The sequence below is a fragment of the Thermobia domestica genome, chromosome 4 (assembly GCF_964235325.1).
Source record: "Thermobia domestica chromosome 4, izTheDome1.hap1.1, whole genome shotgun sequence".
NCBI lineage: Eukaryota > Metazoa > Arthropoda > Insecta > Zygentoma > Lepismatidae > Thermobia > Thermobia domestica.
The window spans coordinates 35,350,139-35,494,317 of NC_137457.1; positions in this window are offsets into that span (position 1 = coordinate 35,350,139).

Consider the following 144,179-nt stretch of genomic DNA (forward strand, 5'->3'; position numbering starts at 1 on the left):
CAAAAGAGAACAAGTAAAGAGCTATGAGATTTACAGGTATTGGGTTGGAAGAATTCAAGAGTGTAACATAAAGACAAGATTACAATGCTTGCAAGAAAAATATCCAGACATGACTATATTGTCTAAAACCAAAGACCAAAACTCGATTAACCTTCTAAATAAGGTAAAAGAAAAGTATGATTGTGTTATTTCGCATGGTTGTTATGTAGCCCTAAAGAATGCGGATGGAGAAGAAGATGATGAGTTTGTTATTGATTTGTTTTTAAGTATAAGAGACAATTAACAGTAAGTTTCGTATTTAGATATTCGTTAAGGTAAGGATAATGAGTTTTAAACATCCCTATCAGAAGAAGATTTGGCTAATATCTAATAATTAAGGTTACGACTTTTATGATATAATAGTCATGAAAGGTAGTTAGTTAAGCATTAAACATACCATCTGTTGTAACATCGAATGCTAAATTCAATATACTACCTAAATCAGAATTATTATGATATTTTCTTTTTATAACTCTCCCATCCACAAAATGTCTAAATAAATATATAAACTCTACAGAGAGGTCTTCATAAATTGACATGTTATCCCAATAAACGCGGTCTTTGAACTCTGCAATAAATTCTTCTGTTAAATTTTGAAATATCGAAATCGTTCTCCAATCTACTTCGTTAGCGTAATCTCTTATAAGGTTTTCTGATAATTGCTGAGTCCTACATAATCACCCCCAAGAAAGGTTATCTGCATTTTTTCGTATAAAGGCTTCAGAGAATTTGCTTCCATAAAATATAGCATCAAAATCTACTTTGTCTATAAACTCATTAATACATTTTTCAGATAGGTTTTGATTATACGATACTTCTTTCCAATCAACTCTATCTGCAAATTCTCTTATAAAGTCTTCTGATAAGTCTTGGCTTTCCGAAATAATCTTCCAATCAACTTTATCAGCTAATTCTCTTATAAACTTTTCCGATAACTTTTTCCATGAACATATTTCACTCAAATTAACTTTCTCCTGATATTTGCGTATAAAGTCTTCTGTAATGTGATCATAGTTATATTCCTCCTCATAATCTTCATAACCTATAGACAACCATTGTTCATCAGTCAGTGAATCTAACATCTCATCAGACGAATTCATAACGTTTGCATAGAGGATGTTTTGTATAAGAAATGAGTTCTTTTCTTTAGTGGCTTTCTTGAAGAAATGATCTAACATACCTATGGACACGCTAATATTTATTTTGTCTTCATCATTATAACCACCAATATCTAAATGTTTACATACACAATCAAATATAGGTTTGTAAGATAATATTTCCTTAGCACTAGTCATATTCACCTGTTCGTTTCTATTCTTAGATTTTTTAAATTTATCTCATTTTCTTTGGTTTTCTATATAATAAATATGGAAGCACATTTTGATTTATTACATGATAGACTTAAACTAATTCATCATGATCTTAAACTTTTTGCAGCACTATTAGCGAAACAAATACTGTTAAAGGAAAAAGAATAATAATAATAATGCAACAAAAACATCTGATTTGAGTAGTGATGATGAATATAAATATGGTAGTGGTGATTATGACGATGATTAATAAGTTTACAAAAATGATTTAATTTTAATATGTGTATATGTAACTTTGATGGGTTATTCCCATAAAAGTCATGTTCTAATACAACGCGTAATATGTAGACAGTGGCAGGAGTGTACAATGTTAAGTGTTGTATTAGGATATATGGAAGTAAAAATAGTACAAAAGTGATTAGAAATAATCCGGCGAAAATAAAAAATTGAGTAATAGTAAGATTTTCTATAGAATAAAAGATGATTAATTATAGTAGATTTACTGTAATAGAGTTAAGACGGCAATGTAAAGAAAAGTGAATCAAAAGATATTCCCGATTAAGAAAAGCAGAACTAATAAACCTTCTTAAACAATATGATGATGAACAAAGCAGAAGACAAATTAGAAACATATTCCCATTTAAACAAGAAGTAATTGAAGAACCAAAAGGAAAACCTGAATCAGTACCAATTGATGTAAAGCTCAAAGAAACGACAATGATATCAAAATTAGAAACATGGAGATTTACAACGGATTACAAACCACAAGATCCACTTGAACAATATATTACTACAACATCTAAAGCTATATTAAACAGATTACAAATTAGCTTAAGTAAACATAGTTCATTGAAAGCTAATCTTTATATAAGTTGTACATATAAAAAAGGTGAAGAAACTCAAAACTTCTATTTTAACAGTGAAAACAAAGAAATATATCAATCAAGTAATTTAAAAGAAGAAATAACTAAAATGAAACAAAGATTAAGAACAAGAATGGATGAGTTCCAAGCTAGAGGTTCTGGCTGGGCTCTTATAAACATTAACTTTCTACAACTAGCAAACGTGAAATATACACCATATAGAGGATCAACATATATAGATCTACCTGATAAAATAAAAAATAAACAAGCAGTCATAAATGTAAAGAACGAAGATGAAAAATGTTTTTTATATTCAAAAGCTTCTGCATTACATCCTGTTGAAAAAAATCCACAACGACCACCGAAGTATCAGCATGTTGTTATAGACTTAGAAAAAAAATTAAAAGGCATCAATTATCCTGTAAAACGAAGTGACATCTCAAAAGCTGAAAAATTACTTAATATTTCTATAAAGGTCTATGCATGTGATAAAGACTATTCAATTTTTATACTATATCATACACAAAACAAGAAAGAAAATCATATCAATTTATTATATATAAAGGAACAAAATGAAGACCAAGTTAAAACACATTATTGTTGGATTAAAGACTGATGTAGATAAATTAGTACTCAAATAACAAAAAAGAGAGCTCGAAAATATTTATGTGATAGATGTTTGTTATACTTTTACTCCCAAGACGCTTTAAATAAACATGAGCAAGATTGTTCGTGAAATGACCCATGTAAAAATAATAATGCCTGAAAAAGGTAAATACGTTGAATTTAAAAACTACCAATACACAATGAAAATGCCATTTGTGATTTATGCTGATTTCGAATGTCTATTGCATAAACTTATGAGTTGTGAAGAATGTTATCCGGATAACGAGCCATATACGAAGAAATGTCAACAACACAAACCATCTGGATTTTGTTATTTTGTAGTAAAAAGCGATGGAAGTAAAATCGATCCTGTTTTGTATAGAGGTAAGGATGCTGCTAAGAAATTTATAAGAGTGTTAACAAAAGAAGTCGAACGCATATCGTACGTATACAAACAAAATAACGAATTACCATTAACAAAAAGTCAGAGAAAAGAGTTCAATGAATCTAAATGTTGTTATTACTGTAAGCAAGAGTATACTAAAGAAAATCATAAAGTTAAGCATCATGACCATATAACAGAAAAATTTGTAGCACCCCTATGTAACAACTGCAATTTAAAAGTTAAAGTACCAAAGTTTGTACCAATAATCATACATAAGTTGGCAGGATATAACTCACACTTGTTTATATAAGAGCTTGGATGTAATAAAGAAGAAATAGATCTAATACCTAATAATGAAGAAAGACATATATCATTCAGTAAAAATGTTGGAACTATTAAATTAAAATTTGTAGATTAATTTAGATTTATGACTTATAATTTAGAAAAATTGTCATCGAACTTGAAACCTGAACAAATGATACATACCCAACACCTTTATCCTAATCAAGAACAGTTTCAACTTGTAATAAGAAAAGGTGTTTACCCATATGATTTTGCTAACAATTGGAATAAGTTTAGAGAAAGAAAATTACCGCTAAAGGAGGCATTCTTCAACAAGCTTATTAACACACATGTAAGTGATGAAGATTATGAAAATGCAAAGAAAGTCTGGGAAATGTTTAACATTAAGAATCTCGGACAATACCATGATTTATATTTAAAAACGGATGTGTTGTTGTTAGCAGATATATTCGAAAATTTTAGAGAAACATGTCTTAAAGCTTATGACCTTGATCCTGCTTGGTATATGACAGCACCAGGTTTAGCTTGGGATGCGATGTGAAAGATGACTAATATAGAGTTAGAATTATTAACAGATTATGATATGGTATTAATGGTAGAGAAAGGTATAAGAGGTGGAATTAGTCAATGCTCAAAAAGATATGTTAAAGCAAATAATAAGTATATGGAAGATTACGATAAGAATAAAGAAGATGCTTACTTAATGTACCTAAATGCCAATAAGTTGTATGGGTGGGCAATGAGTCAATATTTACCGTATAAGGGATTTAGATGGTTAAGTGAAGAAGAGATAAGAGATATAGATTTACAAGTATAACTGATAATTTTGATACTGGTTACATATTAGAAATTGATCTCGAATATCCAAAAGAACTACTCAACTAACACAAAGGCTAGCCACTAGCTCCTCAAAACAATCAAAGCTATTAACAACCCTATATGACGAAGAAAAATATGTAATTCACTATCAAAACTTAAAACAATGTATTTCACCTGGATTGATACTTAAGAACATACATCGAGTAATAGAGATTGAACAATCAAATTGGTTAAAGAAACATATCGGTTTAAACACACAGATGAGAACAGAAGCAACAAATGATTTTGAAAAAGACTTCTATAAGCTCATGAATAATTCAGTATTTGGGAAGACTATGGAAAATATTAGAAAGAGAGTTAATATTAAACTTGCAAGTGATGAGAAAAAATACGAGAAGTTTGTAGCAAAACCAAATTATAAGAGTACTACAGTTTTTACGGAAAATTTAGTAGCTGTTTACATGAACAAGATTAAAGTACAATATAACAAACCGATTTATGTGGGTATGTCAATTTTAGATTTATCGAAATATTTAATGTGCGACTTCCATTATAATCTAATGAAACCAAAATACTAAGACTATGTTATACAGATACTGATAGTTATATATACCATATTCAAACAGAAGATGTGCACGAGGATATGAAAAATTATATTGATTAGTTCGACACGAGCGATTACTCTAAAGGTAACAAATATAAGATACCACAGGTCAATAAAAAATACTTGGTAAGATGAAAGATGAACTTAAAGGAACAATCATAGAAGAATTTGTTGAAGATCAAAAACGTATTCAATCAGGTTCGAAAAAGATAAATGTTGTAAAAAAGCAAAAGGAGTTAAGAAAAATTTTATAAGTAAAGAACAGTCATTTAACGATTATAAAGACTGCTTGTTCAATCAAAAAGAATATTATAAGAAGATGAATTTGATTAGAAGTTATAAGCACGATTTGTACAGTATAGAAGTAAATAAGTTAGCTTTAAGTTGTGTAGACGATAAAAGTTGTGTTGTAAAGAATGGGGACATTACTCTACCATGGGGACATTATAAGATAGTAGTATAGGAGATGAAGTTTTAGATGTAAGATTTTAGATTGTAAGCTTTTTAGATGTACGTTTTTATGATTTTAAATGTCATAAAAGCCTATGCAATCTCACTTTAACATTATGGTTATGTGAATACTTTGCGCTGTGTAACTTTGTGTAATTAGTTGGGTCCTTCTGCGCTGGTTAAAAATATTGGGAGAGGGAAAATTGCGCTCGTAGTAACCATATCCTACTACTCTGCTTGTTACGTTTTTCACCGAACTGTTTTCTAACCTTTCTACATACCGTTTCTGTATTGCCTTTGACAATATTTACCTTAATTTCTTTGCACAAGTTCTTTTATCCAGTTTCCTATGGCCTTCTTTACTTCTCGGTTGCAATGATTTCTGTAATATGTGTATTCCTCTTCTTTGTTTGCTATCTTGAACTGTCTTCTTTCCTCAATCACTTGCATCCAGGGTTTATATTGGGTTCTCATTTCTCTTGTTCTCGTCGGCAGCTTTTGTAATTCCTGCTTTCCTGGTTTTCTATTCCGAGTCGATGTTATCCCCTAGTAAATGCTACCTTAGACGTCTCTTTGCCGCATTTTCAAATTCCCTTTAAACGTTTTAATCTTCTCTAACATTAATTGTGTTCCATCTTCTCATTGGTGCTGCCATACTTTTCCTCTTTATTAGGAGTTTGCTCTTCATCAAATTAATTATGGTTTGTGTCAACGTCCGCTCTTGAGTAACTCTTACTATTCTTTACTTGATTCCTTAATGTTTATCGAACCAATATGTAATCTATTTGGTATATTTCATTGTCTGCTGGTCTTATACATGTGTGTCTTCTTCTTAGTGAAGAGAGTGTTCGTTACCTTCAGATTATAGATTTTTCAGACCTCAACTAATCGCGCACCTCTGGCATTCCTTTTTCCTAGGCCGAAATTCCCAGTTACATTATCTTTGCGTTCGCCCAATACTGCGTTCCATTTACCCATGATGATTAAATTGTCCTGGTCTTGATCTTTCATCAATACTTGTTCTATTTGCTCATAGGTTTCTTCTACTTCTTCATCTGCGTAGATTGATGGAGACGCATATACTTGGATTATCCTCATAATCTTCGATTCGGTTGCTATCTTCAATATTATTATCCTTTCATTGTATCTCCAGCTGCGTATAACTTTCTGTCTTATCTTCTTATTGAGGACAAAACCGCTCCTACTGTTCCGTTTACAGCTCCTTACTAATCATTCTGAACTTCCATCTCCACATGTTTACTCCATCAGGCCACCTAACTTTGCTGATTCCCAATATATCTATCTTCATGCGTTCCATTTCTTTCTTCAGGTTTTCCTGTTTTTCACACTATACCAGTGATTGCACTTTCCAGGTATCTATCCTGTAGGGGTTTCGTTTGATGACGACCGAGGAGGACCTGCTTTGTTTCCCTCCACTGCAGGGGACGACCGTCTGGGAAACAGTAGTGTTGTATTCTCTAATAATACATTCTCTTATTTCTCTCTCCATGTTGTTTTCTAGGAACTGAGTAAAGTGGTAGTATAACATGTCATTCACCTCGCACTGAAACAGCATACAGGACATCCTGTAGTAGAATACCGTCTGAATAGATGATCTAGTCAGCAAAACTTATCTTGTTTTCCTAGAATTCGAAGGCAAGTTCCGACAGGCCTTTAGTTGTTATGCTCATAGCCTTTTAGGGCTACCACAAGTTATAGGTTCATGAAAAAACATGCCTTTTGGTCTTCTCTTTCTAGTCGGCTTGTATCGGATAGCTAATTTGGATCCCAACGCCCCGCCCCTCCCGCAAAGACCACATGGGAAATTTTAGTCCTGGGAATCCGTTATTGCTATGCTCATACTCTTGGATGGCTACCGGATGTACATCACAGTCCTTTCAGTTATCACTATCGAAGCTTCAAAATTGATTGGTTTTCATCTTTTCGTTTTGTATTGAATAGCTATTTTGCATAGCATTGAGAATTTGATTTCAGACCTTTACACCAAATCCTTTGATATTCAGTGATAGAAGCATCCCAATTCATTGTACTTGGTCTTTCCCCGTCCCGTGTCTCCAGGGAAGCCGAAGAGCATACGCGATTAACCCCTCGGTCATATTCCCACGAAATGTTTGTACGTTATGAAGTGAAGGCATGATATTGATGGTCCAGGCTTCTCAGCAGATTGTATGAAATTGGGCCTAGTTGCTAAGGTAAATATTGTATTTCATGATTTTTTAAACGTGGGATTAGAAACAATATATGAGTCTCATAACGAAACACACACCCATGCAAAATCGTGTTGCTAAGTGTTAGGACCACGTGTGAGAAAATTTTCGCCCTGGGAACATTCCCTGGGTTGCTAAGATGAATATGATTGTTTTAAAACATATTGGACTCCATTGATTGAACATAATCTAATAACTGGATCTTCCCATATCATTTGATAATGTTTTCACAACGTAGGATGAAAATCTGTCATATACTCATAGAGATGCCTGTATAAACAAAATGAACCATGACTTTCCCAAGTCTTGATGTAAAAGGTATTACCTTTTGTCTGTAAGAAACAGTGAGGAGATGCTTTCGATGACCAGAACATTTGTGATTCACTTTTACAGAGTAAACGTGTGTGGATTACATCCTCTCCCGCGTAAACACATTGGTGTTCAACTCACTGTAAAGATAGTGTGATTATCGTCTTTGCCCCATAAAACCTTTAGTGTATTTTGTGAGCTGTGAACAAAAGTGTGATGCCGGTCGTTGTTATGAAAATAGGTAAGTAAATATATATATGCATGCTCTTTCTTCATTTAGTTATAAAGGCAGTTGAAAGAACAAGCGTATTTATTCATAGCTCAGTTTGTATGAGTTCAGTTTCAAACATAAAAAACACAGACACATACATACATATATGTGAATGTATGTTTACTAGCACATTGAATCTTAAAAGTGTTTAGTTTTAAGAGCAACAGATAAGATAACATTAACAAATGTTTTGATGATTCGTATTGCAAGTAGGCAACAGAATGACTTACAGTCCTCCTAAACAAATGATAACAACTGACGTGAGAAACGTTAGTGAACATCAGACGTTAAAAGATAGAGTACTTTTAATTGAATGTTAAATAATATTATGTGTCTTAAAATTTTATAATATCTGTATGTTGTATGTGCTTTGGAGAGCCTAGGAACATAGAACCACTTTACCTTTAAGTAATGAAAATTGAATAAAAAATGTCGAACGAGAGAAAAACGAAATGAAATCTTTGAGTTTTACGTCACACACTTACACCTACGAGGTTAACCCTCGAGAAGTCGCGCTGAAAAAGTAACGCGAGTAGTCGCGCGCGGTCAAAAGGACCGCACGAATATAATGTGTTGCAAATATCGTTTTAAACATTTTTTCTTGTATTAGAAACGTAATTTTGTATATTTTCTGATTAAGAGGGATTAAAATATTTATTATTATAATAAATTTTACAGTAGTAACTATTAGTGGAACCTACTATTAGACATGTGTTTTTTTTATTTCTTATTTGGATTAAAATGTTTTTTTTCGTTACATATTTCTTTAAATAGATAACTACGCACTGGTTTTATTGAAATTCTAATTCTGATGACGATCTTTTTGTTTTTGTCAACTCTTTGGTTCGTCTAAAATTAGAAATTCAATAGTAAATTAGTAAAATAAATACTATATACACATAACAATAAAACAAAGCTTCAAAGCGCATTTTACATTCAATTATAGCTCACTCGTAGCTAAGCGGTTAGCATACGTCCCTTTGGCGTGGAACTTCCGGGTTCGATTCCCGGTGGGAGCTCATGTGGTTCGGATCCCACGTTAAGCAGTAGGTCTCCGTCTGACATAGCCTTGATGCTGAAAGGGGCGCTAAATTGAAATCAAATCAAATCAAATTTACATTGAATTATTTTACGGTCCTGTTATTTTGAAACTTCACCTATACAACACTACATTGAATTATTCTAGGTTATATTCAAATTTACATCTTTACACTTCATCGTCGCTTATTTCGGTCTCTGCTGCGCTGACTACTTTCCGGGAATCGCTGGTAATTTCTGGGTTTAAGATCTTCAGAGTAGCTCGCAGACTCCTCACTTCCCCTTTCGTGGTCACTCACTTCTACATTATCTTTTTTTGATATGATCTTTCTCATTCAAAGCTTCCACGAAATCATCATGGCTGATTTATCCGAATAGTCCATTCCTAAAATTTCCCTCCGTTCTTTTAAGGTGTTCATTTCTAATTTCTTCTTTTTCCACACTTATTATAAGTTTGTTAACTTTGTCGACCTCTGTTCCATCCATTAAAATAATATTTATGTTTATAAAGCTTAAAACATCTCCAAAGCAAAGGTCACGTGCAAAGCAAAACACTGAGAAAAAACGTTACACGGTTAGTCACGCGCGGTGGAAAGCACCGCAGAGTCACTAAACAATCACTAGTAGTTAAACTAAACAACGGATAAGGGAGTGATTGAGCAGGAATGTTCGGGAAGGTGAGGGGTAAGATTAGCTAGACGATGGAGTCTGTCGGACAAACAGAGTGGGCACACGATAAAAAAAATTCCTGTGGTGCTTTTGACCGCGGCGCGACTACTCGAGGGTTAATAGAGGAAGAGAACCGACAAGTTATCAAACAAAATGGGTTTTACATTCAGCGATTATGCCTACTAGACTAATGGAGGCAGGGAGCCGAAAAGCTATCAAACGAAATGGGTCTTACGTCCCACGGATATGCCTGTTAGGCAAATGGAGGGAGTGGAAAACTATAAAACAAAATGGGTTTTACGTCCCACGGTTGTGCCTAGTAGACTCCGAAAAGGTATCAAACAAAATGGGTTTTACGCCCCACGATTATACCTACTAGGCTAATGAAGGAAGGGAGTCGAAGAAGTTATCAAACAAAATGGGTTTCACGTCCCACGGTTATGTCTACTAGGCTAATGGGGGAAGGGAGCCGAAAAGCTATCAAACAAAATGGGTTTTACGCCCCACGATTATGCCTACTAGACTAGTGGAGGGAATGTGATGATGCGAAATGATGTACTGAAAAAAGTGGTGGTGGCGAAACGGGAGAACTCCCAAGGAAATCCATTCATACGGAGTTTGTCCACCATAAAGTTTATTTGTCTGGAGCAGAATTTGAATACGGTGCCACATGCATCACAGGTGAACGCTCCGGGAGAACCAAGAGGAAATCCACGCACACGGTGTTTGTCCACCATAAAGTTCACCTGGTGGGAACAGGATTTTGAACCTGTAAAACATGCACCAGAAGTGAACGCTCTACTACTGAGCCACCAAGACCTCTGATGAAAAAGTATCAAAATATGGTCAGAAACGCGGCCCCGAGCTAAGATGGGCTCCAACCAGTGTATTTACTTTGCGTTTCCGTATTTGATAATGAGATGATATTCTAACGTTAAACACACATATATAAGCGAATCTTAACTGTATGCGTCTGCTCGTTGCATGTTGAATTATGAGAAAATGATAAGATGAAATTCTTGAATGTTTTCTGCCTCATATTGCAAGTAGATTGCAGCTGACGTACGAAATGTCTGGAGGCTTGTATAAAACAGATAGTGATCGTAAAGTCGTATCACTTATAGTCTAATATTAAAATAATATTATAAAAAGAAGAGGTATATTATGTGTTTTAATTTTGATAATATCATGTCTACCTGTCTGTAGTATGTGCTGGGGGTCAGTAAATATTAAAAGTGTGAACAGTGAAATAAAATCTTTGAATTTTACGTCCCACGCTTATGCCAGATAAGCTAATGGGAAATCTTTGAATTTTATGTTCCACGGTTGGAAATCTTTGAATCTTACATCCCACAGCTATGCCTGCTAGGTTAATGAAGACGATGATGATTAGAAATGTTCTAATGAAGAAAGGGGAAAAACGGGAGAACCCAGAGGAAATCCACGTACACGGTGTTTGTCCACCATGTACACGGTGTTTGTCCACCACAAAGTTCACTTGGTGGGAACAGGATTTTGAACCTGGGACCTTCCATGTATACGGTGTTTGTCCACAAAAAAGTTCACTTCGTGGGAACAGGATTTTGAACCTGTGTACACACGAAATGAACGCTCTACCACTGAGCAACCGAGACAACTGATGAAAATGTATCGAAATGTGGTCAGAAATGAGGCTTCCGAGCTAAGATCGAATCAAGGACCCCCAAGTACTAAGCCATCGTGTTCCACTAAGTGAATGATAATAGAATAAACATATTTAACGAGAGAAACAATGAAATGAAATCTTTGAGTTTTAGGTCCAACGCTTATGTCGATTATGTTAATGGGAAATCTTTAAGTTTTACGTCCCACAGTTATGTCGGCTATGCTAATGCAGACGGTGATGATGAGAAATGAATGAAATGTTGGAACGGAGAAAGTGGAAGGAAATTCACGTAAAGGGTGTTTGTCCACCACAAAGTTCACTTGGTGTGAACAGGATTTTGAGCCTGTGACCTCCATACATCAGAGGTGAACGCAAACCGAGAAATCAAGACCCATAAAACGAGAGAGAGAGGTTAAACCACAACACTCATGCCGGGCCGCTGTGTTCAATGATGATACTCTTAACTCGTTAGTGTACCATCTAAGGGGTTGAAGTTGAGGCCTCCAGGGTTGGTATCGAGACACGTAAAAGTAATTTAAAATGAATGATATAATGTCAAATTGCATAGTTTTCTAGGACGCTTTGTTCAATGATGATACTCTGAACTCAATAACACATCATCTAAGGGGGTTGGATGGCCCTTTAAATTGAATTTCCGTCTTTGCTACGAAATAAAAATATCATACTGAGTTAAGTGATGGCTTTCGTAATAATTGAGACACCTTACCCTTCTAAGAGTGAGAGAGAGAGAGAGAGAGAGAGAGAGAAAGAGAGAGAGAGGGACAGAAATATCTCAGTTTAACGTCCCACAAATATGCTCCTTACGTTGTAAAATCGGACGATATTAGTGTCAAAAAAATTTTTGCGTGGTCGTTGAAACTCTGAAAAAATAAGTATAAAATTCACGTACAGAACATATATACATTAGACAACACACCTGAAGCAAACTGTGAACATACATTTGTTTCACTCCCATGGAATACGAAAAAAAGTTACAAATCATTTTAACTACTTAAAAGGTATGCTATTTTTTCCCCTTGAAACTTCTGCTTTTTCCGTATAATAAATTGAAATCTATGTATATAGATAAATACTGTTTATATTTATTTGGAATATGATTGTAATTAATGAAATGCATTTCTTTCTAATTTTAAGTTGAATACAATTAAAGATACGTGCATAATACGTTCCTTATCCTTATTGATATTATTATTCCTTTGTTAATTACTTATATATAACTCTTTTTTATATATTCGTATGTTCTTTTAAAACACTTTTATTTATAATCCATTTTAAATAATACTTATATATTGTGTACTTACTATTTACATACACATATTGGAAAAAATATATATTTTTATTGCATTACATATATATATATATATATCTGGGGGTAAAAATAGAAAACAACTGTACACAATATTTATTAAAAGAGATTACCGCATTTATTAATGACATAGAAGAAGAGGAGGAGGAGATCGTAGTAAATAGAGAGACGCGAGTTCTTCTATGAGAAATAGATGCCGTTATCGGAATAGAAGAAGATCATCATGAATGGAAGGATGAAGATGAAAGGAAGAAAGGAACACAAAAGGAAAAATAACACATAGAAAAAGAAGAAGAAATAATCATCAATACCGAAGAAGAAGAAAGAGATGCAGCTAATGAATATCAAATTGCAGACGAAAAAGAAGAAGAAGAGGAAGAAGAAGAATTTTAGAAATATTGGAAAGTGCACGTAATAGAATGATAACGGAAGAATAAAAAGAGGAAGCATCCAACCGTATAAAAACAAGTTACACAATGGTTACAAGAAGGAGCAAAAGAAGAAGAAAACGTCGAAAAAGGAGAGATGAAGAAGAAGAAGAAGAGTTGCTAAATCTAACGCTCTACCAAATACGTTATAGAAGAAGATGAGTTCTACGAGATTGAGCTAGAATGGATTAACAATTTATTTCCTTATCCTGAAAAAGATCTACAAGAAGTAATATATCCATCAATTATGGAAATATTTGCAGAGGCTAATACAGAACATACAGAAATAGAAATCGATTTAGACGAAATAGAAAAATGAATGGACGAGTTGTTATCCGTGTTTGGAGCAAAACGAAACTCAAATGTACAAGTAGGATTTGGAAGTAACAGGCATAATGATGAAAAAAATAGATTTCATATAATAGAAGAACGCAGAAGACAATACAGAATAGACAATATGGAGGGTATAATGTTAAGATTCCCTGTAGCCCCCGGGCGAGCAGGTGAAAATCTTTTTACAGCAATTGAAACAAGAGTACGGGCTTTAATAGATCGTTTGCTACGTAATGTGGACAAGCATGATTACGTAGGAATAACAATCACAAATGAAAGAGTGACACCGTCCTTCTTGGTTATCGTTCAGAGAAGCAAGAAATCTCTCAGCAGAAATTGTATGTACAAGTTATGAAAAAGTACTGCAAAGTTATGCGGCTTTTCTTATAAATGAAGATTGCATCCTGAAGTTTCATTATGTACTTATGCCAAGAGGACAAAGGGGATTAAAACATGTTATGAACACAAGGGAACAATACAAGGGAAGAAATCAAACTGAATACAATAGATATGTAAAAAGTAAAAGAAAATATATCATAGAAAAAAAACGGAAGACCTGTTTGAAGCTGCCGGTGTAGATCTTAGTCATTATGGTGGAATTCCTGAAATTCGTACATTTCAGAAATATTTAAAGGATTATAAAATTACAGTGTATAAGGAATTTTCAGGGTCATGTTATGTTTGAAGCACCACCAAGTGATAATGAGAGAACAGCTTTAAATTTGCTGTTCATAGATAATCATTACAATGTCATAGAAAGATTGATATCATGTTTAAGATGTAGTTATTATTGTGAAAGCTGTCATAAGAAATATAAAAATACATGAACATTTGAAACAATGTACAGCTTTATGTTATCGATGTCATCAGAAGCCACCATGTGACTTTAAAGAAACCCATTTTACTTGCAATGATTTCAATCGAGAATTTTATGGTCAGTCATGCTATGACTATCACAAGTAAGCGTCGTACAAAAATGGAAAGCCTTTATGTTCCATTGTGAAATGTTGCACCCAGGGTTTGAAAATTTATGTAGTAAAAGAAAATGGATCAGGTATGTGGAGAAACGTATTGCAACATTTGCTAGACTATAGTACCGCCCAATCATGAATGTTATATGAAAGTGAATAAAAAAAGAAAATCAAAAAAGCCAATGAAAAAATTATCATGGAGAAGAAATCTATGATTGTATTTTACGATATTGCATGCACAGAAGACACGAAAATAAAAGATGAGGATGCAAAGATATATGAACATATACCTGATGTCTTGGTTAGTCAACATGCATGTTACCATTGCTATGAAGATAACATCAAAAATAATTGTATCATTTGCTGAAAGCGAGAAATTATATTTAACGGAGAAAATGTAATAGAAGACTTTCTAAAACATCTTCAACAACCTCGTCCAAACATTAAATCAGTAACATGTTTGGCCCATAATTCTAAGGGCTATGATGGACATTGCATCATTAAGACCATGGTTGAGAAAATGAATTGGACTCCAGAAGTAATCAAGAATGGGGCGAAAATTCTATTTCTCAAAATATGGAACGTAACATTTATTGATTCACTAAGCTTTCTTCCTATGTCCTTTAGAAAATTAAGTGGTGCGTTTGGTGTTCATTCGATCAAAGGATATTTTCCACACTTTTTTCAACCGACGTGAGAACCAAACATATGAAGGTTCACTTCCAGACATTAGATATTATGGAGCAGATACCATGAAAGTAGACAAAGGACACAAGTGTATCCAATGGTATACTGAACATCGAAACGATACCTTTAAAATAAAAGAAGAACTCATCAAATATTGTGTACAGGATGTTGAAGTATTACGCCAAGCAAGTATTTCCTTTTTGAATACTAGTGAATCTGAAACAAATGTAATTCCCTTACTTGAATGCATTACAATCGCCAGTGCATGTAATTTGGTATATCGTAGAAATTTCTTAAAGGAAAATACGATTGGTATCATACCGAAGAACGGGTATCCCCCGATGGAAAGATGTACAATCAATTGAAGCAGTACAATGGATAGCTTGGGAAGAAAAAACAAGAAACATAAAAATTACCAATACTGCACGTAGTAAGGAAAAACGAATTGCACCAATGAAAGTAGATAGTATATGGACAGATCCCAACACAGGAAGAATACACGTGTAGGAATATGAAGGCGATTTCACACATGGATGTATCTACTGTTACCCTAACGACAGAGATAAACCCATCCATAACAATGCTACAGATAGCATTGAATTTCGATATGAAGCAACAAAGAAGAAAATTCAAACATTATAAGATTCTGGCTGTGAAGTGCACGAAATATGAGGCTGAGAATTTAAGGAAACAATTGGCAGGAAATGAGGAAATAAAAAAGTATGTTAGTAAACATCCATATATAAAGAAAACTCCATTAAATCATCGTGACGCCTTTTATGGAGGACGTGTGAATGTCATACGTTTGTATCATGAAGCACACGAATCTGAAGGAGAAACAATCAAAACAAGGCTGTTATTTCGTTGTACCCATACATTTCTAATACTAAAAAATTTCCAATTCGTCATCCTACTATCTATCTGCCTGGAGATTCAAATATTCTCACCATTGAAGAAGTAGAAGGATTAGTTAAACTAAGTATTCTACCTTCAAAAGTTCTTACAAGCAGTACTCCCTTACAAATCAAATGATAGATTGATGTTTCCACTTTGTCGTACATGGTGTTATAAAATAAATCACTCATCTTGTAATCACAGCGATGACGAACGAGTTCTACATGGTACATGGGTAGCAGATGAAGTAAGAAAAGCATTAGAAAAAGGATACAAAATAATTGATATTCATGAAATCTGGCCGTATAATGTTGTTCAATATGATGAAGAAACAAAAAGTAGCGGCTTATTTGCAGAGTACATTGTAGCGTCCCAGATGGCCCTAATTTACAAAGCCACGGCTAAGTTTAACGCTCAGCACCATCACACTGAGTTAATTACAAAAGAGGGTCGCCACCTGTGTGTTAAAAGGAACAAAGGAATCCTAAGGGGAAAAGCAAATTGTACTAAGATGAAATTAAAAGAATAAGGCAATTAACGTATCCAACCTAAGCGAAGCTACTTCCCACATATTCTACGAGTAAACGGGATGCAGTCCTTTTCTTGTGTTATGAAACTCTTACCTTAGTACTTAGACAGTAACTCTGAAAATAAATCAACAACCTTGTAAACGTTCACCAGGATTGAGTTAGCTAAATACCCACAACTAAAAGACTTTGAATTAAACTTTTATTGTTATGCTATGAAATACTGAATGTCTGAATAAATGTTCGAGAAATACAATGCAAGGTGGGCAAGAATGCAAAGCTGAATGACAGATCAAAAAATATTTCTATTATAGCATTATTATTGGTGCTCATAATTAAACTAATTCATTGTACAATAGGATGCACCAACTGTAATCTTTCTTGGTATATTTATGCATGGTTAGCATCCTTAAAACTAAGTAATTTAGGCACATCTAATTAAAATTCATAGATAACATCATCTTATCAATACAGTGCCAATTTACATATGCAATTGAGGAGAACCATAAACACCAAAATAATTGATAAAGCGACAAGATTTTTACAGTAATCAAGAAATATAGAATGCACAAAAATATGCAATAATTAGGTTACCAATAAAATTTCAATATAGGATATATACCTCTAAATTTACTCACTGTAGTATGCGTATGCTTATATGGAAACCTCGACTACTCGGATACACCATATAGTAATTAAGTTAAGTGGACTATGCAAATACATTTTCACTAACAGAGACAATTGGGAATCATACTTGCAACTATCAAGAAATGAAAGTCATCATGTTGTAATACTAATACAAATTGTACGCAAATACGGAAATTAGACGCGGAAAACATACGAAAGGTCGTTGGAGGTGTTTATCGACTTGCAAGTATCATTAACTTGCAATAAGTAATACCAATGTAGTCAGCATAACCAAACGTTGCGTAACCAACTTAAAATGTACTGGGGATACCTTACTCCGAAACAGGAACGAAAGAAATCGAGAGGGATCAGTAAGGACTGCAACGATAACATTGATTTGCCAAATGAACAAGCGTAATGCAAAAATAGGAGAAAAAATAAAACACCAATTTGTGCTAGATGGACCTCTGGTGTAAATTTAAATAGCTAGAATAACGTGGAATGCTTTATATTAGCCTGGAATAAACATGACTCTATAAACTCAGAGCTTGATAACTAGCATCTTGATAAAACTTTCTAACATGCTGTGGTCATACTGCTTCATCATTTAAGTGCAGCACTAACTTACCTGCACTGACTGCATAAATATGAACTTGGAAATAGGCCACATGCGATGCATAACATTTCACTAAACACACATTATAGCGTGAAACTATTTCAGCCTTCGGGCGAAGCGGAGAAAACACTAAAATGCCCATTACGAAGGTAGGCTCACTTTAGCAAAATTGTTCTAATTGCAACACTTCACTTGAGAATGACGAACGTATCGCTATTTCATTTGCATTACACACACACAAAATAAAGGCACCACGCGTGAGCACTACGTTGATAAATTGAACTTAAAGAATTAATGAGAAATCTCCTGGAACTCCACTTAAGTAGCAAACCACCAAAGGCTGCAAATAACTTCAAAGAAAAGGGATGCCGAGGCTCATAAATACAACCAGGGACATCGTTCACTTAATTTATATATGTTATTCTGGTTGATGAGTGAAACAGGACAAAACATCATCCATTAACTGTGGAATATGCAAACACTATTCTCCTGGTGTACATTATCTCATTATATTGGTCGAAGGCACGGCTGGAGGGCCCTAGCTAGGCCAATTTGGACAGCTCCTTCCTTTACAAACAACATTATTTCTCTCCTCTACATTTATTGATGCGTTTGAGTCTACCTCCAATAACAACTGCTGACGTTTGATCATTAATGTTTACAAACAGGAAATAGGAGTAGAGATTAGCACTGAGCTAAGTGCAGCAGCAGATAAAACAAACAACTACGCGATTCTGCATGTGCGCCTGCAGCTTCATTTTAACTTTAGCCTTGTAACAATATAGAAGGACACATGAACCCCGTGCACTTACGCAAAAAATGTCTATTCCAAATAGACACTTCCATGACTAAATTTCACAGGAATGATATTCACTGTAGTTATCAACGCAACTCAAAGAGAGACAGAATACTTAACGTGACATGCTTGTCATCAAAATCACTAGTAAGTAGGTACCTTTAGAGTACGACATGATGTGCATTGACAAACACTAACAAACTGAATTTCCGAAGGATTTTTACGGGTGAGAGTGCGACAGATAATATGACTTGTAATTTCGTTGGATTGGACTTGTCGTAGATTGGGGGCTCCGGCTTAAAGTTCAGCTATTCATAATTAGGTTCCTGTTCCTGCTAATAAAACACCACATCTCGGTCGTTCGTAGTAATGGTAACCAATACTATGAAAGATATTTAGGCACTTAGAAATATTATTTGTTTCAATAAGTCACTGCAGTATATTACAAATGAATCGCTTAAAACAACCAAGCCGCATGGCCTAAAAAAGCACAATGTCGAGGTCTTGTTATATCATTGTTTTTGCGAAACCAACACAACTTGAAGATAAATGGCCAACGAAATCCTATGTTCATACTCGGAAGAGTATAATCCTCAGTTTGATAGCTTGATGAAGGATTGTTAAACAAATTCACAATGATAAAAACACAGACTAATATTTGCAGACTATAATTTCGCCATGTTCGCGGGTAAGTACCCAGAATTCTTATCGAGAGAGCGCAAACACGATTGCTTTCAGTGTTGGGATACTTAGTATTCGGAGAGGCACATTATTTTTACACAGTATTTATTATATTATAGATTTATTATTTTTGTCTCCTCCGGGGGAATCTCCCAGAGCTCCCTGAGACAGTGCCACCATAAAAAACATGTCTGGAAGAAATACTTTTTCGCACAAGAAACGTAATTACAGCTCTCTCTCTATTCTTTTTATACTAATGTTGTAGGAAAAATAACTAACAAAAACGTCCCTCAAGAATTCAACACAGGGCAAGACTGCTAACAAATCCAAAACACAATCTATTAAATCCAATGCACTATTAAAGGTATATCAGCTGCGTACAAGGGAGTGGATGGTGACTCTCATTGAGTTTCTCACGTATCCCACCGGTGACGTCAGCATTTACGATTCATCAAAAACAAATGCCTGTAGCAACTGAACGAGACGGCCTATCAAGATATAAAAATACGGGTCTCTTACTTTTTGTTACACTTTCTATTGCACAAAACTTGTTTTTAACTCGAACTGCTCTTTGATAAGCCATCAATGATACTCTTTACAAGAACGCGAGATTTGGAGATGGTAGTACACTTTCGTGTTGTAAACTGTAATATTGTTACATCGGTATATGGTAGGAAGACATGTGTGAAGTTTGAAGGAGGCGAAAGAGTGCTTTAACCAGGACGTTGTACTGAAAAATTGGAAGCAGATAATGGTGAATTATTAACGTATTTACAAAGTGGAAATGTCTGTTCAATATATAAAGGAATGAAGATTAATGTATGTGGACGTAACCTGCACGATCTTGAATTTACTGAACTGGTATACTCATCGCAAGAGTATGGTAGATACTACAAACAAGATGAAACATGAATTTTTGTCTTCGCCCTCTCCACCCTTCTTGCATGTGCAGTTATCTGTATGTATATTGTCGTTATTCTGTGTTGATCACCTACTGGAGTAACATGTCTTTGAGTGTTTGTGCATCAACTATGGACACCAAGAAAGAGTACTTGTTAAATGTTTAATATGGACTTAATTAAATGAAGACCAAATTAATTTGTATTGGTTTGGATAGTAATGTATTTAAGCCAGGGATTCGTGTTGGTAAAGGACTTGTGTCTGGAGTGAAGTTAAATGTAGCAGAGTGGAAGATATTTGTACATTTAACTCCGTTTGTTACGGACTCGTTAAATTCTCAAGTGGAAATTAATTTATAAAATATCTTAGCAGAAAAACGAACTGATGGTGCGAAAACTAATGGGTGAAAAATTAGTGACGTTAGAGAAGAAAGGAACACTTCATCCTCCTCGAAACACTGTGTACTTAACTTCAAATGGTTGGATTCATTTTTTGGAAATATTACAGTGTATTGAACATGCTGTGAAAAACAGTAAAGTTTACACTGTTGTGCTACGTGAATATTTTTACTTGTGTAGAGATACTATTCGCAATCATGTCCAATCGCAGTGTCTTACATGCAGAGGACTTGCCGAAATCCATATCTGCATAGATGAACAGAGTATTATTAATCATACGAACATTAGTTTTCCAACTGACTCTCTTGATAAGGACAGTGATGTGAACATTGATGGTGAAAGATTAAAATTGGAAATGAAAGTATTTTTAAAACAAAAACTCATAGATTCAATTATGGCTGATTTATTTGATAGTTTACAGACACAGCAATTGTGGGGGGAAACCGATACTCAACCTTCGGAGAGTATCAACGAAGTGAACGTCTCTTCATAAAGAGAAGAAAATTTGTTTGTTTTTTCATGTATACTAAACAACATAACATCAGATGTAATAAAATATATAGTGAAAGTGAAATGTTTTATTTGTTTGTGTTTTGTGTTCGTTTCATACACCTCAATATGATAGGATTTTTAATCAGTGTACTAATTTTTATGATAAGAAAAATCCTAACATTTTTCTCCTTTTTTATTTTTTTAAAATGTAACTAAAGTAATTAATATTATTTTTTTTAAAACAAAAGTTCTCTCATAATAACATTGAATTCACACTTGGTTTAATTTACGAAAGAATAACTGATTAAGTATTTGAATTCATTATTATTATTATTATTATTATTATTATTATTATGTAGTTATGTGATTACATCATTGAATTAAAGATCAGTTTTTGATTCTTTTTTAAAAAACAGTATGAAGTTCTTTAATTCAATGAGTTACAAATATGTTTTGTGATATGTGTATTTAATTACATAATTGATCATAAAACATATTTATTAGGAAAAAAATAAGAAAAAAAACTTGTTTTCAAAGAGGAAAAGAAGAATACAAAGTATTTATTGATGGTGATGTTATTTACGCAATTAAAACGACGGTAAGTATAGTACATTTTTTTAATGACAGTACGTTAGATTTATTTTCATTGTCCACTTCATGATAAGTTCACAGTTGCCATATACTGTTCCCTGATGCTGTCCATAACACGTACACTAATGTTTTTACACATACAGAGTTCATTGTTCAATTAATGATAACTTCACAGATGATACTACTTCTGTTAATGATGAAGCGTAGATAAACGTTATTGCGTACAATGCTGATGTCCATACACGCGTTGACGATGTTTTATTTTCTGAAATGGAAAAATGAAAAACTTAAAATTTATTTTATTTATTTTCATGAACAAATGGTAATATATACAGACACATTATAATAAAGAAGAAAAAGAAGAAAAAATGACTATGTGCAATAATAATAGCTAGAATTTTATCTATAATAGAAAGTATTCAAAACAAACGAAGAAGAAGAAGAATGAAGTCATGATAATATGTATACAGGAGAAATGATTACCTGTAAAAGTAAATACAGCAAGCGGCGATATTTTTTTCTGGAGTTGATGAGAAAGTAATGAAATTCATTTAAGAACTTTCCTTTAGTTTTGAATCAAAGGAAAAGGTATTAATTATGTCGACATAGAGACGATTTCATACTTTGAATTTGTTTATTATTAAACAAATAAGATATAGAACTTCTACGTAGAAATTGAATATGTTGCATTACATATGGAAGAAGTCCTAATATATCAAAGTAGTGTGTACGTACATCAGTATGTATATATGCGGTATTCCAGTGTGTGCCAAGTTTGTTTGATCTGTATTTATAATGATAGCTGCAGATAGTGGAAATGTGTTTGTAATTGATTGGCTGCATATACGCCAACGAAATGATTGTGAAATAAAGAATTTGGTAGCAAAGCATTCAATAAATCTAGTGTAGTGAACATCATGTATAAAAATGCAGACATGTACACCTTGTCTCAAAAAGGTTGAGCGCATTCTTTATTGGTGTTTTGAGGCAAAAATTTTCTAAGTCCATCTTCGGGTATCTTCGGGAAAATGTAAGCCAGGTTCGAAACTCCAAGCCAGCCTTTGCAATCGGGAAAAAGTTTGCAGATGTGTTTTTCTTCTTTTAAATATAATAAGACTTGTTACCAAGTGTTTAAAAAAGCAACATCGATTGATATACTTAATGATAAAATATTTCGAAACCTTTCATTAATGTGAGCACATGCTTGTTTGTCATTTAGCTTTCTATACGTAATGGGACATTTAAATACGTTAAAGAATCTTTCCATATGTAAAAGAATGCTCAAAGTTAAGAAATAGAACATAATTATCGCCTGAGTACTAAAATAAAAGTCAAAGTAGAACAGAAACAGCGTTTGCAATGGATATGAATGTCATAATTATCTTGAGATCCGTTATACATCGCTAGAAGCTTAGTTCTAGAAGTCCTTGTGTTAGCTCATTGGTAAGCTGTCGGATTTCAAATCATAAGGTTGTGAGTTCGAATCCCATCTGGGTCAGTACTTTTTTAAAAATTATATTTTCCGCAATGCATCAAAGATTATATAAAATAATTACATTAAAATACATAAGTTGTTTATATATAACATAATAATTGCAGAACATAGTAATTATTATGTTTAAAATATAACATCTGAGATAATTTTCACAGTAGGTCGGTATTATATATGAGGATGTAAATACAAGTTAAGAAAATCGTTCAATAACAATAAATAAATCATGTAGTGTATTTATTTGCAGCTATTTGTCATATAGAGAGTAATTCTCAACATTCATAATATAGAATGTCATTTATGTTCTTGAAAAGTTATTCGATGCATAAACAGAGGGAATAAACGGAGAATCCAATGTCGGAAAAAAAATCATGAACCCCAAAGGTCACGTGAGCAGACTGGAATTGTCCTTATGAAGCATGCCACAGCAGAAAGTCTTTACATAGATTTTCAATTCAATTCCTGATATATGCTTTTGCAATGTGGAAGTGGTGATGCCTTGAGTCGCCCTCTCTCTGTCGCTCACTCGCTCACTCTCTATTTATACAGAATATAAAAGTGGATTTATGTGTGTGTTTCAACATAATTCTGATATATCCAGAGCAATTTTAACTATATTTCTTACAGTCTGGAAAAAGAGTACTGTCGGGATACATATCAAAAATGCTAGAAACGGGTCGATATTATTATTGAATCCATAGTTTCGAGGTCGCTTAGGTGAATAGCTCTACTTTCAATTCAAGTCCAATTAAGCTCCCATTAGCACCCAGGGTGGTTACGTAGCGACATAAAGATATCGAAATCAACCGATATTAGAATCGAATCGTAAGTTTTCAGCGCCGCTAACAGTGCAGCATTTCCCATTAGTCCACATTAGTTCCATTGCCTAGAGGGCAACATATTTGCAGAGTTCAAATTTTAAAACTTGAATAATATTTCAATTTTTTTCCGTATGAAAAAGTTAAAAATCATGAGCAAATATACTATTTCACGAACAATCCTCTTTTACTATTCTAATATGTTTAATAATAGCGTAAGAAATGTAATAGTAATTCAGAACATGTTTCACAGTTGTTATTTTTTCTTACATAGTTGTAGCTGTAGCATGTAGTGAGTGGAATTTAACTGTAATAAATTCACTAATTAACCATATTCGAATTAAGTTTTATTTTTAAGTTCGGAATGAAGAGGCGGAGAAATATGGAGTTATTGGGGGCACTGAGCTTTTCTGCATTTTACTTTCAAGATCTCCATTTTTCTTTTGTCATTTGTTCCTAATAAAAAAGTTCAGTCACTTTTGGATTGTCATAGGATTTTGGGATGCAGCCTGTGAGATTCTAGAGGAGCTAACTGCTTCAAAAAAAAAATTTTGAATCATCTGTAACATATGAAATAAGGATATGTATCATAAAAATTGAAAGTAATTATGTCTGCGTAATCATCACGATCAAATTGCAAAGTCAAATGAATTGACGTTTGGTATATAATCAGGCTCCAATCCCAACTGGGAAGTTATCATACGCGTGTCACGTTCATTATAATACATATCCTTAGGGGGAGTAGAAGTCCGAATTTTTGCGAAAAATTTAGTATCTCACAAGCCGTTCAACTGAGAGCTGAAATTCAGCATATAACTCTTTATTAAAAATAAAGAGAATATGCCCTGGCATTTTCTAAAATTGTCTTTTATGAGCGGGGGGACGGGGGTGCATTTTCTATATATTGGAAATTGGTAGTGGGTTGATTTGTAAAAATAATCGAAAACGATTGATATTAGTTGAGAAAAAAATTAAGTAATGCAAACTAAAGTTCTTTTTGAATTTTCTACCCACTGCTTTCTATTTATAATTGCTGAAGCTGGTGTTTAATATATGGAGCGTTCCGAGCATAAGGCAATCAAGCCATAAAGTTAGAGGAAAATGGCCATAAAATTTGTATTCTAAACTTAATTACATGGGCATTTTCAATTAGTACGGCATGCTTAATTATATAGAAAATTAGACTCTCTCTCTCTTTTTTTTTTTTGGTTTTTACGTTGGTCTACTTTTCCTTGATTCGAAACTTTTAAATTTCACCCTATTTTCTACTGAAATGTGTCTGTAAGGCAACAAAGAAATAATTACATATGATAAATTTAAATTCATTTTAATTCGGAAGATGAGAAACACTTTGCCATTATATATCGTAAAGGTCAGACCCACCAGTATTGTAAAAAGAGGTGCTTGAGCCAATGACGGTAGAAATTCAAACTCCGATAACTGATAATTTCACAGTCTTGTTTTATTACAAGTGTAATCTCTTTAGTCAATGGAGAGGAGGACGTGGGTCATTGGTCAGAGTTGATGTCGATGGGTTTTGGTGGTTCGGAGTTGGTCGCAATGGTTCAGAGTGGTTCATAGTTGGTGGTGGGTCAGAGTGGATCACGATGGTTGATGGGTCAGAGTGGGCCAATGGGTCACTTGGGTGGTGGGTCATAGTGGGTCATGGTGGGTCGTGGATCAAATTTTCATTGACCCACACCATCTCTGGTTAAAATTCTACTAAAGATAAGAGGCACCGAAGATGCATGTCGGCTATTATGCTCAAATTTTGCGCATGGATAGTACTCCACCAGAAAGCAATAAATCTGAAATGGTTCACGGTATGACCTCCTAGAACTCGAGATGTAGGGGTTTGTCTGATTGGCTAAATTAAGACGTCAATGATTTATCCTTCAACAACCAAGCTTTTTATGATCGTTTCCGTGTGGAAGTCAGAAGAACACGTTCCTAGTAATCGTAATATTGATAGTTCGCGTCCACCCCGGGGTATTTGTTTTGTGTTTTTTTGTTTCACCTAAATATAAACAAATCACACATATAGGCATCCTATTTTGGGAGAGTAATTTTGTGGTTCGTTGGCGTTTCATCGCGTCTCTGCCGCTGGTAGTAAAGTTTTCAAAATGGAACTTGGGCCATCACGGATGGTCGCTGCGGGGCCACCAATTTCTGGCGAGAGGTTAATAGTTGACCATCTGTAGTCCACCGACGCTTACAGCTTAGGGTAATGAACGATGTCCTTGCCTTGTAGACTTCATGACTACCGACGTCGGCAGTCAACTAGCTTTTAGTATTCCTTTACTAACCATCTATCGTTCATGTTTGTACACGGTGTTGTCATAATAATAATAATAATAATAATAATAATAATGATAATGATAATAATAATAATAATAATAATAATAATAATAATAATAATAATAATTATTATTATTATTATTATTATTATTATTATTATTATTATTATTATTATTATTATTTGTAGTAACAGTAGTATAATTGATGATAGAATAATTATTGCCTATGTATTGTCTAGGTAGGACTACACACAGGATTTTCGAGTTGGAAGATATTTTTCGCGCCGAGTCCAAAAGTAGACCTGAAAGATGTCTGTTTCGAGTCGAGTCGAGTTTCAAAGAAAAGTCGTTCGTGCCCATCCCTACTAATGAGAGCTTAATCGGCGTTAAGCGAAATTGAAAGTCTCACTATTTATCTTAGCGACCCCGAAAACAATGAATCTAACATCGATCATTTTCTAGCAACCTTTTATATGTATCCCCCTCCCATTCACCATAGGTAACCCGACAGCACTCTTTTTGAAACTATAAGAAATGTGGTTAAAATTACTCTAGGCCAGTGGTTCTCAATCTAATTCCTATCACGATCCCCTTTTATCACACGCTCTTGCCAGCGACCCTTTTATAATTTGTTTTATAATAAGCTTGTGTGGGATTTTTAACATACCTATTTCTATAATAGTAGAATCCATTTCTTTGTTTATAGTGAACAGTGCCATGGAAAATCATTGCCCGGGGCGAGAGTATAGTACGATGTAACCGTATATATGAGTGACGTCGACAGACTAGCTACGAAGCGCCACCATGGTTGGCACGAAGCTCAATAACATTTTCAAAATAAACCCTACCTTTCCTTAATTTTGAGCTCATTTTATTACGTTTTTCCTTCTATTTTATACATGTGCACATGCACTTTCCTAACTTGAGTAACACACTTCCTCCGAAATGTGTGGCCCCTCTTTTCGGCGCCCGGCACTGACAGTGGATACAGTAACTGTAATATCTATATTCCCAACGACGAAGGTGCTGGTTCAAGATGGATGTTAAACTTCTTCATTGAAGAGGCCATTAACGTATCCGATCTAAGCCCACAACTTCTTGACCAAATAATAGAATGATCATGCGACAAGTCTTTGCAACTGGTTTTCTGTAACGAAGACTTGGACAAGTTCTGCCTGATGAGGAGAGAAGAATATCCTGGTCTGGTGATTGCTGCTTTAGAAGTAATAATTCCATTTGCTATATCGTACTTGTGCGAAAGTGTTTTTTTTATGGTAAACATTAAAACAAAGATAAGAAATCGCTTATCAGTTGAAAATGGCTTGATAATATTCGTCATGAAAATTGAACCGGGCATTACTGCACTAGTGAAATTACACCATGCTTAGGTATCTCATTAGGTTTTAATTTTAATTGTATTTCAATGTGCAGGTTTTGTTTCATGTGTATTTTTCTAGTATTTCTATATACAGTTCTCATTAGTTTTATATCATACCTCTTTGATTTAAATTAATTTTTAAACAACTCTACTAACTAACTAAATCTATGGCCTATGGAACCCGGAGGTTCAATGCCGCGTTCACAAAAGCTCTACACTGACTTCTATCCTTAGCCAATTGTATCCAGTTTCTACTTTGTATTCTTATCTCAGCGAGAACCATCTTAATATTGTCCTCCCATCTGCCCCCTAGGTCTTCCTAATGGTTGTTTTCCGTTTGGTCTTCCAGTCAAGACTTTCAAAGCGTTTCTACTTTCTTCCATTCTAGCTACCTGACCTGCCCACCTAAGCCTCCTAGACTTGACGACCCTAACAATATTGGGTAACCGTATAAATTATGTAGTTCCTCGTTATGAAGTTTCCGCCATTCCCCATTCCCGTTCCTCTTGGGTCCGAATATTCGTCTAAGGATCTTGTTCTCAAATACTTTCAGTCTATGTTCTTCCCTCAGAGTAAGCGACCATGTTTCGCAACCATACAGAACAACAGGCATGATTATCGTTTTGTATATTTTAAGCTTCAAATTTCTCGACAGAATTCGCGACGACAAGAGACTTTGAACAGAATAGTAACACGAATTCTACACCCTTTGATAATGTTCAGTAGACTTATTTTTTATTGTTCTTTACAGTGTGTATAAAAAATAAAAGTATGCCTATCAGAACAAAATTAAAAATAATATTTAAAATAATTTCTGGTATTATATTCTAACTATATTTATCTCTCCGCCTATTTTCGCGATCCCCTAGGGGCCGCGACTCCCAGGTTGAGAAACCCTGCTCTAGGCATACATGAGTTATGATGGAACATACATACACTTTTATATGTATAAATGCAGATAAGAGAGAGATGAGAGAGAGCGATTAAGGAATTACCGCTCTCAATCTCTTCACTTTACTTTTGCGATTCGTGAATTTCTTACGTGACAGTTTGGGGCTAGCTAGTTTTTTGTCTTGAACCACGATCCGATTTTCGATATGCTCTACCTAAATGCTGTAATGCGAATATTGAGAAGTTATCTGCGATGAAAGTAGCTGCAAATAAATATATTACATAACTTATTTATTGCTATTACACGATTTTTTAAATTTGTATTCAATATTCACACATAACTCACCGACGTTCTGTGAATACCTCAGATGTTATATTTTAAAGATAAGAATTACTTATGTCGTGAAATGATATGAATATATATATTCAACTGATATATACAACTGATGATATGAATATGTATATTCAACTCATATATGCAACTGATGATATGAAAATATATATACAACTGATGAATTGTAATGTAACTATTTTACATAATTTTCATGCATTGAGGAAAGTAGAATATCATAAAGGAATCTCACTTGAACGGGTATCGAACTCACGATTTAAACGCTCGGTGGTGTACCACTGAGCTAACATGACCGCTTTTCAGAAGCTGCTTCTGAAATATAACTGAGCTCATACGTAAATGCTCTTTTCCGTATGGAAATCACAATGACGAAACGAGAGTGTGAATACATAGCCTCGAAATGTTGTATCCAGTGGCGTAGCAGCTGCCCCGATGTATAGGGGCCCCGAAGTCTTGCGATGAATAAAGTTTTAAAGAAGTAAAACTTCCACCCTACTTGTGTCGGCTTTACAAGTTAGGCCCCTTCTCTATACTTTGCGGGGGGGCCCGCAAAAGTGTGCTACCCCACTGATTGTATCATTAAGTATTTCAATCAATGTTACTTTTTTCTACACTTAATACCATTTCAACATGTCTTATTATATTTAACAGAAGGAAAAACATATCTGTACATCTTTTCCCGATTACTAAGGTTGGCTTTGGAGGTTCGAACCAGCAGCTTTAGTTTACTGTTTTCCGGAAACACCCGAAGTTGGACTTCGAAAGTGTTCGTCTCAAAACAGCTATTATCATATAGCTCAATCTGTTTGGTATATGTTTTTATACGTGTAAAGTCAGTATAACAATTCATTCTTTAAACAGCTTTTCGTATGTATTAATATTCCTTTATAAAAACTGTTTTTATTATTATTATTACGGCGCACCATTTTCAGATTTCTTTCGCGAGTCGTTGACCAAGTCGTTCGCCACCAGCGTTGCCAGACTCACAGCTCGGAATTATTCCAAAACCTGATCGAACTTATGCTAGATTCGGTCAAATTATGCTAGATCCTCATAATTACTAATTCAGGAGTTTTAAAAAAAACAAAGTTGAGACACGATAACGTAACTTAAAATACACAGAGAGCAAGAATGCATGGATAGAACTCAATACTTCACGCACCAAAATTTTAACTCAACTAAATTACTGCAGTCGTTGCCAAACTCAATGGCGTATATATCGTATAAATGAATGCAAAGTTTTTGTTTACATATTTTGAAAGAAAATTACTTCGCAGCATAAGCGGAGTTGGGAATCGTCTGCTGGGGGAGGGGGCAGATTTTTGTTCGGTCTCGGAGCTGTCATTTCAGGAATAAATATGATCATGAAGTCAGAAGTAAAGATGGTGAAGTTGTCAAAAAGTTGGGGGGAGAATGGCCCCCATAGCTCCGCCCATGCCTCGGAGTTAAAGGATTAGAAGACCCTGAGTGGAGCCACACACACACAAAAAAAGCCCAAAGCCGTTCCGAACTTACTTAGGAAAATAAGACTGCCTATATGGTTTACCGAGTGTATGAACCAATGGAAGAGGATACATTTCTGCCGTTCTTTTTCTTCCCACGACCAACTTCACCAGGTTTTACGGCTTTTTGATAACTTGCTGAAATTGCGCTAGATTTGGGCAGGATGCTAAAAGCAAGATGCTAGGTTCTAGAGACATGCAAATTATGCTAGATCTGGCAACGCTGTTCCCCACAATAAGCGTGTCGTGCAAGTAACCAATCACACGTCAGGTACTAGCTTTTACCTATTGTTTTCTTCTCACAGCTCAGAACATTGGTAACTATGGATAGACGTACAGCAGTAATTACTTTATGGGAGTTGGAAGGTTATTCTGCAACTGCAGCTAGCAGGCGAGTAGGTGTCCCGGCCTCTACAGGAAGGCAATGGATTCGGAAATATGGTGCTACAGGTCAGACTGGTAATTTACGATCTCCTGGTCGTCAGCATGTGTCAACCGAAGCCCAAGATGCGAGATTAGTAAACGAAGCCCGGTTAGACCCACTAAGGACGTCTAGACAGCTAAGGGAACCTTCTCTCTTTCCTGGTAGTAAACATACAGCTCTGCGAAGGCTTCGTCATGCTGGGTTACGTGGCCGTGTTGCTGCCGTGAAGGAAAAACTCTCAGACGACCACAAAATTTACCGTCTCGCGTTTGCACAGGCGAATGTGGGTCTCAATTGGGAAAACGTAGTTTTCTCAGATGAATCCATATTCACAACATCAAAGGAGGGACGCCGTTTTGTGTATCGTCCGAGAGGCACCCAATATGACCATGAATATGTGGCTGCTTGCAATCGCAGTGGCCATGAATCTATTTTATGTTGGGGTTCGATTTCCAGACGCGGAGCAAGACAGCTTCATAGAATTGAAGGACATCTGGACAATGCTCAGTACTTAGACATTATAAGCAATATCATGGTGCCAACTGTACGAGTATTTCAGCCTGATGGTGTAATTCAGTTCCAGCAATACCAGTCGCCAATACATAATTCCCGTCTGGTTCAGGAATGGTTCGCAGGGCACCCTGAGATTGATTTAATCGACTGGCCGCCTCGTGGAGCAGACCTCAATCTCATGGAAAATATGTGGGTAGAAGTGAAGCGTACTCTAAGGGAAAGTTGGCCTGAGGCAGATCCACCAAGAACTCAGAATGACCTGTGGCTTCTTGTTTCCGAAGCATGGCTGGAGGTAGGGGAAGGAGATAGATTTGTCACCCATGTAATAGATTCCATGCCCAGAAGAATGGAGCGTGTAATAAATTCAGAAGGGTCTTGGACACAATATTAATGTCCCCGCCTTAACTCCCGAAAACGAGCCCTTTTCAGGGCTACCTAAACGCTTCTGAAAATATTTCTAGAAGTAAACCACTCCTTGTATCCGATTTCTGTGCAATCCTACTAACAAAAGAATGATAATTAGCTGTAGGCTTTGAACTCAAGACCTCTTCAGTGGCAAGTCCGTACTCTACCAGTGAGCTAACATGAACAAGCAAACCTTACCTGAAGAAACACGACTTTCAATTTCTGGTATTCGATGACAATGATGCTCATATACTTTGCAAATGTTGTATTCAACTTGGGATATCCCGCAACACACACACACATAAACAAAGCGAAAGAGAGAGAGAGAGAGAGAGAGAGAGATGAATACACAAAAGCATATTCAACGTATTCGAATAAGACTCTAAGTAACGACATTCCGTTCTAAAGAGAATTTGTGTTTCTTCCCGTGAAGTTAAGGGGATCGGGAAAAGTTATGTGTCTTGAAGCAGGATCCGACTTTGGATACTCTGTTTATACACTTTCTATATCCGTAGGAATATACTGTATTTCACGAACATAAATAACATACTGTAATGAGAATATTGAGAAGTTAAATCTGTATGACAAATAGCTGCAAATAAATACACTACATAACTTATTTATTGCTATTAAACGATTTTCCTAACTTGTATTTAACATTCTCGTATATAATAACGACCTACTGTGAAAATTATCTCAGATGTTATATTTTAAACATAATAATTACTATGTTCTGCAATTATTATGTTATATATAAACAACTTATGTATTTTAATGTAATTATTTTATATAATTTTTGATGCATTGCGGAAAATATAATTTTTAAAAAATTACTGACCCAGATGGGATTCGAACTCACAACCTTATGATTTGAAATCCGACAGCTTACCAATGAGCTAACACAAGGACTTGTAGAACTAAGCTTCTAGCGATGTATAACGGATCTCAAGATAATTATGACATTCATATCCATTACAAACGCTGTTTCTGTTCTACTTTGACTTTTATTTTAGTACTCAGGGGATAATTATATTCTATGTCTTAACTTTGAGCATTCTTTTACATATGGAAAGAGTCGTTTACGTATCTAAATGTTCCATCGCGTAAGGAGAGCTAAATGACAAACAAGCATGTGCTGACAATAATACAAGGTTTCGAGTTATTGTATCATTAAGTATTTCAATCAATGTTGCTTTTTTAAACACTTGGTAACAAGTCTTATTATATTTAAAAGAAGAAAAACACATCTGCAAACTTTTTCTCGATTGCAAAGGCTGGCTTGGAGGTTCGAATCTGGCTTACTTTTTCCCGAAGATACCCGAAGCTGGACTTAGAAAATTTTTCCCTCAAAACACCAATAAAGAATGCGCTCAACCTTTTTGAGACAAGGTGTACATATATGATACGGTATTTAAATAACGTACCTTTAAAAATCCATGATGATGTTCTTCTGTATATCTACCTCTAAGAGAGATTGGAACTCGCCGTATCTGATGCATTACAGAGGTGCTGGAAGAGGATTCTTAAAATGAACTTCTAGACGAACGCATCCATGTTCGATGAAATTTCAATGCTGCACAGCGCTGGCTTCCCCATCTTGAGTAATGTCGAAAACAAAGATCCTAGAGGAAAAGCAAGGCGAGGAATATTGTTGCCATGATTGGAAAAGTGAGTACCTGATCCACAGAATAAGGCATGATATGAGGAAACATAGAGGTTGTTTTCGAAATTCGGTTGTAAAGGTTTTGAAGGTAAAGGGTTTCCATCGATGTATAGAGAGAAGAAATTGATGTCAAAATGTCTGAAATGAAATAGATTTGAAATTATTTTCCCTGTATAGGCATCATTTTGAGTAAACGCCACAATCACTCGAGTTGGTAATAATCCCATGAATAAATTATCGTGTTTTTGATTGTAGATCCTTTGGAATAACGAACGACTTCATTTGTACTCTTGTGAGAGGACATTTGTCTGTTGTTGATTGTAGAAGCTTGTTATGCGCTAGTTTTATTGTCGGACTAACACTAATCTTTTTAATATGTAAAGCAGAGTCTAAAATATTCACTTTAGCCTCAACAGACGAATCACTAGCGATAAGACAAAGGTTTGGCTTTGCAGGAATTAACTTGAGACGTAATTCTACCCTTTGGATTAAAAATTTATCTTGATTAAAAATATCAAAATGAAGCTGTCCTAGCATGTCGAATTTTTCACTTTTTTGTTAATTCATAACGTTGTTGAAATTATCTATTCACACTAGATGTTGCATCCATATGTCCAGCAGTATCTTAAAATCAGAATGCACATTGAAGATGAGTATTGTTTAGCAGAATCATCATAATTTAACAGTTTTTCAATGAATAATCGATATGGATGATTATGAGATAGAAATGAAATCAGTTGCCTATTTAAATACACTTCCACTTCACGGAACATAGAATTTAAAAAGTAATTAATAGCAGCCACAGCTTTATCACTTTGACCAAATTGTCATCCATCAGGCATAATGATTTGAGCTTCGATGTAAAGAAGAGTATGATGTAGATCTATGCATTCATCACTTGTTCCTGGGATGACAAATCCTATAGGATCATTATTAGCTATTGAACTGATTGGTTTGTATATAACAACATGATTATCCAATATACTGGTTTGCGTTTGATTTGTAGAAAAAATATCTAGTTCACTTTTTACACACTCTGAGGATTGATGATGTAAGAAAGCCATAATCGTAATGATTTAATCAAAGATATCGAGTGATACTTTCCTCTTCTTATACAACTCATTTTTCTTTGTTTTCTGTTTCTTGTTCTTGTTCTTTTTCTTGCGCTTGATGATGTGTAATGATGAACGGTTAAAGATGGAAGGATGTATAATTATTCTTTTCCTTCGTTGATATCCAGATCCTAGCATAGATTTCAGTTTATTTTTTGCTTTGGCTTGCAAGACGGATCTCGCTTCAGCCATTCGTTGATGAAAGAATTCGTTAATAGGTTGTTTATCGATGATGACATCAGTAATAACGTTTGCTCCAGATTTTAATACTTCCTTTCCTACTGTTTTAGGTCCCTGTTCTACTAATAGCATGATAGAACGAAATAATCCTCCAAGGAAACTTCCAATACCAAGTAAAAAATTGATAAGGGAATCCAATGTAAACGTTTCCAGTTCCAGAAAAAAGCTTGTTTTTGAAATATTGTAAATACGGATTATTCATATTTGTTGATGTTGACGCACAGGTCGAAAATGTACTTTAACGCATACACTTCCGAAAGTGAATGCAAGTCGAGAGCCTGTACTATCTTTTATATGTATTTTGCTGCGTTCAAAATGCATCCTCCCTATAGGCACATAATGTGGAGGATTAAAAATTTCTATAACACTATTTCCAAATGTATGATTCACTGAATTCATATTTATGATACGTAATAATGGTGCTACAGTATTTCCAACAAATACAGATTGACTTATATCACAATACACATACATTGTATATGGAAGTCCTAAACGTAAATTTGGAATGCTTTGGCCTTGTTGCATATTCTTTAAATCAACGTTTCTATCAAATTCCAGCTTCGCACTAACACTTGTTGATAATCCAACGTCTACACCTATGTCTATATGAAGACGCCGTATAAAACAGCGTTTACTCTCACGACTATAGGAAATATGCAAATTTGTGAATCTGTTGTACGTATTAATTATCTTTGTCAATTCTGAAATATCAGTGTAATAACGTACAGTAATAATTACAAATTTATATTCATCACTTTTTGCAGGTTTGTAAAAAAATATTATTTACTTCATTAATATTTAATATTGAATGAGGATTATGAATTTCAACAATAACCACTTCCCACTTTTCACGGAATTCCATTGTTTGATGAAGTTTAGTAGTGTTGGTAGTTAAGGTGTTGTCAAGAAAATATTCCATAGAACTATTATTGGGAAGAGTAACATAAAAATCTCAATCAGGTTCCATTGTACTTCTCGATCTTTTTACGGCTGATTTGGACATCCAGTAATCGAAAGAAAAAGGATATCCTTTCCAATGAACAAGATATTCTTTTCTGCTGCCTCTTCTTCTTGTACGTATGATTTTATCTATTTAAACGTCTTTGATAACGCAACAGGTTGTAATTCCTCTCTATAAAATACTTCATCTAGTGGTTCCTTGCTTAAATCTTCAATTTCATAAACAGGTGGATCTCTCCCTATTATCTTCTTCACTTTAAATATTTCCCAAGTCCAGTTTTGCATATATCCTTTATAAAATGTACGTTTATTTTACTAATTTTAGTTTTAGTTTTAGTAAGATGTGTATCACCAATCTTAAGATGTTTTGAGAAATTTGCGTTCTTCTTCTTTTTTATTTTATTATCATACTGATTAAGCCATACTTGTAATATGTTATTTTGAGAAACATTTGCAGGTGATATCTATATGCTTCAATGATATCCTTCATTGTATGATTGCACAAGATGAGGTAGTACATTTAAAAATTATACGTTTGATACTTTGTAAAATTTTTTTCTTTTAGAGTTCTGTTAAAACGTTCTACAATGCCAGCATTTGTATCAGGATATTTAGTTGTAATATATTTTATTTTGTTGTCCTATAAGTACTTCTGTATTGTTTCATTAGCAAACTCACTTCCTTTATCTGTTCGGAGCGTAATTGGTTTTCTATCTTTGAACATAATTTTCATTGCTTTTAAGACATCATTTTTACTTTTAGATTTTAATGGCACAGCCCAGGCATATCGACTGAACACATCTATCACTGTAAGAATATAACAATATCCATCATTAAATTTATGATGAGATTTAAGATCATTAATATCACTTCCCCACTCATCATCAATTACACTAGTTAACAAAGGTTTTGTTACATAAAAGGATATACCTGTTCTTAAGGGAACTTTTTGCGCTGAATTCGAATATGCACTCGGTTTTTCTCCATCACGTACGATTTTCCCGTAACAGAGGGATTTTCCGGAAAAATCCCTAAAAGATTTCCCTTTTCGTTTATTTTACACCCCAAGACCTTGTCACCTTGCATATACTAACATAGAAATTATACCTAAGTATACTTTGATTCATATTTAACAAACCCTCGAAGTTTCGTAATAATCGCTTTATTCTTTCTAGAGAAATAAGTATGTTTGTATGTATACTGTGTGTACTGTTTATTGCACCTTAAAGTAATGCTTTCAGATCGCTTAAGTTGAGGTAAAACGTTTTGCTTTATTACCACAAACACATATATAAAATATAATACAATATAATTTACAAGTGTGACAATTTACAATAAACAATAATACAAATGTACCAAAAGGTCATGAAAAGAAAAACAAAACTATCACAATATATGAAACTTCCATTGGGTAACAAAAACGTACCCTACTTCCTTCTTTTGTAAGAAATGTTGCATTTTCTAACAAGACCCCAACAATAGTCCCCCATCATTGAAGGATCCCATCGTCCCTGGTACCTTTTCTCCATTGCCATTATATTTTGGTGGAATCTTTCCCCCTGTTCGTCGCTGAGAGCACCTAGTTTAGCAGGAAAGAAGCTGAGGTGGGAGTGCGAAAAGTGGATTTTTAAAGACATCCTACAACCCAACTCTTTGTATTTCTGTATCATGTCCTGTACGATTTCTGTGTAACTCTCAGCTTTGTTATTGCCCAGAAAGTTGCGCACGACACACTTAAATGCTGTCCAGGCAGCTAGCTCAGCACTGTTTAACTTGCTGTCAAAGCTATCATCAAGCATTAATTTCCTAATTTGTGGACCAATAAACACTCCCGCTGAAATCTTAGCATCACTCAGGTTAGGGAACTGATCTTGCAAATACTTGAAACCTTCACCAGATGTGTCCATGGCTTTGACAAAGTTTTTCATAAGTCCTAACTTAATATGAAGTGGCGGTAGTAATATCTTATTAGGATCTACCAAAGGAGCGTATTTGACGTTGCATTCTCCATGTACGCAATTCACTCTAGGTTCTTATTCCTTCACTTCATAATGTTTGTCATCAGCTCGGCTATCCCATAAACATAAAAAACATTGGTACTTCGTGTAACCGCACTGCAGTCCTAATAAAATACCAACTACCTTGAGATCACAACATATTTGCCAACAATGGTCCTTGTAATTTATAAGATTTAACAAAGTTGACATGGTGTCATAGGATTCCTTAATCTTCACTGAGAACGCAAGTGGTATAGAAGGTTTTTTATTTCCATTATGTAAAGGACAGCTTTAAGGCTGACCTCTGACGCGTCGATAAATAACCTCCATTCTTCTGGAACGTAAGGAATTCCTAGCTCCGCCATCAACCCATTTATATCCGTACATACGCACACATTATCTTGCATTGAGAAATAGCTTGAAAATTGAACATGCCTTTTCCTGTACACTGATATGTTCGTTGCTGCATCCAATAAGTTCCACTGCTGGAGACTTGATCCCAGAAGTTCCGCCTCTTGTTTTGTCAGGTGCAAATCACGGACTAGGTCATTAAGTTCACATTGCCGGATGAAATGTGGCTCGCGAACACAGTAAGGGATGAACGTTGGATCCTTGGATGTACATGTTGATGTCGATGGTTCATCAAGGTCATGATCATCATCAGAGTCTTTTGGCCATATCTCTTCCCAGTTGGTAGGGGGCTCGGGAAGTGGAAGTTCTTTTGCATTCTGTTACATTTGATAACAAATATTGTTAACCATTTCATGAAGAAAACGAAAAAACTTGGAGAATTAGATATATATGTATTAAGATATACATATACTGTACGTTTAAAAAAATATACGTTGGAAGTACATTCTATTTTTATACACGTTTCTAATTTATAGAGAGCAATACAAGTGTGTTGTTGGCTATTGTAAATATTCATTTTTATGTCTGTGTTTGTAGTAATAAAGCAAATCGTTCTTACCCCAACTCAGGAGATCTGAAAGCATTACTATCAGGTGCAATAAACAGTGCACACAGTATACATACAAATATATTTATTTCTCTAGAAAGAACAAAGCGATTTTTACGAAACTTTTAGGGTTTAATAAATGTAAATCAAGGTATACTTAGGTATAATTCCTATGTTACTATATGTAAGGGGACAGGTGCTAGGCGAATAAAATATATGAAAAAGGGAAATTTTTGAGGGAATTTCCCGAAAATCCCTCTGTTATGGGAAAACTGTACGTGATGGAGAGAAACCGAGTGCATATTTGAATTCAGCACAAAAAGTTCCTTTAAGATCAGGTGATTTTTCTCATGTCACAAACAAAAAGTTTAAATTTGTTAACTAGTGTTATTCACTACATAGAAATCTCTTTTAAAACAACGACGTAAGGTTTGTGTAACGTATATATTGTTTGTTGCAGTGACCAGTTTCTTATACAATGTATAGGAATTTTCTTCTTTGTAGCTATCCACAGTTTTTCAACAGTTGAAAACGATGAGAAGGGTTGTAGTAAATCTTGCTTACTGTTAATTTATGGTTCCCATCTTGACCATACTGGACGTTTACAGCCACATTTCCTTTTCCTTATAGGAGATACTACTTTCTCCTTTTCTTCTTCTTCTTCTTCTTCTTCTTCTGCTTCTTCTTCACCGTCTTCTGGAAATGATTTCAGAGGTATTTTTCTCTTGACGATGATGCTGCTGGTGATGCTTTAGTTCGTCGTAAAATATATGACAAACGTTTTGGATTTCCAATAAGTTCTTGAATTTTGTTATTAAAAGATAAATAATTACGAAATATCTCTTATCTTGGTCGATTAATGTGTTTCCGCGGTCGTGACACATCAGAAATTAAAGTTCTAGTTGATCACCTGTGATGTAAGCAGTTCCTTTACGTGATATTATTATCATGTTTCATTCTATGTAGTAGTAATTCAGCTCTTTTACGAAACATTTTTGGTATAGATAACAATATATCTTTTTCTACTTTAGACTTTTCTGATTTAGTTGACGTAATCGAAAGTGTCCTGTTTTTGTATTCTTCTTGTTTTCGTATTAAATGTAATATTTTATAAATGTAATATGTAAATGTAATATGTAATATTTTTAAAGAATATTATAATATTGATTCTACTTTTCTTCATCACTAAGCGGTGATAACTGTAAAATCTCGTGCATTTCTTGATCCAAAGAAGATTCACTTTTCTCCAGGGCTGATGATGATGATGCTGGTGTTTGTATACGGTTATGAACTTCAGGTGAAACGAAAATTATCTTCTTTGCGTGTTTCTTTGCACTAACGGAAGAGTAAACTTGATAATTCACCAGTCAAAATAAAAGGTAATAATGCCGGTAGGAATCCACCCTACTGCTGCACTAACAAAAAATTCTTCTTCCTTTGGATGGATTTTCCCTTCTTCATGAAATATAGAAGCGTGATGTTGTATCGCTCTAATCTTACTTTCTGTGTCTTCGGAAGAGGTACATTCCGTTTTAATACATTATAACAACATTCGCAAATACTACGAATCACTGAAGAGTCTGCATTGGTCAATATATCTTTACGTGATTTAGGATTTGCTTTGCTCAGCGTATGAACATCTCCGTGTTTTACTCTTCTACGCATAGTGTCAGAATGAAGAAACACAGTTTGAAATTATCAATATAAACACATATTCTTCTATTTTGTTGTAACATAAACGTAATGATAAGTATCATTAAGAAAGATATTTTTTTGAAATCGAGGTTCCTGTTTTAAATCAATAAAGAAATATGCATATGGCAACTTTGCTGTGTCGTTGAAACTTTCTTGAAGAATTTTTGGATTCCTAGCAATTAGTTGATGACTCATATGTTTAATTTGTGATTTATCTCTTGGATTTTTAAATAATAAGAGATAAGAACAATTAAAGCTCATATCTCTGCTTCATTTTCCCTGATGAAATATGTTTTGTGTAATAAATAGCACACTAAGATTTCTATGATGGGAACACTTTGTAAACAAATCAACTAAATTGCGGTTCACTTCACACATTTGATCATCCATAATAATAAGATGTAGTCCAGTTTCAAGTAAAAAGTCTTTTATTCAAGGTAATCCTTCAAAAAATTGTACTTTTGGCACATTTTTCTGTGTGAATTTGGTCATTCTGCATAAAACAAATAAATATGACGAAATGATGTGTAAACCATACGTGATAAATTGGACAGGGATCGTATTACAAAGGAAGCTTTTCCACATCCACTTGGTCCGGCAAATATACTTGAAAAGGGATGTTTCCACGTCATATCCATGTAAATGAGTATTATCATTCATTCACCATACGCATATTTATGAAGGACCTTATTACATTTCTCTTCTTCTTTTGTTGGAAGTAGTGTAGCCATATGGAAGAGTGTCATATGAATTTGGTATGTTACGACGTTTTATATCATTCATCTTACAAACTTTTGTTTCGGGCATGCTGACGATAGTATGGTCTTTCCTGCGTCATTTTTTTCTCATTGGCAATTTTGACTACAGTGGGACGAGATTCTTCTTCTTTTTCTTCTTCTTCTTCATTATCTACAATCATATTCTTGATTACATCAAAATGTAGGTGTTCTGAAGATTCATAGTTTAATGTAGAGCCCCGTATCTTACATACTTGGAATTCCTTTTTGTACTGGGATCAAAAATACGTAATCCATAGTTCTTGGGTCCAGCAGGGACGTATTCTGAAATATAGGCCACTTTACCATGCTCGAGTACTGTATATGTTTAATCGCCTAAAAAATCACCAGTTGGAATTTTACTTTCACGAGGTTTTTGCGTATAAATTAATGAATCAGTATCAATATTCTTTCTTGTAGCTGTTCTAAATACTTGTACAATTCCAATCTTGCTTTTGTTGTTGTGTATGCGGCTATGACAACCTTTACGGTTTGTAGTGAACCAGGAGCTTCATCTGTGTATTGCCAATATACATATATCATAGCATCGTTTCCTGGAATTATTTGATGAACGTCTATATCATGAGTTGTTAATTTCTCATATAATTTCTTTGGATCATTAAAATTGCTTACATGACCCATGTTCTCCTGTTGCCTAAATTTACCCCGAAATGAATTTAGCATTAATTAAGCTAAACTCCTAAGTGCTGGATTATGTTGAAATTTATTTTCATATGGATGTATTCCTTAATTTTCATAAAATTCCTGAATGTACTTCTCCTTTACTTCATCTGTTTCACACCAGGTTTGGCAACCATTAACTTCCGCTTTTGCTTTCAGGAAGGTGTTTATGTTGTAACGCCCCATTGTATTTCTGTAAATTTTATAACTACTCTTTACTTTCAATGTGTAAATTTTTCAAATAACAAGATCTTGCAACATTGAAAGACATCGTGTTGGCGCGCACTCGATAGGAATTATGGGTACCCACCCGCGAACATGGCGACATTATAGTATGCAATTATTAGTCTCTGTTTTTTTATCATTGTGAATTTGTTTAACAGTGCATCATCAAGCTATCAAACTCAGGTTTATACTTCTCCCGAGTGTGAACATAGGATTTCATTGGCCATTAATCTTCAAGTAGTGTTGGTTTGGCAAAAACAATCATAAAATAAGGGATCGAACTACGAACGACCGAGATGTGGTGTTTTATTAGCAGGAACAGGAACCTAATTATGAATAGCTGAACTTTAAGCCGGAGCCCCCAATCTACGACAAGTCCAATCCAACGAAATTACAAGTCATATTATCTGTCGCACTCTCACCGGTAAAAATCCTTCGGAAATTCAGTTTGTTAGTGTTTGTCAATGCACATCATGTCGTACTTTAAAGGTACCTACTTACTAGTGATTTTGACAACGACAAGCATGTCACGTTATGTATTCTCTCTTTCTTTGAGTTGCGTTGATTACTACAGTGAATATCTTTCCTGTGAAATTTAGTCATGGAAGTGTCTATTTGCAATAGACATTTTTTGCGTAAGTACACGGAGTTCATGTGTCCTTCTATATTGTTACAAGGCTAAAGTTGAAATGAAGCTGCAGGCGCACATGCAGAATCACGTAGTTGTTTGTTTTATCTGCTGCTGCACTTAGTGTTCAGTGCTAATCTCTACTCCTATTTCCTGTTTCTAAACATTAATAATCAAACATCAGCGGTTGCTATTGGAGGTAGACCCAAAAGCATCAATAATTGTAGAGGAGAGAAGTAATGTTGTTTGTAAAGGAAGGAGCTGTCCAATTTGGCCTAGCTAGGGCCCTCCAGCTCAGCGTTGCCGTGCCTTCGACCAATATAATGAGATAATTTACACCAGGAGAGTAGTGTTTGCATATTCCACAGTTAATGGATGATGTTTTGTCCTGTTTCACTCATCAACCAGAATAGCATATATAAATTAAGTGAACGATGTCCATGGTTGTATTTATTAGCCTCGGCATCCCTTTTCTTTGACGATATTTGCAGCCTTTGGTAGTTTGCTACTTAAGTGGAGCTCCAGGAGATTCCTCATTAATTCTTTAAGCTCAATTTATCAACGTAGTGCTCACGCGTGGTTCCTTTATTTTGTGTGTGTGTAATGCAAATGAAATAGCGATACGTTCGTCATTCTCAAGTGAAGTGTCGCAAATAGAACTAAAGTGAGCCTACCTTTAAAATAACGGTAGAATAATATTTTTTCTGCTAAAGTGAGCCTACCTTCGTAATGGGCATTTTAGTATTTTCTCCGCTTCGCCCGGGGGCTGAAATAGTTTCACGCTATAATGTGTGGTTAGTGAAATGTTATGCATCGCATGTGGCCTATTTCCAAGTTCATATTTATGCAGCCAGTGCAGGTAAGTTAGTGCTGCACTTAAATGAGGAAGCAGTATGGCCATAGCATGTTAGAAAGTTTTACCAAGATGCTAGTTATCAAGCTCTGAGCTTATACAGTCATGTTTACTCCAGGCTAATATAAGGCTATCCAGGTTATTCCAGCTATTTAAATTTACACCAGAAATCCATCTAGCACAAATTGGTGTTTTACATTTTCTCCTATTTTTTTCATTACGCTTGTTCATTTGGCGAATCAATGTTATTGTTGCAGTCCTTAGTGATCCCTCTCGGGGTTTTTTCGTTCCTATTTCGGAGTAAGGTATCCCCAGTACATTTTAAGTTGGTTACGCAACGTTTTATTATGCTGACTAGATGGGTCTTATTGAAGATACATGAAAGAACTCCAATGTTTTATTTCGATACATACATGAGGAGTTTTATAATGCTAAAATAGCCCATAATATATAAGTGTATATATATATATATATATATTTAATGAATGAAATTCAAGTTCTTTGCATGACGAGAGAAGTTGTATAGGAAATATTTGAAAATTGAACCTTTTAGAATCCACATTTACATACATTCTCCGTTTCAAATGTTATTTCAGTTACATAAGTTTTAACTTTACGCTCTTTCGAATGTTTTTTTTTTTCATCTTTTCTTGCATAAAGTGCCGATTTGGAGTGAACATAAATTTTAAAATCCTCTGAAGTGTCGGCATATATGTATGTTATAACCCACAGGAAACTACAGATACTCACCCTTGTGTGTCAGTTTACATTGCTTAGATATGTCTCTCCCTCCCAAATCCAAAATCCACCTAGATGATGATATTTTTCTTATTTATATCTTGGGCTAATCCTGAACTTAAAGGGCATCGGGATGGCTAGCAACTAATTTTGCGATCCCGAGAATGATTACATCAAAACTAATGTTAAACTTTTTTAATGTTTAAGTCAGTCTTTTTTTCAGGCGGGCGGTTTGAGGGTAAACTTGGAAACAAATGGCATTTGATGTGTCACGATTCACTTCAGCTACATCGAAAAGTATGAACATATACTTAAAATCGATCACATATTAATATTGTTAAAAACTGACTGTCTCACTTCCAGTTACGAATGATAGGGTACCTTACCCCACTGACAACTGAAAGAGAATTTTAAAAGAAATTGAAACTGTCACGAACCAAAGCATGTATTCGAAACCAATATCCATTGTTTTCTATTATATTAAATGCCATCATCTTATGGTGACGGTGCGGCCTGAGGTACAAATTGAACAGCATTTTTAGTTTTACTATTTCTTTATTGTACCTGAAGGAAAATGAATTAGACACTAACATTGTTCCTTTCTAATCACGTTTAAATGCTTTCTGTACTATTGCTCTTGCACCTGCTAGAAACTGAACCGCTCCTGTGGTTTGAACTAAGGTTTAAGCGGAACCTGGAGCCTTAGACTTTAACTAAGTGAACCACAAAATTATTGATTCAGAAGTAATGCCTGTCGTTTCCTATTATTTTTAGATAACGCAATCTGCTACAAATAACACTAGTGTGGGCCAAATTGGACTTCAACTGCATTGGAAATATCATGATTCAATTCCGTAACCACGAAAGTACTACTAACATTGGTTAATTCTAATGATTATTGTATGTCCTTCTTAGTATTCCAAATATTGTTGGCAGGATCTTTAACAGCACGTTATTGTTTCCCAGAATGCAAGTAAATAAGCAAATGCTTGTTAACATTGTTCTCGGTGTTTGAAATTTATGTTAGAACATACAATTACATGCACACACGTGCACACATGCAGCCATAAATTTATATATATATATATATATATATATATATATATATATATATATATATATATATATATATACATGAAGATAACTGTTACTGCAAAAGTGAAATTACAAACATATTTGTTCATTAATGCCCAGTATGATGCGAAAGTGGTTGTCTTCAGGTTTAATAGTGTCTCAACGAAACTATTTCCGAAAATACACATTTTCCAGACTAAGATTACATTAATATATAGAAATACATGAAATAGTATCAACCTAGGAACTTAAAACACATGGTGTTGATATTTATCTTATGCAATTGTCGGTGACTCATGTTTCTTGAATGGTTGAAAATCACAATTCATGTTCAAAACAATAGTATATGAACCTCAAATCATTTCACTTTGTTCCAACGCTTTTTGTAAATTTTCAGTTATTTTTACAGATATATAAATATATTTTAGTAAAATATGTAATAAATAATTTTGAATAAATTGTCTAGATTTCTAATTTTGAAGTCATTAGAAATGATTTTCTAAAACATGCGTTAAACATAAAATCCGTTTGACCATGCATGAGACAGCATCTTCATTTTCGCTTCCCAATTCTAAGACATCTTCGTTTCTTACCCTACCTGTCCATTTTAAGTGCTCCGTTTTCCTTAAAAATCCACATTATGAAGGTATCTATGTATATGATGTGTAATTTCCATAAAGTTCTAGTCTCCGAACCATAGATCCCTGTACCTTATGTATAGCCCATCATCGATTTCTTCCTTAGTCTCTTATTAGGACTCCTAATTAAGAGTCAGATAAATAACCTGAATGATACTAGGTTGGACCTCGCTAATACGTAATATACGACTTATCACATAAAAAATACGATACGGTATTATGGTTACAGTAGCGCAGCAACCCGAATATGGTAATAGCACCAAGAAACAACTTAAAACAAAAACACTCATAATAACATAGGTTTTATCAGAATATAACTCCAACCGACGCTTCAGGCCTGGGCTAAAAAAGAATATTGGATATTGTATATTCTCTTAATCAAGTGTTCAAAAATGTTTCTCATATTCTGATCTACACTTGCTTACTGTTGTGTTTACTGCAATGATGTTCGTTTCATTTGTACCATCGTCTTCCTGTTCTTTTAACTGTGATTGGCTTATATTGTAGTCCGTTAGTTGTAAATAGGAAAATGTACAGTGTTCATTGTACGTATTAGTTGGAACAAACAACTTATAATTAGATAACAGTAAATGCATACGTAACTTGCATTGTGCAATATTTGTAAAGTGTATATTTGAAAATTACACTCTTGATAGTACTTAATGTTACAAGTAAACATTTTATTATTTTTATTCCCATGTATATTCTAATAGTTATAGTAGTATACTAGAAAGTGTTATTCGTAAATAGTATATTTGAAAACTATTATAATACACGATACCGACAACCAAGAGATCAGCTTCTGTACACTACTTGTGACATTCATAACGCATTATTAGGTCTATTTATTCTTCCGCCGGTGAAGCTTTTTCCATATATTGAATGTATAAAGTCTCAATTATAAAGCATCCCGAAAGATATTAATAATTTCTGTAAATTAACTTGTTTTGCAAAGCCGTATTAAATGTCTACAATTTACTTAAACTATACTACTCTATCACTGACGCTTACGCAGGAACAAACCCTAACAGTTACTTGTCCTACATTTGACATCCCTCTGAAGGCCACTCAGGAAAATTGGTGCTATTTTCGTACAACTCCCTTGTTCAAGTACACTTTCTAGGTGTACATCTTTTTACAGATGTAACACTACGTCCAAAATTTCCTTGCTCCAACAAGTACCTTACATTCTAAAATCCATCATGCTGTACCATGAGCAAATTCGAGCGTCCTCCTTACGATTCATTTGGCTATCCAGCCTCTTTTGTGTTGCACATTTTTTGTATTTAGTATTGTATGGTATTCTGTGGTACTGCTTTGGTTTGAATTAATTTTGCTTTTAGTCCTACTGTGTGATAATAATAATAATCATTTTTGTTTTGTATCAATCTAAATTTTGTTTTCTTTTGTCTGCTTTGTATTTCAGTTTCAGTCCCTGGTACACTGCTTCGTGTGGAAGCCTTATTTTTTCCCATCGTCCTTTTGTTAGTCGGCTATGTTTTCTTCCTCGACTCAGTCAATTAAATCATGTTTTTATCTCTCAATTACCTTCTGCTCTTTTGTCACGTATGTCCTGCCACATCTAGGCGCCATGATTGTTTTTCCCTTTTTTTGGCACACCTCTTCTTTTGTATGCGATTTTTCATTTCCTTTATTACTAACCACACACACACACACACACATATATATATATATATATATATATATATATATATATATATATATATATATATATATATATATATGCTCTCATACAAATATTAGACACGATTATGAGTTCGCTTCCGCAGGCAATGTCATTTTGTTCTTTACTTTGCGCCCACATGATTAGTCATCACAAGCCCACCTCCTTAACTTATCTTTGCATTTCTTTGCTCATTTGTTCGATTTTTTAAGAAAATAACGAAACAGCAAAATCAGATTACGCTAAAATAATCACTTCGATACGAGTTCATTATACTCACCTGCTATCTGGGTTCTCTCTGTTACTTCCTAGCGTATCTCGCGTGTTCTTGTGTCTCTCTTAGCGTTTGCACGCCGATACACAGAGTTGATACCGATTCTGTTTCTTTTTTTTACTATTTCTTGGCACTATGCACCCGCTTGTTGAGCCCGATTTTGTTTATCGGTCACTCCCGATTTTGTTTTCGGTTCACAAATACCCTGGGCCGATCCACCTTTCAGTTCCTTCTACCGTAGACTGAAATGCATAGCTCATATCTCTGGATATCTGTTTGCTTATCAGTCCGAATGTCTCGCTTTTGTTTTGTGTCAACGTGAAATAATGTTATAAGTTGCTCCCCAAGATTAAATGTGCAATAAGCTTGTAATACTTATGTTCTGCATAATTTCTTTTTTATCTTTGGGTCGCTTTTTTTTCTGCTGCAGAGTAGATTCTACCTTTGACATGTTTACCAAATCCTTCTCTTATTAATTCTGATGTCTTTTGTTTCATGCATTTCTGGATCCTTGGTTAACGGTTTTGAACCGTCTGTTTGCAACTCGAGGTCTTCCATGGCTTCCTTTTTTGTCTTCCCTGGAATGGAAATTTTTCAGTGGTACATCCCAGTATTTTATTCTGGACCCTACGCCGCTGTTCACATTGGATGTGCTATATGCCATTATAATGCTATGATCTCTGCAAGCTCTTTGATATTGGCCCAAGGTGTCACAGTTAGACACACCACTAAGGCGACATAATGTGATAGTACTTTGTCAAGCAAGTGTTATGCTAATATTTCGTGATCAACAATACTAGTGTATTGAGTTGTTAACCTTTACTTCGGAACAAATAATATATACATATACCAAACTTTGAACGAATACTTTTATTCATATATTCTTATATCTACAATTGCTTAAGGTTGGTCTACATTCTGCACGGCTCGGTGTTTCTCAATGGTGGTCGAAATATTTTGTGTACGAGAACTATGGTTTGGGAAACGGCGACCACAAGATATGACTTCCACTCTCACAGAACTCGGATCTTTTGGTGCATTTGAACATATCTTTTTAATACTATTTTTTATATTGTAAGGATCTCCGCATCATAAAAAGAGAACACAACACGTGCTATTGACCGTAAACAGCCTAGCAGAAGAAAAACCGACCGAGGAACACCAAAAGAAGACGGACCTCACGGAAGGACCCGAAGAGAACAGATAAATGCCGAACAAGCGAGGGACCCATCATCAGTCGACCAACTGATCGCTTAATCTTAACCTTCCTATGTCGCTCTGGAGTAGGAGCACCTCTTCCTTAAGCTACATCACACCGACTATTGATGACATCTTAAACCTATAATCCAAATCTAACCTACAACTTACCTTAGTGTTCTGGAAATTACCATGAGTGGAAGGGCCTGGAAAAACATTTAATATTCCTCCACTTGGTTATTGAGGGAGATACATTGAATTAGATACACTTGTATTTATTATACTTTGTAATAAAACTTTGTGAAGAGAGTCATCCGGACCAGCATTTGACACTACCTATAAAGAACATTGGGATATATTTTGCATCCCAGGTTCCCATCTTCTGTGACAGCCAACATTATTCATATTAATCATTATATGTGATTCATATATTGAAATTATTCATGTTGTTTCTGAAGTTATTCATACGTTTCATTTTATAGCTTCGCCGTGTCTTTATATATATATATATATATATATATATATATATATATATATATATATATATATACTTCTGCTTCCTGACAAAGCCGAAAATTGTTTTCTGTTCTGTTGTAATATTACATTTATTATTTGACGAAATGAAAAGTGGAAAACGCAATAAAGACTCGAGCAATGAATTAAAAGTAAGATAAAATCTCCCATAACTTCAGTTCGTTTTGATGTACCGCAAACCGGGGTACCTTCATCAGGTTCTGAGCATATTTCTGTATGCAAACTCTGCAATACTGGATTCACATAATTGAAATCCGTGATGTATGAACACGTAAATCGTAATAAACTTGTACCATTAATGTCATTACGATATTCCGTCCCCAGAGTTGCCAAGTTAATATTTTATTGACTGACTGAGTTACCCCGCCATATGATGTAATTTCGTCAGGTAGATGTTTGTCAATGAATTTACCAAGTGTCCTCAGATATGGGGTAAATTCGACATACGGAAAACAGATATGAAGGGTTAATAAGGTTTGTAAAGTACGAATACCGTACGGTACGGTATGAAAAGCACGTATTGAGTGTTACGAAGTAAAAGAAAAAAACTACATTCAAACTATTTTAATGTTACAAGTCAAAGTACAGACTTTTATACCGGTAATGTTGGTTAGTAGTGTAATATTCTGACATCATCCTTACAACTATTGCACATGTAGTGATAGTCTTTGGTTCTGTTATTGCACACCCCGCTAATCCACTTCTGACAATCGAGACATTGCACCCAGTCAGCTCCAGGGCAGTATCTGTAATCACACTTTCGGACACCACACGTGTTGTCGTCGCTTTCCGTATTATATGCTGGGAGGCCATAATCTTTAGCACCTTGTCGATAGGCAGGCAGCTGTGACAGCAGGGAATTCCATGTTCTTTCCCTGTAGAATACCCTTACCACGTGTCCGTTCCCTCGGTTCCGTTTCCTTACGGCGAATGTTCAAGCATTCCATAAGGCTGACATCTGTTACTTTTCTGGTGCTTGTCAGATGGTTTTTTTGCGCCATCATCTGTACCTCGCGGAATAATCACCTTTTCAAACCAGGGTCGTCTGTTATGTTTTTTTACTGTCAAAGTTGTACATGTTTTCCATTGGTGTGGTGCTTACCTGTCTTCCACCTTGAGCGCATGCTTTTTGTACTGGAGAGTCGTCTTGGCACACTTGTCACTTTGAAGTGTAAGAGGCGGATTTTCCGTGAGCTATTAACTCCATGGCCTTATACGGCCTTTTCCTTGTGGTAGTTTTAATAGCTGCGGCCTCCCACAACTTTGTAGTACTTTCAATGCATGCTTCCAGCTCACTTGAAAGAAAGAAGGAAGTACCCTTTAGGTTCACTATTGATAACAGCACGCGCGCATATAAAGTCACAACATTATAACCCTAACGAAGTTACCGCCTTTCGTGCTATATAGTGTTAGTGTATTTCGCCTCTCTTTCAGTTTATCTTTACATAGTTTCACTCTGGCTCAATGTGCTATGTTATAAAAATAAAGAATAATGTGTAATGTGTTGTATCATGATTGTTTCATTTAGTAGAACTATAGTGTAGTGTAATTATAGTTGTAGATTATGTTACAATTTAGTTTTCTTTTTTGTTTGTGCTTCTGAGTAGCCTCAAAATTAATTAATTTTCCCATCTTTATTAATTTTTAATTTTTTAATTTTAAATTTTATTTCACTATTTTTTGTTACTATTACTTACATTATGTACAACGTTCATATTATTTGGTTTATGTATTATTATTAAGCATTATTCTCAATTCTTACAATGCACAAATGTAAATTTCTCAACCGGTTCACTGCTGAATCCTCCTTGTTTAAAAGTTATGGCTTACTTGTTTTTACTTCTACAAAACATTCTGAATAAGTGCGCAGTTCAATTTCTCAGCAATATAAAGGAAAGTGTTAAATGAGTAGGGAAGTACGTTACATTATATTATCCTTAACGTTCTTGTTATTATCAAGGATTTTTTACCACAGCTTATTATGCCATGTGTTACACTGTAGCTACATTTCTGAAGAGTATATACCAGTAATGTCAATCTTATGGTTTCGAAGTTAATATGATGATACTTTACACTTTTAATGGTCTATTTTTAATACAGTTCTTATGTCATGGTTGGTTGCTGCACTCCATACTGTCTCTCTGATCACATTTGGAGGGACTCAAGGTAAAATGTAACAAGTAACTTTTTTTTTCAATTGTCTGTTTTTAACACAGAGTTCTAGTATTTTAAATGGCGCTCCTTTGTATGAAAAGCAACATTAAAAAAAAGACCAAAAACAAGTACAAGACATGTGCGAAAAGGAAAAAGTAAACTACTAAGGGACACACACAGAGTAAAAGGGAATAAAATGACTTGTTACCTTTTACCCAGAAGAGTTTGTGTTAGAAAGACTGACTGTACGTTGTGATCAGATACTGACTTATTTAATCATGTTTCTCATTTCAGTTTGATTCTGGCAGAGTGTGGGCGGGGCTAAATTTCACTGCAGCAACAATGTGTTCAAGAGGGAGGGTAGTTTTAGAAATGGTAAAATCAAAACAACATTATGGGGAAAGTAAAACAGGAACGCCGGTTTCTACAGTGAATTCAACTGCTGTAAGAAAATTTAGTTTTATGGGTTCACAAAGGTAACTAAGCCTACCAATATTGAATGTTCCCATCAGCTTAGTACATCCAGTATGGAATTGGAACAGTGCCAATCTCACCTAAAAGTAATATTTTTTTCGGAAGTGCAGAGTGAACCTGTGAGAGAAACTGAAGAAAAGGGAAGTGTGTCTTATGTGTTGAGTAGTGACGTCAATGATAAGGATCCTGTTTACGAAACAAGTTTTGAGGAAGTAAGCAAACTGCAACGAGATGAGTTTAACAGTGGCAATACTAAAAATGTGTTAAACTAAGGAGTAGGGAAATAGGAAAGAATAGGAAGGTGTCCAATAATACAGAACAGGGTTACGTAACTGAAAATGGAAAATATGTCACGAAGAGATCTTTTATTAGGTTAGGCACATGTCCTATGAAATATAAAGAGAAAATTGTGAAGAGACGCAAAGGAAGTTGTTTGATACCTATTGGAAAATTGGTTCTCGTGACCACGGAGCATGTTTTTTGTCAGCCTTAATAAAGTTTTATTCCCCGAATGTTTCAACAAAGAGAAGAAACACCAGAAAAGCAAAAACAGAATATTTACCTATCAATATCATGCCTCCGTTAATGGAAATAATGTAAGAGTGTGCAAGTCGCGTTTTTCTGAAAGTGTTTGATGAGAGAAGCAAATTGCTGTGGCTTATTCAAATAGTGTTTGATGAGAGAAGCAATTTGCCAACAAAAGCAAAAATGTCCAGGATGTGCAGTGACTCCTAACAAGCAAGGTATACATTCTCCTCCAAATAAAATAAACTCATACAGATTCAGAAAAATTCATGATATCCTAAATTCTTTGCCAGTATATGAAAGCCGGTCTTGTCGAAAAGAGACTAGTAGAAATATTTGCCACCGTATATGATATTAGCTGAGGTGTATAAGAAATTTAGAGGACAGGCACGAAATCCTGATGGTTATTCATTTTTTGCAAATATCTTCCACAATATAAATATTGCCTTTAAAATCCACAAAAAGGATACATGCCATTCTTGTGATGCATTTAAAATGAAGCTTATATATGATTTGAGTGAAGATAAGGAAGAAACATTAAAGCAACAGGAAAAAAAAACACCATAAAAAAGCAGAATTTGCTTTCGAGACTAAAATCACAGATAAAACGCTAGCAAAAGAAGGAAATAATATGACAGTGCTTGTTTTTGATCAACAAGAGTGTCTTCCCACGCCCTGCATACAAACATCAATTGTGTTCTACAAAAGAGAACTCTGGACACATAACTTAACTGTCCGTAACCTAGAGAATGAGAAACCCTCATGCTATGTGTGGTATGAAACTGCAGGTAAGAGAGGAATAAATTAGATTTATTCGTGAGTATCAAAAGATATTTCAGCTTTACCAAAGGAGTTTAACCACGTAGTGCCTCACAGTGACTCTTGCTGTAGACAAAATAAAAACACTCCATTTTTGACAATGTGTGTATCACTTGTGAGCAAAACAATTCATATAAATATTTTGGATCTCAAGTTTCTGGTCTCAAGGCATAACAGGATGGAGTGTGACTCTTACCATGGGAAGATCGAAAAACGTAACAAAACGATACTAAAAACCCACCTCTCATCCTCATGACTGGGCACAGTTAATAAGAGTTGCTTCCAAGAAAAAATCTTTTGAAGTAATTGAAATGACCCAAGATGATTTTCTTGATTTCTCCACACTGGCGAAAACTGAGCTGCAGATGAAAAAAACAAACGAAGAGGGACCAAATGTTGTATGGCAGTCTGTGAAGCGGCTCTGTTATTTTCGTAATGAACCACTGAAACCATATTATAAAACGTCACTTAATGATGATAAATTCTGTTATGTACCTTTCTCGACGACGCATAATGAATTTCACTTTGGAACCTCGAGTATGCTACAGTGCTTTATCGCTAATCTCAGCAGAGAAAAAGAAATACTTGTTATCTCTATTGCCTTATATTCCACCAATATTTCATGATTTTACATAGGTTTACCTACTGGAACCAGTGTGCAAGATCCACTTCTTGATTCTGAAGATGCTGAATACATGCAGTTGATGGGGGGAAAGTTTCTAGTAAGCTCCTCACAGTGTCATTATCATATTACTACTAATTATAATACAAACGGAAGGAGTTTCTTAGAAAATGTACTCTTGGTCGGTGTGAACGCAGAAATACGTAACAATATAGACATTTCTAAGTCCAAATATGACTAATATTTTTAGTACTTTGTAAGGATTGCAAAGTGAGAAAGTATGTTTTGATTAAATTAAAACTAAATTTATTAATAACTTAACAGCTTTTATCATAGCCTTATATTGCAAAAGGTATATAAGATTAGAAATTATATTCCAATAAAATAATAGTTGACAAATTTTTAATTTTATATTTAATACTTTATCTCATCGCATCGCCAAGATCGGCTGTTAAATATTAAAAAGACAAACAGATTGTAATACATGCAGCTGGGACGGGGGGGGGGATAAAAGTTGAAAACCTCGACGAGTATCCGAGATTTTGAAGTTTTAATTCCTAACTCATCAGAGTCGCGTATGACAAAATTCATTTTTGTCTTTTTAATGTTCAACAAAGGTTAGTGGTGATGCGATGAGACGAAGTCTTACAACATAAGGTTAAAAAAAGTTGAACAGTATTGTCAACTATGTGTGCTCCAGTTCTTTTTTATTATTTTTGAATACGTTACAATCTATGGGAACAATCTGATATTGCTGAAACCGTTATAACAATATTTGGGTTAATTTGTACGCTTAGTAAATCAAAGTATGTATCAATGTAAGCATTTATGTAACACGACAGATCTATAGTGTTCTATTGGAAATAAAGTAATAATAAGTGACTATGATGATGGCTTGTTCCTTTTTCTATATCAGCATATAACTGAACTGATAGAAATAAGTCACATAACATACCATAATATCTTTAATAATGTTGGTAGGAGTAAAATTCCAATTCGTAACTTCAAAGTATTTACAACGAAACATACTGTAAGAATTTCAGATTTTTAAATTATTTCCTTAGGTGTTTTTACTATACCTCAATTAGTTTTTTTTTTATTCTCATTAAAATGAATAAAAATGACTTGTTACCTTTTACCCTCAGTCCGCCCATTTAATTCATCAGAGTCATACATTAGTATACTTCTTTTCTTTGTACTTCAGTTTTTTTTTAATTTCTATTTTATTCCACGTAACATTCGTGATTAGAGAGTTGTATCATTAGTATACGACTTACCACTCATACGTGACAGGGTATTCATACTTGACTTACAAACCCAACATTTATGATATGAGTTCTCCATCTATGCTATATTGATGCTTCGAGTTGCGTTCAGTTTCAGGTAGATTGTACTCATGTACCAAATTAACCCTTTGTGTGCCAATCATATTTGCTACAAGAGGGTCACTTGGAAAACCCGCTACGGAGAGATTATACGTGCTGGTTGCTGCACCTCCATACAGTCTCTATGATCGCATTTAATTCATGACCATTCTACCTATTCCTAGGTCATGGGTTCAATTCTCGTTAATTTCATTGAAAACAGGCTTTACCATTAATTTCTTTGCTCTACATATGTGTTCCTTTTAGGAACAACAATCTTAGCGTTTGATGGTAATTTTCTTTAAATATTACAATTTACCTCAAGGAGCGAGTGATTCAAAAAGAGAGGAAACAGAGAAATAACATTTGAATGACCAGTTTCATAAATAACTGGAAATTATATAAACATTTTGTTTTCTTCCTGACGAAAAGACATCGGACGATTAGTCAGGAAAAGAAAGCAAAAACAAAACCAACTCAAGGTTATGTTGCACGACAAGTTAATACCTGACCTATTTTGCAACAAGAGGGATAATGACTTGATATGTATCAATTGTTGCCACAATTCAGGAAATTTCTGGATGATTATATAAACGTTTAGCCAGGAGTTATGTTATGCTTCCAATCAAGTAAGATACCATCTCTTGAACATCAGACTTTTCCGTCTCTCTCCTTAGACAATCAGTTTTTATTGTTAAAGAAAAAGATTATGGATAAGCAATTGCGTATGATACTTGTACTATCTTTCTTCATTCCTCACATTGACACGTGAACAAGAGACTCATCCTTATTTCTGAAAAAAAAATCCAGAATATCATACTACCACATGCGTCAACAATGACGGAGTTGGGCATAATAAAATGACCGAGTCCGTCAGATATTGTGTGATTTCAGTGTGAGTGACAGTGTAGTGTTAATCAGTGTCAACTTCTTGCGCAAAGCCTAACATCTGTTTTTTAGGTAAATACGTTTATATTTTAAGTAACCTTTTCTTGCAGGCAGACTCGGAGCAAATTCAATATGGCAAAGTATTAAGTGGAGAACTCTCAAATAATTCCTCATCTTTGAAATGCTAGAATGACTTAAATCCTTTAGTAAAGGTTATGATCAGTTTGATTGAAAATGGTGGCAATTTATATTTGTCATTGTAATTTATTATTTGAATCTTCACCTCATCCTATAAAAACTTAAACTTAGAATTTGAAACAGCTAAGTTTTTATAATTTGTCAAAGTCTTTCAAAGTATTGTCACACCACTTTGGTGTTACACATATAGTAGAGTTTTGACAACTACTGTTTACTTCTTTCTTTTTTCTTATTATCTTTATTTTAATAAATTGTATATGGTTAAATGAAGAAAGAGAGTTCTTCCGTTATGCTAGTCCTAAACCCATCCTTTCTAGGATAGAAGTGTAGGGTATAACTAGGTGAGTATATCTTGATCACTATAACTCTAGATAAAATTTAACCTATACTATCTCATATTTCTCTGCCTTTTGGCTGGAAAATTGGAGCGTGCGTGTTGGTAGCAGGGTATTAAAAGCGGAAGTGTAAAAGCACTTTTTCTTGTGTACACACGTCTGTCATAACTTTCAAATATTCGCCTCATCAAACTGACTCAACGTATATATGACAGAACGTCCTATTCCCAATTAATTGCGATGATTACGCATAAAATCATAATGACAAGTAATTATTTAAAATGACAAAATGAAGACACAAATGTAAACATTTTTGAAATATTCAATATCAGTGTAAATAAGACACCGTCAGTTAAAATTACTAAAATAGAATAGGTACTTCTGTAACATCATTTGAATGTGCTCGCTAACTTTCCAGTTGTAAATCCAAATAAATTGCTATCGACAGGTCTTCAGCTGAAATAAGAATATTAACACTCATATAATTTCACTTTAATAAATTTTACCATTATATTATCGACAGAAATTAATGAAATTAGGTAAGATGATATGAAATAATTAATGTGAGATGCATTCTTGTTTCACTAAATAAGCAAAACTTACAGTGGCAATTATACAAAAAAAAAAACATTATTTAAAATACTACATTATAATGCATGCAAACATAATCTTGAACTGCATGAAGTTATTTTTGGAAAATGTTATAGAAACTTAAAACACGGATTACAAAGAAATATTTAAATTGATTTAAACGTCATTTTGATTTAAAATGTGAACATGGCATTAAGCGTATCATAAAATTCACAAATATTGAAATATTCACAAAGAGCATGAAATACAATTTAATATTGATACAGGGGAACATAATTAAATTCTACTATTCAGTATACATAGGAAGTTATACATGAAATACAAACTAGGAATACACAAGATACAATGAAATTTCAATGTGAAAACGAAAAAGGAGAAAATGTTTCCAACAACTACGAAATGATGTCTTAATTATTGGAGTGGTAAAATTATTCTTTTGTTCAACACGCCATGCCTTCCTACAGCTTGGAAAATAAATGTAAATGCACCCTGGTTAGTATACCATAATATCTCTTATTTAAGGATCTTTCCCATCAAGATGCTAAAGAATGAAAATTAATGTTAATAAGAAGCCATAGCAGTTAGCATAGACTCTAAAGAAAGAAAAGATGTTTAGTTACAGTAACTACCGCAACCGAACTAAACAACGTCTTGAATATATGTATTGCTGTTTTTCCTATAATAAGAAAAAAGTACATAAAATGTTAATTTAAAATATCTTAAGACTTAATATTCGACTTTGCTTGCTGAATCTAAATACATAATATTAATATACTATATTAAAGGCATTTACTCCATATTCTTCAATAATATCCATTTCAAACATTCAAAGTAACTTGTTTCAGTCAAAACGAAGTATGGGTAAAATGTGATTAAATAAGAAAGGTTGAAATTCTTCAAATACAATACAAGTAAAGGATCTCTACGAAGAATCGGGGGTTCGGAAACTGCCCATATGTTTAGATAGAGGAGAACTACGAAGTAATACTGGTGAAATATGCCGGATGACAGCAAAGGATAAATCCAATATGGCCACCCGAAGGTCATGCCAATCACTTCCCATGTGCAGATTGAATGAAGGTTTTGCAGATTGATAAAAGTATGAATACTACACATCTATTGGTATGAACTTTCGCACACGTTGATGTATTGAACCCAATATGGCCGACCAAAATATTAATGTATCAACGACACGTGTCTGGAAAACTAATTGTACTATGGAAGTGCAGTATCACTTAATGTGTATGAAAAGCATTAATCCGATAAAATATCGCAATAGTTAAGTCAATAGGCCGCAAAAAATCCTGAGCAAACAGCTCGTACTAGAAAGACGAAATTTGACGTAATGTTGCATTATCATGTGCAAGTTATGAATACATGAGAAAATATTAATAATATCCCCACTTGGAAGCCAATTGTCTCCAAATACGCATTGAAAATAAGAGACTAACAATGTAAGACAATTGATAGGTCAAATATTTTAGATTTAGGTAAAAATTAATTACTAATTGTCTCCTGTCTAATGTGCCCTAAAGAAATATAAGGTATAAGTTTTATTTTCATCCATTCTCCCAAAAATCAGACAAGACATACAAAGATATGATCCTAGCAATCACCAAAGATAGGAAGAAAATATATGAATAATTATGTGAGTAAATGTGTTTTTGATATGTGCCGCGTTCGAACATAGGTCCCTTGAATCATAAACTACTATTTTACCTGTGTAGCCACGGTCCGAGTGTTGGCAAGGGCGATTTTTGTTGCATATGATATGGTTTTGAAACTTTAAGACGCGTATCCTAGGACTTTTGTGGCTCGTGCGTGTTAGACCTTAACAAAGGAACAGTATATGTTTGTGTGTAACACTTCAAACAGATAGCACAGGTCCTGGCGAAATTTTTAAGTTACTGGCATTTTACTTGCAAAATCTTTCCAGGGAAATATAGAATATTTTCATGCAAACCAGAACTGTTTACAGTGTATATTTTATATGCGTATTCCGCGCCTATATTCACACAATGTAAAAACTGTGATCCATTTGTATTATTTCCCTGGCCTATCAGTGGTAATGAACATTTACACCAAATTTAATTTTTGTAGTACGTGGTGTTTTGTTCAGGATTTTGTTCGGTCATATTTATTTTCAGATGGCCATATTTTGAACAGTTTAATGCTGTTCGTACACGTCTAGTGATACAGTACTTTCATAGTACAATTCGTTTTCCAAACACGATTCGTTAACACATTGACATTTTGACCGGCCATATTGGGTTCTATACGTCAACGTCCTCGGAATTTCAAGCCAAGAGATGTGTAGTATTCATACATATATCAATCTACAAAACATGAGGTCAATCTGCCCATGGGAAGTGGGTTAGAGGTTGCTTCCAAAAGTCGTTTGGCATGACCTTGGGGCGACCAGCTGTCGGCCTGGCATATTTCATCTGTATTCCTTCATAGCCCTCCTCTATGTAAATATATGCGCAGTGTCCGAATCCCCAATTCTTGGGACAGAACCTTTACTTCTAAGTCATATCCGAGTAATTGAAAAGTAACGAATCAAAACGTCTGTTGAATCGTTTTTTGAAAATTGACTTCTCCTTAATAAAAGCCATCTAGTTAGATTTGAAACAATATGTTTGAGAAATGAAGACTGCCAATTTGATGTGTTGAAGTAATATTTCAGCAAAGGATGATCGAAATATAAAGTTACCCAACTAGTGAATATTAATTAGTTGGTTTAACTTGTTTTAGTGGAAATCACCTTTTGGGTTACTGCTCTTGCTGTGTTCTCTGTTTCCAAATCAGGTTTTGGTACTAGGAGTAAGAGTAGTATTTCGGGTGGCACGTCTAATTAAATTCAAATCTCGTAAAAGGTGTTTTGAGAGTTGCCTCTGTGCCAAAGTTAAACAAATTTAGCGGGTTTAAGGTGTCGGATTCCAAAGTTTGGTCCAGTTCGTAAAACCAAATCGTACATAAGCACCCGTCATAATATCAATACATTCTGCAACACGGCTTTTACACCAAGAAAAGGAAACTGGTAAATGTAAAAAATCAATATTTCTTTCCTTAGTAAATCACTAACGTTACGCTGCCTTGAAAAGACTAAGTCACCTTGGGCTACCAGACGACGTTTCTGTTTGTTTTGATTCCAACGCTTGATTCTCTTCTAAATAATCGTCTTTCTGCGGAGTTTTACATGAGATATTTTTTCCACCAATAAATACCATCTTCACCAAAACTTTCCAAAACCTTTGAAAAAATGTAAAAAAAGAGAATTGAATATAAAGATGTATACTCGCAGGGGAAATTCCTAGGCTCTCTCTAATATAGTAATTATGTAAGGAAACTATCCGTGTTAGATTCTTAGTCCCTTGGTATAGCGATTGACTACACAACATCTCAAGAGTAAAGAGAATTTTTTTTTATTAGATCGTCCTGTGAGATTAGGTTGAGCATGATAGGGTGTGGTGTGATGTATTTTAATATTATGTTGCTGCATCTCAGACATAAATATTTTACTGTGAAACACTGGAGCGTTACCTGTAATTACGGCTTCCACTGAACCAAGAAGATGCATATAAATGTCAAAAAAGCATTTAAGAACTGCAGTAGCTGTTATATATTTTACTAAATAAGCTGTATAGTAATTAGTGAATACATCTAATGTAACTAATTTAAAACGACCGAAACGTTTCCTGTGTGATATGGTCCATAAAAATCTAAAGCTAATAATACTATGGAAAACGAATAAGTATTAGTAGACAAACAAACTGGCGGATGATGATCAGGTTTCAACTGCATACACCTAATGCAATCCTTAATGTGCTTCTTCATATTAGAATTCCTTTTCCTCCATTAAAACGAATTCCAAATAAATTTTAATATTTAGTCAGTACCGGGTAATGAATTTGATCGTGATAAGCAACTCTCACCTTTTCCACTGAAGACCTAGGGATACACATTTTCCTTGAGTCCATTTAATGAAAATATCTATACAATAAAATACCATTGTCTAACTTAAAGAATTTATACCAGTTCCAAGAATTTTGAGGTAAATCTTCCATTATTTCACCATCTATAAAAGAAAAAGTACGTAAAATCTTTATATTCAAAATCTCCATTATGTAAGAGCAGAAGTTCTTCATGCGATATATTAAGGATTTCATCTTGCATAGCCTAAAAAAAGAAACGGCTAGTAATTAAATCTGTAGAAGGAAATAAAACTGAGAGTGCGTCAGTATATAAATTGCCACTCCACTCAAAAAGAAAAAAAGGTTATTGTTTCTAATGAGATAAACAATCACTTCAATAAATAAAGATTTCTTTGTATAATTGACGGTGGAAATCTGTCTTGAGAGGACCTGTGTTAAGATAAATGTAGTTTCTCACTGGCTCTAATGCATTCAGAGCAAAGCAACAAAAAACTTTTCCATTCACATGAATGAAATAATAATTTTGTTCGTTGATTAAAAATCGACGAAAATATAGTTTGTCAAAGAGGATAGTTGTTATGAGGTGAAGGGGTTGTGTTAATTAACGCTCGAGAACTCGCGCTGCCGAAGTTAGGCGAGTAGTTGCGCGCGGTCAAAGGGGCCGCATGAATATAATGTGTTGGAATATCGTTTTAAACATTTTTCCTGTAATTTTGTTTGTTGTTGATTATGGCGGAATAAAATATTATTTTAATTATTTCAGGAAAAGTCCCCTTGGAAGTTCGGCCATTGTTTTTCGGAGCCAAACTTACTGCCCTTAAAAAGAAATGTGTTGGAATTAGACCTATCGCAGTTGGTAATGTCTGACGCAGAACATCACCCAAAATTATATGCTTCAGAACACGGGAGCATTTTAAGAACTTTTTGTCTCTTCACTAACTTGATGTTTTTATTCCCAACGGAGCCGAAGCAGCTGTACATGTAACCCGAGTTTATTTTTCCTCCATTCACAATGCTCCTAAAGCTATCCATTCACAATGCTGGATTTTCGCAACGCAATTAACGAGCTTCGCCAAGACTCGACTCCATGCCTACTACAGTGTTGAATGAATTTCCTTCAATCTATCCATATGTTTACCAATGTTACGCTCAACCCAGTTATCTATTCTTAGGTGAAGACACTATTTCATCCCACAGAGGAGTACAACGAGGCGATCCCCTGGGCCCAGCACTCACTGCTATTACCACTAATTCCTTAGTGAAATCAATCAACAATGAATTAAACATCTGGTACTTAGATGATTGGACTATCGCTGATGAACCTGAAATATTTCTTTCAACTCTAGCACAAATAAATGAGAAGGCATCTGCACTAAAAAAATTGACAAAGCTGCCCCAGAAATACTTCTAACTAACCAGGATGCTTGTCTTCTAGGCGCTGCTCTCACAAAGGAAGCATTTATCAATGTCCTGTTAAGAAAATATCGAACTTAGAATATTTTTTGTCTCGCCTCGCCTCGATTTCTGGCCATGCAGCTTTCTTTCTTCTACGTGCCTTTTTATCGATCCCTCGTTTAAACTACTTCTTAAGATGCTTTCCATTTTGGAATGAGACTCCACTACTGGAAAAATATGATCTTATCCTTAGATTGGGTCTGGAGTCAATTTTGAATTGCTCCTTGGGTGACGATGCTTGGATGCAGGCATGTTTACCTGTTTAATTAGGAGGTCTTGGTTTTGACGAACCGTTGATATGGCGATTCCTACCTTTTTAGCGTCCTACCACGGATTTCTTCGTTTAATCCAGGCTCTCTTTCCACAAGGTTACCACCTGGACCCAGATGATATAGTTCAAGAAGGCTCAGTAAATGGATAAATATAACAGATACGGACCTTCCAGAAATCAGCAAAAGAGGTTTTCAGGCATCTTGGTACACACCAATAGCAGCACATTTTCATGAACTTCTTTTACAATCCGTTACTGTTCCAGAGGATAAAGCTAGACTTCTTGCTGCGTCATCCCCCATACTGGGGCATGGTTAAATGCGTTACCTTCCCCTCAATTAGGTCTTCACATGTCCAATGAAACCTTTCGAATCGCAGTAGCCTTAAGACTAGGTTCAGATGTTTGTAAGCCACATCGCTGTCCAGCTTGCGGGGATCAAGTTACCCAACGCGGCCTGCATGGCCTCTCGTGCATGAAGAGCATTGGCAGGAACACCAGACATTCATCTGTTAATGACATCATTTTGCGAGCCCTCACAACGGCAGGAATTCCTTCCATTCGTGAACCGCCAGGCTGTTGTCGTTCTGATGGTAAACAACCTGACGCCATGACATTAATACCTTGGATGAGAAGCAAATCACTAGTTTGGGATTTTACATGTGCGGGCACATTTGCCCATTCAAGCCTCCCATTGACTATTATGAATGCCGGAGAAGTTGCTAGACTTAGAGAGGCAGAAAAGGAAAGGAAATACAACAATCTCCTCGACAAATTTATTTTTGCTCCAATAGCCATCAAGACCAGTGGGGCATGGGTTTCTTGAAGCCTTGATTTTATCAGAGAGGTAGGCAGACGTATATCTATCGTTTTTGGAGATGTTCGTTCAGCATCCTTTTAATACAACGTATATACATTGCGGTCCAACGAGGCAACGTTTCGTCAGTTCTTGGTACGTTGCAGCCTGGAAGGGAACTGGAGGAGATATTTCTTCTCTAGTAGAGTAGAGCTGGGCAAAAGGCCGCACTTAATGTTCAGCGGGACAAAAGTCCTTCACTTAATGGGTAAAGGAACGCATAATTGTGTTTGATAATATCATAATGTAAAATGCAGACTTTTTCCATTACAAACTAAAGTAATTTTGCTATATCAATGTTACATTAAAATACTAAAACTATCTCTTATGTTTGTATCTGGTAGTTTCATAATCTGATGTATTTTCATTTATTCTCGTTAATGTGTGTATACATTTTAATTTATAACGCATCAGTTGTAAAGTCCATACACACACATATATATATACATAATAATGATAATAGAAATGTTAGCAAAAATATAATTAACAAATTACAATAAATATATTTTTTTTAAAAATATTATTATCATAAGTTTAGCGGCAATATCTATTACAGAGACCTGCAATTAGACCTATAGAGTTTTTAATTCTTATTTGGAATAAAATAAGTTTTTCTTTGTTACATATGTCTTTGGATAGATAACTGCGATCTGGTTTTATTGAAAACCCGAATTATGTTTGTCCTTTTTTGTAACGAAATACAATATTTCTTTCTTGATAACCTTTTCTCGATCTGATTGGATACCCTCTTTCTCATAATACTCGGGTATGAATTGGTCTTTTTGTTGTTCAGTGACGCATCCTGCAGGACAACCGTCACTTCAGTCTTGATCTTCATGAACAGGTTAATGTAGTCCGTGAAAAGACCACCCTCTTTCTTTTCAGCGTAATACATTACAACATCATAGCTCTATACATCCTGTTTTTTGAGCACTCTGTATCCTTTCTCGACAGCTACCCGCACTTCGTCTACAACCCATTCTCCAGTAAAAGCTTTCTCCTCATCTAAATGCGTGCATTCTTCTTCATTAACAGTGTCAGCGCATATTCGGCATAAGGGGAATAATAACTTTTCACCACTCCGATAGGGCAGCACTGGGTGGTAGAGATTGTCCGGGGCTAATACCGTGCACTTTATTATTCCCTCAAATTCCGAAATATCAGGACACTCATCTCCCGCATAAATTTTCGGATGACCCACAGGAATTTTTTTCACCTTACAAGAATAAGGATAAAGGGAGATTATACATGATAGGTTCTTCCTCTCTCACGTTTTTGTAAAGTTTCATGGCCTCGACCCTGCCACCATACAGAACATCCCGGGGATGATTAGGCATTTCTTAGCCATGCGGTGTTTTTCTACAGATATATTCACTTTCGGGTGTTCTTTCAGAAACTCGCGCCACTGGCATTCCCACATTCCATGCACTATATACCTCAGTTCTTTTAATCTGCTAATTTTGTTTACAGTATTCTCAAAACGCATATTAAAAGTAGTGTATGCATCGTTATATATGGTGTTATCACGACCTGTGGGGTAACACGCCTGACACCCGCGGAATAGACAACCCTGATACTCCCAAACATGTTCTGCGCAATTATCGTCCACCACGCACCACAACCTCTCGTCCGTTATCAGAATGCTGGATTTGTGTTTCTAATCCGTCGGCCTCGTACACGAGCCACTGGACTGCACCGACAGATTGCTTTTCACGCCACCTGTACCCACTATGTGAGATAATACCAATGGTGTCTGTTCGCAAGAGGTTTTTTTTATACAATAAATTGCACGCGCTGGCAATGCTTATACTCTCTAGGAACGGGTTGTCACTCGATATAACTTCAAATTCGTTCATAAATTTTATGTACGCATTGCGCAGCACGTTCACTTCGTTTACACAGTATTTATTGAGTTGTTCTTTTCAAATGAAGCCCGTCACTTCAAGTATTTCTTTTTCCTCAACCATTATACCAACGCAAAACTTCTCTTTCTGTTTCTTTGTAAGCCCCCACATCGTAATGCTGGGTAAAGCACTCCTATACTCCCGATTAGCCTTTGTGTTGAATAAATGAGGGAAATGACCCTTCGGCACTGGCAAATCGAACACGTCGCTTAATTTGGACAAAGGCATTGTTAAGAAATTTAGACTATCAGTAGATTTTAAATATAAATATTCCAACGCTAAAATTTTGCACCCACGCATAATTATTCGAAGCGTCCACTCTTTATCATTCATCACCGGGCTTAAAACAAAATGACCATCATACACCTTTGCGTTATGAGCTACAGCGACTATTTTGTTTATTCCAGAACGCCTTTTTGCTAAATAATGTAGAAACTCTACAATGCATTTGTCCCCATAAAATACACGTTCTCTAATATCACATACACAACACCGTTCACTCGCACTGTTTCTACAATAATAACATATCTGTTGGCTAACTAACAGGTTGAGCTCATGCTCAAAAATACCACCGGTTACTTTTTTATCCTAGCGGCACTCAATGTCACGAAACACTAATAGCCATTTCTGTGGAGTACGCGTTCGGCACTATTGAATGTAACATAAATGCCCTGATGGCGTCATATTATTACACCCTGTGCAGAATACTTCCTCACAGACATGCGGATTCCGCCCTTTTTCACCGCGTATGCTTCACGACATTGAGGAGACACTTTCGGAATATCACATAATACTGTTATGGTTTTTTACCACTGAACCCCATAAATGCATCTATTGCATTCCTCCCAATATATATTACACTTTTTCTAATAGTGCATGGTGGTCTATTCCGGCATTTATTACACAAAGCTTTACACTTCTCTTTATGCCTGTCTTTATATTGGAATTTTTTAACATTCTTCGCAATAGTAACCGCATGAAAATCTGTTAGATTAGTGATGACGTTATAATGATTGTTAATATATAGTAAATTAATTTACCATGACCGTGACCTTCAAAAATATTTTTTCACTCGACAACCCGTCATACAGTGTGATTTTATATGCCGATAAATACACCTGAATTTTTTTTTAATTCCGGTATCCCTCCGCCATTCTCTAAGCTAACACCAACCTTTTCATTTGATTCAGATACTCTTTAAACATATTTTTTTGAGTATTGATTGCGATATCTATCTCTTTCTTTTCGATTACCTTTATGTTTAATAAGCCCTATAGCTACAACCAGACCTTGAGCTAGACAATAACAATCAGGGTTTTTAATAACCGTAATACCTTTGTTACGTTTTATATATTCGTTTATATCAGAAAAAATCTGTTTCACCGGTACCCTACCAATAGTTAATTCGACGTGGTGAAAATAAAGAATAAAACGATCTTGATATAGGAATGATAACGCCCCCACACATTTTCAGCTGTCATATTATTAGCAGTCCGAAAAGATAGATAAAATGGTTTATCGGAATGATTTTGATTTATGAAGGTCAACCCTACGCGATTATGAGGGAGCTCACCTCTCATTACATACTGTACCAAATCTCGATTACCATTTTCTACCCATTCAAGGGGCTTTTCTCCCTCTGGGGGAAGATTTAATTCAATTGTCAGTAAATTTCCATTATCCTTAAGTTGTCTATAATATTGACGTGACTCAGATACTATAATAAAACTCTCCATTTTTTAGTAAAATCATTAATATTTGCGGTTTTTCTAACAATAGAATACCAAGTATTTTTTTAGAATATTGTAAAATCGTTAATGTTTGCGTTTTTTTAGTATAATGGGATCTCTTCCAACTATATATTACCTAGTAATGTTTTTGTAATAACGCCCGCTGTTTTACAACGAATACAACAATCATTCGCTGTAGATCACCAAGTATTTTTTTGTAATATTTTATAATCCTTAATGCTTGCGGTTTTATCTTAATTGGGGTCTTCCAACTATAGATCCCCAAGTAACGTTTTTTTTATTAACGCTCGCTGTTTTACAACGATCAACAATCATTCGCTGTAGATCACCAAGTAATGTTTTGTAATATTGCATTAGCGCTAATGTTTGCTGTTTTATCTTAATTGGGGTCTTCAAACTATAGAACGCCAATTAGTGTTTTTGTAATAACCTTTTATTCTTAACGCTCACTATTTTACAACGATCAACAATCATTCACTGTAGATCACTAAGAAATCCAAACAGTGTATTCTGTAATGGCGTTTATGCTATATTGAAAGCAATGCATATAGAATTTCTACTGGATCAAAGCCGCTCTCTCTGTATCTTATTTTTATTGTAAATGGAATTTCTAACTATACTATAATAAAATGTATTTTTCCTAATAACTTATAATAATAATAATAATAATTAATTATTGTAAATTTTTCAAAACTCCTCTCGGAGAAACGCTATCTCTCAAAACTGGGAATTGATTGCCTGGGGGCCAGGTTGGAACTATGGCACTGGAACCACCTGTCATGGCACGGCATTGGAGCTCTTCATCTCGCAATTGATAGATAGAGTTTTTTATACAACAGTCTATGGAGATGTAATCCTTTATAACCCGGCCAAAGTTATAAATTATTCAGGCTCCGAACAGGATTTGAACCTACGTTATCGGCCAAATCTCCGTTCTATGGATTGCTGCCTTTACCAATTGCGCGACAATTGGAAGAGCAAACAATCTCTGAATAAAAAATATTTAAGTAGAGCTATTAGCAGAAATATTAATCATTCTTTTCTGCCTGCCACATATTGAGATGCCATCAATTAGCAAAACTATATATTATTATTTTCCGTCTGTATTTTACTGGCATCTGGTGGTCTGATTTATAATTGCTAACAACACTAATAGCATCGGAATCTTGTGCAAGTGGCCAATATAAGACAACATCACCCCTGGATTTCAACATTGTCAAAATTAACATTGCCACGGCAGGGCTGGACCATTCTTTGCTCCAATTTCTCGAGAACGCTTACGTACATGGTTTTCAAAGTTGACATACTACGACCATAGGTGGACCATTTTTTTGCCAAAATTTCAAATAATCCACAATTGATAGCACACGGATACAGTTAGGGGTATACTGTTTTCAAATCCCGAAAATACTTAAACCCTACTAACTCGAAAACGAAGCCACATATTGAGGTGCTGTTTTAGTCATCAACCACCACATGACCCAAAAGTGTTGACCATCGATGCCAAAGGTCAAAATACTTAAAACCTAATAACTCGAAAACGGAGCCACATATTGAGGTGCTCGAGGTTCAAAAAGAAAACATTTTAGTCAAAACAAATCTTTTCCAAGAAAAAATATTAATTTGAAACCATTTATTATTAATCAGTGGCGTGATATACAAGTCACCCTTGTAGATATATTTCGTGACATTTTTGAAGATTATATTGCCTACATTGTCTACACAGATTTTATTGACCATCGTTCATTGATGAATAACACTGGGGCATGGATGGAGTCGGCCTTTTTGATAAATTTCTTTTGTTGTATAGAATTTTAATCAGATCAAAAAAGTGGTATTAGCCGTTTGTCAGATTTGGTATCACCTGTGATATTCTCACCGTGTAGATACTCTACAGATAATTTTAAAAAACTTATCCTTTCTTAGAATTCACTCGACGTATAGTATTAGCTTTAATGTCTTCACCCAAAAAAAAAATAAAGATCAAGACGTGTTCGTCCAAAATCATCTAGGAAAGTTTGAATAGACTTTCGGTATGACAAAATAGACAATCTCTTTGATGAGAAGAAAAATGTACTATATTCCGATGTATAAAATGCAGCGTTGGATTACACCCAAAAATTGTCCCTTTTATAGGCGCAGATTCAAGGTGCTATGGTGATATAGCTCGCCTGGCCATCAGGTATACATTGGCTAAAATTAATTTTAATCCTGTTTTACACTGGATAAAGCGGCAAACTATGGTTTATTTATTACTGTCATTTGCGAACCGTATCGATACATAAAGTGTAACATAGGATTGAATTCAAAACAATATTCCTCTTATTTCACGCATGTACGGGGAATACAAGATTCATTATAATAAATTGTTATCGCTGTTATGACAAGAAAATTAAAGTTTAATTTGTAGTGAAGCATGTGTAAAAAATATTATGTTATCTTTTAGAATAAAAAAGGTCATATCAAGTACACTGTTTCCTGTCTTATCCCAGTATGATTAATCACACAGCTCATATCATACGTCCATCAACTTTCTCGAAAATGGGTACATTCCATTTATTAATTTTCGTATATTTGGTAACCTATATATGTTGAATATAAAAGATGGTGAAAAATTATATTTTTAAAAATTTCTGTATAAGTTAACATTAATTACCTACGATGACAAAATATACGTATTACCATATAGGATACATTCTCTTGCTTGGGATATTATGATTTTAAAGAAAAATTAATAATAAAATTAAAATAAATAAAATACGAGTATAAGAGAAAAAGTCAAACCGAGAAAAGAAGAATTAAATACAATATGTATGTATAATTAGTTTTAAGTTTAGAATGTAAGTTATTTTATTGTTCAGACGCTGTAAAATTATATTTGATTAAATTATCTGTGTAAAATACCTTATGTGTCATATTTAGTAAAGTATGTTTAGGAATGGTGTTAGCCATGCGCAATATCCATAAACGATGTACATAAATGTAGTAAAAGTGCATTTTAGTGGTAAATGTGATTAAATCTCACGCTAAGAGTGCTCTCAGTGTGGTTTAATTAATACTACTTACATTTGAACTTCACAGAGTGGTGTTAAGTTATCAAAAACGTAGTACTGTACTCAGATGTAATCTCCACCAAATCTGTTACAAGAATAATGCTTTGTAACATTAATGTGTTGTTTTTGTGTTTGTTGTTGTTGTTGTTGCTGCTATTGAATGTGTGTGTTGTATGTAGTTGTATTGATGTGTTTGCTTAAATTGTGTTTTTGTTCGAAGTATGAAAGCAACTGCATACAATGTATCCCAGTTATGGGACTTTATACTATTTCACTTAGAACAAGGCGCCGTAGATAACCTTCCACTACTCGGATATTATCTTTTAGCAACAGTTTGCCCTTCTCCTTCATCCAGCTCATCAAGTTTGGTAATTAAGAACATACTTGCATATAAGCCTGGGAAGTCAGATTCTGCTATCGGTCCGCTTGTTCGGAGGTATGAGAAAAATGCACCACTTATTGACGTTGAGTCTCAAATTAGAGCATGCACCAAGAATCTTACCCTGGTATTACAACATTGTGTTTATGTAACATTAGGTAAAGTAACAAAGAGCAGGTAGCGGTATAATAGTTGAAGCAAAGGATTGTCCCATGTGTTTTTATTACAATGAAAAGAAAAATATAAAAAACTAAAATAAATTACAAGTTTTATATAATATACTTACAGTAGTAGTGTATAACCTCATGTGAAATCAACCCCAAATTCACTGACTATATTTACGAACCTACAGCAACTATTGATACTCTGAAACTATTGTTACGACTTCAGCATTCTGTGCATTCTTATATGACTTATCCCGAGTTTTACTACAGTTGATGTTCTAACAGGCGTCGACGAACATAACGACAACACTCAAACGATTTGCATATGCCACATGCCCTATCTAACAGCGACGCTGCTTGCTCCACGCGTTGATAGGGACTGAAAATTTAATTTCCTGTTGCTTCCACAACGCTGCAGAATCATAGTTGGTAATAGGAGGGGTACCCCATTCCACCCAACTAGCCCGATTTTGCATTGCCTTCCCAAATAGTCAAATCGCATGTCATGATATATAAAATTCATTCCTAAAGTGATAAATAATTTGAACGAGGTTAAGATTAAGAGATCAACTTGTACACTTTTGTCCTCCAAAAGTTAAGGTACTCATCGCAGATATTTTGGTATTCTTAATTTTGTGTTATCAAGTTATTCCGGTATATGGCTTAATGGACACAATGACAAAATTCATAAAGTTTTAACACAAGTTAACAGCATGATTACTGTTACGAACGTATCACTTATATAGATAACCTGTATATATGTGTAAATTCATCTCTCAAACATCTATATGAATCGCATTTTTTCTATAAATTGATATTGTTTTACTGTCAGGCACTACACATTAAACCTAGAGTATGAAATAGGTAAAAAATGTAGCTGTTGTTTAAATTACATAGCACATAATTAACTAAGATTAACCTTATAATTTTTTAATACTAAATGCCAATACAGCATATTGATAAATATACTTACGACTGTTTTTAACTGTAAAGCATTTGAAGTTGTTTAGAAATGTATATGGTATAATTACGTGTATAAAATGTAATAGTTATATACGTATATTGCAAAATAACTAATTTGAGAAATATCAACATTTCGATATTAATGTAAAATATATTTATTGACTGAAACACAGCATTAATACATATATTTCTGTTGTGCACTAGACGCTCGTCAGAGAATTGCAAAACTAATACATACAAGTACGTTCTGGATGGAGCGAAAGTACAACAAATATTTATATGATTCAGAGGATATTACTTCTGATTTCGATTCATATTATACATATGTATGTACCTAATAGAAAAGCACTTAATAAAAATAATTTATACTACTCTACTATCCTGTAACGAATCACTTATCACAAGTATTTGAACAAATTTGACTCATTTCGTAGAATAAAATCTGTAATGAAAATTGTTTCGTCACTTATATTTCCAAAGTTAGCACTACCACACTCTCCAAGACAAGGATGGTTAAATTTGTCACACTTGGATTACAAACTGAGATATCTACCTATCTATCTATCCATAGCTTCAACTGGTCGAATCGTCCCCAAGTAGTAGATAAAAAAATATATTTACGTCAACTTTTCTCATGTTCTAGCTTAATAGATTGTTTCCTTGAAATCATATTAAATGTTTCTGTAGCGTTTATGGAAAAACCGTGAGTTTGTTGGTGGAAGGTACCTCAATCTTCCATTGACGTTTTTTTCCCACAATACTAACTAGTTAATTAATTTGAATGAATTTTAGGGAGTTATTACTGTACTTATACTATCTAATACAGAAGCGATTCACAAATAAAAAGGTTGACTTTTTCTCAGAATATAAGTCTATGTTTGTTTGTATACCTTACATGGGCTTCTCGAACTAAGTAAAAAATGACAAAAATCAACTTCAAAATTTTTGCGGGCAAACTATTTGTAACATTTAAACGGATTTGAAGAATGTGCTAGGGTTTTACACGAAGAATCTTAGTAAAAAATGCGCTCCATTCCGTTAAAAATAACGTAAGCTAATTAAAAAAATACTTTCTAAAAACTCGAGGTCCCTGAGTCCCCTAAAATGAGAAAAAACTTATATTTTTAAAACTATTGTCTTTAGTGCATCTAGGTTTGAATACGTTGGCTATTTGAACTTGCTTTTAATAGCATTAAAGTTTGTTTCATTATCTACATCGAAAATTAATTAATTAAAAATGATGTTATCTTATTTTTGCAACCGGTCTCCTCTCGACTTTGAAGTGTATCCAATTGCTGGATTTTACCCCACATGTTCTCAACCAATCAAATAATTCTATTTGGTTGTGCGACGAAAGAGCGTTTAACAACTTCTAAATTTCTATATGGCAATTTTAAAATTATGTTTAAAAATATTAACTACTCTCAGAGCTACGAAGATTTTAAGAATATATTCTTGTGAGACTAGCGAATGAAAGTCCTTGCCGGGATACCGATTTTGCATAAGGCGAGACGATTCAGTTCCAGGTCATAGAAGTAGAGGGCGCAATTGAACAAAGACAATCAAGAAGCGGGAATCAATCCTTACTGCAGCTTCATGCAGGGAAGGTGTTGTCTAGCATACATAATGTTCGCGTGCGATAGAGAGAAAGAGAAAGGAAGTGATTGAGAGAGAGAGAGAACCTAACATGTGGTCATTGTAATGAATCAATTCAAGCGCTCGCGCTTCATTGAGTACCAAATAGTTTTCTTTGTAAACACTTTCTTGGAAGTTGTTTCAATGTGTTGATTATTTTTCATTAAAAGCGCATCTTTAAAGGATAGTATAAGCATTTTAAAAGGAACATTTCTGTTTATTTTCTGCTCTGTATCATACACAGCAGCATTTTTTACCTGTGGGAGCAGAACATCTTTTAAAAAGGGTGAAAATTTTACAACAAAAACAAACCAAGTTTGTTTCATATTTATTATTTATTCTCTACTTTATTAAAATATGGATCCTTATACTATGTAAAAAAAACATAGACTGTAGATATGCCAGTTCATAAGGAAACAAAAATTGTAGATCGAAGTACTCTTATGTGACTTTGCATTAATATAGATATTAAGAACGAGGAAATATTCGAACAAAATTCAGTAATAAATTCGCAACGCAGTCCATTCAGCTGTCAAATAAGAGTAACAAATTGGGAGCAGTAGCGGATCGTGAGGGAAGTCAAATCGGCTGAATGCACTTCGTTGCGAAATTATTACTGAATATTGTTCGAATATTTCCTCGTTCTTAATATCTATGTTAATGCAAAGTCACATAAGTGGACTTCAATCTACAATTTTTGTTTCCTTATGAACTGGCATATCTACAGTCTATGTTTTTTTACATAGTCTAAGATCCATATTTTAATAAAGTAGAAAATAAATAATAAATATGAAACAAATTTGGTTTGCTTTTGTTGTAAAATGTTCACCCTTTCTAAAAGATGAACCTTTTACTATTACAAATTACTACATTAAATTTTATTATTACAAATCTTATAACTCAAACATTATAAACGCATGAAACACATATTAACTTCAAATCTGTATTTCTCTTCAACAAATGTAAATACCAATGAAATTATAATATCAAAAGTTGCGGTTTTACCAATTAAGGTATCTGCATTAGTACGTTTCACTTTTGCTTTACTGAGGTATCTATTTATGCTTATATCAACTATTCAAACCAAATAGTTAGTCCTTAAAACATGTTTCGTCTATATATATAAAATTGAAAGTGACAATTTTAGTAACTTAATAACTTTTGAACCAACCGACCAATCTCAATGAAATTTTCAACATAAATGAGGTTCGGGGCTGGGATCTTTTCACCTTGAAGTTGCAACTTGGGGCGGGGGATGGGGATATATATATATCATATTCATATACATATATAGTGGTGCTATTCTAATTTCTTAAAACCAGTTTTCTCTCTCTCTCTAATATATATATTATGGAATAGAGAAGAAAGCTTTGTACGGCTTCAAACATGGAGCAACACTCCATCATGGAAAGTACCAACACTCTCTTTATTAAAAAAAATCAGAACTACGATTTAGAAGAAGCTCAAGACTTATCTAATCTTAAGTGCAAGACTGTCCCTATCCTGTATATAAGACAGGCCCTGGTGGCTCAGCTGCAAAGCGCTCACCTTTGGTGAGAATGGTCTATGGTTCGATCTAAGTTTTAGCAAACAGAACTTGTGGTGAATAAACGCTTTGTGCGTGGGTTCTCCCGTTTTCTTCTACGTTCTTCATTTAACTTCGTTGATTATAATTGTCACCGCCGTCTTAGACTTGAAACAAATAATGAAACGCTAAAATATAGAAGAAGATAAAAATTACTTTGGACTGCCTGTGACTTCAGCTGACTGTGAAAGGAGCTTTTATGTTATGACGCTCACAAAACATGAGTAATAACTACGTTAAATGATATATTTTTGAAGTTGATTCTGCTTAACATTTAGTCACATTGTTAAGCTCAATTGAGACCCCAATAGGTATTTGCAGAAAGAGAAGAGCGTAGTGGAAACATCGTCTCGGCCTCTGATTGCAAGAGACCTCTAATGAGAAAGAAGGAAAAAGTGTTGGAAATGAATAAACTCCCCCAAAACAGTATTGGCGCCCTGTTAAAGCAATATTGTTGTCATTTTGCAAAGAGATAGATTTGTGAAAAATTTTCTTCTAAGCTCCGTTCGTAATCAAAACTTATTAATAAGAGTCAGAACAAGGTTTTAGTTACTACTTAAAGAAGGCCATTATATACCTAGGTATGATTCCTCAATGTTGATGTGATATACAAGCTGCCGAGTAATGATTTATAGTGTACGCAGGAGTGGTAAAATTATCAAAATTTTAAACTATCAAAATATCAAATACATGTTAGGGTTTTAATGATGATGAGTTTGGTTAGTTAATCACACTTTTCTACCCAATCGGATTAATCACGGCGGTCAGAATGAATGTACGAAAAAAAAAGCGGGCGAAGAAACACACATAAGCTGGTATTTACGAGGAAATATTAAAAATGAAGGTAAAGAAGTAGAATAATAACATTTTCTAACCTGGAGCAGTTGTAGACTAGAGGCTTAAGGGGTCAGAACTTAACCCGACGAATTTAGTCTTTTTCAAAGACTGATCACTACGAATAATTGCTTTTGCTCCATTGACATTAGAAATGCTTCCAACTTGAAATACTTTAGTGGCGTCATTTTTCCATCAACTACTTGGATCGCCAATCATATATATATAGTGTGTGTGTACGTTAGTGTATTTTTATATGTTAATTAATAATAAGTAGCCCCTAATCCAGGACTTTCAATCAATAAGAAGTAATGTAATTATTGTGATTTGAAACATATGTAGTAGCCAAACTATATTTTCGATTTTAAATAGAAACATTATACATGTTATTCAGCTTCATTTATCAATTTTGAGAAATTCGCAAAGAAGACTCCTGAATTTCTTTTACGTTTCAATATATATATATATATATATATATATATATATATATATATATATATATAGAGAGAGAGAGAGAGAGAGAGAGAGAGACAATGCCATAGAAGTTTTCTGCAGTAATCAGGCCTTTACTATGACACTAATCATACGACAAAACGACGCTTCATAGTGCCCCTTATGTTCATACCATACGTGAGTGCTGTCAAACTACGATATGTGAATAAAAGGAAATAAGGTGCCACCACGCATAAAGGTACTTGAAGCATTAGTTGATATGGTAATGCTTTTTTTACAGTTGGAAATCAAAACGAAAGAAGGAATATAGAACTATTATGATCAGAAAAAGATCTTGATTAACGCTTGAACTTTTGAACTGAGTCCCGAACTCGTCCTTTTCCTGACTGGTACAGCACTAATGTTGTAGCGATATCTTAAAAATATTAGAAATAGCGGACTTATTTATTATTATTACCACTTCCTATGATTGCGACAAATGTCGTAGTCCACTTTTAACATTGTTTCTGTTTATTTATGAGAAATTAAGAGAAATAAATCTTTATCTACAGTTACTTTTGTTTACATATATATGAATGTTTAGTGATGATGAGAGAGTAGGGTGGGGTCACTTGGCGCTGTTTTTTTTCCTACTGCGCATGCGCAAACCCTTGACGCTGATTGGCTGGCGCAGGTCACGTGACCCCGCCACGCCCCTTGACGCTGATTGGCTGGCCACGCCCCTTGACACTGATTGGTCGGCTCCGGCCACGCCCCTTGACGCTGATTGGCAAGCCACCCCCCTGCACGCTGATTGGTCGGTGCCGCCCACGCCCCTTCACGCTGATTGGTCACGCTCTTTTATGACCGCCATTTTAGGAGTATCTACTGCGCTGACTGGCTGGCGCGGGACCCCCGCCGATTGGCTGGCAGCGGACCCCACCGATTGGCTGGCGTCGGATCCCGCCTCCCTTGACGCTGATTGGCCGGCCACGCGCACGGTCCGCGCAGATCGGGCGGTGCCGGATCATCCTCCACGCACTCGTTCCCTTTTATGAGCACTTTACGAACACATAGCAGATCGATAACACAGCAGAGCTAAAGCAGATATTACACAGATACTACGAACACATAGCAGAAATTACATAAGACTAGCAGAGCTAATAAAAGACTATGGCTTATTTAACATAACATAGCAAAGATTCGTTTCCTTTTATGAGCACTCTTTTTAAACATAGCAGAGAATGGAGACCAATTTTTGACCTACTGCGCATATGCGCAGAAACGTAAAATAAGACATAACACCCCCGTTCTCTTTTACGAGCACTTAAAAGCAACATAACAGAGCAGACCGCAGATTGTTCCAGTTTAGGAGCAGACTACGGCTATGCGCAGAAACATAAAATAAGACATAACACCCCCGTTTTCTATTACGAGCACTTTATAGCAACATAATAGAGCAGAGAATAAAAAATAATAACACACACACACACTTGATTGCTTATGCGCAGTAAAATTAAATTTCCAATTAATTATACATTGCACGCATGCGCAGAAAAATTACACTAGACTACAGACTGTTCCAATTGCAGTGCTGGTTCCGGTTCAATAGAGCAGACTACGTGCAACAAGTGGGTCATAAAAGACTATGACCTATTTTTCATCCCCTAAATAACATAGTATACACCCACACTTGGTTGCGTATGCCAAATCCGATTTAGTACAAATAACACGCATGCGCAGAAACATTTACATTTCCGATTCGACCATGCTGGTAAAGAATACCACACTTATTTCTACCGGGGTCTTATAGTTTATGTGGGATACGCCCTTTCTATGACAATTTTAACCGATTTGGATGAAACTCGGTATAAGAGGGTTTTCGAACATGTTGATTACGAATATCATACTTATTTTTACCTGGGTCTTATGGTTCATGTGGGATACGCCCTTTCTATAATAATTTTAACCGATTTGGATGAAACTCGGCATATGGGGGTTTTCGACCATGCTGAGTACGAATATCATACTTATTTTTTAACTGGGTCCTATAGTTTTTGTGGCATACGCCCTTTCTATGACAATTTTATCCAATTTGGATGAAACTCGGCATATGGGGGTTTTCGGACATGCTGATTACCAATACCACACCTACTTTTACCTGGGTCTTATAGTTTATGAGGGATACGTCGTTTGTATGACACTTAAAACCTAATAACTCAAAAACGGATCCACATATTGAGGTCGTGTTTCCACATTTAGTAACGGGTCACCAGCAACCACAAGTTCCAAAATAATGACCATCGAGGTCAAAGGTCAACATACTTAAAACCTAATCACTCGAAAACGGATCCACATATTGAGATGGTGTTTCCAAAGTTTGGTAATTGGTCATCAGGTACTACAAGTTCCAAAATAATGAGTATCGAGGTCAAAGGTCAACATACTTAAAACCTAATAACTCGAAAACGGATCCACATATTGAGGTCGTGTTTCCACATTTAGTAACGGGTCACCAGCAACCACAAGTTCCAAAATAATGACCATCGAGGTCAAAGGTCAACATACTTGAAACCTAATAACTCGAAAACGGATCCACATATTGAGATGCTGTTTCCAAATCTAGTAATAGGTCATCAGATACTACAAGTTCCAAAATAATGACCATCGAGGTCAAAGGTCAACATACTTAAAACCTAATAACTCGAAAACGGATCCACATATTGAGATGCTGTTTCCAAATCTAGTAATTGGTCATCAGGTACTACAAGTTCCAAAATAATGACCATCGAGGTCAAAGGTCAACATACTTAAAACCTAATAACTCGAAAACGGATCCACATATTGAGATGCTGTTTCCAAATCTAGTAATAGGTCATCAGATACTACAAGTTCCAAAATAATGACCATCGAGGTCAAAGGTCAACATACTTAAAACCTAATAACTCGAAAACGGATCCACATATTGAGATACTGTTTCCAAATCTAGTAATTGGTCATCAGGTACTACAAGTTCCAAAATAATGACCATCGAGGTCAAAGGTCAACATACTTAAAACCTAATCACTCGAAAACGGATCCCCATATTGAGATGGTGTTTCCACATTTTGTAATTGGTCACCAGTAACTACATGTTCCAAAAATACTGACCATCGAGGTCAAAGGTCAACATACTTAAAACCTAATCACTCGAAAACGGATCCACATATTGAGGTGCTGTTTCCACATTTAGTAATTGGTCACCAGCAACTACATGCCCCAAAAAGGTCAAATATTTAAACCAGAATAACTCGTAGATTGAGCGTCGGAAAATTTTTGTACCAAGGAGAAAAAGTGAAGGAGGAATAAATTTGAGTGCCCTATTGAATTTTGTACCAACGATAAATCTCATTTGCAACTAGCTTAGAATTTCTGTACCTGATTGGGTTATTCAAAATTTGGATAGACTAAGAAAGCAAGATATGCCATTTTAGCTAGCTGAGAATTTAAAGAAACAAAGGGAACCTACTCAATTTTCTATCAACGAGAAATGCCATTTCATCTACCTCAGAATTTATGTGCCTTTTTTGTGCTAAGGTCTGTTTTAACTCTTCTTGACTAATTAAATAAACGAGGGAATATTGTACCAATGAGAAATGCCATTTTTTCTAGACCATGTTCTAATATTTAAACAAACGAAAGGGTGAATTTGATTGACCTATTCAATTTTGCACCAATGAGAAATAACGTCGTATTTTAAATCACTTTGTACTATTTAAATAAACAAACAATCGGATAAATTTAACCGGCTCAGAAGTGTACTATTTAAACAAACGAAGGTCTCTTGAGTGAGATTTCCAGTTTTGTAGCAAGAAGGACTATTTTCTAACTAACTCAGAATTTCATTTCATTTTGTAATACTCAAATTTGGATGGAGTGTTTAGTTTTGTTCGAACCAGAAAAATTTGATTGGATTATTTCCTTATGTACCAACTGGAAAAAGTGAAGGGCCATTAATCAAATAAATGAAGGAATAAATTTGGGTGTTCTACAGAAGAAAACGGGGAAGGGCCATTTTATTTAATTTTGTAATACTCAAAATATATAAAGATATAAATTTGTGTGACCCATTCAGTTTTGTACTAAGCAGAAAATTTGTTGGCTTTTTTAGAAAGACCATTTTATCTTTTGTATTCAGATTATCCGGCTACTTTTTGTGCTCTACAAATAAACAGAGGAAAAGCAAAGAGAGACCATTTTTAACTAGCTTAGAATTTATGTGCCTTTTGTAACGAAGAAACAAATTTGAAGGGGGTTTATTTTAACTAATCCTGCTGCGAGTAGTTCAATTAGTACATAGTAAATAAATAAAACAATACGGCATTATTGCGACTTTCATTTTCGAATACATACGGATTAAGCCACTATGGCAAAAAATACTACTCTCTCGTTGTGCTTATTTGGAGCAGACTTAAGAGGACCAAGCATTAGAAACCCGCTAGTAGGCGTCGATTCAGTAAACTTTACATCTAGTAAAAGGAAACGAATAGATAATTTTGAGACAGTTCCATATGGGTAAATACAGTATTAGTAGAAACGATAGTATTTAATTAAGTAGAGATAAGGAGAGAGTGAAAAAAATGGAAAATTAAATTTTAAATCGTTATTATTATTATTTAGAGGTCAAAAGGAAGAATAAATGAATTTGAGTGGCATATGTACGGAATTTAGTTTTTTACCGGGCAAAAAATTTGAATGGAATATTTTATTTTGTACCAGCTGGGAATTGAGTGTTGTACCATTGTATCAATTTAAGTATTTTGTACTATTTAGTACCACCGAGAAGGTGTAAAATATTTAGTTTTGTACCAAGCAGAAATTTGTTGGGTTCTTTATTTTGTATTAACGACTAAAACCTTTAACACATACTTGGTTGTGTGCATTACAATGGCCGAAGTTTTTCATTTCCCTGTGGTACAACGTAATGGTCGCCCCGCTTATTCTAGGTCTACAGTTAGATATTTTCGATTGGATAATGGTATAAAGTCATGTTTTCTTGAGCACAATGCCCACTCTAACGATGTGGTAGATAATTATTTGATGGATACATATTTGTTTAATAGTCGCTATAACAAATGGTATATGATAGAATTTGTTAAGCATTTATCGCAGGTAGATATTAAGATAGACTTTTTGTCGTTGGTTACTCGTTTAACCGCACACAGTTCTCTTTTCCAATCAGCTACCTTTTTTGCCATGAAAGCTAAGGGTAATAGTTATACTGTGACAGCTTTCTTTCGCTATGGGGGAACGCAGGACACTTTGGATGAGTTATTAAAGTTTTGGAATCATGTGTGCGAGTTCAGGCCAAGTATCCAGATTGCAGATTTACTTGGTTGCTTTACACGATGTGGTAAAACTGGCGTTTTTGCGGTATCTCCTGATACCTATCTGTTGGACCTCGCGGTGTTTGGAAACTTGGTGAAAAAGAATAACAAATGATTTTTCTCACAATAAAGCTATACATACAGAATAATCCATTATGGCAAAAAAATACTACTTTCTCCTTATGCTTAGTTGGAGTAGACTTCGATAACAAGAACGATACATTGTGTAAGAATTTCCAAATAATAGCGGTATTGCACTGTACTTATAATAGTCTGTAATAGTGCAGTTTATTTTTTCGAGTGAGAGTAAGTTTTAAAGGTGTATTGTAGTCTACCAGCAATAATGATCTCTAAGAGAGTTATTAGGTAAAGATAACAATTACACCGCCATTCTGCGAACACATTTATACGATCCAATTTCTCAGATTTAAACAAAGAAAGACCATATTCTGCTACTCAAACAAACGAAGGAATTAGCTCAGAATTTCTATACCTTTTTGTGCTATTCAAATAAACGAAGGAATAAACCTATTCACTTTTATACCACCTTTTAGTTTTGTACCAACCACAAAAAAGGGAAGAAGGACCATTATAACAAGCTCACTATTTTTATACCATTTTGTATTACTCTAATAAATTTGGGAGGTCTATTTTGATTTTTGTAACAACCAGAAGAAAAGTGAAGATGATACATTTTACACCTTTGTGACGGGTTAAAAAACGAGTGGTTCATTTAGTTGTGGTGCTACATTTTGTATATTTTTTTGTCATCCAGAGAACAATTTAAATTGCCTCTCCCGTCACTATATGGGTATTGACGTGTGTTTAGCGAATTAGGTTTACAAAATACTAACGGCGACGCTAAAGTCCAAAGTTTCCCGGTCACTAACTAAATATTTGAGCATGAGATTTAACAAACCGGAGTTGCGTCATAATTCAATTATAACTTAATCCATAGCAATTAGCGTACTAAAGAAAACTGATGAAGGACGACGAATCATAACAGCATGCATGACCATTTTTGATCACAGTGGTGATAGAGGAAAAAAGCAGAAGGAATCATATCAAAGTAAGAATCAGCTCATCAAGGAAAACAAAAGTTTCATGTTCCACACCATCTAGAAAGAGTGCGAAATTATACATTCTGCTGCTGCAGATATTTAAGCAGCGTTACGAATGCGTTACCTAACACTTGTATTGCAAAGGTACTGCCTATTGCTCAACAATTCTATTATTTTTTAAACTTTCTTTCCTCGTCTAAGTCCAAAAAGACAAATATATATTTTTGCATTTATGTATGTTATTATAATGGAATATAAGATTATGGAGTATATTTGGAATTAATAGAACATACATCATGACGTTATATTAACGAATTATTTTGCATTGCCTTGAAACATATTATTAAACACGGAGAATGCATAGAATGCTTTTATTGTAGGTATATAAGTAGATGTGTCACACTTGATTTGTTTTTGCGGAAGAGTAGAAAAATGACTAGCATGGAAATTGCTTATGTTTCACCTAGAGAAAAAGAAATTCATCGTGAAAACGAGAAACCAATACTGTTAATCCAGCCATCTGACCCCGATTTGCCAGATGAATTACGTGATAAAGTGAGAATCATATACCCAACACAGGAAATAGAAGAAGTGTATTATTTTAGACGCTATAATAGATATAATGATGAAATACTCCCGGAAAGTGATGATGACAGTGTTTCAAATATTACCTGTTTTGAACTGGAAGCTAATGAGTGCGAGTGTACTAGTGAAAGTATTAGTGATACATGTGTTATACAATTATTTAATGAGTATACACCAAATTCAGTATTATTATGTGAAGCATGTTCTAAACATAATGAAAATGAAAAAGATCACAACTGTTTGTTGCAGTATGATTACGAATTATTGCAAAAGGTGTGAACGCTCTTAATTAAACGTGAAATGAGAGAGAAAATCTATAAACTTTATATAAAGAAGCATTTTAAAAGTTGTAATATTAAGAACACTTATACTTTGGAGAAAAAATTTAATCTGGTATATGAATACATTACAGAGTGTGATTATTATATCAACAAAATAGTAGAAATGTTTTTAGAGAAAGATAAACAATATTTAATTCTGTAAATGAACACTGAGCCCACTGTAGCATATGTATCTGATTGTGTAAGAATAGAAGAACATTTTAGGGCTAAAAGTACAAAGGGTTACTGAGAATTGAACTGTTAAATATATTATTTTATAAATGGATCAATTTGTACTATTGTAATATTAAGAATTTAATAGATTACAAACATTGGACACTGGCAACTGAATTGTCAGAGAAAGTAGTGATAGTAATGTTCAGGTAAATTTCTGTGTTTGTACATGGCGAAAACTCCAGCTTCATCTGCCGTGCATTCAGCGGACCATAATTATGTAAAACTGTAAACATGTCTGAATCTACCAGCTGAAAGTATTCACATTTTGAATCGTAATAATAATAATAATATGTTATATTCATAATTATTTGTGGTGTATTAGAATATGGAGTTTCACCATCCATTTACTTGTATTATAGCTGGCCCCACTGGGTGTGGTAAATCATATTTTGTAAAAGAGTTTTTAAAACATTATGCCGAAAAATGGAAAAATATAGTATGGTGTTATGGTGAGTGCCAACCTCTGTATGAAACTCTATCCTCAGGTTGTACATTTAAAGAAGGGCTCCCCAAAATAGATGATTTTTCAGCACAAGCTGGCCCACATCTTGTAAATATTGACGATTTAATGCGAGAATGTGATACACGAATTGTTGACTTTTTACTAAAGGTAGCCACCACCGAGATTTAAGTGTTATTTTTATAACACAAAATATGTTTCATCAAGCTAAAGGTATGCGAGACATATCATTAAATTGCCATTATATAATATGTTTTAAAAACCCCAGAGACCAGGCTCAAATTAATTATCTAGCACGCCAATTATATCCTGGTAACACAAAATTTGTACAGGAGGCCTATCAGGACGCAACACGAGATCCTCATAGTTATTTGGTTTTTGATTTAAAACAGGACACTCCCGACGAACATCGTGTTCGAACAAAAATTTTCCCCTCAGATTCTTACAATTATGTTTATGTACCAGTAAAAAAATAATCTCAATAACTGATATATTTTAATACTCAATTTTAATATAATAGCTACAAAAAAATGATTAGCAGAGAGAGTGCACATTTACTAAAACTTTTAGCAAAGGCAAAACCAAAAGTACGCCAAGCAATTTTACAAAATGCTGATCCCGAATTAATTCGCTGTAGTTGTGAATGTTCCTATAACGTATTACAAGGAAATGTTCCGTTAAATAAAAAAGAGAAAAATAGATTAAAAAGATATAGAAAGGAATTGAGGTATTTAGCGAAAAAAGGTCCATCATTAAAACAAAAGAAAAAACGAATAATTGTACAAGAAGGTGGGTTTCTTACTGCTTTGCTTGCACCTATTATTGGAGGTATACTATCTACTTTAATTAAATAATTATGCAGCATGCACAAAAGCTTGTTTTAATTGCACCAGAAAAATTGCACCAATATCAAACTATATCTAATTTAGATGATGAGATGAAAAATATTTTAAAAAATAAAAATATGAGTGTTGAAGAAAAATGGATACGCTATAAAGAGGTGTTACAAAAATATTTACACATTGTGCAAAAACCTACCGCAACAACATCAACTAGTGTTGGTACTAAGAAGAAGGAGGAGGAGGATGAGGACGGGGAGGACGATGAAATACTATCTACTCTCCCCGAAAATTGTCTGCGTAAAGCAAGACCTTTATTACGTAAATTAAAACAAAATTCCAACATTCATTGGGATGACAATGGTAATGTTAATATTTATAATAAATTAATTCCTGGAGCTAATATAGTAGATCTAATAGCAGATTTTGTCAGGTATCGCAAAAAAATTGTCCCCCTACATGTTGGGAACCCTTTGCTGTACTGTTAGCAAAATCCAATATACCTTTAGAGTATATAGGCAACCCACAGCGTATAGAATATATTCGTAAGCTGACATCATCATCATCTGCCGCTGCTGCTGATCCAAAACAGGAAGAAGAAGAGGAGGAGGAGCCACCACGTAAACGTAAAGTTGTCAACAGATGGTGTGATTATAAAATATGTAGAAGCTGGCCGATATTTATTATAACCCTTCACACCCTGCCTCGTTTTCAACTGCTACGTCATTATGGAGAGCTGTGAAGAAATCTATTCCTTTACACAAAGTGCAACAGTGGGTAAAAGAACAGTCGACTTATACTCTGCATAAGCCAGTACGTAAAATGTTTCCACGTAATTCCTATTTAGTGTTCAATATCGACGATCAGTGGCAAGCTGATTTAAACGATATGCACAGTCTGCAGAAGTATAATGATGGCAATAGGTATATTTTAACAGTGATTGATTTGTTTAGTCTTTACGCCTGGGCTGTGCCTGTACGTACAAAAACTGGTGAAAACATTATAAAAGCATTTAAGCAAATATTTGCATCTACACGTCGTAGACCCTTACGTCTACAAACAGATAAAGGTACAGAGTTTGTTAATAGACCATTTCAGTTATACTTAAAAAAGCAAAATATTAAATTCTTCACAACCCAAAACTCCGATATTAAGGCAAGTGTGGTGGAACGTTTTAATCGAACTTTTAAAGAACGAATGTGGAAATATTTTACAGCCAAGAAGACTTACCGATACATAGATGTGCTATCGAAACTTGTTCAGGCATATAATTCTAGACCCCATAGAGCTCATCAATTACCACCCGCCAGTGTGAACCAGGACACTTTTCAACAAGTTTGGAATAAATTAATAAAACCAATGCCACATACTAACATTGCAAAATATAGAAAAGGTGATACTGTGCGCATTACTAAAGCAAAACGGCATTTTGAAAAAGGGTACAAAGAAAAGTGGACTGTAGAAATATTTAAAATAAAACAGGTGATACATAAGGAAAAGAAAGTGGTTTATGTGTTGGAGGACTTAAATGGTACATTTTACGAAGAGGAATTACAAGGAGTGCCTCTGCCTAAAGTTTATGAAATAGATGAAATTTTAGAAGTTAAAGGTAAACGTGTACTTGTTCGTTGGAGGGGATACCCCCCTTCCTTTAATTCATGGATTCCTGTGTCACATTTAAAAAACATTTAGCCACAATACAATATTATAAACAACTGTTATATTTGTGTATATAGGAAAAAATAATAATAATGAATGATCCATACTTTAAATACTATACTCACCAAGCAGGAGGTGGTTATAACGTGTATAGAGGTGCACCATATCAAGAAGGTTATAGTATTGGAAGTTTTTTAGGTGGTTTATTTCGAAGTTTATTTCCGTTAATTAAACAAGGAGCAAAAACTGTTGGTAAAGAATTGTTACGTACAGGAATTAATGTAGCTGGAGATGTATTAGGTGATAATAGACCTATTGACGAAGCTTTAACATCACGTTGGCAAGAAGCTAAAAATAATTTAAAAACTAAAGCTCAAAATAAAATAAATCAAGTGTTGGAAGGATCTGGAAGAAGAAGAAAACGGAGAAAAGTTCATTTTGCAAAGACTGGTGGTAAAAAGAAAAGGAAGAGTGATATTTTTGATTAATATGGAACAGACTAGCTTTTATCTTACACTACCGAGTAACAGTTCTATGGAGTATTTTCCACAAAATACTTTGTCATGTTATACTACCAAATTATATCATCCATTGGTGCTAGAGAAAGGTGAGTGGGAGGCGGCAGTTGTTGAAGTACATTATACAAATTCATTTCAGAATGTTTCCAAATATACTAATAATATTTATTACCGTCTCATGAATACAAAAAGCTGGAACATAACTAAAATCTTACCAGGACACTATTATAATGTTGATGATATTCTATCTCAAATTAATCATAAAAGTGATATATTAAATTTACAATTAAAAGTTAAAGCATCAGTAAAACGAATCGAAGTCAGTAGAGTAATAAAAGATCAAGAGAGGCGTATAGAAGTACGTCTATCTCCCGAACTAGCCAGAATACTAGTCTTTGATCACATACAACAAGAAGATATTGCAGTTGTGCATCATGCTCGTTATCCACCTGATTTACAAAAATCGCTACCTACACTTATGTATATTTACAGTGATATTGTAGAACCACAAATGGTGGGTGACATCGTAGCTCCGTTGTTACGTATTATAAATACAAATATTACAGAGTATGGTATTAATAATGTACATATTTTTGACAATCCTCACTATGTCCCCGTGCAACGTAAACAATTTGATCAAATTATTATTGATTTAAGATATAGTACAGGTAATCCACTTCCTTTCCAACATGGCAGTGCATGTGTAAAATTACATTTTCGCAAACGTAATACGGTATTATAAATTTTACCATGTGTGAATATTAATAGTAAGAAAAGAGAGAAAAATGCAGTGTGAGTGTATGAAATCAGAATTAGATTTATTTGCTGGTTTACCCACTCAAACCAGTATTATAGGTAATAAAATAGTTCCATATAAGCCTGTGGCTTCGATAGCTGATAATGCACCAATAGAATTTGTTGTCTCCGGTCATGGGGATGACTATATTGACTTACCGCACACAATGTTTTATATTAAAGGTAAAATTACTAAATCAGATGGTTCTAATTTAACTTCTGCCGATAAGAAAATCGGCCCTGTAAACGATTTTCTCAATGCAATGTTCAGTGAATTGCAATTATATTTAAATAATCAACTTATTTCCTACTCTTCACATACATATCCATATCGATCGTATATTGAAAAACTACTAAATTATAATGCTGAAGCTAAATCAACGCATCTTCAAACATCAATGTGGTTTAAAGATACTGCAGGGCATATGGACAGTGTGGCGGATGCTAATGTAGGATTTAAACAACGTTTTCTTCTCACTGCTTTAAGTCAGTCATTTGAACTATTGGGTTATATTCATGCTGATATATTTAATCAGGAGAATTTTTTACTGAATGGTGCACAACTGCGCATTAAACTAATTCCAGCTAAACCTACATTTTGTCTAATGGGTGACGCAGATGCTGATGGAAAAGTTGTAATTACAGATGCAACATTGCTTGTGAAAAAGGTTGATGTGTCACCGGCCGTTAAAATTGCACAAAATAAAGTATTACAAAATCCTAAATTTAGAGTAAAATATCCTATAACAAAAGTGCAAGTGAAGACTGAAACGCTGCCACAAGGAATTATGGATAGTACACTTCCAGATCTATTTTCAGGCCTAGTGCCTAAACGTATTATTATTGGTTTTGTTACTAATACTGCTTTTAGTGGTACTTATCAGACAAATCCGTTCAATTTTCAGCATTTTAATATGTCATTTTTTACACTGTATGTTGATGGAATGGCTGTGCCATCCAAACCACTACAACCTGATTTTGATAATAAGCTATATATACAAGCATATTCCACGTTATTTACAGGTTCAGGTATTTATTATTCTAATCAAGGTAATGATATTTCACTCGCTGAATATCCTAATGGTTATACTCTACTGGTGTCTGATTTAACTCCTGATTCAAGCGCAAGTGCTGCATTTCATACTAGTCCGCAACGGCAAGGAAGTGTACGTTTAGAGGTTCATTTTAAAGAAGCACTGCCATCTCCTGTAACAACAATTATTTATGGTGAATTCTCTTCAGAATTAGAAATTGATTTCCAGAGAAAAGTATGTATTAATTAAAGAAAAAAAATGTTAAATACAATTGAGCTTTATGAAGCATTACAACAAAATTTGCCTAAAGATCATTTTATTGGTGTGTATGCTGCTGATGAGTTACCTTTGTTTATTCATACATTTCCAGCCGCCATAATTCTAAACACTGATTCTAGTGATAAGCCTGGTGAACATTGGGTTGCTGTTTATATATCTAATATGTGTGTGGGAGAGTATTTCGATAGCTATGGTATACCTCCCTATATACAACATCATATAAGGTTTTTAAAACGAAACTGTCTGTATTATACATGGAATAATAGACGTATTCAAGGTGATTTATCTCAATTTTGTGGACATTACTGTTTTCTATATCTAGCATGTCGTGCATCTGGTTATTCACTGCATGATTTCTTAAACAAATTCTCACTCACCACTATTGATGCTAATGATATTATGCTTTATTCATTTATGAGAGTATGATGGTATTATTTTTTTAAACTCCGCCATTGCCGGTCCCAAGCCCTGGATGAGAAAGGAGGAGGGTTGGGGGTATTGCTACCCCCGTAAAAGAAAATAAGCCATACTCTGCTATGTACTATGTTAAATAGGTGGATGGAGAATGTGTTATCGGCTCTGCTATGTTTTTGTAAAGTGCTCATAAAAGGGAACGGGGGTGTTATGTCTTATTTTATGTTTCTGCGCATATGCGTAGTAGGTCAAAATGGAACAATTCTCGGTCTGCTCTATTATGTTGCTATAAAGTGCTCGTAAAAGAGAACGGGGGTGTTATGTATTATTTTACGTTTCTGCGCATATGCGCAGTAGGTCAAAAATTGGTCTCCATTCTCTGCTATGTTTAAAAAGAGTGCTCATAAAAGGAAACGAATCTTTGCTATGTTATGTTAAATAAGCCATAGTCTTTTATTAGCTCTGCTAGTCTTATGTAATTTCTGCTATGTGTTCGTAGTATCTGTGTAATATCTGCTTTAGCTCTGCTGTGTTATCGATCTGCTATGTGTTCGTAAAGTGCTCATAAAAGGGAACGAATCTTATGTGACATGTGCGTGGACGGGGATCCGGCACCGCCCGATCTGCGCGGACCGTGCGCGTGGCCGGCCAATCAGCGTCAAGGGAGGCGGGGTCCGACGCCAGCCAATCGGTGGGGTCCGCTGCCAGCCAATCGGCGGGGTTCCCGCGCCAGCCAGTCAGCGCAGTAGATACTCCTAAAATGGCGGTCATAATAGAGCGTGACCAATCAGCGTGAAGGGGCGTGGGCGGCACCGACCAATCAGCGTGCAGGGGCGTGGCTAGCCAATCAGCGTCAAGGGGCGTGGCCGGAGCCGACCAATCAGCGTCAAGGGGCGTGGCCGGCCAATCAGCGTCAAGGGGCGTGGCGGGGTCACGTGACCTGTACCAGCCAATCAGCGTCAAGGGTTTGCGCATGCGCAGTAGGAAAAAAAAACAGCGCCAAGTGACCCCACCCTACTTGCGAGTTTCAACTTTTGGTAAGGGGCCCAAGAGAAGAGCAGGAAATTTTCTTTTATAGCTGTGGATTCTTTTTGCATGCTTTAAAATATAGTTTTATATTATATTGTAGTGAAATGGCGGTTAAACTTCTGAGGGGGGAGGCGTGGCCATCAGGAAAGTATTCCACCCTTCTGACGTCGTGACTGTGATGGGTATAGGCGGAAGAAATCGACTTTTTGCAATAATTCAATTGAAATTTGAAAACTCACAACGATAAAAAGGAAACAAAAAATTGTTACGCATGATTTTTAGTTTGGTTCAGATAATTTTCTGCAGAATACAGTGGATAAACGCACAGTTATAGATATGATAATAAGGCTTAATGTTGTTTATTTATTTTGTGTGCTACGTACGGATTATGTATCAGTTAAACTTGGGCCGAAGCCAGCAGATTGGATGCATGATGAGAATCGTCTCCCCAAAATCTTGTGGAAACAACATTGTACCTTGACTTTGCTAGGCCAATTGGGCTTTTTTTTGTTACTACTATTTTTCCCAAGATTCCAGTACGCAATACAAGTATAGCTGTTAGTCAGTACGTCTGAGTTCTCTACCCGAAGACAGGAGAGCAATTGTTCCTCTGAGTTTGAGAAATACATATTAATCAATTGAACAATAAAAATAAAAATAATAAATTATGTGAGTGAATAATCTTGCCCCCATTTAGCAAAATTTGCTGGTGTTGAAGGAAAGGGTTAGGTAGGAGTAGGGTTGTCAATCTCATTCCCGTTTGTTTCCAAATTGGAAATTACGAACTGGCATTTACAGGCTGGAATAGAGAATCTGGTTGAGAATTAGGATTAGAATTGAATTGGATTCTTATATTAGCGTTCCTTTAAGCAGCAAGGCTATATGAAACGTGGTTTTACAATTTAATTTGGAATCCCAAACACATGAGCTCCCACCGTCGGTCGAAGCCGTGTCTTTCCACGCCACAGGCGTCCGTTGGCAGTCTTAATGACACTCAAATCCAAGTTTAGGCAAGAAGGGACGTGGCGGCTGGTCGTCGTTGCTCTTCGGTATTTCTATATTGTACTTATATTATGCTTATACATTGCTTTATTGCTTTATTTCATTGATTTCTTTACCTTCAAATATCATATATTGTATAAATCTTATATTTCCCGTGCAAAGAACGAATATTTCAGTTAGTATAAAACAATTCATCAAGTAGATAGCTTGCTTCAGGAGATTGTACTGAAATAGAAATAAGCATTCTTAAGTTTAAAAAAGAAAAATATGGAATGCAAGTTTTTTTCCGGTAAAGTTGCCTTTCATTATATTCTCATTCAGTCCGAGTAGTGTATGCTTGTCTATTTTCCGCCGCAGGGTACGTGATTCATTTCTAACCATGGTCACACTCACCAAAGAACAATATTATTATTATTGTACGAATTTATAACTTCTCAATTACTATATAACTCATATGTAATGTGTAATTCAGAACAGCAGGGGAATTGTTCATAATAATAACTATGTATTGAATTGTAAGCAGCTCCCTGTATATTTGATTTATTACAAGGCTATATAAGTACTCATCACAAAAGGCGTTTCTGATTAGTATTTTGTTTTAACAAATGCATTGACTGTGTGCTATGTGCATAAATGATTCAGAAGCATAAATGATTAATAAATGATCTAAACTTAGGAATTTCTACCTAACAGAGGCATAAAATTTAAAATTAATTTATTTAAATAAAAACTGAATTCGTCGTAGAAGATTGTTCAGAAGATTATTGTAGTCAATAGTTACGGGTTACCATCGACGCCGAAAGTTAGAATCCAATTACAATAGCTATCGCCTATATTGACTGCATGATACTTTGTATTATTTCTGAAAATACAATTCAAATTTTATGGTGATAACAGACCAAATGTTCATCATTCCATGTTCTCCAGAATCTAGGACAAAATTTCCCCTGGATATAATCCGCCTCCGGATATATTCCCCCTGGACATAATCTTCTCCGGACATAATCATTCCCGGTCATAATCTACACTGCACATAATCTCCCCCCGACATAATCTCCCTTCAGCAAACGTAATCCTTCTTGATGGTAATCCCCCTTACCCTTACATTTACTAGATTAAAAATAAATCTTACTTGGACAAAACCTGAGCATAGCGCAAATAAACTAATTGCAAGAAATGGTTTTACATAATTTATTATATAAGCAAATAACAATCAAAAAATATAAAATTCAATTGTTATTTCGCTTACCTTAAAACTCGAAGATAAAACTAACTTTCTTTTAGATTAGGAATGTCAGGCATCCTGATATACCAGAAATATTAGAGCTTTTAAAAATATTTGACCATTTTTGAACAGACTAAATTAATTTTCAGAGACTGTCAAATAAATAATTCGGTAATTCTTTTATTTCACCATTAGTCCACTCTACTCGCCATCCAAATATACTCATCATTAATCACATTATATATATATATATATATATATATATATATATATATATATATATATATATATATATATATATATATATTGTTTTTTCCAATAACCACAATTTGAACGTTCATACTTAACACATTTTCTTACAAGTGAATGCTTCAGATTGTAGCAATCAGCTTTCATTACACCAAAAAGATGTTTAGAATTTTACATTTTAAAATATCTCATATAACGGGCACAATACACATAGTTCACAATACAAATGCATATACATATGAACAGACTAGCATAACAGTTCTGATAAGAAAAAGCAAAACATTCAACCATTATTACGATAATCCGATACGCTATCTTAAAAATACCCGACTATCTTACTATCTATCTTAAGAATACTATCTTAAAAATATGGCCTACGGCTTTGGGAAACTCGTTTACACCAATCGCTTTACTCCTATACCTGTTGCCCACCCCCCATAAAAGAGATTTTGAAAATGCTAGAACACATTCAGTTTATTTTTAATACAAAGTTAATGTACTGACTTTCAGCTCCTTCAGTAGAACGACTTGTGAGATACTTTTTTTTTGCGAAAATTCGGACCCCTATTTCCTCGTTTGTGTATGTATTATAATGAAATTGATATAATATCTCAGTCGAGACTGGGGTCTAACTATACGTCGAAAGTCATTTCATTTGGCTTTGCTATTTGGCTGTAATCATCACGCACTGATTGTTACATTCAATTTTTATGTAGTAATTCATATATTACATCTGATTCAAAAATATATTTTTCCAGTAGTTACCTCCTCTAAAAATCCACAGGCTGTATGTGGAAAGCCAGGTTACATTTCCTATTGCTATTATTACAATTACAAATATCAATGCCCAAAAGTACCTGAAGTTCTTATTTCATTTAGGTATATACTCTCCTCTCAAATAAGTAAACAGAAACAATTGAAAAATTAAGGAAAATGGAGAGCTTCAATGCAAATAATACAGAAATTAACCAGTGATCACAGATGTCTACAATGCACTGAGCAGAGTAGTCCTATAAACTGACATTCCTTGTCAATAATAATAACAGACATTCTTAATTTTAATGAAATTAGTTGCTTTGAATTTAAAAATGAATGTCTAGTAAAATGCACTGTTAACTAGCACACTGTTTGCCCGATTGTTGTTGTTTGTCTTTTTGGATGGGGCACTCGCTCTTACGCACATATTACTTCTAAGCTGACCATACAATTCAATTTTGTCATGCTTTTATTGTATATTATAATTGCTTATTCTTTTGTTCCAATTCCAGAAAGAATATTCGCTTATCAGTTCCTAATGTTCTTCGTCATTTCTTCATTTAAGTGAATCTGAATCTATGGCACCCATTTTTTGTATTCCAGAGAAGGTCAAAGAACTGTCTCCCACTCACAGATATAACTGAATAGCATTCTTAATCAATCAATAGGCGTGGGAGACCCAAGTTCGATTCCCGACGGGAGCTCATGTGCCTCTGATTCCACCTTAAGATGTTGGTTCATGTTTCATATAGCCTTAATGCTGAAAGGGACACTTAATTATACGATAATGCGAATAAAGTAAGCATAATTGACATTTATTAAAAATTTACTATTCAATACTCTACAATATTATTTATAGACATTTATTTGCAACGTATGAAGTTATTATATTCATGTATGCACTGTAAATGTTGTACCCTTACGGGTTACTACGAACTATGTTTTTCAAATGATTGCATTAGAGCATTTGGAAACTGTAACTAAGTATACTACGAAGAGAATGTCGGCATTTAGTGGAGCACAGTGTCCCCACAATCCTAGCTCTGGAGTGGGCTGAAAAATATTACAAAATTTAAACAAAAAGGGCTGTATTCATTTTTAGTGATAACGTAAAATATTTTTCCCACGTATGATCATCTCTCTTCTAACTTTAGGTCTATACATAAAGTTTGTTACAACGCGTCGATATAGATCTCAAAAACTCAGAAATGTTCGAGTATTTTTATATTCGTCAATATGGCGTCACTAGTAAACAACTTAGCCCAGTAATCCGGTAACTACGTCAGCGTATTTTTTGTGTTACACCATACCGTTGGGAGGGTGTCGGTCCCGGGCGTGGAAGTAAGGGGGCGCGAAATTCGGAAGTAAAAAAGAATATATATATATTCTTTTTTACTTGCTAATACCTTAGAAATAGTTTCGCAATCTACCTTAAACGTGACCGGTTTTGTGGCGAAGAAGGCAGATAGACACTTCCAGAGGCATGTCGAACAGAGACCAATTGTCTGCATTGTGAACCCAAACAGTCCTCATACATGAAACTACTGAATGGCCTTAACATCCACCCAGTTCCTCTAAGAAGTAATTTAAATTAATGCAAGTCTTGGGCTTAGATAGTGTAGCTCAGAATTGATTAGAAACATGGAAATATAATTCAAAGATGAAATTCTATAACACAGAAGTAATTTAAAATAAGAATTTAATGATCTGATGTTGAATAATTAAATAATCACAGAGCATGGTATGGACTGGTATGACTTAAAGACTAGAGAAGACAATGCATAATCACTTACTTTTGGTAACGATGATGGGCAGATCGTGTGATGGACAGAATGCCGGAGTAACAAAATTAATTATGAATAATCCTACTTGCAGAGTTTCGACGTCAACATAGAACTTCCCATACCCGGAAGAGAATCCGGTTGTATTTATATGATTTTTCCGTCATGACAACATTCTTACACATTCTTTCTGCGTCTTCCTAGTTTTAGAAGTCATAGCAGATCATTTGCATTGTAGAAGTCAAGGCACTCTAAATATTCCATTGCATTATGAATGCTAATGCATGAATGAACTACCTCCACTTCGTACATTGCCTATTTTATACATATTTTAAAATTCAATTAAATATTTTGTTTGATTATACATTGTGGTACACAATATTAACTGTGCTTTAATTAAATGTTTTGTTTCGTTGGTGGTTGAAACAAAGGCGTGAAAAAATAATGAATAGTTAATCCAAAGTCAAAAAATTACGTAAAATGATAATAATAATAATAATAATAATAATAATAATAATAATAATAATAATAATAATAATAATAATAATCAATACTTCTTAACATATTGACCTATAAATTATGAAACATCCTCGTAATTCATGACGTATAAACTGAATGTCAAAATTAATAAAATAATGCTTGATTCAAAATACTAAAAATGTTCTGAATTATTGACCACATTGAATTATCCTGTATAAGAGGAAAATAACATTTTATTGCAATGGTAAATAAGTCTCTGCAATATTTTACTTTAAAGTCTGTAAAAAGTAGACACATAACAGTTCAAGAACCTAGATTAAGCAAATATGATATGAATTCATGTTAGATAACACATTATATTTCTGTCTATTTATTATTTTATATCTATGTGAAGTAAACATCCATTCTCTGTTGTTGCCTCAGAGACCAGGTTCTCATGAATGTTCGCAGCTCGTTGCCAACTGTATTTAAATTCACCAAATTTTAATCACTCAAGGTATGTGGAAATACATAATATAAGAAGTATATAATCACTGAAATAAGCGCTAGCACAAAGCACTAAAAATATATTGTATTGGAACATACACTCATTCACTTATTTCATCACTACATATGTGTAAATAATACGGAAAACAGTAAAATAAATCACTTCACTATATATCAGTAACTCTTGAATATTTAGATTTAGCAACACTCAATAGCTGAATCGCAGCGGAGCCGTGTTCAAGGATAGCGAAGCAGGGGAAAAGTACTGGAGAAACGTAGGAAGATGCTGATTGGATGAATCCCCTCGTAAAGATGCTTCTGGTGCAAAATGCGACTTGTCTGTATTTGTCTGTGTGTGAAGTCTCTTAATGTCACAAAAAATTATTGAAGAATACTAGTTGCTATTTTCGGTGTTCCTTGCTTTATTGTGATTTATGGTGCTTCCAACACACTATAGTGATAGTCCTCTATGTTTTTGAAGTCGTAGTGTATTGTGAACAGAAGGGAAAAAATATCGTGAATTCAATTACAGTTCAGAAGTGTTGTGCATTAGAAGTGAAACCCTTTTTTTTCTGTATCCATCCTCACTTCATTTCATAACTAGTCCTGCTTTAATTATATGTAGAAATTATCATCTAACCGATCAATCATGCTGTTTTGCGTTGATATAAAAATGATTGACCTGCATTGCCTAGGAAGAATAGGTTAAAGGATTGCTCTGTTTTGGATAATAGTCATTTGCATATCGCAAATGGCTAAACGAGTTTATTCAAATAAATTGAAGTAAAATATTCACTAAATAGAGGAATATTAGAAAAATAATTACTAGGAATAGAAATATTGACACTGTCATATAGATGTAATGAATTTGACGTAAATGAAATTATAAACGAATTGTAACGTGACTCAAATAACAAAGTAGAAAATAATGAGGTACGTGAGTGCCAGTGGGAGTGTTGCCAAGTTTTGCATACAACATTTCGAGAAGGTAAAATCATATTTAAGCAACATTCTTATAAATAATATGACTGCAATAGTAATACAAACTAATGTCGTATCTTCGATGTTAAAAAATTATTTGTTCGTCCATTCTCTATAAATGAAAGAGAGTGAAGGGAATACTGAATATTTTTTAACATAACGAGGTAAAATAATATTTACAACAACTACAAGCTGTACTGAAATTTATTATATATTTTGAACTGTTTTCTTTTGTGTTCTCTTAATCTGTGTGAACCTTATAGATCTACTGTAAGTTCCTATATTCATAATAAAAAAGGTACGTTATTCAATCTTAACCTAGCTCAGGATACTATATGTCCTGAACTTCTCAAGCCTATAAAATAGGAAGAGAGGTTGAATCTCGTGCCTCAATGCACTAGTATTACTACTAATATTGTATTTCCTTATTAAAAATATTCCAATGAAAATTAAATGTTCGCTGCGCTTTAATACGCAAAAAACATACTCTTAACATAATTGCATGAAAATAAGACTAACAAATTTAGCGCGACGTCTCACACCTTCGTAGTCTTAGATCATGAATCGAGTTAATTCAAATAAAAACTAAATACATCTATAAGTTATTACCATAGTCACTGCATCTTAAATTATTTAAAATATACTTTAAAAAATCTCAAAATCAACACAACTTTGGAATAAGAAGGGGAGGTGTACTTGTTCTTCATGCAAGGTACAGTGCTCACATTCTTATGAAGTATCTCTATGAACTAAAAATACTAACTTTCTTCTAGTAAAATTTGGAAGTATTTAAGCTAAAAGAAAACTAATATTTTAATCCTCTTCCTTTTTAATTAACTTTCCTGGTATGTATCCTGTTCATGATATGCATAATACGTTTAAATACATAAATACAGTGAAAAGAATAAAAAATATGAATAATTTGGTAACTAGCTGATTGATTATTACCCTCAATATTGTGTGCAATATGCAATTAGCATAATTTTTCTCTAGTTTTAGCAAATTAAAAAAATACAAGAATAAAGCAAAAAACAAGACTAACATAAACGGGATTACAATTGATAAAAATGCTTTTCAAGTTGTCAAAATGTAGCATTTGCAAACTATTTTCATTAAGCTTGCGTGATTCAAATTCAGCACTAATTTGATCTACAGATTTAATTGCATACGTTACGTTTAAATCTGAAGCTGAGATATTTATTATCAAAACAACATTCATGTTAACTACATTAACAGTTTGCTCCGAAGGCAATACAGTGTTTTACAAAGATGTTTTCAAAGTTTTCATACAAAATAAATTTTGTTTTGTTGTTAACAAAGACTAACGGTTCAGTATGAAGAACGTTATGAGATGTTCCTTTTGTAATATGTTCTGGTATTAAGGAATTAACTAATAATACTGTAGGAGTATAAGGATAACTATACTCAAGCTTATGTGGGATAGTTTGAAATTCACAACCAGTAAATGATTTCTTAAAATCATATTCGTTAAACATTTCGATTGAGAAGTAACTCGTAAACTAGTCGTCTCACATGAAAATAAAAATGAATGCCATTTACATTATAAATTATTGATTACCATGAATTTGTTGTCGCTTTCATATACCTGTTCTGGAATATTGTACTTCACAAGCTTATCAGAATGTAACATTCCTAAATTGGAAACTTGAAACAATTTTGAAATTTTGTTTGGTGTTACTATAGGTGTTTTCAAAACTAAATAAACATTCAGTGTCTCAAAATTGAAGTTAACCAAAAATACAGTTGAAATCAAATAAAATAAACCTATATCATTGACATAAATGTTTTAAAATTGCGTGGTTTTTAACTAAACTTAAACTTGCTTTGAATTTAATATTTCGTGAGTCACTATATTTTGAAGAACCATTTTCATATATCATTTCCATAATCCTTTGCTGTGAGTGATAGTACGTAAACATTGCAAGCAAATAGGTTTCTTTGCTAACTACCTTACAAAATCCTTCTTGTATCTATGATTTCATTTCCAGCATAGTGTGTACGACTGTTAAGGCTATATTCTATATAATTTTAACTTCATGATTAAAAGCTTTCTTAACATTTTAAACTTCTGTTGTTAACAAATGATAATGTTCTTGTAACGCGTTTACGGACGCTTTTAATTGACTGGTTTGATAAAAATTATAACCTCAAAGACCTAAAGATGTAAGACCAAGTATCCAAGATTCAATTGATCTGCGATTGCGATATGTAGGTACACAATGAGCTGAATTGTTCAAAATTGGAAAGCACAAGGTATGACGTCTCTGATTTGTGAAAAAAATCTCTCTCGTCTTGCAATAATCCCTCTTTGAATTGAGACCAATCTGCACAACTATCATTGTGTGTTAACGTACAATTAATATCCAGATGAATCCGAAGCGTAGTATAGATGGTCACTGCATCATGAACCGCAAAACCTGCTTGCGAAATAGAAATGCCTAGTTCTGCTAAAGTAATGTGTTGCTCAGGGTCAAGGTTTAGCTCACAGTAGCTACCCATGGACCATACAAGATAAGAGTAAAGGAAATCCAAATCATCTAAAATGAATAAAAGTTTGCACTAAGCGGTTTCTTGAAATTGAAACTTAAGATTTAAAATTTATTTATAGGATGTTTTATAATCTAATGTTTACTGTATAGGATCGCTTTTTTTTTATCTTGATTCGTTTCTCTAAGTGTGGAAGAATAATCCATAATTCCTAATCTAACCCAAAAGGATAGGATAGAAAACGGCACAATGGAAAATTATTAAATTATGTTTTGATATTTAAATTTAGGAAATGTTAACATATTTCTATGTGAACTCCCGTCGATTGTCTGGACATGGTTGAGGTTCAGCGTCCAGAATTTGCTGAAGCATATCAAAACGCAAAATAAAAAGATAGTCCACCACCAGTTAATCCCTATGTTAATTAATGTTATATTTCATAAATTTTTTACTTTTTTTACACTAAAGTTCCCCTTTGGCAATTGGAATCAACGTAAAACAGACGTACTCTTCTAATGTCAAATTAATCCTCGACTTCTTTTTCGAATTTCGATAGCAAATTCGGTACGAATTTTCATTCAATTTTTCAACAATTGTCCCTTGCGTTCTAAATTTATTTCCAAAGCAAGCTGGAATTCATTTCTGCCGTTTAACGTCTTGAATAAAGACTTTGGGTCCTAAATGAAATTTTTGATTGGAGTACCTTCTCTGAAAGTATTGCTCCTGTGGCTTGAATCTCTTGGAAATATTTTTGGCTGCAATCTCCCTCGCATCCTGTACGTTCTTGTTTTGGACTTCCTTCTCGACGAACTTGCATGTTAAATCTAATCGCACCCAGCATCCTTCTGGCTTCAAACCGAAAAAGAAGATAAAAAGGCGAAAAATGGATATATTCATGTTTATGTGTATTGTGAAGATATGTGTATTTGAACACATGCAAACTACTTATTTCGAACAATGGAACATTTTATTTTAAAAAAACATTACAGTGAAAAGAATTACCATTCATTTTAAGTTAAATCACCTTTCGACTTTTTTCCTAAGTTCATTTGCCTTTGCTGTCTCAATTAATTTCTCAATTAATAAAAGAACAGATTGCTTCCCCGTCCGCATTCCTATCATCACCTTACCTTGGTTAATCTATGAGCATGCACTTTTTTCATCAAGACGCAAGTAGGAGTGAATAACCGACGACATGAACCCGGAATGAAGGCCATAAAAAATCGATTGAGAGACTATTGGAAGGGACAGTCGACATGGAGCGAGAAATGAGTTAGAATGTAGACCGCGAACTTCATTTTGAAATTTACGCTTGATAGTCTTGCTCAGTCCTATAGAGCACCTTTGTTTCGACTAACGCCAGATAGCCATCTACAACGATGTATTGTTTTTTGAGAAGAAGTTTTAAGTTTAACTAAAGTTGCGGTTCTCGTAAAGTTGGTTTCTCAGTCCGAGTTTCGCCGACTCTTAACCTTGCTTACTTGAACGACCAGCCTGCCAAACAGAGGGATGGACGGACGTCGGCTGTAACGAGTCGCCTTGAGGACAACCCCCGGCTCGCTACTCAATGGACTCGTCCCAAGATGATGGCGACTAACGAGAAGCAAGGGAGAGTAAAAAGAAACTGAAACAACAAGAAAATATAAATACAATATGTTATTATGTTGTTTAAATCAAGCTAAATTTAACTGTTATATATATATTTATTTCCTTGTATCTTTGTCTGCTAGTTTTTTTTTTAAAAAAAAAGAAAAGAAAGAAGGAAAGAGTAGGAGTGTGCGAAAACTAGAGTCAATATGGAAATCATTCAAATTTGCTAGCGCGTCACGTGATGGTTCGTAGTTTCGTGGTATGTGGTTGCCTTCAGCCCGCATACTCTTTCGTGATTCACCAACCGAGACGGATCGTAAATTCGTAGTTTCTTCGGACAGGATGGAACGTGGTTTCGTAGCTGTAGTTTGTCAGCCAGCGTGGATTGTTAATTCACGATTGCATGAGTGGTGACGGTTGTGGAACGAAACGTGTACAAGTCTTTGTATGGTGTCGTTGTTTGTGTCAGAGTTTAGCTGTGAAGTTAGACTGGGGCAATGAATGTATTGGGCATTACGGCAAAAAGAGTGAAAAGTGTGGAAAAAAGTGCTTGGTGATATGAGTATAATCACAGTTTCTCAGAAGCAAGTATTTCTGTTATTTTTCTTTCTTGTTTTAAGCCGAAAGATAATAGAAGTATTGGAGCCGAGGCAGGAATTGAACGGGGGACCAAAAGGAGCTCAACTTGTGCCCGTTTAGGCCTATATGTTACGAGTTTGTTCAAATAGCCAGGGTAATCTTTTGATTACTATAACATTAGTTGTCTGGTTATTTGTGGAGCATTTTTGCCCAAAGGACGAACTCTACACATTTTTTGGGACGTTAATTTGTGAAAAGAAGGAAAAGAACTGAGAAACTGTAGTTACTTGCTCTGATGATTTTTTTAATGCAGGAAGCTTTACTCTTATTAAGCTCAACTGTTTTTGCAAGTAACTGTTTGCACGCTAAAACTAAGTTTAGTTTGAATTTGGCGAGAGAGTTTAAAAAAGGGGTTTTTAGACCAAGTGCCGTTTGACCAATATATTTATTCGCTTCAAGTTACATCTCAGTCAGACAATGAAGCCAATCCCGTTACCGTGACACCACAAGACAAGGTAATAAGAAGAAAGAAAATTTGGGTGAGTGAATTTTTGATTTAAGTAGTATATGGGTCACTTTGTGAACAATTGCAGATTGGTTGTGGTTAAGGTCGTTTCCGCTTTGGTTAGGACGTTATTTTCATTTGTATTGAATCGCCACTGTAGGGATCTGTTTCTTAATCTAGTTAAATCCTCCCCAGATTGTAATTTAGAAATTAGTGGAATGATAATCCGGGAGTATACATCCGAATAATTACGAAGAATATTAAGAGTATCGAGATTATTTCCTTGTGGATATGTTTATAACCTTACAGCGTGATTTTGAATCGTTAATACGTTCATGTTGCTTTCATTCTTGATGAATGATTTCCATTGAGATTCTATATCGAGCCATTAAGAGTAAATAATTGGGTTTTTGATAAGAATCGAATACTTAAGGTTCATTGTGCGATATTTTGTGCACATTTAAGATTAGAAATTGTGAAATTAACATATATTACGTTATTATCATAAAATAATTTTTGTGTCGGTACAGTCACAGTCAATAAAATAGGGCTAGGTACAACTTTAGTAAAGAGTTTTATAATTCGAATAGGTAGTTTGTTCTAAAGAATTTTAAAAGAATAATTGAGATATTATTTTTAACCGAATTAATTGAAGAATCATTCAATTATTGAGTTGGATTCTCGGTTTTGTACAGTCGGTGACAAAAGTTAATGAAACGAATATTTGCTAGTAAACATTAAAATTTGCTTACAACATTGAAAGTTGATTATCGAGACTGATTAACTTCAGATTTATTATTATTAAATTTTTTGTTAATATTTGACAAATCACTTTCAGACTTTATTTTATATTCAAGCGAATTTGGATTTGAATTAAAATATTGAGATTGTTGTTAGGTATTACGATTACATTAACAGTTACTATATTTGAATTAAATTATTATAAATTTTGAATTGGATTTCTTACGTATTGCTACGCGATATATTGATATCTATATACATATTTTTTATTATTATTATTGTTGTCATTGCTGCTTTGTGCATTTATATTAATCAAACGTATTAGTATATATGCACAACCAACGCTTTGAAATAAATATTGTTATTGAAAAATTGAAATCTGGTTGTTCAATTATTTATGATTATTTGCATATCCTATTTATTTGTGTTTGTCATTAACATATTCACAAGGAACTTCAATCCGTCTAGTCTGATAAAGCTGCTTTGGGTTTATGTATCTGTTCGGCCAAGACTCCTCTTTCAGGTTTGCTACTCGAGTTTAAATCGATTGTTGAATTTTTTTCTAGCAGAGACTCTCGATTTGGATTCGTGTGGCGTCACTAGGGGAAAGGGTCGTTACATAGTCACGAAAGAGTATCTGAACCTAAAAAAAAATTTTTAAGAAGGTGTCTTCATCAAACAAAGAAGAAAAAATTAGTATAAGAAATTTATCTAGTCCTTATTATAACAGTAAATATAGAATTAGTTTCCAAATATTTGATAGTAAATTTTGTATTTCAATTCCCTTTAAATTTATGCTTCTCTTATGCAAAGGTTTTGCAATTTAATTGCAATAATTGGAATGATTTTTGATTTCTTATCTCTTCTGAATTTTGAATTATCGCAGCTAGCTTTTGGTCGATTCGATTTTCATTTGTGTAGTGTAGTAGTAGTATTGGACTTAGCTTGTATTTATGTTAATATTAAGTAACATTTATTATATATTACTTGTTTTGTGTATATACATATTGAAATTCAGTGCAATGGAGAATCTTAGAGACCATACAGTTATTGATATTCCGGATTCCGAATATTTAACTTTGGATGCCACAGGGCATGTCGATTTAGATAGAACTTTAGAATTTGGTTCTGTTAACATGGAATTAACTCCTCCTACGCAGGGTAGTTTATATATACATCAAATACCATCGCCTTTTGTAAATTTATCTAATCGATCCACCCATTCATCGAATGGTACTTTTGGTTTCAGCCGCATGGTTAACGCTACTAGTTTAGAGGGTTCTAGAATGGAACAAAGACAAGTGTCCTTTGCTGAACCAATGTTAAATGAAAATAAATCAACACCTTCCGGGAATAATGCTGTGAGCGATGAGCGATTGCGTCATCGATACCTTAATTTAGGAAACTATTACAAAAGGGTTTCTTGTATTAGAAATTCAACTCCTCGAGTGGGTAGTAATAGAAATTTTGTAGGGATCGTTTTGATTTTGATATTGAGCATAAGCTAATGATCAAATATACTCATATGCGATCATTGAGTAACTTAGAAAAAAGGTTGCGAGACATAAAGAATGTTAACGGTAAAAACAGTATTCAGGTTCTTGAAATGCTATTCAAGTTAGAAGAAATATTAATGGATAGAAATTATTCCTTAGGAATGCTACTTTCTGTCTTGATACCTAAATGTGAAGCGGAAGTATTAAAAGTAGTAACTTCAGCATTAAATGAAAACATGAGTTGGGTAAATTTTAAGCAAAATATTTTGATGAAATTTGTAACTCCCATTACTATACATTCGCTAATAGGAGAACGTGTTTATAGAAAACAGCGATTAACTGAATTTGTAAATTATTATGTGAAATCAATAATAGTTTCAATGTCTGTGTTGAACATGAGTATTGAGGAAGGGGATTTGGTCAAAACAATTTTGTGCGGTATGAATCCAAGCATTAGGTTCAAAATGTTGAATTATTATGTGCCATCGAATAAGTGGGAATTGTTAGATATTTCAGAGAAATTTGTTTCAAGATTTAGAGAACAAATGGAATACAATAAATATTGTGGGATTACCAAAGGCAAACCAAATATGGTATTATCAAATAATAGTTCGATGACTCGAGATATTAAGACGAAAGATAGTGTTAAACCAAATCATAATGTACAACTGAATTCAATGAATGAAATATCTAGGAGTTCGATTGCTTCAGGGTTTCGTTCATTTAAAAATAATCGGTCTGATCAAGTATTGAATAAAAACTTTACCAAAATTCCATCTGAAATGGACGGAGTTGTTGCGACCTTTGTGGTTGGCAAAGTGAATAATATTCTAACTAGTGTTTGTGTCGATGGGGGGTCAAGTTTCAACCTCGTTACCATTGATATGGTCAGGCGTTGTGGTTCCGAGTAATTTATTTACGAAGTTGAAGAAAAAAACTGTGAATGCTCCTTCGGGTTTAAACTTCGTGACAAAAGAAGAAGTTGTGCTAACTATTAATCTTTCGGGATATTTCCAAACTGTAATCTTCAAGGTGGTCGAACAATTGCCTTGTGATTGTTTGCTTGGGATGTCATTTCTTCGGACTACGTCTGCTATATTAGACTATGATAAAAACCTTTTAATTTTGAACAATGGAAAAAAGAGGTTACGACTTCAATATCGGCGTGATGTGTTCAAACAGAATATTGATAGATTTAGATCCAGTGATCGTGGTGGCCAGCGAAGCTTTTGGCAGAATAAGTCGTCTTCAGGAAAAGCGGCTAATGGGAATTCTTCAGGCCAGACTTCGTTGTTCTTCAGGGCCGATTTATCTTCCATGGGGATTAAAGAAAAAGGGATCCAGTGTGATTTGGATGTACAGCAGCTGGAATCACAGATGTTGACAATTAACGCTCCGAGTTCTTCGCAACTTTTGGAACTGCGAGATTTAATCGAGTGCAACTTGTCAAAGGGACATACTGATGTAGTGGTAGCGCAACCCGAGATGGAAGAAAAGCTGGTGACAGTTGATAATCAGGACTTAGTGAAATATAACGCCTTCAATCATCAAGCTGATACTTTGGTTGATTTAGCCATGATTTCAACCAACCATGAACCAGTTGAAATGACAGATGATCATCCTATATCGGTTGACAGTGCGAGTCCAAATGGTAAATTGGAAGACAATACTTCGTCAGTGTTGGGCCACAAGCAGGATTCTACTGTTTGTAATGAAGTTTCAGGTAGATCAACTTTGAAGAAAAAGAAGACGAAGAAGAAAAAGAAGAAGAAACATTCCAAAGAGGTGCTAAATCGAAGTGAAGAAATTAAGCCAAAGATTGAAGAAGACAAAGGCGCTTCGGTTCATCAATGTTCAAAGCCAATTGCAGAAGAGGAAGTGAATGGCAGTTCATCGGAAGCTTCAGATGCTGACGTCGAATTAGCTGAAAATTTTCATACGCTTCTAAAACGAAATAAGAAGTATGTGATTGAGAACTTACCTCGTCGAACTTTTAAACTTGATCACTCCGGACAGGTGAAAACCGTGATAGCATACAGGTTGAAAAACCTAAACGCGACGATACCTGGAGTTATCGGGATCCGGATGTTGAATCATTTATTGATTCAGTTAAAAATGAATATGCTGATGTTATAACTGAACGCGTTGGGTGTATAAAAGATTTTGTTGGTAGGCTTTATTTGTCTGACAACAAGCCATTTAAGCAGAAAACTTTTCCAATTCCCAAGAATAAAGAAAAACTTTTTGATGATCAAATCAGGGACTTGATAAGTCAGGGAATACTGATAGAGGTTGACCACTCGAATTATGCGAGTAGTTGCTTTTTGGTAAGGAATAAAAATAAAACTTTTAGGATCGTGGGAAATTACGTGAAAGCGAATGAGCTCATTGTTAACGATCCTTATCCATCTCCCAATATTGAAGAGTGTTTGGCTGGGTTTGCAGACAAGCGTTTCCACAGCAAAATTGATCACAAAAAAGCTTATAACCAAATATTATTAGACAATAACTCGCGTGACATAACTAATATTGTCACCCCTAAAGGGTTATATCAATATACCAGGGTACCTGTCGGTATTAAGACTGGTAGCAACATTCTATCGCGTGTTATGCATAAGATACTTGGTGATCTTGAGGTTGAAGGTGTAAAATCTTTTTTTGATGATGTCTTGATATCCTCTGATAATATTGAGAATCATAAGAAAACTATCCAAAAAGTGTTGGAACGTTTTAGGAAATATAATGTAACGGTTTCGCCGGATAAGTGTGTTTTTCCATACTAAAATAAACTATTTAGGATATGTAATTTCCGGCGACCAGATGAAAATTGATCCGGCTAGAGTTGCTGCGATTAAAAATATTCCACCACCTCGAAATAGGAGAGGCCTTATGAAAATTCTCGGTTTCTTTAGCTATTATGCTAAGTTTGCATCTGAGATGCAAGAGATCATGGGTCCTCTCAGCGAATTGAAGTCTACAAATAGCAAATTTGTCTGGACTTCAGAACATCAGGATATTCTGGATAAGTTGAAGAAGATCTTAATGGAGAATGTGGTTCTTAAGACACCGGATCTCAATAAAAGGTTCACGCTTAACGTTGACGGATCTGGAAAAAGTATCGCGGGATGTCTGTCTCAGGAAAATAGTAAAGGGGAAATGCAACCCGTCGCTTACTACAGTAAGAAATTGTATGAGGCAGACAAACACCGTAGTATTTACGAAATAGAGTTCATAAGTCTAGTTAAAACCATTGCCAGATTCAGACATTATTTGGTACGTGAGTTTGATGTAATGACTGACAATAAAGCATTAACTTGGATCTTGAGTAATTCCAAACGCTTATTAAAGTACGGACCTCTTGTCGAGACACTTTGCCAATTCTCTTTTAAAATAAAAATGTGAGGCCTGGAGAATATTTAGTTGCCGATGTTTTGACAAGGGTTTACGATCCGTTTGAATTTAACGTTATGGATGGTCCAATGGGTTTGGCAGCCTTTAATAACAATATGAGATTGGCGTATTCTTGGAGACTTCCATTAGTGAAGGAGCCAATAGATCAATTACAAAGAGAAGATCCAGAATTAAGATTGTTGATAGATAAAATTAGTAATGGTGATTCTGTTCAAGGATACATCCTTAATAAGAATATTCTCATGAAGGGAACTAATTCTGCCCTCAATCTCTATAAGATAGTAATTCCTAAGGACCTACGGAGAGTCTTGGTGGAGTATTATCACCAGGATAAGTTGGTTGGTGGACACTCCGGGATTTATAAGACTCTGAGAAAGCTCATGAAACGCTTTACGTGGGATAAAATGAAAGAAGAGGTGTCAGAATTTGTTAGGACCTGTCATAGGTGCCAATTATCTAAGGAACCGAATCAACGAAAAATGGGTTTTCTTGTGTCGGAGTTTAGCAAAAGAGTAGGTGCACACTGGATGTTTGATACTATAAGAATTTTGCCCAATTCTAAAGGGTATAAGTTTATCTTAATAGGTGTCGATAATGCCAGTCGTTTTGTAGTACTGGAGAAATTGAGAACCTTAACATCGACATCTATAGCCAGTAAGATGACTGAGATTTTCAGTAGATTTGGCTTCCCAGAAGCAATATCGACTGATAATGCCTCAGTCTTCGTTTCTGATTATTTCAAAAAATTCCTATTTGGGCTTGGAATTAAACATATCAAACTAAGTCCATACCATCCAGGTTGTAAAGCTGCGGAAAGATTCATAAAAACCTTCAAATCTTCCATTAGAGCTTATTTTTCTAACAAACAAAATTTATGGGCTACGCTTATTCCAGACCTTTATTACACTTTAAATATTAGCGAGCACTCTGGGCTAAAGGTATGTCCAATCGAAGCTTTTTGTGGACGTCCGAGTTATACACCTTTAGAAATCCGATGGAACATCTGTGAGTCCGATCTCGCTGGTAAAACTTCCCAAGAAATTTGGCTGAAAGCTTTGGTAAATATGGAAAAAAGCTGGAATAACAGAAGGAAGCTCATGATGCAGCGTAGAAGAGAGGTGAATTTCAATATAGGAGATAAGGTTTTACTCCGCTCACATGTTAAATCGTCCTTAAAAGATCAAATAGCCAAATCTCTAAGTGACAAATGGCATGGGCCTTATGTTGTCAGGAAGTTCCTCACACCCAATACTATTCTTGTCTCTGACGAGAACGATACTATGAATTCTTATAGAAAGAGTCATGTATCAGACGTAAAGATTTATCGAGAACCACGATCGAGAGATCATTAGATCGGAATCATTTCAGGAAGAGATAAGAAAATTTATGGTAAGAGATAGGTAATACAATTAAGAATATTGCAAGGAATTATATATGTACATGTATATTTTTTTTTGAGAAGTTACTCATCTCAACTTCTTTGTTTTGTTGAATGTATTCAGAAGCAGTGGCCATAAATTCAATAAAAATTGTTAAAATGGTAAGGTGAAGAGTATGTGTTAATATTTATCTTAATAAATTGTAAATAGTATTTATTGAATTTTATATATATATATATATGTTTTGTATATATGTTAATGCTTTCTTGTATTTTGTAGCCACTGTATACTCCTTGCCAATTGGAGGAAAATTTTTGCATGTTGTAAAAATTTTTTTTACGGAGGGGTGATTGTAACGAGTCGCCTTGAGGACACCCCCCGGCTCGCTACTCAATGGACTCGTCCCAAGATGATGACGACTAACGAGAAGCAAGGGAGAGTAAAAAGAAACTGAAACAAAAAGAAAATATAAATACAATATGTTATTATGTTGTTTAAATCAAGCTAAATTTAACTGTTATATATATATTTATTTCCTTGTATCTTTGTCTGCTAGTTTTTTTTTAAAAAAAAGAAAAGAAAGAAGGAAAGAGTAGGAGTGTGCGAAAAATAGAATCAATATGGAAATCATTCAAATTTGCTAGCGCGTCACGTGATGGTTCGTAGTTTCGTGGTATGTGGTTGCCTTCAGCCCGCATACTCTTTCGTGATTCACCAACCGAGACGGATCGTAAATTCGTAGTTTCTTCAGACAGGATGGAACGTGGTTTCGTAGCTGTAGTTTGTCAGCCAGCATGGATTGTTAATTCACGGTTGCATGAGTGGTGACGGTTGTGGAACGAAACGTGTACAAGTCTTTGTATGGTGTTGTTGTTTGTGTCAGAGTTTAGCTGTGAAGTTAGACTGGGGCAATGAATGTATTGGGCATTACGGCAAAAAGAGTGAAAAGTGTGGAAAAAAGTGCTTGGTGATATGAGTATAATCACAGTTTCTCAGAAGCAAGTATTTCTGTTATTTTTCTTTCTTGTTTTAAGCCGAAAGATAATAGAAGTATTGGAGCCGAGGCAGGAATTGAACGGGGGACCAAAAGGAGCTCAACTTGTGCCCGTTTAGGCCTATATGTTACGAGTTTGTTCAAATAGCCAGGGTAATCTTTTGATTACTATAACATTAGTTGTCTGGTTATTTGTGGAGCATTTTTGCCCAAAGGACGAACTCTACACATTTTTGTGGGACGTTAATTTGTGAAAAGAAGGAAAAGAACTGAGAAACTATAGTTACTTGCTCTGATGATTTTTTTAATGCAGGAAGCTTTACTCTTATTAAGCTCAACTGTTTTTGCAAGTAACTGTTTGCACGCTAAAACTAAGTTTAGTTTGAATTTGGCGAGAGAGTTTAAAAAAGGGGTTTTTAGACCAAGTGCCGTTTGACCAATATATTTATTCGCTTCAAGTTACATCTCAGTCAGACAAAGAAGCCAATCCCGTTACCGTGACACCACAAGACAAGGTAATAAGAAGAAAGAAAATTTGGTTAGTGAATTTTTGATTTAAGTAGTATATGGGTCACTTTGTGAACGATTGCAGATTGGTTGTGGTTAAGGTCGTTTCCGCTTTGGTTAGGACGTTATTTTCATTTGTATTGAATCGCCACTGTAGGGATCTGTTTCTTAATCTAGTTAAATCCTCCCCAGATTGTAATTTAGAAATTAGTGGAATGATAATCCGGGAGTATAGATCCGAATAATTACGAAGAATATTAAGAGTATCGAGATTATTTCCTTGTGGATATGTTTATAACCTTACAGCGTGATTTTGAATCGTTAATACGTTCATGTTGCTTTCATTCTTGATGAATGATTTCCATTGAGATTCTATATCGAGCCATTGAGAGTAAATAATTGGGTTTTTGATAAGAATCGAATACTGAAGGTTCATTGTGCGATATTTTGTGCACATTTAAGATTAGAAATTGTGAAATTAACATATATTACGTTATTATCATAAAATAATTTTTGTGTCGGTACAGTCACAGTCAATAAAATAGGGCTAGGTACAACTTTAGTAAAGAGTTTTATAATTCGAATAGGTAGTTTGTTCTAAAGAATTTTAAAAGAATAATTGAGATATTATTTTTAACCGAATTAATTGAAGAATCATTCAATTATTGAGTTGGATTCTCGGTTTTGTACAGTCGGTGACAAAAGTTAATGAAACGAATATTTGCTAGTAAACATTAAAATTTGCTTACAACATTGAAAGTTGATTATCGAGACTGATTAACTTCAGATTTATTATTATTAAATTTTTTGTTAATATTTGACAAATCACTTTCAGACTTTATTTTATATTCAAGCGAATTTGGATTTGAATTAAAATATTGAGATTGTTGTTAGGTATTACGATTACATTAACAGTTACTATATTTGAATTAAATTATTATAAATTTTGAATTGGATTTCTTACGTATTGCTACGCGATATATTGATATCTATATACATATTTTTTTATTATTATTATTGTTGTCATTGCTGCTTTGTGCATTTATATTAATCAAACGTATTAGTATATATGCACAACCAACGCTTTGAAATAAATATTGTTATTGAAAAATTGAAATCTGGTTGTTCAATTATTTATGATTATTTGCATATCCTATTTATTTGTGTTTGTCATTAACATATTCACAAGGAACTTCAATCCGTCTAGTCTGATAAAGCTGCTTTGGGTTTATGTATCTGTTCGGCCAAGACTCTTCTTTCAGGTTTGCTACTCGAGTTTAAATCGATTGTTGAATTTTTTTTCTAGCAGAGACTCTCGATTTGGATTCGTGTGGCGTGACTAGGGGGAAAGGGTGGTTACAAGACCTTTGGAGGAATCGTCAAGAGGACAACGATCAGACCTGCAAGTAAGTGCGAGTAGATTAACCTATCCTGAATGCTACTCCCTTCTTACCCCTTTTCATCCCCTTTTACATCACAGTCTGTTTCTTTTGCTTTCGATTTTATTTAAACGCAACCCAGGTTGGATCCCTACCTCTTATCTTGTTAAGTTCAATGTATACAAAATCGTTGGCGCAACTTGTCTGTTCTGTCATCCGCAATCACGACATTTTAAGTAAATAATCTGAGCCTACAGATCGACAAGGGGTGACTGCACATGGCGGAGATGTGGTTTTAACTTGTGTGGATGCACACATATCTGCGACCCTCGATTTACTTTGCTTTAGTTTGTTTGCCGCCCACCGTTAGAATTTGATGAAATTATATTTGTTTTACCACCCTCCCTCCACCCTCTCAATTTGTTGTGTTATTTTGTTTTATGTGCATTTTTAGTTATTCTATTTAGAGATATTTAGAGAACATGGTGAATTCTAATATTATGGCACAAGCTCGACTCAGGTCTCTTTATTCGATTGTGCGCCCCACATTTTTTCACGGCAAGTATGGGGAAGACGTTATTCGTTTTTTTGAGTATTTCGAATCTTACTCCATCATTTATGAGTTCAATACTGTAAAGAAACATCATTTGCTTCCATATTTATTACGGGACGGAGCCTTAGCATGGTTTTTAGCTTTAACTAGGACAGAAGGATTTGTGAACTTGTCGTATGTAGACATAAAGAGACGTATGATTACACTATTTGGAGGTTTTGTAGTTAAGAAGGTTACGGAACACACCATTCGTTCTAGAGATCAAAAAGAAGGGGAACCTATTATGTCATATATTTATGAGAAGCTAGATCTCATACTTAATTTTGATAAAGCCATGCCTATACAACAACAAATCAATTTTCTTATTGAAGGGTTATTGCCTCAGTACTTCAAGCTTACATGCAATAAATCGTTTCCATCCGTTGATGCGCTATGTGAGTTTTTATTACAAGAACAGTCAGCTGAGCTAATAGTGAATTATAAGACGCTCATTAAAGCCATTTCGAAAGAATAAATCTTGCAGTGTAGTACACCGGAATTTATCGCTAAGATAGCTGATGTTTCATTGCGCGATAATTCTCATGTTTCATTTCCTCTCGAAGAACAAAAGGAAAAAAGAAATGATTCCACGTTTGCATTATGATATCTTATCCGCTGAGAAAGAATGCAGTACTCAACAGTCTGTAGATTCTATCTCTCCTCCTCAACAGAAATGTAACTCTTTTTCTTCTTTTCGTTAATCTCAATGCAAAAGTGCCAATAATAATAACAATATGCATGATAGACTGGGCTCTGCGACGAATACCTTTGTTATGGTTAAGAGCGAACAGAACAGGCGCAAACAGAATCATAGTACGTCTCACGTGAATAATAAAATACACTGTCCGGCCAAAGCATTAGTGTGCAATATGGCACAATGCAAGGGAAGTAATAATGGTAATGTTTTACATAGCGGAAATAGTTCAGGGAATAGTGAGAGACCTGCTTTCCGGACCCACACGATAACTACGCCTATTGTTAGGGATAGGGTTCTGCCTTGCATAAAAATTACTATTGGAAATAAATAGTATAAAGCATTGTTGGATTGTGGTAGTCAAATTTCGATTTGCACTAGGGAGCTCCTTTCTCCGAACATTAGACTTGTTAAAAGACGTACTATTATCCGTGGCATCTCGGGTAAAGGACTTGAAACTAACACGTTAGCTGTGCTGATGTTCAAAATTGACGGCTATTCATTTACGCATACTTTTAGAGTTGTAGACAATTTTGTATATTCTGTTTTGTTGGGGAATGATTGGTTACTTCCTCAGCATGTCACTATTAACCAGGATATCCACGTAGTTCATATAGTTTGGTTTGGGAAACCTACTCATCACGCGCTACCTGAAAGTCATGCTACAGGCACAGTTTCTGAACAAACAGCGAACCTAATGCAAGCGTATTTCATAACAGCAAAATATGTTACTTTGCCACCAAATTCCAGTGTTTCAGTACCTGTTCGTAAAATTAATGGTTTAGTGGGACTTAAAAATATTTTGCAACCCAATGAGAAAATCTGTTCTAAACCCGAAATTTTTGTCAGTGAGTCTAGAGTGGATCCTGTTAATCCTGTCATTAGAGTAGTCAACCAAACCAAACAAAAAGTTGTGTTTAGAGAAAAATCTTCATTTAGGTGAAGCCATTGACATTAGGCCGGGTGCACATTAACCTAATGATACAGATAGTGTTCAAAATCATTGTTTAGCCAGTAAACAAGACAACAATAACTTTCCTGCTGGTTTTGACGTCAAGCGTGTAGGCATTAACCCCCAACTTTCGAACGATCAGAAGCAAATGTTTTATTCTGTTATAGAGGAGTATAAAGATTGATTTTCTTGGTCAGAGGATGATTTTGGAGTGGCCAAGGGCTACGTACATGAGACTAAATGCTAGATAACGTCCCAGTTCACACCAATCAGTTTCCTGTCCCCTTCCACTTAAGAGAAGAAGTTAAAAAAACAGAATGATACTTTGCTTAAACAAAAGGTTATTAGGAGGTGCATCTCGAGTTATAACTCACCTATTCTTCTCTTGAAAAAGAAGTCTGGATCCTACAGATTTTGTTTGGACTGTAGAGGGATCAATTTACACATTGCACCAGTTTTCCTGTACCGTCAATAGAAGACATTCTTTCGCGTCTTAGTAAATGTCGCTACCTGTGCTGCTCGGACTTGCTCAGTGGTTTTTGCAAGTGAAAATCGCGGAAGAATATCAACACTTCACTGCCTTTTCAATCCCAGGAGCTGGTTCATTTTGTTTTACAGCACTCCTACAGGGCCTTATCACAATTTACGCTGGATTAAACAGATTAGTGAAAATGACATTGGAAGGATTAGAATTTGAACAAGTTTTCGGGTACCTTGAAGACTTTTTTGGGGTGGGAACACTTTTGAGGATGTTATCAATCTCAAGAAAAAGTTATTTCAACGAATTAGAGAACGTGGTCTTAAACTTGCACCAGAAAAAACGAAATTGGCTTATATTTCATTAACAGTTTTCGGACACGATATTTCGTACGATGGCTTGCGAATTTCCAAGAAAATAACTGACTCCATTAGTAATTATGAACGTCCGAAGACGAAAAAAACATGTGAAAAGTTTTCTAGGATTAGCTAGCTTTGTAAGACGATTCTTACCTAATTTTTCTGAAATTCCGGAACCTTTGAACTCACTTCTCAGAAAGGATGTACCGTTTAAGTGGACACAAAAACAAGATGCTTTTGAGAAAATTGAAGACCTTATCATAAAATCGCCATATTTGATGCATTATAATCCGAAACACCTGTATACTTGTTCTGTGATGCATCAACTCGCGGTCTGGCTGCCGTGCTCAAACAACACATATGCTCTCCAGATGACCCAGAGTTAGCACCTATTGCTTATTGTAGCCGTAGCTTAAGTAAAAGCGAAAAGTCTAGACATCCCTATGAACTTGAACTTCTTAGTATTATATATGCCTTTAGAGCCTTTCGTTATTTTATGCTAGGACGTCACTTTTTTTGAAAACCGATTGTAACAGTCTTTTGTTTTTAAAGCAGACAAAAAATGTAGGCAAATTTGCTAGGTGGCTTAGTTTTATTGAACAATATAACTTTACTGTGATACACACATCTGGGGTATCTAACATAGAAGCCGATGCACTTTCACGTTTTTCTTGTGCCCCCAGGGACATTTCTGATGAGCAACAAAATAAGGAAGACCCTCGAGTATTTTCTTCTACTGTTACTGAGTGTAACAATATGCTAAGTGACGAGCCTTCTCTCAGAGATGAACAAATGAAGGACCCGTTTTATAAGGATATTTTTGATTGGCTAGAAAACAAGGAAAATAAAAATCCCAAAATTGAAAGACATTCATTTTATTTCACGGTTAAAGAAGGAGTTTTGTATTGAAAACAAAAAACATCTAGTGGTATGAAATATTTAGTTGCTGTATCTGTTTCATTACGCTATAAAGTTTTTGATTCGGCTCATCCTTCTGCCATTGGTTCAAGTCACGGAGGGTTTTCCAAGACATATGATCTTTTAGTGAAATCTGTGTATTTCCCTAATATGAAACAATATATCTATCAGAAATGTAAAGAATGTTTAATTTGCCAGTCCAGCAAGAATAAACCTGGTTCTGCTTACGGTACATTGCAAACGTATCTTCAAGTGCCGCCCTTCTATCGCATTTTCGTAGACATTGGAGGGCTGTACTCCTCGAGTAATATTTTGAGACACAAGTATTTGATTGTCGTTGTCGATGCTGCTACTCGGTATACTATTTGTGGTTCATTATCAGATATAACAGCGTCTTCTGTAAGTAGTTTTCTTTATGAAAATGTAATTCTGAAATACGGTATTTTCAAAGAATTAGTCACAGACAAAGGTTCATGTTTTACAAGTAATCTGTTCAAGGAGTTATGTGCTATGATTGGAGATAAGATTCGATTTGTCAATGTTCAAGCTCATTACGCTAACGGGACAGCTGAGATAGCTATCCGAAACATTGAACCAAGACTGAAATCTGCGTTGTGTAATAAACATCAAGGAAAATTGGTCGAACTGCTGCCATCTGTTGTGTTAGCTCACAATTTAACTGTTAATTTATCCTCTGGATACAGTCTTTTTGAACTTTTGCATGGATTCAGATGTAGGATGTTACACGAAGCAATTTTGGACACCCCTAGTCAATTTCAGGATAATGCTGAACGCTTACAGCAACTTGGAGAAATACGAGACAAAGCCCATGATAAATGGTTCCAGAGACATACACGACGGCAACGAAATTTTATGAGAAACGTCATTCGAAACCGAATTTCAAAGTCGGAGACAAGGTATGGATTTTGGATAGTGCGATGAAGAAAGGATCCACCTGAGCTTTCAGTGGACGTTATTTTAGTCCAGGAATAATTCTAGATATTGACCACCCAAATTCCTATTTAGTTGAGTTCAGGACTGCGCGAGCAAGACTCAAGATTGATTCGATTGCAGTACAAAGATTGACGAAGTACTACGAGAGACAGGAGAAGGAAAACGAGGAAGAGGGAGAAGAAGATGATGTTGACTTGGATATACAAGACGTTGTCGAGGATGCTACTGCGAATGCCTGCTGTGCCGAAGTACAGGAAAAGAAACAGGAGAAAGAAAGAGAAAAGGACACTGTGAAATCATTTTTAATCCTGCGGTGAACATGATAGAAAAAGAAGAAAATTTTCCATCTGTGAATCTTCGTGAAGTTGTGATTGCCAACCAATTACCCACTTGGGCTGAAACAGGGAAGAATTGTTCCGGTTTGAAACCGAAGTTTGGTGCCAATTCTGCAATCAACAAGAAAATCAGTGTTTTTCGTGGAGATATTGCTATGATTAAAGCTGACGCTATTGTCAACCCCACGAATGAATTACTTATTCCATTAGGAGGAGCGGATAGAAGTATCCAAGAAGCTGCAAGACAAGAATTTCGTAAAGATTGCCAGAAAATACGTTCTTTGAAACCAGGACAAGTGAAGATTGCTCAAGGTTATAATCTCCCCGCTGATTATGTATTATTGACGTGTGGTCCCAGAGATGCAAAAAAGAAGACTTTGGAGAATTGTTATAACAATTGTTTTGATTTTTTGTTGAAAAATCAGTTTTCAACTGTGGCTTTTCCTTGCATCGCTGCTGGTGCATTTCATTTCCCAAAGGAACATGCTGCGAGAATTGCTTTGTTAAATACACGAAAATTTTTAGAGGATCATGTCGAAAACGTAGACCGTATTGTATTGTGTATTTTCGACAAGGAGTATTGGGATCTCTATCAGCGTCTTTTACCTGTGTATTTTCCCTTGGAAGAAGGAAAAGTAGTAGAAGCTGTTTCTCTGCAATGAAGTATTTTTTTTAAAAAAAAGGAAAGGAGACGGTTCGCAAAGGAAGATTTGATGGATTAGGAACATCTGTGAAGTTGGTAACGAATTTTGTTTTGACACTGGCCATGTTATTATGGAATTTCTTTTGGTTTGTTTGTATTTCTAACTCTTGCCGGCAATAACAATTACTACGAAGATAAGGAGAAAATGGAGTACTCATATAGACATCATTGTTTCTTCAGTTACTTAGAACTGTTGGTTAACTTTGTAGAATACGTTCTTTTTCCTGGTTTCAGTGGTAGAGTGTTCACCTCTGGTGCATGGGGTCCCGGGTTCAAACCCTGCTCCCGCCAAGTGAACTTTGTGGTGGACAAACACCGTGTGCGTGGGTTTTCTCGGGGTTCTCCCGTTTCCTCCCACTTCCTTCATTCCACCATTTCATTCATTTCTTATAATCACCGTCTCCTTTAGCCTAACCGGCATAACCGTGGGACGTAAAACTCAAAGATTTCATTCCATTTTTCATTTTCTTTTTCCTGGTCATCTTATCAACAGCTTATAAACTGAATAAATTAGTATCTAGGCGCGAAATCAACATCTTATTGATACATTATGTTTTGCAGAAGAAACCTAGGGAGATAGACGCAACTATGAATTGATATGTGTATGGTATCTATGTTATGATAGTGATGAAGAAGGAATTCTTACGTTTTTTTGCATTTTTCAAGATGCATTTTATGACCCAAATGTGGATGTAAAGAAGAATAAAATTTTTCTTTCCTTGGTTTTTTTATTTGATCCTACGATTTGTTATTAGTTATTGGGAATATACTCAGTTAATTTATTCTTTTCAAAGGAATATAAACTGTTATAACCTCTTGTGTGATTTTAGTGATCTTTTGGAGTGATCAATTTTTCATCGCCTGCAGTGTATATAATAAACTTGCGTATTTCTTCATGACGATGACTTGGGATTTATGCATGATGAAGATTTGTGCTTATTTGATGTATATTTTTGTATATTTGCAGAATTGACTTGATTCCACATTTTTCGGTGGGTACAAGTACTTTTACTTTCATATAAGAAGAAAGTAGTTTTTTTATCGCATATTTAGTTAGGGATTTAGGAATATGTTTGGTGATAGCCTGTCATGTTGATTTCTTTTAAGGTTTTAATAGCCAGTGCAGAGGGCTATAACTCTGCCAATACGTGGATCATTGTGGAACTAAATTCTCCACAATTCGTTTTTCTAAAACCTGAAATCAACATTATTTTGTGTTGTTTTATCTATTCTTTCTATGGGTAGCTAGATTAATTTTTCTTCTACCGCGTAATGATTATTTTGATTATAGAGTTACAATTTTATTGGAATTTGATTTTTTTAGTTTCTATATATAGATATATACGCATGGATTATGGTTTAGTTATTACTTTTGCATTTTCCCCCTGATTTTTCGTCGATTTTTTCATTCCATTAGATTATCCAATTATTGTCCCTACTCTCATATCTTACGTGTTTTGGGCAGTCATTGACTGTATCCCCTAAATTTTTGTTGTTACTATTATATACCTGTCTACCCTACTCCTATAATCTACTTCTACTAAATTAACTTTCCAGTTACATTTGTGCTTAGTGACGCTGTGTTTACAATATAGACGTTGCTGTGCTTACGTCATTTGGCATTGACTGTTCTGCTCTCAACTGTGTTAGTGTGTGAAAATTTCTGCTGTTCTCATCATTTTTCATCACATGATTCTCACCAGACTATATTTGCTACTGTGTTTTTATCATGAAGACTGAATAAAACTACAAGTCTTTTTTTAAACAGAAATTATAAAAAGTGATTCTTTTGTTTGTCTCCGTAATGTTTTCATTCGCGACTTTCATTTCAGGGGGGGATGTGAAGATATGTGTATTTGGACACATGGCAAACTATCTTATTTCGAACAATGGCACATTTTATTTTAAAAGAACATTGCAGTGAAAAGAATTACCATTCATTTTAAGTTAAAACACCTTTCGACTTTTTTTTCCTAAGTTCGTTTGCCTTTGCTGTCTGTCATTTACTTCTTACGTTTGTAATTTCTCAATTAATAAAATAACAGAATGCTTCTACGTCCGCATTCCCAACATCACCTTACCTTGGTTAATCTACGAGCATGCACTTTTTCATCGAAACGCAAATCGGAGTGAATAACCCAGGACATAAACCCGGAAAGAAGGCCATACAAAATGGATTGAGAGACTATTGGAAGGGACAGTCGACATGGAGCAAGAGACGATTTAGAATGTAGACCGCGAACTTCATTTTGAAATTTACGCTTGATAGCCTTGCTCAGTCCTATAGAGCACCATTATTTTGGCTAACGCCAGATAGCCATCTACAACGATGTATTGTTTTTTGAGAAGAAGTTTTAAGTTTAACTAAAGTTGCGGTTCTCGCAAAGTCCAGCCAAACAGAGGGATGGACGGACGTCGACCCGTTGGTGGAATAGTCAAGAGGACAACGATCAGACCTGCAAGTAAGTGCGAGTAGATTAACCTATCCTGAAAGATACTCCTTCTTACCCCTATTAATCCCCTTTTACATCACAGTCTGCTTCTTTTGTACGCGTTGGATTTTATTTAAATGCAACCCAGATTGGATCCCGTACCTCGTATCTTGTTAAGTTCAATGTATACAAAATCCTGGGCGCTACTTGTCGGTTCTGTCATCCCCAATCACGACATTTTTAATTAAATAATCTGAGCCTTCAGATCGACAAGGGGCGATTGCACAGTATTAAAACAAAATGTTATATTTGCCAAAGCCGTGTCCCATTCATTTGATTTCTCGTTTACAAAATGCCAACATGTTTGTATTTTGTCGTTAAATTTCTCACCTAATCCGATGGTATAGCTACTAGCTGTGTTCGCAAATTTCAACTTGATGTTGAATTGTTCTGCCATTTCTTCCATTATCTTCAATTTGTGAGATATAATAAAATTATTTCCTCACAAATGGCAGTTATCGTTTCTGCCGAAACGTCAGCAAGACTTCTTGTCACCAAATATCTTGTACAAGCATCCACCATTGTTAGAATATATTTATGTCTGTGTGTAGCCGATAAGGGAAAGGCCCACACTCGTCAATCACTATCGTACTCATAGCAGAGTATGCTCGATAAGTTTGTGGATGTGGAGGTATTCGACCAGATCTTCGTTTGTTCACTTTACAAGATGTACAGTGCTGACAACGTTTCTGTTTGTACTGCTTTAAGAGTGGCATGTAAACTTTCTTCACTGCCGCTGAATACGTTTTTGAAAAGCTTAGATGTCCCGCTCTTAGATTAGAGGGTGTACACTTTCAAAAACAGTCTCTCAAAGAAGAAGGAATACATAATAAATAATTCATTCCACCAGGATATTTTTGCTTACGACAAAGGCTTCCTTCCTTAATCTCAAAATAGTACGACTATCTTTCCAACTTCGCATCCTTCGGTTCTTCTCCTTTCAAAACTCGGATGACTGGACAGAAAAAAACTGTCCTCCCTCTTCAGTTTGCCGACATCAACGTCCTCCTTGAATGAAATCAATGTACTCAGATCTTCAACTCCAAACTCCTTTTTTGTTTGTTGATTATTTCTTCCCTGGAGGGTACATCTGCCACATTGTCTGAAGACTTAACATGAATAGGAATATAGAGATATTCCGCTAGCTGCAATTGCCATCTCGCCAATTTTGATTGTAGGCTAGGAGTATTTTTCAAGTAGGTAATTGAACTATTGTCACACAGCAACTTGAACTCTCGGCCGGTTAAAAATACCTAATCGCTTTGAATGCACTTAGCACTGCGAGGAACTCTGAAGAATGAATGTCCAATTTTTTTCTTACAGGCACGTAAATTCCTGCTGTAGTGGGCTATTGGATAGCACTCCTTATCTTCATCGAATTTCACACACAGATTCCAAGCACTGATTTTCGTGAACATTTGCGTACAAAATTAAAGGTTTCTTCGGATCGTACGGCTTCAATATGGGAGTCTTCATTAATTATTATTTCTATCTATCAAACCTTCTCTGGTGTTCGTCTGTCCAATGAAATTTCACATTTTTTCTTGTCAGTTCTTCAAGAGGGTCCACTATTTCTGCATAGTACTTAACGAATTTCCGACATAATTCGTAAGTCCCAAAAATGTTTTTAATTTTTAGTTGATGTTGGTGTCTGAAACGTCTTGATTGAATTAATGATTTTGTCCAAAATTTTGTAACCGAACCTGGATAACCCATGTTCTAACGCTATTACCTTATCGTGGATAAACTTACATTTTTTAACAGAAGGCTTCAGACCTACATTACGTAATTTTTGGAACGCTTTTGCAAAAATTTCAATCATCTCTCTCGAAAATTTGTTGAAATTAGTACATCATCCATATAGCACTTCACATGATCAGGATAGACGTTTGCAAAACGCATGGGCATAATTCTATTAAATATTGCTGGAGAATTTATGAAACCTTCGGGAATTAAACGATAACAAAATGACCCAGTTTGAGGCAAATTAAAAGCTTTATAAGGTCTAGATTTTTCTGAAAAAGGAACACAATGAAATGCGTCCTAAATATCTAACGAACAATAGTACAATCTTCCCCATATGGTATATAAAATTTCATGTATTGGTGGTAAAGAAACAGATTGTAAAACTGCATGAAAGTTAAGGAGACGTGAATCCAAATATAGATGTACATCTCCATTTTTCGTCTGTACAAATAACACTGGGGTATTATATGGGCTTTCACTATATTCAATAACTTTTTGGTCTAAAAGAAGGTTGATCTGTTCTCTAATTTTTTGTCTAAGGGCCGCAGAAATGAGATATACTATCTTCTATAAAAGGGAACCTGTGTTTTTAACTTTATTATATGCTTATAAGTAGTTCATAGTTTCGGTGCAGAATCACTGTACGGATTCACATATTTGTACAATTTACATATCACATTTTTAATAATATGTGAATTGATAACTATATATAAAATCTAAATACTTATGTTCTTACCCTGAAGATTTATGTTACGGACCCATACGTACATTCATTGCAAAATTTTTCTTTTTCCGCACATCAACGCTCTTTATCTTAGAGAATCAATTTTGGGGTATGGACTTGCATTCCTCTTCGTGGACTCATCTTTGGAGGCCTTATTTGTACCTACGAACCTGTGCTAGGTGACCACCAAAAAGCACGAATGCTATCTAACAGAGACAGGACAGGAGAGCAGTAGAGGTACAGTAAAGTTGCAAACATTATTTAGCACACAACACACGTCCACACTCAAAATGATTGTTTGTTAGAAAAATTCGAATATATACAATAAATTTATGTATGGATCCGCACCCATAAATGCATTGGATATATAATTTTTTTCTAGTAAATCGACTTATCGCATCATTTTTGGAGCGCGGACATTCATTCCACTGTATATATTGACTTTAGAGGAACTTCAGTGTACTAAACGAAAAAAAAAACAGTTGTGCAAAAGACACTAGCCAATCTGTGGTAGGTGGCATTGAATAGCACGAATGCTATCTAAGTGAGCCAAGAAACTTGCCTGTGTATTACTTTATCATAATTACTTAAGTTCCTTTTACTCATGTTTTTACATTTTGTTCATTCTCATTTTGTGTGTATAATTTGTCAAACTGTTGATTGAGTAAAATCAATTGTACAAGTCAGTTTCATATTTACTTTCAGTTCCTTCCTTAGATGATTTGCTGTTGATTGCTCAAACTGTTCTGATGAAGTTAGGAGTTACCAGTGACGTAACAAATACCGAGGCAGACAATTATTCCACCAGTTCTTGCAAACGTCCTTTAAGAAGCAACAAAATCTCCACAGACTTATGAATCATCGGATTTTTTACAATACTGGAATTAGAGGTAAGAATCACTTCCAAGGCATGCATGAAGTAAATATACCTATTAGTAATATTTGTGCTGCTCATGTAGAAATACGTCTGTAATCTATGATATTTCAAAGATCATATATTACAATATGCTCAGATAGGCTAATTTCTTCATAAATTTCCAAGCATTACCATTTCAGATTACTAAATAAAGGGTGAGCAAGCAAACGTCTATGTCACATCATACTCTGTGGTCAAGTTTCAACTTCCTTCCTGTTTTGCACAATAAATGCATAATGTATACTGTAATATAGATATTTGTTCGCGCATACTCTCGGAAGACCATTTTCGTCGTGAAATCTACATTGTCTGTAGAATCTTTTTTTATTTCACTTCCCATAGTGATATTCAGTATCTATATATTGTCCTTTTTCCCTTTATTTGACAACTTTTGATGTGGTAATAATGGTTTCATTGATATAATAATGTTACGTGGAATTTTGTCCTAGGAACTCGTGTTGTTGATTTATTTCAGTTTTGCATTTGATGCGTCCATAAGCAAAGAGATTGAAGTGAAAATAACAAACAGTTTGAGTCAATCGTTTATATAGAAACCAGAAATAAATGTGGTAAAAATGTTTCATACTTTGTACATCGTCACACGAAACTTCTAGATTTCTTGTGGCAAATTATGGAAGTTTTGTGCCACACATATTTCTGGTCATATATAAAAGATGACCCCACTTCTTAATCGTAAGTCCCATTAGCATTTCTTAGCTTCTTGACGCCTCACTTCTTCCTCATTGCATTGATATTGTAATATAAAAGCAAAGTAATGTTAGTATGTGTTTTCATGTAGTCCACCATTTGGAAAACCTCCAATACTCAGTGTATTTTATAAATATAAAAAGCTCAGAAAATACTCGGAGAAATCTCTTATTTTATTAGGATAACTCAGGAAAATGTATTAAATGGACCGGCTTAGATTCGGTATGTGCTTCACCCGATCACGACAGAAATCCTCACCGCTGATCTGATGTTTGCAAGTGTTTAAATTCTCTGTTTTAAAGAAATTGTCTTTTTTCACTTGTGAAATACCAAAAATGTATAAGATGCTCGCACTGGATGTTGGTTTGATTAAAAAAAAATGTGATGAAGGGACTCAGAATTATTGTAAACAATTCTTCTGGAGAACCTGAAGAACTCAGGGAATTTTATGTCTCGAAGTTAACTGGCAACGTGTTTTTGCATTCTTGAGCAATGAATACTACATTCGCAGCAAAAATTTTTTGGTGCAACTAGCATTTTGAGTACGGTTTTGCGCCTCTTCTTTTTTCAATATGTACTTTTCTATATAGAGAGTGTTTCAAAACAACACCGGCAGCGTTTAGGAAGTGATTCCTGACACCAAAATAAGACAAGAATTATATACACAAATCTTGGTGCACAAATGCTTTCTTTCGGAGATACAGGCAGCAAAAAATATGAAAAAAAAAACTTTTAAGGTCCATAGCTCATACACTGTGGGTCCCACCGTAGTCGAGTCAAGACTTTATGTAGTTACTAGTATGTGCACTTACCAAATATTCGAGTTTCCAAATTCTGTGGTACTTCCCAACAATTTTTATAGAAATACTTGGTGATTACTTTAAATTACATGCCCGTAGCCAAATTGTCTTTATAAAGTTTGTTACGTGAATACCTTTGGATTCTGAAACATGTATTTTTTGGATAGCGCATACAATAGTTCCTAATTGAAAGCGTGACCCGACTACGATAGGTCCCATAGTTTCCGAGCTATAGACCATCAAACGTCCTTTTTTCATGTTTTAGGCAGCCAATAATTCCCAAAAGTAAGAATTGTGCACCCAGGTTGGTCTATACTTTTTGTCTTATATTCGTGTCAGGAATCACTTCCCAAACGTTGTCGGTGTTGTTTTGAAATACCTATCATTTTAGGATAGTTTCTCCTATGTTTTACATACGAAATAACTTTAAAATATCTGATCGATTTCTCCTATCAATAACATTTCATCAATAACATCAATCTGCATACCTTTAAATACTACTGTACGGATCATCCACGTTCTAATAAGAAAACTTGTTTCAATAAATTGTTCCTCATTATTTCCTGTTTCACTTTACTCTTCTTATATTTGTGTTTATCTTTTCACATGAAATGAAATAAAAATGGCAATTGTGTTGACAGTGTTAGCAGGACTGTCTGTTAACAGTTACTAGGTCGCGTCTAGTATCAAGCAACATTTTATTTCAGTAACGGAAAACAAAACATTCAGTAAATATCCTTTCAACTGGATGTATGATTAGAGCAACTATAAGCATCCAGGTATAATCTTATAATTAAGGATTTGGTGCCTGTTACTGTTCATATTTAGCAGACAGTTCGCGAAATACAACAGACAAATTTTGTTGAAGTTTAACCAATTTTCTTCAGTTATAGTTACTAAAGTTTTAGTATCTCGTACTCTAGATGTAGTTCCGTTTATTAAAACCCCTTTTACCATTTGTGTTTCTCTCCATGTATCATACAACTTGGCTGTTTTACAGATAGCGGTATCAGATATTTTGTTGATGGTATCAGAAAACCCTTAACAGAACTTGGTGAAAATGTGGGGCTCGATTTTTCTCCGTGTACATAACATTTAAATTTCAATTGTCATAATTATACGATCAGGCTGAGATGAGGGAATAAGTCAGACAGTTGTGGGAATCCATCATTTACATAAAGGGCACCACTGGTGTAACTGCTTGTGCACCCACGTAGGTTCCTCCGTAACAGCACATGTGCTAGTGAACTGCGGTTTTGGCTGCCAAAAAGCAATTTTCCTCTATGTTTATCGGTTTCCTAGGTGGAACGAGTAAGTCGAAGTTAAGAATAATGACATGGCAGCCACTTTGAGGGTAGCTGAGAATTTCGGGGCATCATTTCGTAGCACTTTGTTCAACGCAATACAAAATTTGAGTTTCACATTGAAAAAAAATCCGTTCTCCGGACAGAAGTATATTATACATATATACGTTATCCTCTTAGTATGGAGCATATGTTATCCGTATACTATACACGCACTGCCCTTAGATGTTACATCATGCCGTTGCAGAATATCTGACATCTAACTCTTTTTCCATATATCACATGCATATACTTATGCTAAAGTCTTCTGTTATATGCTATATACGTCATTTTGTGTGTAAGATCCTGACCGCCGATACTGTTTTATACAGAAAGTACATATAGATGGAATATTTATACTGAAAATATTATAGAACATGTGTTTTCAGTTATACGTCTCTTAGTCCAAAAGTACAGGAATTACGTGTGTAACCTACCTTTTCAAGTACGCCACCTACATTTTTAACTGTAGTTTTCGATTGTTGTTATTATAGTCATGATTACTTATAGTGTTATTTGCATTAAGTGGAATACGCTGATTTTGCGCCAACCCTTACGAAATGAGACAGTATGGTAGATTGCAGAATGTGTGTATTTCTATTACTCTGGTAAACATTGTGAGTAATATCTAGAGGGAAAATGAAATGCTACGAAGAAAGTTATCAATTGTTATTTCTGTTACAAAATAAATTGATTAGAACGTTCATTTATAAGGCCAAATACAAAATCAAAATATATACTTCATGATGAACGGAAAATGAATGGAATAACAGGGCACATTCCATAAGCGTTTGCTTTAACCCAAAGCAAAATTTAGATTACGTAGCGATAATCGATTTAACAATTACAATGACTGTCTACATTTTTGCGTTACGGTGCTATATTCAGAATTTTTTGAAGACTGGCAGGCGAGTCTTAATGGAAGTGCCATTGGTGAAAGTTAACCCCTTAAGAATGCAGTCAGTGAAACCATAAAAGGGCAAATTTATGATTGAATTTCATTTACGGTGGAAAACACAGAATCCACTTTTTATCAATTGTTATGCATATTTTGTATATTATTATTATTATTATTATTATTATTATTATTATTATTATTATTATTATTATTATTATTATTATTACTGCTACTACTACTAATTATAATGCTATACAACGTCAGTAGTAGCCCATGCCGTCCAACCAGTATGCCACTGATGAAAGAGAACCAAGGCGGTACAGAATAGTGAAATACCATTATTTCAACTTCGATTAGCTTATCTTTGTGTTTAACACACTTCCCATTAAATTTTGAGAGTTTGTTTTACTGGCTTTAATATGTACGCTATGGGGCAGAAATATGCCAATTTCGCTAAAGCTACGAAAACATTGAAGTCTTTCCAAATGTAGGCCTAAAGATAAAAATTAAAGAATTAGCTTTGTTGAACGAAAAACGAAAGAGAAGGTGTCAGAAAGGGAGAAAAAACAGGTGTAATTTATAGAATTAAGAGAAACTAGTTCGGACGTAGGCTGAGGAGGAAATGTATAAGGAGGGACGTGTTAAAGGGTATGGTGTAAAGAGAAGTTGGTGGCGAATTGGACTGTAGTTGAAGGAAGGGTATTAAATTGCTACGTCAAGACGAAGAGACTAGCTGAGGGTCAGGACCACAGTACATCGAAGTTTCTCAGTTAGAGGAACTGACCTGCCAATAATGGCAGAATAGGTATGATGATTGGGGGGCGGTGGCTCAGTCGTAGAACGTTCACTTCCGGTACTTGGGGTCCATGGTCCGATCCCAGCTCACGCCGTGTCTACATTTTGTGTACAAACACTCTGCTCATGGATTTTCTCGGGCTCTCCCGTTTCCTCCCACTTTCTTCATTCCACCATTTTACTCATCTCTCATTATCACTCATGATTTCATTTAATTTATTTAGCTATGATGATGATAATGTTGTTGATGATGATGATATGGTTAGCAACATAGGCCAAAAAAGAAAGAAAAATAAAATAATATTGATTATAATCAGACAAGATTTAAAGAAATCTTCAATATTTCGAGTTGCTTTAATGAAAATAGTTCCTTTGCTTAGTTTCTAGGAACTGATAAAAGATTTGTTTTTCAGCCATGGAGTGTTTCTGTTTTTCATTTTTATTGCAACATTATTCTCCGATTTCTTTCGCATATTTTCATAACCCATAGGAATGATCCATACTTCCCGCAACAAGTTCGAAGTACTCATAAATTTTAGTTTTTGCGCTCTCCACTTACGATGTTTTTTTTTTTCAAGTTCCTTCTTATTGGACATTTTTGGGGTTTCGTCAGCAGATTGTCAGAGGAAAGGTAGTCAAAATCACTCCTTTGCTATATTTATCCCAGGTCTAGCCGACAAACTTTACAAACACGAAGGTCAAAGGAATAATTTTATTCCAGATAACACATACATGTAAAATAAAGAGTGTCTGATTTCCCGATAAGTAATCCTCATTCTGTAAAAATGCAGGAATGCATCGTAATACAGCACCGAAGACACATTTCTTTTTGTGCAATATGCTTTGATTATAATGGGACCTGTGTTGCTTGAAAACAAATAATGACAGAAAACGCAATCAACTGATCCAGAAAAGGACATGATACAGTTGCACATCAACTCACACGCATTGCATAAACTACTGAGAACACATTGACTCCAGCTGTATTTTCACTAAAGCCAAGAAATTCAAATAAAAGATTTTCCCATTTTTACATATTATAAAGAACATTCAAGTAGTACCGGTATTTGTGCAATACTCTTGCGCAAGAGTCTTGGTCTTGGTCTTGCACACCTTGGTCTTGGTCTTGGTGCTGCATCGGAATACCTGGTCTTGATCTTGGTCTTGCATGCAAGACTCTTGCAAAAACTGCAAGATCAAGACTGTTACGCTCATCATTACCTCCTGATAAGTAATCACGATAATCTAAAATCATAGGAATGCATTGCAATGCAGCATCAATGCAAATTCTTTGTTTGCAATAAGCTTTGATTGAAGTGAGACGTGTGTGGCTTGAAAATCAGTAAACTACAGAAAACGGTAACAACCGATTCAGAAATGGACATAGTGTAGCTATATTCTACAGGGGCAAATAGACTCACACGGATTGCATAAACTTCTAGGAACACACTCACTCCAGCAGCATTATTACTGAATCCAAGAAATTAAAGTGAAAGAGCACAAGTAATGATTTTTCCCCTTCCTTATTACATTCTATAGAAAATTAACTAGTGCTGGTACTTGCGCAAGACTCCTGCGCAAAAGTCCTTACCTTCGTCTAGCACCCCTTGGTCTTGGTTTTGCATCGGGATATCTGGTCTTGGTTTCACAAGCGAGACTCTTGCACAAACTGCATGAACAAGACTCTTGCGCTCATCACAGCATGGTGAGGGGAGAGTGATATATAAAAATCACCGAAAATGACCAATGGCACATTTCACGTGAAATCACGGGAAAAATCCGAAATGTCACCCACCGATTTTACTGGAATTTCTTGTATTATCTGTCAGGAAAGTAAATGTTCACCTGTTTTATGAGTTTGGAATTCCTGCAGTCCATCCATGGAAAGTATGAGAATTAAATCAATCAAATGTTTACAGAGGGACAAGAAGAAAAGTCTAATCTGAATAAGACATTGCACAGGGGCACAAGCTGTAAATACGAATAGTGCATAGTGTAAATAAATGGCGGCACCGAAAGAGAAAGCCAGAAACAGCTTCTAAACAGTGAAAAAAGTAAAAGTTGTCGAATTGGGACATAAAATACAAATGCAACAAATATGCCAACTACTAATCGTTTTCTAACCTACGATTTTGGTGTAGTGGTTAAGGTGCTAGATTACAAATCCAAAGAACGCCGGTTCGGATCTACTCCAAGTAGTATGTTTTTATTTTTTTTTAAATAATGCATACAGTACATGAAATGTGCTAAAAGAGCGTATTACCCGTTTAATATGTTAAGTGAGAACGAGTTAAAAATTTCGGTGAAATTTATTAGAGAAGTGAGAAAATGAAAATGACGAAGGAAGTGTATTTAATCAGGATTTGGATCAGAGAGTGGGACCGGTAAACCTGGGAATTTTCCCGAATTTTGCCCATGTGAGTCTCTACGACAGGGAAATTTCTTCAGAAATGTGCGTATTGCAGAGAGAGAGATAGAGATAGAGAGAGAGAGAGAGAGAGATGCTTCCGGAACTGAGTGTGTAGTGCTTCCATTCAAATTGAGGAGATGACAAATAGACGCTTACATAATAAGAATGCGGAATACAAACCGCCATAAAATAGCAAAGTAATATTTGCAAGCGTTATCATCTAAGGTTTCAAGATCCGAACAATGTATCACTAATATCCCGAATGCCAAAATATTGTGACTTGCACAATTCCCCTGTCCCCAAGTGTGTCCCGTGAAAACAATTACAAGTTTTGGGATGAAGGACCAAATTGAGACTACAATATTAAACTATATAAGTAGACTTTTAGCAGATTCGTATTCAGTTATTGTTTCCACAACCAGTTTTTTAATATTCAAGACAGCAAAAGCACTATATTTGTTATCGACAAAGCAAATCACTGCAACACTGCGTTACATAGTGAATCATGCATATTACACTCGTGAGTTTGCTATGGAGTGGCTAGCCACCGAGTCACGCTAAATAACGCCTGAAGGAAGTATCGAGGATTGATAGAGATACAGTGAACGGAACAAGCAATGCATTACAGACATTTCCAGGGAAAAAGAAGAAAGATCCCTCTTTCCACACTTTATGCTGTAGTTCTAACTTCCTTTTCGCTATCAAAGTTACATACTTAGACTATTATACAATCGCATTACACTTAATCCAGAGCCTTCAAACAACTTTGTTCTTCGAAGGGAAACGTAGAACACTACAAGTATAGATATACCATACATAGACAGTTAAGTAGTAATAGATGAATGCAGTTAACTCCACATAATATCTATTGTCTAAATATACTCTGGTTTCAACGAATTAGACACATAACAAAGATTCCCAAGACTCTTATAAGCTATAATATGTTAATTTCACTTCACAAGTGGTAGAATGAAGACCGTAGACTAACCGTGGAATGAATACCGTAAAAAATAGAATGATTATTTAAAAAATACAATTATGAACACAAGTGAAGGAAACAATGAAGGTCAATGAAAAGAAGATGATTCGAGTTCGGATTTCGTAACTTGATAATGAGATAAAAACAGAGTTTTATAAAAGGAAGGTAATGATGCCCTATATTTAACATGGTTGCCTGTTGCGTCTCGTCATGCGAAAATGTCTCGTTTTAGAGAGGAGAGAAAAAGTCTGTGTTTCGTCTTGAGGAAAATAATTTAAGCTATTATTTATATAGTTTTGAAAGTTTTAGTAAGGTCATGATATGCTTATCATATTCTAAATTCAGGCAGCCCCCCAGTTTTCACCATCTAGATCCGCCACTGGTTTCGCGGCTATACCGGTGTCATCTCGTGTTTTCGAAACGAGAGAAATTGTTATCTAGTCTCTTTTCGTCTAATTTTCTTTTGTAAACCTCATAATAATAGAAGTAAAAATGGAAGCCATGCGGCTTCGAAATGTAACGAAGTTTAGAAGTTAGAATTGATAATCGGACAAGAGAGGGATATGGAATGCTTTCGAGACATTTAAAGCGCGACGAGTCCATACAAGGACCTGCCAAGTCTCGTCTAGGAAAGCGGGACGAGGCAGGCGCCTTGTTTCGTCTAATCTTTGATTTAACAAAGCCTATATTGTCTCGCCAATGCAGAATTGGAAGCCTCTCACTAGAGATGAAGTAGATCATGGGCCGTGGGTCAACAGGACGTGAGCCACTGCAACCCACAGTCCTCCGTGACCCACCATAAACCAGGAACTCGCCAGAGACCCTAAAAGTAAAATGTAGACAAATTCACCACGGTTCAGAGGATGCTATATACAATGCACTAAGCAGAGTGTGTCGGTGGGTCGTAGTGAGTCTGTAGGTCATGGTGGATCACGGTGGGTGGTGGATTGCAGTGGGTCACATCCTGTTGATCCACGACCCACTAACCGACTTACACATCTTGACCAACATGTCTCACTTGACACAAGACCCACTTCTATTCTGGTGAGAGGTTTCCAATTCACAATGGGCGAGAAATATAGGCTTTCTTAAATCCGATTAGAGACGAGACAAAGCGTCTGTCTTGTCTCGTTTTTTGAGAAGAGAAGTGACATGTCCTTGTCTGGACTCATCGCTTTTTAAATGTCTCGAAAGCATTCCATTGCCCTCTCTTGTCCGATTATCAATTCTAACTTGTAAACTTAGTTACATTTCGAAGCCGGATGGCTTCCAATTTTAGTTCTATTATTATGAGGTTTACGAAAGAAAGTTAGACGAAGGGATATGAGATAACAATTTGTCTCGTTTCGGAAACACGAGATGACACTGGGATAGTCACGAGACGAGACACAGGCTTCGTCCCGCATTGCTAAAATGAGAGAATTTAACATCAGGAAAAGAAACAGGCAATCATGTTGTGTTTAGTGCATCATAATAATTTATTTTCTAAAGTTCTCTTTTCCTCCCATTACCAAATTATTTCTCGACGTCCGACATCGGATCATGTTTCGTTGACCATCACGGTTCCGGAACCTTAGCTGATAATGTTTTGATGTTTTATTGTTTTTTGTATCCCGCATTCTCATCATGTAAGCGTTTATTTGTCAACTCGTTCATTTGAATGGAAGCACCTCACTCTCAGTTCCGAGAACACCTCTCTCTCTCTCTCTCTCTTTCTGTCTCTCTCTCTCTCTCTTTTCGGTGATGAGAGACAAAAAGGGGCAACATTGAATAGAAATTTTGCGGCATTTCTGGCAAGATTGTCCCTGCAATAGGAACATTTGCCTATCGTTGAGGCTCACATGTTTGAAATTCGGGAAAATTTGCAGTTTTTGAGATTACCACCTACTGATACATACAACTGATTAAATATTCCTGTTTCCTCGTTTTTATTGCTTCACTTTTCTAATAAATTTCACCGAAATTTTTAACTCTTTTTCACTTAACGTATTAAACGGATAATACGCTCTCTTTCACCACCTCTCATATGCTCTTTGCATTATTTAAAAAAAAACTATAAAATATATATACTCATTTTAGCAATTCGAACTGCCGTCCTTTGGATTTGTAATCTAGCGCCTTAACCACAACACGATAAACGTTGCTTGGTAAACTTTCATTTGTTGGAATATATGTTCGTATTTGTATTTTGTTACTTTTCGACAATTTCTACTTTCTGTTTCTCCGCTTTCTCTGTATTGATTTAATTCTCATATTCTAGATGGTTAGAGCGCAGGAATGTAGTGGCTAAGACGCTAGATAGAAAATCTAAAAAACGTAAGTTCGACTAGAAACGACATGAGAAATTCCTCTTCTCGTGGGCCACATTTAACTAAACCGAAATATTCTCAGCAAATGTCACGTTTCTGCTTGTAATGGTGTGACCTGAGCGATAATTAGCTCCTAGCTTTTAATCTTCTACAACATAATAATAGTAATTATTAGTTTATTCCTGAACATTTGATAGTTCAAGTACTGAAACATTCGAGTATTCAAATATCTGAATATAATAAAACGTATGTCATAGCCGATCAATCGCCATCTAAATCCTAAGTAAAATAGTGTGCGACGTGGATTCGAACAAGCACGATCGATACGCGGTAAACGATTCGTCTTTAGTCTGGTTAGTTTAGGTTTCTTTCTCTCCGCTTGCAAAGTTGTATGTTATGTTTCTTCGATTCAAAACGTCTTTCGTATTTTTTTTTTTTTTTTTTTTTTGTGAATAATCTTCGTCAAATTTATATTAATAACATGAGTTGTTCTTAAACCTTTGATTCACAAGTTTTTTCCACACGAAACTACAGATACACAGATTTAATTCCTATACTTTGCATTTGTTTCAAAGCAGTAGCCATTATTTGGTCAAAGACTTATGTCTGCCACGTTACAGACTAACCAACAGAAATTCATTTTCCGGAAGCGGAAGTTTCACTTTTCGGATTTCAGAAAATTATGGAATTTGGTAAAATTCCGGAATTCAGAAAAAATCCGGTGGTCGGAAAGAATCCGGAATTTAGTAAAATACGAGATTCCAAGAAATCCAGGAATTCGGAAAAATCCGGATTTCTTCGAATTTCGTAATGTTTACGAAATCAGAAATTCCTAAATTCCGTTTCTTCCGAATTCTGGATTTTTTCCAAAATCGGGCTTATCCGAATTCTGTATTGTGCGGTTTTACTTTCGGGAGTACGGAAAGTAAAAATTCCGGAATTGGCCATCCCCAGTTTATACAAAACCATTCAGAACACTAAACTAATAGCTGTCTACAAACAACAAAGAAATACTGCAAAGCAGTTTGTATCCTGCAATACGTCATCCGATAGCAGTTTTAGTATATAATCAGAAATTAAATATATGTAGCTACTGGAAGATGAGGTATGATGAATTGTATTGTGTCTTATTCAACTCTGCAAGGCATTGAATGTCTAAACGGCTTTCGTTAAATGCAAGTTGTAGTATTAACAGTTACATCTATTTGTGTCTATATGATCGGGTTAGTAAAGGTTTCTATATGATGGGGTTAGTAAGTCTTTCTCTCCTCTCCCGTAAAGTTGTGATACGATCTACTATAGGATACAGAACTAATTATCAATTTAACCAAAGTTGTTGTATTACTACACATCTGATTCGTCCTCTGTCAACTCTTGTCGATCTCGTTGACGCGACATGCTTGCTTTCTATACCCTTGTCTTCGTGTAGTGAATTAGACAGTAATTATTCTGAATTATGTTACTGCGGATGCCTTGTATATAAATATTTCTTCTGATGCCAATAATTTCCGTTTCGTCCAACCAATATTCCGCTCCTTATTTCCAGCATGAACCTCTTATTAAATTATATGGAGAGCATGTAGGTCTAAATATCTAATGTATTACATATAGCATGTAGATTTAACTAGATGTAGATGTAAGCTATTTGTCGACTTCAAGCATAGAAGGAACAGGTGATCACAATATACAACTCACGTAAATGATAGCCGGTATTACATAGTAATCCCTAACGATACAGTGGATGAATGAACAAAGCACTGGCTGATCGCGCTGGCCACTCGAGTTCGAATCTATCTTCCCTTTTTTATCTAGTTGAGAGAAAATATTTTTTCGTTTCGTTTAAGTAGGCACTCTTTTCATATTTCTGTCCTACTTTGCATTTTAAAAAAGAAAACTCTCTATTCTCATTCGTTCTACGAATGATGGATCTTATATTTGATTCCATGTCAAACATGCGCAGGTAGTGAAAGACGCTCTCTATTTGCATTTTAAAAAAGAAAACTCTCTATTCTCATTCGTTCTACGAATGATGGATCTTATATTTGATTCCATGTCAAACATGCGCAGGTAGTGAAAGACGCTGTTGATAATAATAATAATAATAATAATAACTATTACTAGCTGACCCATGCGTAAATTTCGCACAATATAATTTAATATTAATATGTGAAAATAAGTAAGGGTGCTGGCGTATCCCTCATATTTTTTCATGCTCCTTATGGGTCCACAGTGCCGAACGTTGGTCCCATCCCTTTACTACCGGATATTGCATTTGGAGGGCTCTACTGTGGCAGAATGACTCCACATCAAGATGCAGCGAAGAACGCTCTTCATTATTATTTGGATTGAAATGCAATTGATTTTCATTTGCATACTTTTTAATAAAGTTATGGGAGGCTAGCGCCTAGATTTTTTTTTTCGATGGGCCATATGATTGCATAGTGTCGAACGTTGCTCCCATTCCTCTACCATCTCCCGTTCTCTAGATATATATTATTAATATTTTTCCTCTAACCGAGATATGGCGTTTCAGTCATTACGTTTGATAAAGAATTGAGGAAGATACGGAGTTGCCATAAACAACATCTTTTAGTGATTATTATTATTATTTTCCTTATCAGTAATGTTGCTTATCACAACAGGTATTTCCAGTGCAAAGAAGAAATTGAATTATACTCCTCGCCATTTACGCTCTCGAACATCAAATACTTGATTTATAGTTTTCTGTTTTAGCGAAAAGCAAATTTATTTTACCATTCTTTCAAATAAAACGTTTCACAAGTTACTTCACATTGTCACTAACAATCGTATTGTTCCGATAGAAAAATATTCCCCTTCCAAAACCTGAGTCTGGCCGTAGCGAAAGCAGGTGAACTTTCTTTAAGTGACTAGTCGGATCCAATACTTCAATAAAAGCAGAAAAATTCCTGCACACCAATATTTCAATAAAAGAGGAAAAGACACTCAAACATTGTGATTACCCATTTATATGCCAAATTTGGATCCTTGGAACTTTTTAAAAGTTTGAACTGCTGCCATTTTGAACATTTACATCTGATTATTATGGTTAACGCATTCATCCATGATATTTCAAAAATTAATGTTTCTGCCAAGTTTAATCTCCATCCGCTGAAAGTTATGACAGTTGTTGCGTTCACAAAAATGTAATATATATACATTACAGAGAGAGAGAGAGAGGGAGAGAGAGAGAGAGAAACTTTCGATCTGAGAATGGTTGAATGGTTTTCGTCTTAGAGGCCAAAAGTGCATAGAAATCTTGCATCATTTCTGACATGATGGTCTCGGCAATAGGCTCAGTTATTTTTTTTAAAAATCCTATTGTAGAGACTCACATGTGCAAAATCGCGATAGTTTCGTTTTTTCTGATCATTGTGCTCTGATACACAGTGCTCTTATACATACGATTACATTACCTGCTTCCTTGTTTTCATTATTTTACTTCACTAATAACTGTCAATTTAATTTTTAGGTCATTTTCACTTAACATGTTAAACGAGTAATATGATCTCTTTCACTACCTCTCATGTGCACGACTCGTTAGTGGAAGTAATACTCCAGAAGTAAAAACTAAACTGACGGTTCTGATTGGTTGGTTTTATCCGTTTCTCGCCATGCAGCATACATAAAACAGAAAGGAAATGTTATATCCTGTCGCCGTTTGTAGCCGAATGTTCTAGTGTATGGACCATTAAAGACTTTCACTTTTGGCGTGGGTTCAAACCCGGCCGTAAGAAAATTTTCTTTTAAGAACAATTTTTTCATCTCATACTCTCCGCAGAGAACTGAAGGATTATTATTATTATTTTAGCTATTATTATTATTATTATTATTATTATTATTATTATTATTATTATTATTTTCATACTTTTGAACTGTATTGCTGTACGCGAAATTGCTGTATAATACGATTTCATTTCTGTAATTTTACTCTGTTGTATGTTATTTAGTTTATTAGTGGGCGCTAAATTGTCTGCAGGTCATCAAATAAATTAACTTCCGCATGCTGTTTTGGTGGAAATATCATTACAGAAAGAACTCTACCGGTTCGTTCCAAACATCACGGCTGAACTTAGCAATATTTAGCTTATGATGTTGCATGAGAAGGTAGTATAGGGGTGAAGTGCTGCACTTTTGAGTAATACAGCTAATCAATATAGATTCAAATTATTTTCAAGTTTTTTTTTCAAAGCAATCGTAAAGAATGAAGAAACACTACACAAACTTAGCGTAATCGGTGTAGCGAAATCGGTGGAGTATGATGGTCTCTGCAATAGGCATATTTCTGAAAACGTTTGCCTATTGTAGAGACTCATATGTGTGAAATTTGGGATAATTTCGTTTTTCCGATCAACGCTCTCTGATACATACCCCTGAATAGATATACCTGCTTCCTCATTTTCATTGTTTCACTTCTCTAACAAATGTAACTGGAATTTTTACTTCGTTTTTACTTAACTTCTCAAACGGGTAGTGTGCTACCTTTTACCACTTCTCACGTGCTGTATGCATTATAAAAAATCATTCTACTTGCTGTGGATTCGAACTTATATCCTTTGGATTTACAATCTTGCGTCTTAGCCACAACACTAGGATCTTTGCCTGGCAAGTGTTTAGTTGTTGGCATATTTGTCTGTATTTCTCTTTTATCTTTCCACTTCGAAAATTTTTACTTTATTCTCCGTTTACCAGCTGTTTCTTAATTTCTCTTTTGGTGTCGTAATTTATTTACACCATGCACTATTCGTACTCAGAGTCTGTGCCCCTCTGCAACGTCTTATTCAGCTTGAACTTCTCTTCGTGCCCCTAACTAAATATTTTATTGATTTAATTCTCATACTCTCCATGGCTGGAGCACAGGAATGCCAGGCTAAAAAAAAACAGATATACATTTACTTTCCTGACAGATAATACTTGTCAATACTATTAAGCTATGAAGATGTGTAGAATTTTTCTTCCGAAATCTTAATAGTTTGTGAGTAAAACGAGACCAAAATTTCAGAATTTCAGGCATCCGGTCGGTCTCGAGACCATCTAATATTTCGTAGAGCTTCATGCAAAAATTCATATCTCAGAAATGTATCTAAGCAATGTATCACTTGAAGATTTCTACCCTAAGTTTATTAAGTCTGTAAAGCTAATAAAAAAATACCATCAAGATTGCTGCATATTATAGGAGAAAATGCATTCTTGCACTTGAAAATAATTATTTTATTGTAAATTTTTAATTTTACGTAATTAGCATTATTGCTGTAATGCGGAACAATTACCTTGCATCTCTTTTTTATAAAAAACAAATTGAACCTTACGGTATGCTCTAAGAGACTGTAAAATAAATTTGTAGATATTTGTATGCTTCGCTTAATAATTCTCGTTTAACAATTCAAGGCCAACGCGCCAGCTACTCTTGTCATGTAAAGTGTTAGTGCCATTGATACAAACAAAGTATTGGCACATCATTGGTCGATTCACTCACACAGGTCTCAAGTAATAACTCAGTATACGCTTTGTTTGTGTTGAAGTGTGTGGGAATTCAGAAAAGCGGGATAACCAGGCTAGAAACATTTACTTTCGAAATTTTATAGATAAAAATCTTTATGCGGAACTATTAATATAATCAAAGTGAATTTAATTTTAAAATTGAATCAATTTTATAAATCTACAGTCCATTATCTTTTAAATTACGTAATAACGTAGAAATGAAGGTTATATGACACTCCGACTGGGGGGTAGTACCGTATTATTTTTTGATTTGGAAGATGTAATTTCATACATGTAATTTATAAGTAGGAACAGCAAGACCAATACAAAGTACAGAACAAAACTAAATATCGTACTTCTTTTTATCAACATTTACGACAGTTACATTTTAGTCTTCAAAACGAAATAAAAATAATGATTGTACTTTTCCACTACATTAAAATGAAAATTTGTAAACAAAGAAATACGCAAAACTCATTGTGGATGCAATCAATCTTACCTCAGCATATACCAATCACAGTGATTGGATTTCATTATTTGTGAGTGAAGGAACTTGCTACTTTGTTTAAGCAAAACGCAGGCTGTGTTGTTCCTCCACAAACTGCACCTCCTTATCTGAGAAATAACATACCTTTCCACTACCTTTAGTAAAGGGGGAGCACACATAACAAATAATATTGGATATCGGAAAGTGACACACGTCGTCTCTTCCTGCAGAAGGCCAGCAAAAGGTTGGAGCCGGAACAAAAGGGTGCACAAACTTGAATTCAACATCATTCTCTTCTTTATTTTCGCCCAAAACTAACCCAAAAAAACAATGGTTATCGTAAGCACATGCAAGATAAGAATTAGTGATGATGTCCTCGATATTCATTCCAGAAGATGTCTTATCTTCAGTAAAATGAAAAATGGAACAGAAATCTGGATCAGCACTGACTCGCTTTGTCCCAATCGATGTTTGGCTTAGAGGAGAGAACTAATGATATGATCGTGTTCCAGGTATTGTTTTTGCTCGGACCTTTTTGACATATGAAAATTGCTCTTTTAGAAAAGAAGTTATTTGTTTCTGAACATTATAAACAAATGCGACATCGTGTTCCAAGTTATCTGATATCTCACGCAAACTAAAAATATTCAGGTCTGCAGATCCAGGAAGATTTGTATACAGTAAGGCTGGGTGTAGGGTCCAAGAATCAGTAGACCACTGATACCATTGAACCTTGTCTTGAATTATGTAGAGATAATTTTCAGTGACGTCCATCAGAACGATGGCTCTTTCTGGCTCAAGAGTTTTCTTTCTGTCCCTTATGAAATGTGACTGTGCTTTGGAAACAAATGAATGTGACACAAGCTTCCGTATCAAATTTGTCCCATAGTAGTCCACTGTGATAGTACTATTCAACAATTCTGTTCTGTCCGTTGATACCAGTAGAGATACCAGCTGGATAGATGGCTGAGTCAGCAAAATATATCTTGTTTTCCTAGAATTCGAAGGCAAGTTTCAACAGGCGTTTAGTTGTTATGCTCATAGCCTATTAGGGCTACCACCGGAAGTTCCGTGCGAAAATTTTGGTTGTGGGAACCTACTGATGCTATGCTCATAGCCTTGTACGCCTACCAGATATAGAAACAAGACGAAACATGCCTTTTCGTGTTTGTGTCGTGTATTGGCTACTTATTTGAACCCCCAAACCCCCACTCCCTCCTGCGAAGAACGTGAGCGGACGTTGCTATGTTCATGCTCTTCGACAGCTACCGGATCTTCATCAGAGTCTTTCAGTTATCACGATAGAAGCTTTCCAATTGATTGGTTTTCGTCTTTTCCTTTTGAATTGAATAGCTACTTTACATAGCATTGGGTAGCTATTTCAGACCCTTACCCCAATCCTTTGATATTCAGTGATAGAAGCATCCCAATTGATTGGTCTTCGTCTTTTTGTTTTGTATTGTATTGAATAGCTATTTTGAACCCAGTTAGCCCACTGGCAAAGAGTGTACTTAGAGGAGGAATATTATGATTGACGTTAGGCCCCCTGTAGCTTAGCATATGATATATATCGTTCGAAAAAATCCGGATCAAAGTGGTATTAAAAATCTTAAATAACAAAAATAAAAATAAATTCAAAGAATACAGCATTATTATTATTATTATTATTATTATTATTATTATTATTATTATTATTATTATTATTATTATTTTGGGGGTGTGAAAGTGAAACACACAGCTAACATTGATTGTAGCTTCGCTAACTTACGATACAAAGACTGTACAAAAAAAACACTTTGGTAGGGAGCTGGGATCGAATTTGGTACTTCATGATTTTAGAGTTAAACTTGTCCTTGCATGAAGAAAAAGAATTTCATGTATATAGCACTTCGTTTCACGACAGAAAGGAACGAATTAACTTAATGTCTTAAAATATTTAATGCTTTCTCACCGTGAATTGAACCCGACCCCCAAGGGTCGTGGTTCCTCTTAAGTGCATGGGACATGTATAAACATTTTCGACTCACTTGCACATCATCGGAACCGATCTACCCAGGTCTCCACTCTGATCAAAACCTCAGCTGGCTATCTAAAAAGATCATGAGGATATAATCATTACTATAAAATAAAATATGACCAAAAATAGGACACATATTTCCTTAACTTTCTTACTGGACAGAAATAGCATTGGGTAGCTATTGAAGCTAAGAACGCAAATTTCTCATTGCATTGGGTATCTTTTTTGAATCCACTGTCCATAGCCCCCTCCTGTTGCTAAGTGTTAGGCAACGTCTCTAGGAAACCTTTTGTCCTGGGAAAGTTTCCTGGATTGCTAAGATGAATATCATAGTTCATGATTATTTTAAATCGTTTTGTATTTCATTGATTGAACATGGTCTAATAACAGAAGTTTCACATAGCATTTCATAATGTTTTGACAACGTAAGATGAAA